The sequence below is a fragment of the Haemaphysalis longicornis genome, unplaced genomic scaffold, assembly GCF_048455015.1.
Source record: "Haemaphysalis longicornis isolate Haplotype H1 unplaced genomic scaffold, Haemaphysalis longicornis Haplotype H1 scaffold_1, whole genome shotgun sequence".
Lineage (NCBI taxonomy): Eukaryota > Metazoa > Arthropoda > Arachnida > Ixodida > Ixodidae > Haemaphysalis > Haemaphysalis longicornis.
The window spans coordinates 385,415,765-385,559,943 of NW_027526203.1; the positions used below are offsets into that span (position 1 = coordinate 385,415,765).

The window sequence follows — 144,179 nt, forward strand, 5'->3', positions numbered from 1 at the left end:
TGTTATACCTAAGCAAATTTCAAACCCTACAGCTCTCGGTTAGGATACGAATATACCATGACGAAAGTTTCTCTGGAACAGTGGCGGTCCCAAGGGGGGGGCGAAGGGGGCGGTCGCCCCCCCCAAAGAGGTCCTCAGTTTCTTATTTTTAGTTTTTTTTTTAAGCATTCCACTTGCGCGAAAATAAATCCCAGCTGGTTGCACCGCATACGCGCACACGCCTCCATGGTTATCACCACTTCAGCAGAATTGGCGCAAGGAGGGGAGCGATTCTTTATTCGCCTCGCCCCCCCCCCCCCCCCCCCCAAAAAAAAAAATCGCCCACCCCAAAACCGATCTCTGGGACCGCTACTGCTCTGGAAGTGCATTATATGTCACAAAATGAAACGTAATACAGTTGAACCTCGTTTTAACGAACACTGATATCGCGATTTATCGGCTATAGCGAACTAAATACGATCTTTTGTTGGTCACGCTTTATTTCAATGGCATTTATTCTTTTATGACGAAACTGAAAGCGTGAGCCGCGCGCGATATCGGATACAACGAAGAAATATTTGACCAGGAGGTTGAGAAGCTACTTGGAAAAACCCTCCGGCATCTGAAACTGCAGAAGTATACAGGCCCTTTTGTTCGTGGACAGTGTGAAAAACTCCAACCTGCTCAGTGCTGTGAGTAGCCAGCAGATGAAGGTCACATCCTTCATCAAATAAATAATAACGCAGGCCTGTTATGTCAAGTGAATCTTGTTTTGTTGTAATTTCACATACTCATGTTCCGGCTCATTCAGCTTGAAATGCAGCAAGGAGAAAGGTAAGGGTTACCTTGTTTATAGTTTGTTGTAATTCTAAAAAATGCATTTTTGTATCAAGTATTTTTGGGCGAGCCAGACTGTCGATTTGTTACAGCCGATTTCTACATCTACTGTTATAACGAACATCGGATATAACGAACTAATTTGCTGTCCGGATACTGCTTCGTTATAACGAGGTTCGACTGTACTACGTGCTCAATTCAACAAGAGAGCCAGATATTGTTGGTCGATCAGGGATTTAGCCGAATTGAAGAAGAGAATCCCCCTTGTTGCACGGGCTACAGTACAAAGGGGCCGAATTACAAAATATACCCTCATAGCGTTCGCAGATGAATCGCCACAAGGTTAGTTTTGTCCACACCGCGCACTTATTCGGAAATATTTTTCTGGTGTCTTGTAATTAATGAAACTCGTGTCAGTTGTATGTACATCCAATCACGGGATAGAAGACAGTATATTTAAAACTGTAAACGTTCGGGGGGCGTCATATTTAATTACCAAAACTAGCCCAAAGAGTTACTCCTTCTTGGTTTAAACAAACCGCGCGAATTACAAGCAGGCGGGAGAATGACTTAAGCAACCTATAGCTGCAGTTTGGCGTGGAACACGTTTTTTCGCACTTTGGTAGCGCATAGTTACATATTTTCATGTCGGCACACGCGGAAATAGGGGCAACCTCCGTCTCTTCGTGCTTTTGATCACCAAAATTTAAAGGGGTCCTGAAATGCCTTCCGCCGATGCATGGATGTACATGTAACCAAATAAAGCAATGTATTAGCAATCTCCTCCTGCAAGAATTTTGTTAAAGCGATGAGTATTAGCTGAGAAATCGTAAATCCAAAACCGCGAATTATCGTCGCGCCGTATTTCCTCCTCCTCCTTTCAACTGTTTCTTCGCTGTTGGCCTCCCCTCCCATGATGCTCCGCTCCTCAGCGGTGACGTACTTCCGCTATTGCGCTCCCACAGACTGCCGTCTGCTACGGGCCAGCTCTTTCGGCTTTTTCATCTCTGTAGACACCATGGACACAGGCTGGAAAAGCGAACGAATGACCTGGCCGCATGTGTGCGGCTTGGCCTTGCCCTTTCGCGGTGTACGTAGCTGCAGGGCTGCAGTTGGTATCGGCGGCGAACTCGCAGCCGCGTGGGGAGAATCGTGCGCTCGTTCCCTTTCGTGCACCGCGCACTGTTTATCCAAAAAGCGCGGTCTCAGATGTGGCCCCGCTGGTGCCGGGTGTTATTTTGCGGTGGTTGTAATTCCTACTACCGGCGGCATGTGAAAAAAGACATTTTCAACCGACACAGAACCCGTGCACAAAACGCGCCGGATCGGATCGCTTTATCAGCGGCGATGAACGTGAAGGCGAAGAGCAAACCAACGCTGCACTCGATCAGCGAGAACCCGTGTTCTGACAAGCTGCACCCATGTGTTGCATTCAACACTGACGGGAAAGCGTTTGTTTGCACTTGTTTGGATAGTCGTAAAATGTCCAAACACTCCGGCACTCCGCTAGCAGATCAGCCGGCGAGACATTTCGGAAAACATTTGACAGATGGCGCCGTATGCATTAGTGTGTCGCTACGCAAAACTGATGAGACGCTCTACTAAAACTCCCATCGCGGTGTCACGTAGCGGGACGCAAAAATTTAGCGTTTAGCGTATGCAAAGGCCACAAACGCTGTACTAAAACTCTATTAGCAGCAAAATAGCGTGCGTATGTGAAACCGCTTGCGTTTACAAAGCTGCACGCCGAGCGCGTACGTTTCAAACCTAGTGACATCGTTTAAATACACTGGCAAGCACAGTGTAACGTAGTCAGATATCAACCGTATGCTCAGGCGACAAGCAAGAGCTTGTTTTATGTGGGGCGGAGATTGCGCATAAAGGCCCGTTCGCACTTGCGACGAAAGCGAGTGAGAGCGGCAGGAATTCCGTCGCTTTGTCGCGCGACGATCGTTTTTGTCGAATGGTCGGGACAAATTTTGGTTGCGCGACAGAATTCCCGTCGCTTTCGCTCGCTTTCGTCGCAAGCGGGAATGGAAAGTTCTGCCGCTGCCGTCTGCTACGCAGCTACGCAGCTCGGAGGTAATCGCGCGATCTGCTCGGGCCGGATGAACGCGCACACTCCCGCACGGCAGCGCCCCAAGCGGCAGACGGCCGCGTACATCGCTCCCGGCGCCCGCCTGGAGCCCGCCCTCGGCACACTAGCCAGTATATTTCAGGCACTATAATGGAGGAAAGATTTTTTGCTTCCGATGAACCTAGTTCTTTGCCCCTGTGTTTTTAAATACGGGAAGTGGTTAGCACGTCGTCCTCACGCAGCTCTGTATCGTCGTAGCATCGCTGATTGTCCGAACGAAGCTTGCAGCTAAGCCAATGCAGCGACCGAAGCTGTGTGTGTGTGTGTGCATCGCCTCCTGTGTGTTGTGGACGCGTTCGTTTCGCGATGAAATGCGACATTGTACTTCTGCGGGTGGATAGTGCTTCCCATGGTCTGGATTATCTTTCTCGAACGACGTACCACTCAACCTCGCGTGGGGTATGTGCAGTGTGCCTGGCTAAAAGCCTTCTCGCTTGCGCGCCAGAGTTGTGACTTGCTGCTCGTCCCCGCAAACCGGGTGTGAGGTGAGTGCCGTATTTACGACGGGCAGGAGGAGGCAACTCATCGTCTGTCAATCGCGGTTCAGACTTGCAACGCATGTTGTGACGTTGCGTTCGTTCGAAACGCATCTCTGGATTGTTTTGAAGTTGAATAAAATGTACGCGTCAAACCCGGGCATTCGGCTCAGGGCGTTCTCTGCGATTGCACCAAAGAAGTGCCACGGGACTTTCTTTATGGTACGTACTCACGTAAGATAAAATCCACGTCGTGTTATGGCCGTGTTGCATTCAATACAAACGGTTAAGCGTTTGTTTACACTTGTTTCGTTTGTCGTAAAATGTCAAAGCACTCCGGCACTCCGCTGGCAGATCAGCCGGCGAGCCGACGCTGAGCAGACGACTCATCTCTTTGCCGGAAGTGCGTGAAAAAGCCGCCCAATAGCAGGATGTCTAGCTCATGACGAACATCTGGGAATCGATGATGTAGACATGTGAAGATGGCGGCGTCCAAAAACACGAAGGAAAGGGTGAGAAAAAAGCGACAAACTTTGCAACAAAAGTGTGAGCTTTCCGCTGCGCGTAAAAGAGTAATACTGGCACAGGTGACGTTGGCGACCCAATCTAGCGATTGCGCTAGTTCATTTAGTGTGCTCAAAATGCCTTTCAGGGCCCCTTTAAGTCAGCTGTCACACCCTTATCCACTATCTAAATAGCTCCGTAGTTAGACATAAATATGTACTTATTTAAGAAAGACGCAAAATTAATATTCATGTTGTTAAAGCGCCAAGAGCACATTGAAGCCTGCTGTCGTCTACATTGAGAGCTGCTCTCTTTTAAATATGTAGTTACTGTTCCGCGCGGGTGGTTCGAATAGGAATTCAGTGCTCTCAAATACACATAAGTATGCATTATCAAAATGCATACACCATTTTACGGTGGGTTAGTTCTAGAAAACCCGAGCATGTGACCGTGTTTTCTGGAGCCGGGCAATTATTTTAAGGCTACCGTTACGTGCGCCATGCTGGCAGCTATATTTGATTCGAATTTCTGGGGTTTACCGCACCAAAGCTACACCTGGGTTATGGGGTGCGCCACAGTGGGGTCTCCAAGTTAAAGACCCCCTGGGTATCTTCAAAAGGCGCCAAAATCTCGACACACGGGCGTTTACGCTTTCCGCATCCACCAGAAAAGGAGCCACTGCGGCTGGGATCCCTACTCCTTGGTATCAGCAGCACGAATTAGCAACTACGCCACCACGGCAGGTGCTGGCAGCGAATCAGCATTGTAGCGCAAATAAACATTTTGGAGCTAAGCAAGATTTTCGATTGGAAGGCGGCTGCCTTATTTCGTTCCTGTCCCTGACCGAACACAGCAAAAAGCAATGAAAGTTCATGAAACCACGCGATAATAAATTGTCTGGAGTGTGGTTCCTTGGGCGAATTGGTTATCCATAACAAAAAAAAGGCCTGGGGGAAGGTGGGGGGGGGGGGGGGGGGACGAAGACACAGCAAGACGGCGGGACAGTGCGCTACTAACAACTCATTTATTTTCACTGCGGTTTGCCCGATTTTGTAAGGGTACGCAAACAGAAGAGAGGGGGAATAAAAAGAACCTAGCGCGCAGACTCGAAAATGATAATGAATTTCATCTCAATTTAAGCCAGGTAGGACTCAGCAGACACAGCTAGACGCGAAATCCACTACAATTTCGCAGAGCATAGCGGGAACGCTTACCCATCATTGCGGCCAGATTCAGAACGAAATTAAGGAATTCAGGGACCCGCACAAGCTACTCACAAGCTTATTTTGTTTTTGTCATGAGCAAAATTTTGTCTGGCGTCACCAACAGAGACGTCATACGCTCTTTGAAAGTACACCTGCCAATGTGGTTTACACGACATGTGCAAGGAAATGATGGGACAAGGGAAATGATGAAACAAGCACTGCGCGGTAGAGGTCCCTCACTCGTTTTTGGGGCGCTTGGATTGAGACGTATGCGAGCGCCAGTCGATTAACTAAGCATTCGGGAACAAAGAGGTGCGGGACGCGCTTACGAACAACGCCTGAGCTCTGGTTCCTTGAACACTGGATGCAGGTGATAGACGCGTTGTGAAAGTAATGACGCACACAAGCTTATTTTGTTTTTCCGACATCAACGAACAGCTTATCATTCGATGGACGCATTTCTAAGTGCGGGGCACTTTAGGGGCCCGGCTTGTCATCGTAGCTCGTCTGGGGTCACGGCTCCACAAATTTGTTTTTACGTTTTAGTAGCCAAAAAGAAGACTATCACCATTAGAATGGTATAGCAAAGGGTGCGCATACGCATAAGACCCTTGTGCTCACATTCGAGCAGGCGCGAAAGACGGCTTCACTGTTACAAGACCCTTTCTCCGGTGGTGCACCCTTTACAGGCGGCGAAGGTTGTGTTTTTGCATTTTTTTGCTAACGCCACCGGACCCAGCTCAAGCTTAAACAACTCCGATGTTAAAAGAAAGCTTCAAACGCAAAGCAGAAATGGAAGGCGTATCTGCTGCCACGAGCAAAACAGGCAGTGCCGCTCCGTGCTAGCTATAGCTAGAGCTTTCGCAGTGCTTCCAGGCGTGAAGGAAAGAGTGAAAGCGTTTATTGAAAGTTTTGCAGAGTTCCTTTAACTGAACAATCCACTGCAAAATGTTTTCCATGGGGGGGTCAACAATTGCACCATTAACTGGAGCGATATAAAAGGCTCACAGGGACACTTAAGGATGCTTATGTGTGTAAATGTGAAAGAATTACTTTTAATGGCCGCAAGTTCTTTTAACAATTTTGTTTAGGTCATTTAAATAATTCAATTCAATTTAATTTTATTCTTACCTCATAATCCCGCAGTTCCATAAACAAAAAAAATTGACTGACGATTACGATAGTCCCTCATGTGAAAGTTGAGCGAAGCACGAACTGCAGTCCTCTTAGTGACGGCGTATAGCACGTCTCAGAAAGTGATCGCGCCATTAGGGAAGGCACGACGGCTCGCGCTATACTCTGACGTTATCTGCATGTAATCTCTGGCGTTATCTGCATGTAATTTAGGAGCTGCACTCTTAAACATGACTCTACGGAACCGCCGCAATACCGCCATGTGTTCCACTCCCCTCACCGACCACCTCGTCTCCAGATAATGCATCCTCGCCTCAGTCTTCTGGCAGGCAGGCATGTAGCGTCCTGGCCACTGGGCTGCGCCCCGGTGCCGCCGGCGCCACTTCCGCCTCCCCCATTGTGGCATCCTCGCATGAAGCTTCTTGCAATGCATGGCACCTTCCCTGCAGGCTGCCCATTGCCCCATCCGTCGACTAAGCAGGCGACCATCGGTCTACCATCGTTTTTTGGTACCATGGAGTGTCGCCGGGGTGTGGCATTGCGTCTCCGCCCCTCCTCGTGTGCCTGGTGACGGGCCGCCCCTCGTCTCCAATCACGAATCCTCGCCTGAGTCTTCTCGCCGGAGGCCGGAGGAAGGCAGGCAGACACGTAGTTTGCTGGGAAGCGGGCACCCTCTTGGCACGTCAGGCAACTTCCCTGGGTAGCAGAGAATCTTCCCGACCGCCATCTTATTGATACCATCAAATGCCTGCACAAACACACGCGCACACACACGTATTTTCGCACAACGAGGCAAAAAATTTCGCATTAAAAAAAAAAAAAAGCTGAGCCCAATGAGAGCACAATAGGAATTTTTATTACAGCGTATGACCGTACCATGGTCACATTAGTAAACGCTGCTTACGGATACATTGGGAGTAAATTTCAGGGACGTATAATTTAAATAACCTCCATGCAGAAGCCGGCTTCCGGACGCTGGTCTGTGGCACACATTTGGCGCTTATACATACCGAATGTGCCACACTAAGGTGGCGTCAGAAGCATTTACACTCTCGTAAGCACTCCTCATTTGCGAACACAGTGACTACTCAGCATAAATATCTATTTCAAACGCCTATACTAACGGGTTATCTCGGGCTCTTAGTGGTGAGCTTGCCAGGTAGCAGCGGCTACAATGGGAAGCAGGCCGGAGACGTTAGGGGGCTTTCGAGCCGCTAGTGGGCTTTCAGTGGCGCGCGTATACAGTCCGCGCTCACGTCCTATACGCGGCCTCCCTATTACGACGGCAGAAGAGAAGTGAAGTTCAAAATTGAGAACAGCGACTTGTCTTGACGACGGGACCGTTGCATCGAGGAGCCGGAGGAAGCTATACACGCAAGCTCTTGGTAGGCTGACAAGGAGAGGACGGTGCGATCGTAGGCATGGCGGATACGTGTTGAACAACGAAGAACCTGCGAGAAACTTTTACTGTCTACTTTTTTTTTTGCGATAGTATGCCCTTTGGCATAAAGTCTTAGAGGTACAAGTTGGCACCCGTTTCCCGGAGGAAATCCAGAAGACAGCGGTGGTGGGGCCCCCACAGCCATCGTTGGAGATCAGGGGGTCTCCCAGGATGCAGGCCTGTGCCGTGAAGGTGTCTGGGTCTCGCTGCACTCAGGGAAGGGCACGTCCATAGCAGGTGGTTGGTGTCGGCGTCTTCGGCAGGAACCGTACAGAAGGGGCAGTTGTTGGTAAACGGGGCATGGTATCGTGGTGGCCACGCCCGGGTTACCGCAGGAGAGAGGGCCACCCCAACTCGAAGTCTACGCAGCAGGACCTCCTCCCAGCGAGCGAGCCCACTGGGAAGGTCTGTTCCCCATTGTGGGATGAGAGCGCGTGCGGCGCGACGCAGATCTTCCTTTAGATGGACAAATTGTTCATGTGGGTCCGTTGTCAGCAAGGGCAGCGGTCGTGGAACCGAGGAGAGGTGACCGGAACACGTCACTGTCTACTTGAGACTTTACTGATTTTGAATGGTGCCAATTGATAACTGATCTACTCAGAATGCATGTCCAAATGATGAGACGCGTAAGCTTGAGGCCTAAATCACTTTTTGTACCGTAATATGTTGTATATTTCCCTGTTAGTTTGTGCCACCTGTATTTTTTTCCTTTTTTGGTCATGTTCTTGTATTGTACCACCCCCACTCCTGCCTGGGCTATTCTTAGCCTGCAGTATTTTCTAAATAAATAAATAAATAAATAAATAAATAAATAAATAAATAAATAAATAAAACGGCGCCTCTTATTGACTAAGTTGTACTCAAAATGCCTATCCAAGTCATGAGATGCATAGGCTTGAGGTCCAAACCAATGCTTTGATCGGAGTGCGATTTTATGGGCGACCGCATGCCAATAGCACACATACCGGGACGTTCGTTTTCCGACGCCTCATGGTTAGAGCGCCTCGTGCTTCAAAGGCACGTGACGTGACTCTGTTCACAGACTCGAAAAATTCCCGGATAGTCGTACAGCTTCGCTTAAAAAAACCTGGGCAACCACATGTGCATGCGTGTATTACATTCAGATTAAGTGACTTTATTTAAATCTAAATGCACGGCTTCTGGGGGAACTCTAAGTCGCTTGCACTTGTGTATGCGTGTTTATTGAGACATGCTCAAGGGTGATGAATAAGCCTGTCATTTTTAACAGCGGATTTATTGTTACTGGTCGTAAGTTCGCCGTTGCTGGCAAAAATACCAAGAAAACGCCGAGCGCTCGTGAGCACGTGCCTCGCAGCGACCGCCAGCGCTAATGCTATAGATGACAAGACGCCCTCCTTGGGAGAGGTCACGGCAGCCGCCTCTTGCTCTAGAAGCCATTATGGATAATTGTAGACATGGCTACGAGGCCAGTTCTTCCCGAGACGACTTGCAGATCCTGCCACCGCTGCCTCGAGTCGATGACGAAGAGCTGGTGAAAGCCTACAATGCTGAGAATGGCTTTGCATTCACAATTCACCGCGAAGAAGACGATGACCTCTTCGATGCGTATGACGACGATCTACGCAAATAGACAACGATACTGAGACTTAACTGTGTGTCCGGCAATGCTCACCTACAACAGCTCCGTCATTCCAGTCTTGCGCGTAAGTGGAATCTTCGCTGACTTTTTTATGCCTGTCCTTTTTCGTTAACAGCAAAGCTAACATCAGTGAACATCAGCGAAAAATAATACAAAACTTGTTTTGCTGCAAATACTTTTACCGACTAAAAATGAACATATCCGTTCAAAATAGAAACAAAATACAACGTCGAATATTTAGAAATAAAAATCGAAAATGCAGTACGTACTCATAAGTGGTCCCCACCATGAGACTGAGCCATAAAAAATGTGACGCTCCAATTCCTTCTTTCGCATCCTTCAGTCATTTCGTATCCTGGCACCACTTTTCTTCCGACAAATTGACTCCCTCGTCCGGAAGGATAATCAGGGTCGTCGCGGCAAAGGAGAGCCACGGGTGGATGCGATAGAATGCACCGAACTTTCTTGGTGTGAGGGCAAACATAGCTGACATCAAGTTGTCTGTGTGCCGATGCGGGAACGCTGACACTTAAGTTGCGATTTTCAATTTAAGGGTTGTTACACTGGCGCAGGGGTCCCCGTACCGAGCTCCATCGCCTTCGTCATGTAGTTGTAGCGTGGGGAACGAGCGTCGAGCATGAGAATTGCCTCGGTTTGACGGCTAAGAGCCGAGAGCAAAACTTAAACGATTCACTGCGAGGCGAGATGACTAGCGACAATTACAGGAGCAGCACTCTGGCGTGCTTACATGACACCAGTGGAGTAACGCCAGTACCCGATGCTGCCGACATTCTGAATAGCACTAGAGGTGAACGCTTATTTATAACCAAAGCGCCAACAGTTCCAACGCCTTCCAGTGCTTTGCGCACGGCACAAAAAAGTACGAACAGGAAACACAAGTCCCGTAATGCCCTCAGCAGGGCCCGTGCATGCTGTTGCCGGAGGCAGGGAGGGAAAGGAGGAGTCTCTTGTAGCGCAGGTGGTAATGAGTCAGCCGCCGCTGCCGCCGACAACGCCGTTAGAAGGGTTATGGCCAAGCTGCACTTTCTGGTCACATGATCGAAGCAAGAGGCCCTTCCCTTGCAGCATCGATGCTATGTGGGAAAGCATCTCGGCGCAGTGTCGTCCTGAGCGCTGTAGCTTGCTCACCGCGCCCACACGCGCACACGTAGACAATTCATAACAGGGTTTACACGCAAACACGGATCCTGGGTTGTGAGGCGTGCCACGGGGGTGATTTAGACATCACTAAGCGTCGTTGGCGCTTTCCTGCTTCACCTGCACAAAAAAATGTGGTCCTTGTATTCGGGAAGCGTAAACTGCGTTAGAACGGTGGTTTGGGTTCAGTTAGGTTTGGGTAAAATTAGGGTTCCGTGGTTTTGAATTCAATTAGGAAACGTAAAGGCGACCAGTGTGGGTGTGAGTGGCAGCAAATTAAAGCGCTGCACCGTAACTCAACCATGTATCCTCGCTGTGACTTCTCTTTCTCCCGCTTGGCGCTAGGGTATTTAGCAACTCTGCTCCCTATTGATCAGGAGCAGTCATGAGGAAATCGGTGTCACTCATAAGTAAAACATTACTTTATTAGAACGTATACACTGAATAAAACTCACATTGCCATTGTATGCATCTGTGTGAAAAAAGGTAATTAAGACCACCTCGTTTTAATTGAAACGTGCACAGAAGCTCTTAGCCATCGCACCATACTATCTGCTTAGAGAATAAAGCTCTCTATAGCCTGTGCGGGCATGCTTCTGTTGCTTCAAAAGCTCAAGATACGGATTTTAGATACATAAATTTTCAAAACTGCTTTTCATTCGGTGTATTGAATTAAATAAAGAGAAAACAGTTTGCTCGCCTGTGTGGGACACGTTACACGCTGCATTTTCAATGTGTCTGAGGTCTGTCTGTCTGTCTGTCTGTCTGTCTTGTACTGTGACGGTGATCAGTCAGCGGTCAGTACAGGCGGGCAGATCGACGTACGGTTGCTGCTCACAACCTTTTCTTCGGCCCGAAATTCCGCTCACTGAGATACTAATTCGTGGTTCCAAGACGTCGCTACTGGACAATATCATCATACCAGCTCCCTTAAGAAAGTGTGGAGGGATATTTCTCGCTATATTCATTTATATACTTGCGGGGAGAGCTCTTCGTGAAAAGACACGAAAAGGGAACACACCTTACTTGCACAAGCTCTGGAATGACTCTTATAACGTGTGTATTAATTCGCCCCATTCAACCAGGCATGGCTCCATTGCTAATATATATACTTGCGCTCGCCATCGATGGACCTGCAGCACTAGTTCTTGTAGAGTCGTTTTGGTTCCAGACAACGTGCGTAAGCCACCTAAGAAGAATTTTGCCTCGTTATCTCTTGGTTGCAAAACTTCAATACGATGTCGGAACCGCCCAACAAACTGCGTCCAAGTCATTAACTCAGGGGATCGTTGCACTGGGAGAAGTTGGTGCCAAAAAATTCCGTGGCGCTGACCTGTTCACGTCTTGTCACAGGGAAAAAAATGTTTTTAAAAAGTTACCAGCAGAATGTATCTATGATGATTTCTTTAAATGAGAAGTATCCTTTGACTTGGGGAATTACTCGCTATTACCTCACAGGCAACCGCAGATCAGGACCCGCGGATACTTACGGGAAAGATGCCCTGTACCCTCTAAGGCAGGGGTCGGTAGCATTATGCGGCCTCCAGCACGTCATCAGAACCCCAACCCCTCCACTTGTCACTTCCTGTCTGAAGGCCGACACGCCATTTTTGACCTTAAATGAGGTTAGACGGGAGCCAAGAACAGAGAATTGATCACTTCAAGTTGGCATTGTCCAACTTCTTCCCACTTAGCCAGATTATTGTCAGTTATTGACATTTCACTGAATTCTTTCTCTTTGTTACGTCAAACTCCTCTCTGTGCTCCAATACGCAAGCACTGCGGAGATCAGTGTCAGTTAGATAGAACAGCTGTCCCGACTCCTTACCCCGGTCCTAAACCCTGATTGTCCTTTAAAAATATACGAAATACAGAACACTTCAGACTGCTCAAGCATTTTTTTCTTAGTACTTCTTAATGAGCGCTCATAATTCTAGTCGCATTGCTAATGATTCGTTCGGGTTCCGATAGACGTTACATAACGTGCATAACAAACTGCGTTGCATCATCTGTTGTCAAGGCGATGCCCCCCTGTGACGGCGGTAGTAACTTTCCATTGAACCCGATGAACGAACATGAAATGGGAAATTTACAAACAAGCAGGCAGTCAAATAACGGTTGTTTATTTTATGTGATCGAAATTTGGTGTACACTTAACCTATGTGCAGTTCGGCTTCGGCACCGTAAGCAAGGGGCGTCACGACAAAATCAACCCTCAGTTGGTATAGGAAGGAAGCTTCCGTAAAAGGTCATCAACGTGGGCGACTTGTCTGATGTGAGCATAGGCCGGCGTACTCACTCGTGAGTACAGTCATTTGTACTCACTTGTTCTCAAACCCACGAGACGAGTGAGTACCATGATAAGTAAGTACAGACCCTGACAAAAAATGAGTACGATGATGAGTGAGTACAAGCCCACATGAAAAATGTGAGTACGATGTCGAGGGAGTACAGACGCGAGTACATGTACTCGCGAGTAGTACTCATGATTACTGTACTCGCGAGTAGTACTCATACCCGCCGCGGTATCTCAGTGGCTAAGGCGTTGTGCTGCTGAGCACGAGGACGCGGGTTCGATTCCCGGCCGCGGCGGCTGCTTTTCTGATGGATGCGAAAAGCAAAAACGCCCGTGTGAACGAGGTTTCGGCGCACGTTAAAGATCTCCAGGTGGTCAAAATTAATCCGGAGCCCTCCACTATGGCACGCCTCATCGCCTGCGTTGCGTTAAACCCTACTATCAATCAATCAACGAGTAGTACTCATGAGTACTGTACTCAGGATTACATGCACTCGCGAGCAGTACTCGTGAATAGTACTCATGAGTACTGTACTCGCGATTACATGCACTCGCTAGTAGTACTCACAAGTAGTACTCATGAGTACTGTGCTCAGGATTCCATGCACTCGTGAGAAGTACTCACGAGTAATTGATTTGATTGATTGTAGGGTTTAACGCGCCGACGCAACGGTGGCGATGAGGCGCGCCGTAGTGGAGGGCTCCGGATTAATTTTGACCACCTGGGGATCTTTATCGTGCGCCGAAATCTCGTACACACGGGCGTTTTTGCTTTTCGCCTCCATCAGAAAAGCGGCCGCCGCGGCCGGGAATCGAACCCGCGACCTCGTGCTCAGCAGCGCAACGCCTTAGCCACTGAGCCACCGCGGCGGGTAGTAGTAGTACTCACGAGTAGTACTCTTGAGTACAGTACTCGCCATTACATGCACTCGCAAATAATACTCGCGTGTTGTACTCATGAGTACAGTACTCGCGAGTACAAACTTGTGAGTTTGATCACGCGCTCGAATATCGACGTGCGTGCATGAGTCTCACGCATTTCGCGGGTGCCGCAGCACCCCTCTTAAGGAGGGTAAACCGAGGGGATAAGGGGGAAACTGCCCTTCTTGCCACTCCTTCCGCTGCTCTCGGCCCTCTTTCGCCACGGGAATGCCATATTTAAAGCACGGGAAGGCATGGTGGCTCCACTAGAGCTGCTTCGTTCAAATTATACGTCAATAGACCTAGGTTGGCGCATGAATGGAAGTGGTGCATTGCGAGAACAAATGAGTAGAAACTCTTTTGAATTAGAGGTGGGCGATTGATGTATTAACTTTCCGATTAATCGATTAATGCTTCAGTCGCGATCAATTTTTTAACCGGTTATGCCTGTGCTACACGGCCTTCCGAAAGCCCTCGAACCAATTGTCTATCGAGCGCCAAAATGCAAACAGACAACGTGCACTACAAAGGGAGTATTCAACTGTCAATTGAAAGTTGCCGTGTTGCATGGGCATTAATCAGTTGAAGTAATGTGAGCAAACTAAAACAAGAGTGCCTTGTTGAAACTGTGCACAAGCGTGCCGAGGATCATATTGACTTCTAAATAACCCGCCTGATGTCACAATAGAAAACGATGCAAGCATGATTAGACATGGTAGGTGATTGATGGCTAATGATGTTTAACGCGCTGATGCTACAAAGGCGATGAGGTGCGCCATAGTGCAGGGCTCCGGATTAATTTTGACCACCTGGGGATCTTTAGCGCGCGCCGAAATCTTGAACACACGGGCGTTTTCGCTTTTCGCCTCCATGAGAAAAGCGGCCGCCGCGGCTAGACATGGTAGTGATTAAAACCGAAAGCTTATAGCCAAGACAGGCAACAAAATAGCTACTCTTAATACCGATTTACGCGGTACAAAAATTGACGAGCGGGCACCCGCACCGTTTGGTAATTGTGCAAACTAACTGTGTCGTAAGTAAACACGATTAATAGGCGTCCCCCGCAATTACTTTGAGTGCCGATGTTCCCGATTCTAGAAAAGTGTGAGTGACGAACGCCGTCTCGCCCACATCAGCGCCATGATGATGACCTGCTTACCTCACTAGGAATGTCTTATAAATATATCATTGAGCATATTACTAAAATATAACGTTTTGTTATTTTCTTCCTAGACCACCATAACCGATTATTAGATCAATTAACCGGTTAAAGCAAGCCGATTAATCGGATTAAAATTTTTAATTTACGCCAAGCCCTATTTTGAATACGAGTAAATATGAGTGAAGGTTGAGTAAAAGTGAGTACAAATTGAGTACGAGTGCGAGTGGGTGCATTGAGTGGTGAGGACTAATGAGTTTAAGTGCAGATTGAGTATGAGTACAAGTGCATACAGATCAGTTGAGTACGAGTGAGTACAGATTGAGAACGAGTACTCGTGAGTACTAATGAGTTTGAGTACAGATTAGTAGGATTACAAAAGAGTAAGTTTGAGTGAGTTTGAGTGATTTTGAGTACAGACGAGCTTTTTGAGTCGGAGTTTGAGTGAGTACAGCGTGAAAAAAAAATGTGTTTGAGTTTGAGTGAATTCTTTCTGTTTTTCCGACCTATGAATGCGAGTGGCCAAGTTTAAAACAAGCAAATGCGAGAGTCTACAAAGGGATGACGTCTCTCTTGGAGGCAGGCATACGTTGTATTATATGACAAGAACTTCATCATGTAGTGGGCCGTCATAGGGCTTGTTTAGCCAATCACTCCAAGCGAATAAGACAGACGTCAGTCATGTGACTTTCTTATGTGGTTGGTGTTGGATAACTGCATAACATACTGCCGCGAGTACAATCATTCGCGGATACACTCCATCGCAGCTTTCCTGAATGACCAATCACTTGAAATTAGGGGAAAATTGTGGCAAGGACGATGTTCAACATACAATATTTATTTATTTATTTATTTATTTATTTATTTATTTCTTCGGCTTACTGCATTCGCCCAGACGGCATTGTTGTAGGAGATAGATAAAAAGCGTTCAGTGCAGAAACGTAATCATGAATCTCGTAATATGCAAAAATAAAAATCAACAGAGGCATCTTTTAAAAGCTTGCAGCAACCCGCCGCGGTGGCTTAGCGGCTAAGGCGTTGCGCTGCTGAGCACGAGGTCGCGGGTTCGATTCCCGGCCGCGGCGGCCGCTTTTCTGATGGAGGCGAAAAGCAAAAACGCCCGTGTGTACGAGATTTCGGCGCACGTTAAAGATCCCCAGGTGGTCAAAATTAATCCGGAGCCCTCCACTACGGCGCGCCTCATCGCCTGCGTTGCGTCGGCGCGTTAAACCCCACAATCAATCAATCAAAAGCTTGCAGCAAAGAGCATTGTACAACATCAAACGACAACAGAGCCGAAGGCAAAATAATCATAAAATAGAAGAGAAAAAAGGAAAACAAGACGGAAGACGAAATAAAAAAAATCGACATTCCATAAAACGAGTCACAGTGGTAATCAAACATTGCAGTGGGCAGCAACACGCAGCAGCAGTAATGAATAAAAAAACGAAAAACGAAAAACAAATAACTGACATAACACAACGCAAAACCAGTTTTCCACTCAAATGATGTGAAGCCCATCGGTACGTCAGATCTGCGTTCTCGAACACAGCGATTGGTCATTCAGGTGCGTCGGGACAAAACGCACCGACGGTTCTTTCTCTTTTTTTTTTTGCGCCTAAGCCGGAACTGCTTAATTATTTCTTCATCCCATACCGCCAAATCATCCCATATCACCAAGAAAAGGGACAAGTGCGTTAGCTATACATCTCTATCTTCGAGGGGGAAAGCGGTTTATGGGCTCTCCGAGAGTAAGTCGGCGGGCTAAACGACCAGAACTTCATGGCTTTAGCAATAACAAGAGGCCAACGCCTATTTTATGTTTTGCCGTACTTTCGTTATATATGCATGAGGACAAATCAGCCGTTAAAAAGACGATTAGTACTGTTTTACAGGGCCTATATCTGCCTATTGGACATGCTGGAGCCCATATATGGCGACTTTCAATACTATATAATTTGATGTTTGTAATGCAGTTTAGTTTCGTATGCAATAGGCTTCGGCGAACTACGGGACCTGCCAAGATTGCCTCTTCCCAATGACTACATGCTCTTGAAAACAGCTTTATTACTTTCGTGGTCGGTTGTCGATAAGCGTTGATCGAGAAGTACATAACCGGGCATGAGATATACATTCCAGTAAAAAAAAATAGCTACAGATGCGCCTCAGTGCTGGTGTTTTTCGGTCTACCTTATAATGATTCTTTGTGATTAGAGTACGCATGCTCGGTTTGGGACCCTAAATTAGAGTACGCATGCTCGGTTTGGGACCATCATCAATCTAATCTATCCAACTTACTCGAATCTTTACAAAATCGTGCAGCCCGGTTTATCTACTCTGTGTACTCTTATCATTCCAGCGTTTCCGAACTTAAAGCTCATGGCCACCTCAACAACCTGGAATCACATCGTCATATATTTCGACTCTGTCTTTTTCACAAATTTTATCACGCTCCTTTTAACGTTCCAGCCATCTTGCCTGGTCATCGATTATCCAGCCGTACAAACCATCACCGAGCCGTTTATCCACCGTCAGCACAAACTACTGCTCATCTTCGCTCCTTTTTTGTTGCAACCGCCCGGGACTGGAACAACTTGCCTGCCTTCGCCATGCACCAGTCCGACCCACATCTATTCAAGACCGTTGTTGAATCACTAATCTGTTGCTAATTATGCCCATCCCTAATACCCCGACTGGGGCCTTTGAGGTATACTAAATAAATAAATAAATACATTCGCACTGTCCTCATCATGCGTTATCATACTAACGGCTATTTTACTGGCTATTTGGAAGTTACGTCGTAATCATTGCTTTATTTTAATTTGACCTGCAGCACATAGTTTTGGAACAACAACAACAAAAAAAAAAAAACGTTCCAGTGGTCTTACCCACCATGAATTTTTCGTTAAGAAGAGCAGCGCATGACGTGCATTCCATTTGTAAAGGTCACCGTGATCCCCCTCCCTTCATTTTGCCCAGAACAAAATGTGCAAGCATAGGATCACCACCAAACCGTGTCCTTAATGGGCAACCTCGGTCCCTTCAGCTTAACGCCGCGGCAGTAGCGCTTCGCGTACTATAACCCGTGCGGAGCAGTTGGACGGGATCGGCCCGCTTTTTCGGAGGCACTGGTCTCCGCTTCCTGATCAGTCCAAATCACCCGGACCGCTTCAGTTGACGTTGCACACAGGGATGGTGGGCGGGGGTCGCTGGGGTGCTTCGATGTGCCGGCGGTGGAGAGCGCTCTCGCCTCTCTACACGAGGACAGAAGACCGAGCGATGTACGAAGGGTCGCCACCACCACCGTACGCGGTTGCGAGTAGGTGCACATTGTGCGAAAAGAACTAAGTGCTTGCCGGTGCAGCCACGACGGGCGGATCGGCTGGGACCTCCGCCGAGCGAGGGGGATCTGGTTCGATCGAGCCGCGATCATTCAATCAGCGTTAAAATAAGCGCCCTTATTTCGCCGCTTATTTTTCTTCATTTCGCCGCGACTGTTCGCTGCGAGGCTTTGCTTAATACCCACGTTTGGGAGACGCCGCGCTTCTGCTCGTATACAGGGGCGGCTACGAGGCGGAAGGACTAAATTGAGATGAATCCCGCGCTGCGAAGGCTAACCAGGCATCCTGGAAGAGATCCGTGTACTTGCGATGTATTCTGGAGAGATTCGCGCGCCCACAAAGATCGACTCTGTGCTGAGTTCTCGCTCAGGTCCTGACAGCCTCTGAAAGCACTTACTCAGGGGGCAAAAGTGGTATCCTAGCGTACTTGAATGTGGGAGCACTTGTTTAACAGCCCACCCACGTGTCCTCTGTTATTTATTCCGCTCGTGAGTAACTTGCGCCTGATTATGGGTTGGTGTGTATCTGTATCTGCTGGTGTGTATCTGTATCTGTATCTGTATCTGTATCTGTGTGTGTGTATCTGCCCACGCTTACCGATTCCACTTACCGAAATTTTATTGCCCGTTTGGGTTTTCAGTTCTTTCCAACGCCATTGCACCCGCTGGTGTTGCATCTAAACACCATTTCTCCGCTGTAAACACGTTTGCTCGGCCTGCCATCGTTGTTTATTTTGTCTTTCTCTCAGTTCGTTGTGCTCAGTCTTTGTGGATTAAGACTGGGGGAAGTGCACACCTTCTGTGGGATCGGCGGTACATGAAATAAGTTTTTTAACGCGGCAATTTTACTATGATAAGCTGGCGAAAGCTCGCACCAAGCCGGCGTCCAACGAACGCGCATTCACCTGAATATCGTCCGCAAAAAAGTGTCCACAGCTGCTAAACTTTTGCTAACGCGTTCCATGGCATTCCACGCATTTGATAACACGCGAAAATCCGAAAGAATAAAAAATATACAGCGCGTTTCATCCTTTAGCATGCAACAGAAAAAAATGAACAGGAAGAAGCACTTTGTGCGCACTGTTTGCATTAAAATAAAAAGGAAAAACGGGAAGAAACACTGGGCGCGCGGCCAATTCACATTGGTTTACGACGCATAGCACGAGTATAACAAAAAAACACTCCGTGCGTCGGACATTTCCCGCGCAGTCTCGGTTGGCCTTCAGATTCTGAGGCAGTGTAGCAGCATCATGAACAGTAATTCTTTGAAAAGTAGCTGCAGTGATTATGATGCCGAGATTGTAGGTTATAGTCGACTTAGGCAGGAAGCTCGGTTACAAACCTAGCCAATAAACGCGTTCGCGAAAGAATAAGCTGAAAGATCCTATAATATTTTTGCATCGTACTTCCAGTGAGCGTATCATACGCGATGGTATTCGTTGCGTACAGCTGAGAAAGCTCGCCAGGCGTACGGTAAAGACACTTTGTTTTCACCAGGTTGCGATCGCTTGGGTACAGGGCAGTGGCTGCAAAAGATATCCCGAAAATAACTGGTTCTCACCGCAAGCATAGACCTGGGACGGCTGCCATACCCAAATTTGCCATTTGTTGGGCTTGTAAGCCATCCCGACGGAGATGCAACAAACATGGCGCTCCAGTTATACGCCCAGCCGCTGAAAAGGTTGCCGTCGATGAGCGCTCCTTTCGCCGGAAAAACATTGTTTTTCCCGCAAGAATGACGGAGATTCTACGCGCAGAATGGCCATGTTGGAGTGTTTATAAAAATTCGAGCCTTGCTTGTCAACTTTTGTACGTGCATGGGCGAGCTTCCCGTCGAAAGAAAGCTCTTCGACGTAAAACGAAAGTCGACGAAGTTTCTGCATGCTTAAATGAATGAAAATGCTCGTAAATAAAGATTGCTAGTCGAGCAGGCGCATATGGTAGCAGTGTAGTTTACTTGTGTACGTTGACGTTTTCATAGCTAAAAAACGGTTTAGATTTAACCGTGAGTTCTCGCTGCTGGCCGGTATTATAGGTAGTGATCGGTACAATCGGCATTCATTGGTATACCGCTACATTTTGTGCGAGCAGTCGCAGGCCCTACTGCGAGCGAAGCGAAGCCGTCTGCCTGGCGAGTTTGGGCATTACACTTAGCCCCACCTGACGGAGCGCGCCTTCCCTACGCGACAATGTTTTGGCACGCTGGGGCCCATTGTCGCCGGTTGCGATGGGCAGGTCGCTACCTAGAAAGCCGATTGTGCTCAACATGTAAACATTGTTTATCGCAAAGGAAACCTTGGGCATAATTGAGGTAAAACATAAATACATGACGGAGAGCATAAGTGGTATTTTAATTTAAAATACACGTTGCGTTTCTTTAACACAAACAAATTTAGAAAACAGAGTTAAAACGGTGTTTAAAAGAGGGGAGATAAAAATATCGTAAAAAAACGAAGAAAAGGACGCCGTAATGCGGTGTTGGTTGATTTAAAGCGCATGAATTTGTCCACTTCGCACCCGTTCCAGTGTGTCCACCTAAAGCGAGCCATGAGTGACAGCGGGCCGACAACAGGAACGTGAAGCAGGTGGTGGTAATGGTGGTGGTTGTGGTGGTTGTGTGGAATCAGGCGGTGTTAGCCTGGCTAGATATGCCGACTATTTCTCCGCCTGAGCTCAACCTAATTAGTCAATTTTAGGGTCCTTTCACCACGAGTATGCCTGTTCCGTCTCCTGAAGGAAGCGCAGAAGAAGGCGTGACTCCTCCCTACGCAGCATCCAATAACCCTTTGGGAAGACGATGTTGTCCAGAGTGTTGTGTGGGGCTGCCAACTTTCGAATCGCTTGGAGCATTGCGGTCCGTCCGGCATCATGCTCTGGGCAACACATTACATGGTGGTACACGTCCCCTATCACTGTCCATTGCGAACACAGAGGTGATCGCACAAGGCGCACCTCGAAAAGCCATGCTGTGGTCTTCGCTGAGCCCGTTCGTATGCGGTACAGCAAAGTTGCTTCCTCATTTCGTATGTCCCTTTGTGACACAAGGCTGATTATAGGGATCTCCCAAGGACTTGAAATGTTCGACTACTGCCCGCCTAAAGTCGTTGCAGTGATCGCCGGAAACTTTAACAGTCGGTGCAATTGACCAAACGGGGCAGGGCGTCGGTTTCTGTGCAGTGGGTGCTGATGGTCAAAGGCCTCACAACCGGAACTACGCCACGTCTTGAAACAGGCGCGAAATGGACATTTTCGAAACGGCTCAAAATTGCGCACTTGGTAAACTGCATCCAATTGACGCTTGAGCCAAGAGAGGGAGAGAGAGAGGGAAACTCCCGCGTGCTGCAGGTGCGTGACGCCGCTGCTGGCTGTAGCTGCATCCTCACACCGTTCAGAGGTTTAGGTAGCTATACGGTTGGTCCCGCGACTGCCTATATTTTACGTACCCACGCGACCTCATTCCTTGGTCCAGGGATGCTTCGACGGAAGTTGAAGCCCGCGAAAATAAACTCTCTAGTCATTTCATAGAGACTTGTTTTATCAAGTAAGGTTAGCAGATACAGGGTGTTATACATTGATAAATGAGCGTGTTTAATTTTTTTTTCCTGAGAAAACTGGCGCTCCGTTCTCGCCTAACTTTTACACAAAGGTCGCATTTTGTGGTATGTTGTTTAACACCAAGAACAAGGACGGCACTTACCTGATTATTCAGAAGAAAAAAAATGGCAGCATCTCCACTCCATGGATGATGGCGAGGGTGCAGAGTACGGGTACTCGAAATGACATCGAAGTTGCGGCCCGAGTGACATCCGATTTGCGCCCCGACAGCCATTCGATTTAAGCCGTAAGTTGCACCTTGATTATTTCCTAAATGAAACTGCAACTCACGGCTCAAATCGAATTTCGCTTGATTTTCGCTTGATGGTGGTGTGCGCACAGATGGAGGTCCTAAGGTACTACGCACCGTTACAGGCGAGGGAGTAAGCCGTTTGACTCTGGGGTACTAACTCACGGTCGTAGCCCAATGGGTAAAACGACTGACAGTGACTCTGCCTGGTCTACCAGACACAGGCTCGAGTCCTGCCGGTGCCTGTGTGATTTTTTGCGATTGTAAATGCTATGCGCACGGACGAGGATGGACATTGTGCGGTCCTAAGGTACTCCGCATATAATAAATAAAAACGGTTTCCACCAATGGGAAAACGGCGGCCAATTTGGACGTTCATGCCCAACTTGGAACGGCGGTGCCACCCGCGGTATGCAGAACGCAACACGCAACGGTGGAGAAAAATGCGGGGGAAGATGAAAACCTCTCTTCGTCACAAGTTTACGATGATCAATAGTTTCATAACAGCTGATACTAATCATATTAAAATATTCCCATGATTCATCGCTGCCTTCGGCATCGTCTGTCATTGGTATGCCAGATTACCCAGCTTCCCGAAATCAAGCTCGCGATTCTTTTTCATGTTTGTTAGTTCTCATTTTACTACCATTATTCTGTGCGTGCTTGTATGTGATTGTGACATGCCGTTACGAGATCATTCGCTGCACCGCTTTTCTGATGGAGGCGAAAAGCAAAAACGCCCGTGTGTACGAGATTTCGGCGCACGTTAAAGATCCCCAGGTGGTCAAAATTAATCCGCAGCCCTCCACTACGGCGCGCCTCATCGCCTGCGTTGCGTCGGCGCGTTAAACCCCACAATCAATCAATCAGATCATTCGCTACAGACGAACAGGCTGCCTTTTCGTCTGCAGTGAGCAATTTCATAATGGCACGTCACGAGCACAGACACGGACGTATACAATAAAAGTAGAACTAGAACAAATGGTTGAGTCGCGAGTATCATTTCAGAAATCTGGGCAACTGGCACAGCAGACAACAGACTATCTGACAGCATATGTCAAAATAAAGTGGTAATGCTAGTATTACTCCGTGAACCCACATTGCGCGTTTCGTTTTGCATACTGCAGGTGGTGCCGCCGTTTCAAGGTGGTCATAAACATACGAGATTGCCACCGCTCTCCCGTAGGCAAAAATTGTTTTAGGCCAGAGTGCCATCCTTATAAAATAAATTCATTCATTCATTAATTTAGTTTCTAAATAAGCAGATAAGTGATGTCCTTGTTCTTCGTGTTAAACAAAATATACCACAAAATTCGCCCTTCGTGTAAAGTATGGGCGCGAAAGGAGCAGCGATTTGCTCAGAAAAAATTATTAAAGATGCTCATTTATTTATATAACACGCTGTAATTACCTCAAGTGCCTTTGCGCGATTGCTTAATTATATGATTCACATACCCTGAGCACCCCTCGGAAAAATCTCTTCCATTTTTTTCTGTTTTCGGCATATAACATTTTATTAATCCCTTAAACGTTGTGCTTAAGGAATTAACAGCTGTAAATTCAGTGTAAGAGACTCAATCTCCCGCTTGTAACTAACAGATATCTTAAGGGCGAAATAATGTCGTGATTTGGACAAGAACTCAAGTCGTCTGGTGTCTGTGCTAATGCATGTGAGCCGGTAAGCTGGCGTCGCTCGCACATCGAGTGCGATACGCTGAGTGTGGCCGTGAACTCCAAGACCTGGCCAGATCCCTGCGCGGGTGCGCCACTACACTAAAGGTGGAGAAGAAGTTCACGTGCTTCAGTCTCTTGGGCAAATTAACGTTTTATGCATGGAAGCCAGAATTCCTCACTTAGTCTCCCGCATGCATGCCCTCACTGTAGATGCATTCCTAAGAGTTATGGAATCGCCCATATTCAGTCCGCAAACAGCTTTTTTTACATGGCCTTCGTTGTTCTTCTGTAGTCCATGGCCGCGGCTCTAACGTCCACAGGCGGTCTACGTACAGTCTATACTTGAGACCTTAAATGTGTCCCTCTTGGCGGCTTCCGTACCTAACCCAGTCTCGCCCTTAGATATTGCTTCTGACGAATTTTTTTCCCACGAATACTAAATTACTCTTACTGAATCTCTTATCAAGTGTCTTGCAGGATTACCTTAACGGTTTCAATTTCCACACCGTTATTGAAACCGATGCCTCCGTCCGGAAGGAGAAGGAAGGCGTGGGTATTTTTTTCACCGTTTTAGATTGTGTCTTTTCTTTCCGGTTGCTTAACTGTATTACTTCTTTCCACACAAAATTTCTGCCAATCGTCTTAGCCCTTCGTAAGCTCGATTCTTCTAAACAACAGGCTATAGTTCTTACTGATTCGATTTATATTCTAGCTGTTCTTACTTCTGCAACCATATTTTTCGTGCGTCCAGCTCTTGCATCCTTATCGCCTTCCTTCTTACGAGAACTTTCTAAGGTTTGGGCACCTGGACACGCAGGTATCTGGCTTAATAAATGAGCGGGTGACCTGACGGGAATGGCATTAGGTGATCCAGTAGTGGAGGTTCTGCCACCCATGAACTTCATCCCGTCGACATGCATTTCATGGTATTGCCTGATTTAAAGCATGCCTTACACCGCTTACGCAGACTCAGGGCTCGAGAACTTCCGGTACTCACGGAAGTGCAGCTTGCGAGGTCATCCTGACTAGTTTTCGCTGTCACGTGCCAAATTTAAATTATTACTTTGTTTGCTGCAACCCGGCCTTTTCGTCTCTGTGCATTCTGCAACGAACCCGAAATGATCGAACATTTTTGTCTCCTTTGAACGGCTCATCTCCATACGACGGAAGTACTTAGAAGGCACATGCAATCGGTTGAACCTGCTCACTAATTTTATCGTTCGGGGCGAAGGTACTGCATGACATTCTGCCACGGGGATCTTTGCGGCGCGGTACACTCATTCATTCTGGAATCAGGTCGTCTCCTGTGCTAGCTGCCATGTGGCCCTACTAAAATTCCTTTTCAAACCTACGATCGTTTTTGCTCACTGCCTCGAGGCCACCACATTCGCTTTCCATTGTATTTGCTTCATGCATTTCTTCCAATCTTTTTAGTTTTTTTATTTGTGTTTCTCTATAGGCCTACTTTAATGCATTCCTATATATAAGTATACTTGTCGCTTTTTTTTTAACAGAGTATAGTTTCTCTCAGTAAACACCCTTTTTCTGGCCAATCCCCCTGTGTGGGTAAGAGCCATTTGTATGGCACCACCACCACCACGATTATCTCGGAATGTGAACGAAGCTGCCAACCAGCGATTTAATCTGCCAACTCAGAGTAACACGAGGTGCAAAAGGTTGAGATTCGCCTTCACACGCAAGGGCAAAAACACCAAGATGCTCCCCAGTAACCTTGAGGCCGCCTCCGAGTAACACGTGCACACGCTGTTACATTGGCGAAGGCGTCCCCGCACCGATCTCTGTCACCTCCGTCATGTAATGGTAGCGTGGTAAACGAGCTGCAAACAGAAGAGCTGTCTTGGTGTCGATGACAAAGAGCCGAAGGAAAAATTGAAGGGTTTACTGCATGGTGAGAGATGAACACCGATATAGGAACAGCGTGGCAGTCTACGGGCAGAACGACGCTGTCACACCAGCCCCCAATGCCGACCGATACAAGCCACCGAAAGGCCATAATTTATACACAGAACTGCCCACGGTAAAACAGCCTTTCCAGCACATTGCGCACGAACGAAGAAGTACAAACACACGACAACACCCTCCCCCGGTCCCATGATAGCCTGCGAACGTTGAGTCTGAGAGAGGGGGGAAAGTAGATCTCAGCGGGTGGAGTCTGTTCGCAGAGTCAAGTCTGAACACGGCGCCGTTAGAAACAGTTTGTTCCGGAATTTTGAGTTTGCTACTGGCGTGAATCGCCGCCAACGAGGGCCCGCACGGCGGACGCGCTCCAACTTGTCGAAACTTGTATCAGGAGGTCGGGCTTTGCCGCAACATACGAAAAATTCAACGCACCGCACGAAACTTGTAGCACGCGCGCACAGGGTAGCGGCGCGCAGAATCGTAACGATGCCCAGAGACGCGGAATGGAAGCCCACGAGCGAAACGCCCAAATGATCACATAGAAGTGCCTGGCGATAATATTCTCTATAAAAAAATCACAGCGTGAGCACCACCCAGGCAAATGACCACAATGATTTTCTCGTAGCTGTCGTGAAAATGAGAACCAATTACTGACAGAGCCGGTGCCGGTTAAAGTGACGGTCTCTCAAAGTAACGCAGCACGGTGTAGTGAAACGAAATGGTATACTGTGACCGGCTACCGCAGGAACCCGATGACATGGGTTAAGGGCTCCTTTTTCCGCAAGAGAACATCGCCTCTTCGTCGGCGCGTTCCCCTTGCCACGCCAGCGCCGACCATTGCAAGCTCCGTAGCCTTTAATCAACGGTTTGGCGAGCCCGACGGTCCCACGACACATACTGCCGCTTAAGATTTGTGCAGTAAGTAGAAGAGTCGCGGAGCAACGAGCCAAGACTGGGACCCAAGCGAGTTCTGGGAGACATGCTGACGATGTGGCAGCGCGGACAGTGTCGAGACGCCTGGGGTGCGAGCTGATGGCACCGGAGTGGAAGGATCGGAATGAGAGTGCCCACAACCTGGACCTGAATCAGGGCGCTAGCGACGGGGACCAGGTGGGCGGTACGGACCTGCGGCATGGTCGCATGTCTTTGCCTGGGCGAAGTGATGACGCAGACGCTAGCTCGTCAAGATTTGAGCATGGTGAGCCTGCTGCTGGTGACTCCGGGGCCAAGGCCGTCCCGTTTGGACATGTTGAAGAGACGGAGAAATGCAGAAACTATTAGAGCATCGGCGCAGAACAGAACGGCCACCATCCAGGGCAAAGCTTGCTGCGCGAACACAGCTGAATTCCATGAATCAGCTTTTTTTAAATCCGTGTTACTAGATTAAACTATGCCAGAGCTTTTGGTGGCGTAAATAAATTTGTTTTTAACCAATTTTTGCATTGCAAATTTGTCCTTCCATACAAAATCTTTGAATTTATCTTTTATTTTAGCCTTCATCTCTCAGTGCGTGTTAAAGGCGCCCTATCTAAGTGCACAAACACGCATGTTTACCTCAATCTTTGCATTCTACGAGGACAGTGAACACCACGACCCCGTGCGGGTTGAATTAAACTACTCGTAGACTTTGATTCTGTCACGCTTTGGCTAGCACGAAAGTACCCATTTCATACAGCGTCGCTGATGCATTTATCCCTTGACAAAGGTCACCCGCCGCGGTGGCTCAGTGGCTAAGGCGTTGTGCTGCTGTACCCAAGGACGTGAGTTCGATCCCGGATGTGGGTTCGATCCCTTTTCTGATGAAGGCGAAAAACGAAAGCGCCTGCCTGTCAAGATCTTGGCGCAAGTTAAAGATTCCCAGGTAGTCGAGTTTAATTCAGAAACCTCCACTACGGCGTGCCTCATAGCCCAGATGTAGCTTCTACGCGTGAAACCCCCAAAATTTGAAACCGACAAGAAATGGTCATCGCTGTTTGGTAATAAAATACCCACCTCGTCGCCTTCGGTCTTAAGGGGCTGTTTCCATCAGCCGCGATTAGGTTGCGACGCGTGTGACTTTAACATTTAAAGGCGATCCCGGTTTAAGGCGATGACTATGCATACAGCTATGGTAAACTATTTCGAATGGCTAAAGCTAAGGTGGGGGAGGGCTTCAATGAAAAGAATTCTCACGCATCTGCTTGCTTCGCCGCAAATGTCGTCGAAGAAGCAGCTGCTTCCGCAACTGCCACGTAACTGCCTCTCTTTCCGGCTTCCGCCCCCAACGCCCTTCTCTTCCGCTCTCGCTCCCCCTTGATGAATGCAGTGGAGATTTGTTCGATTCGATTCAATGTTCCCGCGTTACCTCTGCTCGCGTGTCATCTGTGGGGGCCTTTGTTTCTGTTGTACTTGGAACAGTTCGAGCCAACATCTGTTTTTTAGTGTTTGCTCTTATCTCGCTTCTCTTCCACACAGTGTTTAACGAGTTTTTTTTAACAGCGAAGCTGTTCTTGGTCGAGGCTTTCATGGGACGAGGCGTGATAACTAGAGGCCGAAATCTTGGGCTATGAAAAGAGCGCTGTAGGCGCCAAAAATAGGGCGGCAGGCCTCCAACGTCGTAAATATAGGCACCATAAATTTTTACATAAGTGCAAATAATTTCGTGCGAAGACGTGCGCGGCATGCATCTACGACATGAAAAGCAAAAATGTTATTGTTTGTGATGGCACAAGTGCTGCCACACAGTTGAACATAGCTGTTAAATTGTGCCCCAAGACTGCTGGGCTAATGACGATCAATTGGCTTTTCATGTTCACGCTCTGTAAATAAAATAAAACAAATTCAATTCAAGAAGCGCACTGCTGCCATTCATGTTCAATGGCCACTGTCTCACTGCTCGAGCATGCCATATGGTGAAACAGACAGGAAAAATAATATTTTAAAGCTGGGAATAGTGATTAAAAGACGATACTTTGTGTCTGCCTGATGACATTAAATTACGACACAGAAAAAACAGACACAAATAATAAACGCAAGAGAGACGACAATTTATTAAGTAGTAACATATTCTTACATGAGTACTGTTAGGTACAACTCTGGCAACTTTCTCATATGCAGTGATATTATCCGAACTGTACAGACATGACGTCCCAACACTGCCAAATACACTTTTACACATTTAAAGAATATTTTTAAAAAGGTGTTTAGCAGCGGAACAGATTTTAGACGGAAGATCGTATTTTATAACCATCGGCAGTGTTAATTTTAAGACGTTAGGGAATGAAGCTGTGCAGTGATCTCTCCCATCCCTATCCTCGTCCCCGTTGGCTCTTCAGTGATCTGCTAACAAAAGCTTGTTGGACTCAATTGTTGCGGTAACATACTAACTACTGCCATCTCCAGATTTTTGGATTCAATATTGTGTGTCCTGTCAGTGAGAATGAGCTTGTACACTGAGGAGGTACGCTTAACGTTGACAGGTGTTATTGGAGCATGGTTGACTGGAGAACATTCGATGGCTTAATTAGCCGACACTGGGATCCTAGGGTGCTCACCAGAAATGACTTTCGAAGCTTCTCCAAGGACAGAAAATCCCTAGTTATTCTCCAAGACCATCTGTAACTTCACGTGCATTTTCAATAACTGGTCCTTCAGGAACGGCGGCAATTCATTGCTGCGCATGGAGAATTGGCACGATGTTCATAATTACAGTTTCTCCCAACTTTTCAAGTTTGTTAATAGTGTTTGCGAGGAACGTGAAGTTTGCGCAAAAGTATGCCCGGTTTTCTTGGAGGCTATTCACGGAGAGGAACGCTTTAGCCTTTCTGACTGCAGCACTCTCGTCACCAGAAAAGCTGTTGATCACGGCCTTGATGTCCGAAAAGTGACAGTTTTAATACTTCACAGCAGGCCGGCGCGTTCCAATTCATTGCTGCTAGCGGTTGTTTTCCGGGAGTTGGTTGAACTAGAGGACTACATTGAACCCCATAGAATCAACTTTGCCCAGTAACATAAATAACGACCTCAAACTGCGCTCGAAAGAGAAACCTGAGGCTAAGTAGTGTTCATATATGCGCCCATTGTGAACATGGGCATTTATAGGCATTTGGGCACAAACATCAAAATAGGCATTTATAGGCACTATAAAAACACCATAAAAACCCCTCTTGACCTCCAGTTCACGCTTATATATCAAAGTGGGGCGATACGAGCGCAAGGAACAAAATAGGTGTTTGCCTAAAATCCGGCCTCTAGTGATTGCCTAGTGATTGCCTCTAGTGATTGTCATGGTCTAGTGTTGCCTAAACGCATGGCCTGCGTCTAGGCAACACGCAGACCATGCGTGTTGCCTGTAAAGGGTGCTCCACTGCACACATTGTATTACTGCGGTGAAGCGTCTTTATGCGCAAGCAATTTTGTAACAGCGAATCTATACTTTGTCACGCTTTCATCGGACGAGGCGTGGTAACGCGGGCACAGCGATGTGGAAAGGGCATAAACTAGCGAGGTGGAAAGCAAGCGCCAAGCACAGGGGCAGCGCAGTGGAAAGAGGGGGAGCGGGCGCCTTGCGGAGGTGCGCGGAGTCAAGGAGATGAGGAGAGGAATCGGCCGATTGGAGAGCGCGCTTCCAACAGATAATTCGGAGGACCAATGCAAACCACACCGGACCGGCAAAACAACAGCAGAACAGGTTGGCCAAAAGGATGCCCTGGAAGATGATAAGACGTGTTGTTGGGCGAGTTGGACCACTCGGCGCTCCCCTCGTAGTGGAATGAGCCGGTGCATTGGAATATGCAGCCTTCCGTTGTTTTTGCCGTGTTTGCTTCGGTGATTTTAATGTTTGGGCGGTATTGTGAGCGTATATGTCCGGTGAAACGAAGTTTAGACAGATGTGTAGGGTTTTAAGGTGCACTAACGGCTACGTAAACTTGTCGGACGCTTCTTAAGTTGGGTATGGGCTACAATGACATGAGCGTTTTTTGCAGCGATCTACACTTGGCCCCACCCGATCTGAGTACGAATAAAACTAATATTATCCAGCTGGCCCTAATGGACTCAGCTACTAAACTAATAAACTAATGGACTCAGCTGGCACTCGATAGGCGTGGCTGGGAATTTTTGGGAGAGGCTTTCGTCCTGCAGTGGACACAAACAGGCTCATGATGACATGATGATGATGATGATGATGATGATGATGATGATGATGATGAAAACTAATATTACTAGTATTCATTTCTTCTTAAATGCACTAACGGCTAAGTAAACTTAATGGCCGCTTCTAAAGTTGGGAATGGGCTGCAGTGAGCGCTTTTTGCAGCGCTCTGCGTCTGGTTCCACGAGATGGCCCATGTAAAGGTTTCATGAGGACAGAGGATACGTTTGTTTCGTTAAAAGGACTGTCTTGTCCCAGTGACAATGATTCCAATTTTAATGCAAGCTTCAAACAATTATTCTATATGATAAGATGAACAAATGAAGACACGGCGACTCACCCCTGCCACTTGCTCCCCCATCATAATTATAACGTCACAGGAACTTGTTCGTGTGATTGTCGGCCGTTGACAAGAGCCACCGACAAGAAGCATTACGAGGCGTTTTTTTTTTAGAAGTGAGCCAAATCCACAAACCGAAACTAAGTCAGATAGAACTGTAGCGACAAGAAAAACTCGGCAACTTTCCCCTAGAAAAGAGGTGGCGAGAAAAAAAGGAGATAACGCCCTGAAAAACTTGTACGCAGATCGAAGTTCGTATCGAAAATGAGTCAGATCCTGCTGTGCACGGATCAAAATAAGCCAAATCAGTTTGCAGAATGGGAGTTCGTTTTTTGTTTTTTGCGTGATTGTTCGTACTGGTTCGTGGGTGCTTTCAGATGTGTGTTCTCTTTTTTTTTTTTTTTTGCTTTTTCGGAGCTGGCTTATTATGAATTCAAACGGCAGCTAGGAGGACGGCGAAAGATCTTTCCCCAGATGTCGGCGACAAAGTGAACAGATGTGAACGAAATGAAACTGGGAGATGTGAAACAATCATTTCCTCTCGTCTGCTGGTCCCTAAGGATTAAATCTGATCATTATTTTTATTTTTACTCCAATATTTACCATTTTAGTATTTAACTAATTAGCCGCCACTTACAAGCCGTGGGTAAAATCCCCCGTCTCTGTGGGTACGAGCCACCTCATTAAGGTGAAGAAGAAGGTATGAGCAGCCTTCTTCTGAAGCGTTTTGGAAATTAATGCAAGACAATAAAAAGCTTTTAAGTGCGAATGCACTTTATAAGCGACCCTGAATTCCGGCGACCGCCGTCCGTCCACATAGCAACAGCTGCGGGTGCGCGCGCTCCTCGTCTTCCTTGGCAACGGGGGGAGATGGGCGCGCGCTGCCTGGCCGCTGACATGGCACATACCCACGTGGGGGATTGGCCAGGAATCTCCTCGTCTTCCTTGGCAACGGGGGGAGATGGGCGCGCGCTGCCTGGCCGCTGACATGGCACATACCCACGTGGGGGATTGGCAAGGAATCGGGCGTGAGAAGGGCTAATGCACCCGCTTAAAGGAGTACTGACACGAAATTTCAAAGCTGAGATCCGCTCTAGCAATCAAGTACGACAACACAAATAGGTGTCTGTGCATGCCACATACCCACGTGGGGGATTGGCCAGGAATCGGGCGTGAGAAGGGCTAATGCACCCGCTTAAAGGAGTACTGACACGAAATTTCAAAGCTGAGATCCGCTCTAGCAATCAAGTACAACGACAACACAAATAGGTGTCTGTGAATAAATGCATCTTTCTTTCTTTGTAGTTGTGTGTGTGTGTGTGATCTCTCTTTCGCGAACATTACCGAACCGCGCAAATTCAACTCGTGCATTCACACTTTCACATTCTTCCCCTCGGGGAAATGCGGGGAAATTTTTTACTTCGTGATTGTCTTCACGCGTGCCAACGAAAATTACCCTATGGAAGAATACAATGAGCTGCTAATGCTACCAGGAGGACTGGCCTGCTCTTCATGTACAGTTTTACTCTTCTTGAGGCTGTGTGGCCTATGTTTAATGCCTTTGCCGCTAAAACTTCGTCAATTGCAATAAAGTTTTCATAGGAATGCCACATCAACTTGAACGTTTTGATTCAGTACGAGCCAAATCCGAACTTATCATCCTAATATTCTCAAATTCACCGCATGTTTTTTTTAATTACTTGAGGCCATATAATTCTCCTAGCTGACATGTAAAGCATATAACAGCTTTCACAGTGTTACATTTAGGTCAGTTAACAAACTTTCACTTTGGCTCAAATTCTTTTTAGGTGTATTTGACTATTTCCAAAAAAAAAAAAACCGCCTCATATGGCTGTGCGATTGTAGTGGTGCTTCTGGATCCGTTGTATGGTATGTGTTGCTTCCTCTACTTCCACAACAGTATGTACCACTTTACACACTGATAACTGTTTCAACATTGCCCTTGTTTCGATCGTTACTGCTGGCGTTTGCAACGCGAAATTTCAAAGCCTTTGATTTCTTTTTGATGAAAACAACAGCATTCGGAGCCGGAACGAAGTTGACTGAGTTAGCAATGTCTACTTCTTTCAAATAAAGCCAAGTGTTATTGTCCCTTTAAGTAAATCAGAAACATTACACTATCTGAGAAATTGCTACCTTGGCACACTGCAGCTCTTTCATTGACATCTTAGGGCACAGCACGGATAGTCTGCGGGTGTTCTGCACGCCATCAGAATATATGTGAAAAACGACTGCCGGGTTGCTTCTCGCGAAGTCCGCGGCCAGCCTGGGACTGATAATAGCAGAGCCCCACAGTTGCGTGCGGGACTCTCGCATGATCTTGCTATACATTTAAGCTCCGTGGTCCGCCTGCATAACGTGCGTCCCTTTGTGCCCTGAGGGAGACATCGGGCGAGACAGCAGCTAAGAAAGGCGAGTGTTTCGGAAGGGCCATGTACACATGTCAAGGGCCACAGCGAGCCAGGCTTCAGCCATGTTTGTCGGAACCGCACTGTGTGAGGAACTTGAGCCCTCCACAGGGGAAAGAATCAATGAAGCGTGGGGAGTCGTCTTCGGGCAGCAAAAGTGCGGCCATAGCGAAAGGAAGCGGCTGCCCAGAAAAGCCCGCCCGGAAGACGAGGGGCCTGGGGCGCCCAGTGCATTCGGGTGGATTGCAAAGTTGGATTGCACACCCACATTCTTCCCTCGTCACTGATCCGCAGTCTGGCACCTTCCCAACAATACTATGAAGGTGTCATGCCTGCAGCATTGCAACTAAGCCCTTTGGAAACCAACACAATACAAATATTATCTCGCACGTGCTCTCTATAGACCCCTAGCAAGCTCGGAGCCACGCACAACCCGTTTCCCCCGTATGGACAATACGGAAACATTTGGTTGAGGGGCACTAAAGGCACTGAAAATCTGTACTTACAAATAACAGTTTAAATACACATTACCTTAAGTAAGAAATTTTCTAATTCTAAACACCAGCGCTTTATTGAGCCCCATGGTAGTCATCCTGCGATCAACTATATTGCACTATATAATTGTCAAAAATCGGTTCCTTTCATTTGTTTTTAAAGAGGAAAGGCTAAGAAAGTGTAATCGTCTGGAGGTACACCGCAGCAATTCTTGTAACTAATTGAAACTGCGAGTTATTTTACTTCCCCATTTGTGACAAAAGAGCACGTGACAAAGTGAGCTGACCGAGCGCCTAGCACACTCTATAAAGATTCAGTTGGCCTTCTGAATGATTGACGGCTGGACGGCGGACCCAAGGAAGAAAATCTAAATAATAACGCTGCCCGATATTCAGTCTGAGTGCCGAGACATTAATTGAACAATGCAAAACACCATGCTTACGTTGAGGTATATCACAGCGCAGTCCACACTTCAGGAATGAAACATAATTTAGTTGACCTACTTTGCCTCCATAGTTGCAGTGAATGGTCCTTCAGGTGCACTGCAGTGAATCAGACCCACGAGTGCAAAGCCTGTGTGGTGCTGCCATGCACGTAGGAGATAATGGAGAAATTATGAACAGTAAAGCTACTGCTGGCTTTGCCCGAGCCAACATTTGAGTCTTTTTTTTTTTTTTCCCGCCCCTGGAAAATTGGCCGGATTGTGCAAAGCCAACAGTCAAAGACTCCTACCGTTATAATTCATCATCAACAGCCTACCTAGGTCCACTGGAGGACGAAGGTCTCTCCCATTGGTCTCCAACCACTCCTGTCCTGCGCTGCTTCCAGTCCATTATTTGCCCCTAGTTTCGTTATTTCATCCCTCCATCGTGTTATCGGCCTTCCCCTTCTTCTAGACCTGTCTCCCGGTATCCACTTCGTTACCGTGGTGGTCCACCGGTTCTCATTTCTTCTCACCACACGGCCAGCCCAAGTCCATTTCTTTTTCTTTACTTGAACTGTATCTTCTACTCGAGCTTGTCCCCTGATCCGGGAGGCTCGTTTCCTGTCCTTAAGTGTTGCTCTTGTCATTCTTCATTCCATGGCCCGTTGAGCCGACCTGAGACCGGCAGTATGTATTGGTTGTATACTCTTCTTTTGAGTGATAGATCATAGAGGCAACTTACTTCTCATTATTTGGGAGTGCTCGGGGTTATAAAACGTTACCACCCCTTTCTAAAGAAAGTAGAGAGAAGCACGAAAGCTTTTTCAAAAAGTGCGTCAAAGCCTTTGCTAAAAGTGCATCCAACCTGCGCTGAACGTGCGTCCAATCGATTGTCAAACCTCCCAAGACTGAAATCGCAAACGAACAATGAGCCCATGCGACGATTTTTCGCGCGCTTATATAAGTAGAAGCATATACAAACGATCTAAACATGTACCGATGCGTGGTTTATCAGATAAAGGTATACTGTTGTACTCCTTCTATATGATTGATGCGTGTATTGCCTCATCCAGAACCGTTCAGTGCATGTTAAAAACGTGAGAAACAGCGCCAACTGTTGCGTCAGTTCATGCCGTTTCTCATGTTTTTATGTTTACTGCTTGTTTGTAAATTCCACTGTTTAACCCAGCATTCTAATATAAAAAGAATATGCGCAAAATTTGAGCACAAATAGCTTGCTCTGCAAGCTTATAAACCCTGTTTACTTTACATTCGATTTTGTCGGCCTCAGCCATTTGCAACAAGTGGCCCATAATATGGCAAAGTCCAGCGTGAGAAAATAGCTGGGGAGTTGAATGCCGATTGTTTTCTTCGTTAATAGTTTATTTGAGCTGAGTTTGCGTTAATAGTGGTGCCAGTGTTATTCTAACGAGGCAATCTTTCAAATGAACTGAACTTTCATTTTGTCTTCATGGCCCCTTTAAAGATGCTGCAGAACCTCAAGTACTGCACGGGCTATGGGACCCGTTTCTTTTTCTGCGAGTTTTGTGAATATGGTAACAATGCATTTGCTCGAACGTTCAGTAATTGCTTATTTTACAAATTACAGCGTCCATGTTGCTCAATTGTGGTTTGGCAACAATGCAATGACCATTTATTGAGCCACAGCAATGGCCAGAGGCCACTGCATTGTTGCATGTTAGGAAATATTCCTGGATAAGGGTATTTGAATGGCGCAGTCGCACAAATCCACATGCAGTTGCTAAAATACTTGCTTGCCGACAATATTACGATCACACATGGGCTACACAGCCTTGTTGCTTAGCCGGTTATGACCCCAGCTGACTCGTTATCTATGCAGATTTTTATATCAGATTATATCAGAAGGGTATGATGCACTGTTTATAGTCGATAAGTAGCCTAACTCATATTTTGCACACACAGCTGCCAGAAGGTGTCTCAATGGAAAACATTAGACAGACGCATCTCAAACCGCAAGCCTCGCTCGGAAACGTTAGTGTGGACTAGCTCTATTTACATATTGCCTACCTCAAATTTCACAATATAAGCATGTGCCATGAAACCACTAATAAACAAATCAATTACAGTTGCACCTCGGTAACTGGAAGTCTAAAGGGATAAAAAATTTCTTTGAATTAAAGAGGGCCCTTCTGATCAGTGGTATAGCATGTAATACTGTTATCAGCAGGGGTGAGACAGCCCAAACAGATTTGGGAGCAGTTTTTGGAGCAGCAAAATTTCGATTTTGGAGCAGTTAGGGACATTTAATACATCGTCTTTTGAGCTAAAAAATCATTATTTCAGCAATTTGCAGGGTCATGTGCACATCTCAATCAGTTTTGAATACACAGAACACTCAAACAGCCTTACCTGAAAGAGTTTTAAGAGTATCGCAAAGTACTAACTGCACTACCTTTTTCCTAACTGGTGATATTGTGTTGCGCCTGCACGCAACACTGACAAAACTGCCGTTCACATTAGAGAGTTTTAGCAGTCCGTCTGTTCTGTTGGTTACTTTGTTACCGGGTTTACCGGACCGGTATGCGCCTGCGTAGCGGAAGGGCGAGGAGGCGCGGACAAGGCGAAGGCAGGTCCGCGGAACTAATCCCCCTATGGCTACGAATGCCCAAGTGCCCAGACGAGTCCCGGTGAGCACGGTAACTACGTACACGACGGAACAGACGGACTGCTAAAACTCTTATCAAATTTAAGGGCTCCGCAATTGTGGCGTTTTTTTTGCTGTTTTAATGCTAAAGTTATTATTTTTGTAATCCCAGGCTGCGTTGTACAAACGACTGTAGTCACGGCAACAGTTGAACAGCTTCGAGCTAACGGTCGCATAGCCCAACCAGCCTACCCGTTTCAGTCCCCGGGGCACAGGTTAACCCTATGGTCATTTGAGTAGCGTTATTGTTTAGCCACCTAGATTTTGGCATAAAATTTAAGTTTGCATACATAAAGTGTTATAGTCGCGTGCTATGGCAACCGTGTAGTCCTGCAGCTATCCGCTCTTTCCAGCCCCTACAGGTGGCGCTGCGGAGGACGGCAATGGCGGACGAGATGGTGATCGGGCCCCCGTAGCAACATACGTGCCAGCATAAGTAGCGGCCTAAAAGGCTATAGTTCCTCTTGAAACAACTACTTTCTTTAAAACATGAACACAGGTATGCGTTGCTGATTACGAGACAGCATTCGATTCGTTTCAGGGTGTGTCTGCCGCCGGGTAAAAAGTGCTGCGTGCGAGGCAATCCGCTGTGCACGGCTCAGGCCGCACGGAAGTGGTTTGAGAACAATCCCGCCTAATCGGGCAAACAACCTGCTGCAGAATGTGCAACGCTAAGTTTTAGGATTATCGCAGTGTACGTTTTACTTTAGGCGTGTTCATTTTTTCACTGTGTGCACACTAAGCAGAAGCCCATGCGCACCCCGCGTGGGCGATAAGTGCGCATTGCGGTGTTTTGCTTGGGTGTAGTAAAACTTATCTATGACTTTGGGCAGTAAAACCGCGAAGACAAGGTTCCCATTACGTCGTATCAAGTGGTATACAAACGAACGTGTTGGCATTTGATGAAAAAAAATATATATAAGCCTACGTATTTACTCGTGCATGTGGCATACACTGCGTACATGAAAATACAGGCAGTATTTTAGAGGTGCGCTTTTGGCTAGCGATAATTAATGAGAAATCTCCTGGCTGAAAATACGTTATGTTGATTTGACTGCCGGTAAGATTTTTAAGTGCGTTGATGCTTGTGACCAAAAAAAGGTGGGGGGGGGGGGGGTACCAAATGCTTTCAAGAGCTCGTGTTTAACTAGCAGACCCAAAGTTATAATACTGGCATTGCTGAAACATCTTCCTTCAGCATAATTATTTATATATTCAGTCATAATCAATAAACGCATCCTTACATTTGCTTTTCGCCTTCGCGTGCAAAAAGTTCGCATTTGTTTCTTCATTGAAAAAAAAAAAAAGCAAGCGGATTGGACACTCTCTGCTGCATATATGTTTGGAAGCAGTAGAATTGAGCCAACAACACCTAAGCCAATAGGTTGACATATGCGGTAGTGAATGTAAATAGTATCTGAAAAAGACGATCACAAGGTTATACAAAATGCCTGCAAACTCGGCGCCCTGACAGCAAGCTATTAAATGATGGAGCCGTAATTCAGCAAAGAATAATTTAAGCACCACGTACGCACAGGTGGGTCCTAAAGACATGTTTTTTTTCTCCGCAGCAGACACCGATGAGGCTCAAAACTCTTTCATTTACGCGCCGCTTTTATAGCTTCAAGACAGTTTATAGAAAATGAACGCTCGTTCAGCCTATCTCTTCCGATTATTGATACGGCATTTTCGATTACTATAATAGCGATTACTGTTTTATTTTCGCTTCTGCGAGGCCGCACGAATGCCGCCGGCCGCCTCCGCCCGGTCCGCCGATCACCATCTCCCGGCTTCGGACAAATTCCGCGCGGCGTCACTAGCGTCGCTGGAAAGAGCGAATAGGCTCCGGACAGCCAAGTTTGCCGCGCGAGCGCAGCGCCAGCCGCGACAGACACGCGCAACTCTGGGGCGGTCCCGCCGCGCCGACCACCTTCAGCGCCAGTGAACGCAACTTTGCAAAAAACGTTTGTTATAACGTTATTTGCGCGTATATGTACTACATAGTGCAACAAAGTCGTGCAAAATGTGATATAGTCGCGGGAAGCCTCCAAATAAAACGGGGCACTGATAAAATGCTGTTGCCTCGCTGCCGAGCCGTAGGCTAGCACAACTGGGAAGCATGTGTTCAAGGCTTTGCATTCTCCCGCGGATTCTTCTTCTCTGTTTATTTTTTTTTTTTTTTGCAGATACCGAGCATGGTTACTGGATCTTGAAAGGCCCACATTAAGCGAGCGGATTACATGCTGCCGTGGTGTACGATAAGCTTGTTAGTAGGCTGGTTAGCAGGCGGTCAATACACATGTATAAGTGCGCTCTAAATTTGGCAACAAAGAGGGCCCCCAAGCACAGTTATAGCATCGTAGTTTTATCCCCCAGCGGTTCTACTCTGCTTCATCTAATATTCCACGTGCTTATACCGCCGAATTAAATACATATAACCACATATGGGGCGCGGACACTTATAGCGTTTATGTTCCCAAATGTTTCGCGAGCTTTTAGATAGCGTAAAATCACCGCCTCTTCGTGCAAAAGAAACAATGAAATGGTTGTCTAGGCCACTGAAAAGGAAAGAAAAATAGAGCTAAGACGTGCCGAAATAAAAGTTGGAACAGTTTGTACACAGGAAAAAAAAGTTCGCGTTCGGGGAGGAGGAGGAGGACAAGCTTTATTTATCCCATTCGTTGTGATTGCGGTCACTCTGCACCAGTGAGGGGTGTACTCGGGCAACTAAATTTTTCTCCCGTGATTTTTGTTGTAAAGGTGTTGACGGAAAAAAAGGCGCTACTATTCCTTCCTAACGGAGGTCTCCTGCCGAACCCGTTGGAGTGGAGAGAAAAAAAATACCCGAATACGAATATTCCGTAATTTATTCCAATACGCCTATTAGATGTTCTGCTTACACCTCCCCCATCCCATCCCTGCCCAAAGAATTTCTTGTGATAGCCTTCTCGTGAAGAGTTTCTTTTTTGTGGGCGTGCTTACATGCATGCAACCAGCATACTGGGCTACAACTAAAAGCAAAAAATTTTCTCGGCGAAGCGGGCACTTATTAACGTCCGCAGTTTCGCTATACCCCAACAAACGCGAATTTCGTACTGTTACATGTATGGAGCATGACATTCGGTTCAAAGACCTATATGTAACTCCCATATTTCTGCAGTCGCATGCAAGTGCACTCACATGGATGGAATGCCCCGAGTGGAAATATCGCGCAACGTCTCATATATTTGTAGACAAAGCCTCCTCTTTTGTGAATTGAACAATATAAATTACGTTTTCTTTTGAAGCGAAACATGCTGATCTTGAGAAAGGTTTGCCCCGCAAGCAGGCTGTACAAGCGTTTCTCTTCTGGGCATCACTCCCATGCGGCCTTTATATGCCTTCCTATACGCGAGTTCAACCGAATAAATCCTTCTTCATTCACATGCACTATGTGGCAGGATTACTTTACAATCTCTTACTTCGTTTTAAGCCCAAAAGGGGCGATAATATGCTAAATCAGCGCTGCAAAAAGAAGAGCGCCCCCGAGGTAGCAACGTACCGGCTTGCGGGGACCGACCCATTGCGCATATCTGCCGAAGGGGGCGCTGGGTGTCGCGGGCTCCGTGTCGCCCTCTGGGCGCAGTCCGGAGCCTATTGGGCGCTGCCTGAACAGGTCGCGGCGCCGCAGCAAAGCCCGCAACTTTTGTGTCGACCGCTCCATCCCCAAGGCTCGCAATCGCGCTTCGAAGCAAAGCAACACCTCGGCATTTTACAACAGCACAACCAGCCAAAAAATTCACTTCACGAACCCGATTATAGACGCGCGCACCGCGTTTCGCACTCAAGGACAAACCACGCCGAAGTCGTAGGCCCCACATTTTAATGAACTTTTTTTCGAGCCGCCCAACTTCCCGTAATCTGGCACCAACCTCAAACCACATACCCGCGTTAACGTCACTGTTCAGAGCCACAACAGATAGAATGAATAGACTAGAACCCAGCTGATAGCGTAAAATAAACCAGGGAAAATATCGGCGATACGCACTGAGCGCGTTGGTAGCAGCCAGATCAGGCGGCGGCCATGTTTGTTGCCACAGCGATGCCTAATCGAGAAGGCCATTTCAGCGAGCCCGGACGGAAAGCGAATCGAGTTTTAGAAGCTATCGCTTGCTTCGTTTCAGTCTTTCTATTTGTGCCATTTCTGTGTTTGCGATTGACCGACGATAAAAGCGGTGACCGGGATGCGGGAGGCTTTCGTCCCCGCCGAAACTGACATGAGCATCAAAATCCGTGCCGTTGAGGCTCTTCTAGAGCAGTTTGGCGCAATTTTCGCCATTTTCGTGCTTTTGGAGCAGCTTGGCGCAGGAAAATGGAATTGTATCAGAAAGGCGCAATATGCGCAGCTGTCTCACCCCTGTATCAGTAATGAATGTGCGTTTGCGGCGGCTGCTTTTCTGATGAAGGCGAAAAGCAAAAACGCCTGTGTGTTCGAGATTTCGGTGCACGTTGAAGATCCCCAGGTGGTCAAAATTAATCCGCAGCCCTCAACTATGGCTTGCTTCATTGCCTGTGTAGTATCAGCACGTTAAACCCCACAATCAATCAATCAGTGAATGTGCATTTAAGCTGGCTTATAATGGGTGCTCACAAACGAGTGCTATGTTTATGACTGCACACCACTGAAAATACAGCTTACACAGTAAAGAGTTCAAGAAGAAATTGGAACACCAGCAGTTAGTTGTGGGAGTGCATGCGTCTGGACTGAGATCAGCAATTTCAAGAGACAGCTTGCATAAAAGTGCATGAAAACACTGGCCACGAACAACTACTGGTAGTGTATATCGCTTCAAAGCAGATGATCACCCTACGCAGTGTGTCAGTCTTGCTTGTATGTATGCTTTACAATATTTTGTGTCATTTTGCAAGAGGCAGTAACTTGAGGTGCAGTTGTTTATGTGGATGTTCTCTTAAAATATTCTATAATCTGGGGCTTTCCCTTGGTTTGTCAGCACTCCTGCCTGCAGTATGTTGGAATCACATCCAGTTGCAGCCTTGAGTTTGCGTCAATGATGGAATAAGTACTCCCTCCCATTTGAGTTAAAGGGGTACTGACACCACTTTTCAGTGTTAATATTACAATACCGTTTGATTTTTTCGGTCAACAGAATACCCTGGCTAAAATATGAATGGCTGGCAACATGTTCTAATTAGACCTCATTTATCACGCTGACAGAACAGCACGGGGAGCGGCATGCAGCAAATGGACATTCGTTTGACGTCACCAAGTGGTATGGGGAATAAGGTGACACAACTGAGTGTCTCCAACAATTGGCAGTAGCTCGCGACATCATTTCACACGAGTGGCTCAGTGAGTGGCGGCAAGATGCAGGCACCGTTCACAACTTTGTAGAACTAGCATGCAGCCAGTTCTACAAAGGTGTCTGCTCGCCCGAATGGCACTCTTTCCAATAACAAAGTTCCATATGTGGTAAAGGAGCTGATTATATAGCCTAGATTTGCAATAGAAGTTGCCATCCGCTCCTGTATTGAAAGCAGTCATCGAATATCGACCATGATGGTAGGCCTAAACACCTTCAAGCAAACTTAGCCTCGGCGGCGGAGGGGTTAAAACAATGCCTCCAGTGTTTTGACGTCCCCACAAAACGGGGGAAGTAGTGGCATGGTTCTGTCACACACGCCCTCTGGGCTTGAAGCAATGCAAAGTGAAAATGGATATTTTCAGGCTTTTCTATTCAAATAATAACTGCATGCTCAAGCAGTTAAAATGCTGCTTTAGCATTGGTCAGCCATGAAGCATTGATAAAACCAAAAAGAGAACATGAGAATTTGGAGTCAGAACTCCGTTAAATTATTGCTACATTCTTGGGAAGCACTTAAAATTGACATTTTTATTGCTACATTCTTGGGAAGCACTTAAAATTGACATTTTAAAGTAGATGAATACTGGTGTAGCTGTGAAATGCTGCAAAGATAGCAAATGGTGAAAGGTCAAGCTTGGATGTATAAAAGTGATACTTTTATACTTCCGTGGGCTAGTGAACAGAAAGTTTAAAAGAGACAGTAAATTTACCATAATTGTAAATCACAATTTACCATAAGTGTTACACATTGTAAGAGACAATATCTTGGCATTCAAGTAAAACTGGATGGAAATACTTCACTGATGTAGTGTACAATGACTAGCACTTTATATAACAAATAGCTCAAGAAACATGACAACTCATGACTGGAGGCCTCTTAGCATACTATGGTGAAATATTTGACAAACGCCATAAAAACTGGTGTTACATCAAAGAACAGCCGTATGTAATGCTACCAATATGCCAGAATAACAACGTAGGTACATTGTACCACATAAAGACTGCACAGAGCATGGCATGAATACATGCCCAACTGCTGTAAGAAAAACAGATAAAAGAGAGTACTATTTACATCCAACCACTGCCAAACCCATTATAAAAATGAGCTCACATCGTCACACAATATGCTAGGTTTTCTTAAAACTTTTTGAGTTACGCGTGATGCATTCAGCCTCTTTGGCAAGCCGCCATTCGCACATAGTCTGGAAAGGGCAGTGGTTGCATTTCCAAGCGTCTTCAATATCTTGGATGCCTTCTGGAGGCCTCTGGCCCGTCCAGAACGAGAACAAACGCTCAAGAGTGCTTTTCAGCCAGCCTTCGTCATAATCGACACCGTCAAAACACAGTGTGCTGTCTGTTTCCTGGCTAAAATACTCCACGATTAGCTGAGTGGGAGCAGGCAATGCTTGAACAGCACTTAGGACGAATGGGATCAGACGCCCAAGTGTGTTCATGTGCTGTTCATTCGGTGGCAATAACTCAAGCACCACGGAGCTTAGTTGCACACCAAGGTTGACACGGAAGCCCCTTTCTATGTCCTTTGTTTCAACCTTGCCGTGTACCAGGCTTGTCAGAAGATGATAGTAAAGCATCACTTGTAACCGATGCGAGCGGCGGACCGATGAACTTGGTAACCTTGTTCTAGTGATCGTTTTCAGCTCAACGATATCGATTTGGAGCGTCTCTGTGTCACAGCGCAGCTCGTCCACAACTCCGTTCACAAAAATGTCGCCGCCAAACACTCTTCCGAACACGGGCACTTCCCTGGCCACAGGTGCACCCGACAGCAGGGAACGAACTCCGTGCAGCAGGTTGAGGCACAGGATGGCAATGTTGTCTTCGCGTGTCTCTGTTTCCACAGTGACCACGTCCTGAACTTCGAGCTGCCTCGCAAGGTGGATGTCCGAGCCGCGGACGACTTGCGCACTCTCCCCTTCTTCAACGTCGTGGCCCATTTCCCTGAGACGGGGAACTCCGATGAGCGTGTACAGCAGCTTTTGTTCGCAGTACATCTGGCTCGACAAATCTGACACGTAAACTCGACCATTGCGATATTTCAGGAGCGGGGGTCTTGAGTCGAGAAGAAAGTCAACTTGGACTTTCGCGATCACGTCGTCACCTTCGATGTCATCCCAAGCTTCGTCGTTGTCATCCATTCCGCAGTCAGAGATCTGGCAAGAGCACTTAAAGTCTTGCTTGGGGTTAGAATCAGCCACTTGCAACGACCACTCAGAGGTGCGAAAGAAAGCACGACGCCGAGACGCTCTTCCATACACATTCGAACGTACGAAAACGCGCCATAAAATGCGCACAAGCACAGACTTGCTGCGCACACAGCCCGAAACCTGACGTTCAGGAACGGTGGACGAGCACTACTGCGCATGCGCCAACTAGACATCAAAAAACAAAGAAAGCGACTTTTTTTTGCCGGATGTGACGTCATGGTTAAAAAAAAAAATGGCAGCTGTTGCGCGGTCATTTCGCTGCGCTCTTCTCGTCGTGATTTTTGCCTGCCGTTGCAGCGGTGCATAGGTGTTCGGCTTACGATTGTGACGAAGGTGCTCTCGAAGAACTTCTGGAGAGCACTTACGGTGGTGTGCAGCGTGTGATCGGGACGCTGAGTGTGTGCGACTGCCTAATTTTCGCGTAGTACGTTGCGACGGCGACGACGGGCGCTCTGCATCAGTTCTGTCGCCTCGATTTACGACAGTGATGAGTGCGTTCCCGTCGAACTTCTGCACTGTGTTTTATTAGAGCGCCGTGTTGAGGCCGCTGGGCGTTTCGCCGCCTACGTACCGTGGCGAGAGGCAGCAACGCCGGTCAGACGAGGGCACTGGGATGGCGCATGACCACTCCCATCGTAACCAAGCTAGCCACTGCAAACGTAGACCACTTCTACGTAGACCACAGGGCTGTGTTTTTGTCCCAGTACAACGGAGTTAACCTGTGCGAAGGTATAATTGTGTGTTCGGAGTCGTGAGGCAGGCAGGTAATGTTCACCATTGCGAAGGTGTAGTAACTCCCATAATCTGTCTGCTAATCACTTTGTTGGTCTGAAACCTTAAGCCAGCTGATAATAGGACATGCAGCCCGGTGGGAGGTAGGGCTGCGCACAGGACAAAGGTTTTTTTTGTTGTTGTTGTTACCGGCTGTAGGAACCAAGCCTTAATCCACATCCAGGCCTCAAGTAGTGAATGAGAAAATATTAACTAGTTGCACTTAGCCCTGGTGCTAAGCATTTTTTTTTTCGTGGGCCCTCTCAAGTTACCGCTTTTAAAATTATCCCTTCTAAGGCACGTTCAAGCTGGTATAATGCAATGCATTCAACAGATGCTGGACAGTTCACCCAATATGCATTTGATGTGTGCTGTCACATGCCGAAGAACAATATTGTACTTCAGTTGGTACTTTTAGGAACAGATCTTATGATGTGCAATGCTTTCAAGTTCATTTCTTCTGTGTTTAGCGTGACTGAGGACTTGCCTGCAGCAATCTTACCGCAAATAAGTGATTGCTTGTCGAACAGCACAAAAGTACCACTACAACTTAAAACTGAAATTAGTCAGGGATGAGGTTTTGCTTGTCAGTTTTCTCTCTCCAGCAGTGATGGCAATGGAAGCTGAGCAGTGGCGTTGCTGGGTAAACTTGCACCCGAGGCCCAGAAAATTTGTCTCCCCCTCACATATACAAAACAATGATTAATAATAAAACTAGTGTTATTGTTATTATTGATAATATTAATGTCTTCTCTTGTTAGCATATGAACGCTGGTTCACACTTGCGACTAAAGCTACCAAAAGCGATTTCTGTCACTATTGTCACTTGGCATTGCTCTCATCGCGCGACAAGAGCGATTGGTCTCGACAAATTTTGTCTTTCATTTGGATACCAATGTAAAAAAAAAAATTTTACAGCTACTGAATGCATGGGCTTCGAAACGTCAATGCAAGCATGCATAATATGCGACATGCGATGCGAAATGAAGCCACAGGATACTTGATGTGTAGTTATTTATAAGAACTGGCAATATATTAGAAAAGTAAGCAGCAAGATAAGAAGCCGTGTGTTATTTAGGCAATAATAGCTACACGAGCTTGGTTTAGAGAACCCCAGACGACGACTCTGGTGCAGATCTTGATACACAACACTGACCTTTTCAGTGAATTAGGCATCGATAAAAATCCTACCAGTAAGGAGCATTATGGTGTGTCACTCGTGAGCACGAAAACACCATTAGCAGCCGAGAAAGGAGTGGCCAAGAGCTACTTGCGGCAGCACAGGGTGTAATGTGCCAAACCAAAGTAGGTTAGGGGAAAAGTGAAGGCTGATATGCGGCAGTGTGAGAGTACCACATCTTACAGCCGATACCAAGCGAATGGATGCCTGCAAGAGCAATGGAGGTGTGAGAGAGTCTCGGGCCTCGTCAGACAACGACACTTATTATAAGGTGGTCGCCAGAGGCGTTTGGAAAGCTTTGCAGCCCGCTGTGTTGACTAAATCATGCAGACGTCCCGCGGGCTTGGAGGAGGGTGGCCAGCAATGATAGGGCTGTTTAAAGGCAACACATGCAAGACAAATAGTCGCTTCATTCGCATCAATTTTCCTGTGTCTAGGAACACACCTTGAACAAATTATGCTTGAAGGACCACAGGCGGAGCCTGGTGAAAGAAGGCTGGGGGAGAAATAGAAGTTGTCCCAGCAAATAAACAACAGCCGGACTTAAAAAAAAGCTATTTCCAAGTATTGTGCAGGACAAGTGGTATAAAATGTGAAGGAAACGGCCGCCCCATAAATTAGGAAAAACCGCCTGCGCCTGCCCGTTTGTCACTAAAGGCAGCCTCTGTGGCAGTATGCGACTGCTGGAAATTTCTCTAAGTGAGAATTTCAGTATGTTTGAAATAGATACATTGTCGGGTCTCTATTTCTATGGTTATGTGATTACTGAGAATGGAAGCAGATAGAAAGGGAGCATTTAGCGGGGAAAGAGATGACTGGCCGTACATGAGTCGTCTAAGCGGCCAGTGCACGGCTAGTCGTGTGGATGTTTGTCTGCGACAATGTTGTCGTTTCCTTTCGTACGTTGTAAAAAGATTCCACCACACATTTGCAAATAAGTTAATTGACATTGGCGTCTTGGGAAAACGAACACAGTATAAAGTATAAAATGTGAGGTTCGGGCTTACCAGTGAAGCAGCCACTAGTCAATGAAGGAAATCTGAATCGAAGGAGGTTACGAAGCGATAAAGAAAGAACTCTTGAGTAAAATATCAGATTCGTACGGGCCCGAGTGTATCAGCGCCACACGCTGGGTCACAACCGTTCGGTCGCGCCCATCCCGATTTGTTGGTGACAATTTCATTGACGTCGTTGTACAGTCGACTAGCTCAAGACAGATCCTAGATGAAACAACCTTTTCCCAGTAGCTGAGGAAATAATATCGCCCTCTCCAACCAAAAGTAATAACCAAGAACAAGACGTTTGGGACCCATCTCGATTCCCTCTTCCTTCAGGGGTGACTGGGGTCGCGTTGTAGCGCCAGTCACTCACAAAGTGCTTCGCTGTGGAGCGCGGTGCCTGCATGTACACAAGTGGAGGGTTCGTAGGGAAGGATTTATGTTCTTTGCAACTTTTCCTCCAGTTGGTCACGCTTCTGGAGTGTTTCACCGAAGTCTCTTTTGCGGTCTGATGTTTTGGAGCCAGACGTCGTCGTTGTGCTGCCTGAGTTGTTCCAGTAGATTTTTCCTCCCCACTGCATGCGGAGGGGCACTCAGCTCAAAAATCTTGCATACGACACCGGGCGTCCTGTCCTTTGTCGCACAGTCTTCAAAATTTTTTTTCTAGTAATGTTCACAAAGCACTCAGCAGAACGCTTTCACTAACACAGAAACTGCCCCTCACTCCCACCTCAATTATCGTGTGGTCTCCCGACCATGTTCCGGGATGGGAGCACTCAGCGGATCGAATGCCTAATGATAGAAAGTGGGTGACGTACCTGGTGTTTAACTTTTTGTTATGCACTTAATTTCGTTGTCCTGTCCTTTTTTTTCTCACCCTCCACCTAGATGATGAACCTACCAGAGCAAAATATTTAGGTCATCAGCTTCAACTATTTCTTCACTTAGAACTCCTTGGGACGGTCACTCGGAAACCATGGTAAAATGGAAAGAACATGAACACACGGCCATCCGCTTTATTTATGTGCGCAACGCAGATACTCATTTATATTGCTCTTAACTTACAGGGGAATGAAATAAAAAAACGTAGATTTACCTGATTAAAAGTTTGGTAAATAAAATTAATGCCTACATAACTGTTCTATTTCTTGCATAATTTGTTCAACAAGCTACTCGTCCGTTCTTTTAGTTTACATACACGGGGCCGCATGGGATACGCCCCTTCCATATAATGCCATCTTCGTACAATTGCCATGTGCTGGCTGCGTCACTGGGCACGATGAAGGAAAGTCAACGACATAAAAAATGAGCTATCAACACCCGATATCAGATCCTTTGCAATTGCTTAAATTGCGAATTGGTTGGTTAGTGCAAGCACTGAAGGAATCGGGTGCAACCAAGGGGAAATCGCGACAACCCATTTGTCTCACCTAATGTTGGATACCTGAGCTCCCACCCCTCCTCCCAACACAGGCTTAATTTGTACAGTTAGCTCCCCCGCACCAACCTTCATTGCATGTTTCACACTTACTTTCATTTCGTTTTAATTATCAGTCCCCGCTTCCTCAAGATTCAATCTTCCCCATATTTTTTTTTTCAGGTCATTTTCACCTTTGTTTCCTTCTGAAAATATGACAACCGGACCGGGGTACATGGTCTCCAACGCGTCACTGCGAAGACTCCAGAAAATGCTAAACATTCACCATGACCCGTACACAACATCTGATGTGCGTAAAAAAAGTCACATAAATAACCGCCGAGGACACATGACCAAAGTCTCGTAGGCTTGGATGCCTCCCCCTTCACTCCTCCCCCCTACTGATCTCGTCCGCCGCCCCAACAGTGGTCCTGGACGTGATGAAGGGGCTTTGTTAGGCCCCTGTTGTCCCATTGGAAAGCAAGCTCGCTCGCTACACCCCTCCGAGCGTCGCAGTCGTATACCGACGCACCCCCTCTCCAGGAATCGTTCCTTGTTTGCCTCCGCTCACCCTGCAGCCAATTAACTCCTAAGCCGCACCCATCCTCGACTACCGCGACATTCCTGGATGCCAAAATTCTCCTCGCTTTCTTCCATTGTACCAGGAAACAAATTTGAATAGACTGGTGGGGACGTAAATTGAACAGGCCAAAGCTTTGGTCTCGTTACAGTTGTCTTCCAGTTTTCGACGTCAGCATTGCACATTGTAGGGGCACAAGTGGCACCTCCCCCCCTTCACCGAGGGGCTGGTACCCGGGGCCCAGGGACCCCCGGCCCCCCCTTAGCGACGCCACTGCAGCTGAGTGTTTCTTGTCACTACAAACGACAACTTACCTTTTGTATATATATTTAGAGGTGTGTGATTATCAACTTTGCGTCTGTGAATTGAACACAAGTTAAACTTGGCTGTGAATTCAATAAAATATTTTTGAATACGAATAGTAAAAGCTGGCTGCGAATTGAATATTTTCAAACCACACTATCTTTGTTTTGGTGTTTCTAGAGTGTATAAAACATAACTACACCAAAAAAGACAGCTTAGGCAGTCAGAACTAGACACATCTCTGTTCAGGTACTTGCGCCTGACATACAAAAAATTTAATGTAACAGAGAAAATAAAACACAGACATGCAAACCAGTGCAACAAGAATTTTGCATATATTGAGATAAAGAAATATGGGCTCCTCAAAATGCTGTGAACACAGTAAGCATATTAGGCATATTTAATATGATAGGCAGCAGTCCCCCCACTCTCCTCAATGATTGAAAGGAAGCTGCGCATGCTAGTTGCCGGTGGGACCTCACCAACAAGCCAGCAATAACGTTTTATTTCTCACTTCTGCTATTATATTTATAGGAAAGCTATTTTAGATTATAAATTTTGCTTTTGTAGTGTGGCACTTGACCTAACATACAGCACAGTTAGTGAACACTTGCTTGGTGCAAGGCTTCTGCATTAGGCTTTTGGCACGGCTTCGGTGTCATGCAGAAAAACCAACCCGCAAGGTCTTACCATGTAGTGAAGCTTGAAAGTTTGCACATCTTCAGATAGAGCAAACATTCGTTCCTCTACTATTTGTAAATTTCAAATATTTGAAACAGAGCTGCAAATCGAATATCAAAAATTACTCGTACAGTATTCTAAGTTGCGAATGTTCACACACCTTCAAATATACTGCCTGGTCACTTGAGTATAAGTGTATAATTTACACAAATAATTTCATGAACGATAGTTAAAAATGCAGTAAGGTGTTTCATGCAAGTTTGACGCATTTCTTTGAAATCACTGATAAGCATTGGGTGCAGTTGATTGGATGCTTAACCGCTCTGTCTTCCCTTTACTATCTCCTACATACCCTCAAACTCGATGGGCATAACTTCATTTCTCCTACTCCCTTCTTTAAACACTGCTATGCTTTCCTTTCTTCCTCCACCGGATTCGACCTCCCTCGAAGAATACGCCATTGCCCTTGCAATAGAGCATGCTACTCTTAATGTTCCTACCACCACGCCAGTATATATCTTCTCCGACTGTCAGTCAGCACTTCGTAATTTCGCTAACCATGAGACCCACCCACACACCACTGATTTCGTCACTTCGATACTTGCATCGAATCCTTGGCCACGCTTCACACTGGTTTGGGTTCCTGGCCACGCTGGCATGTGCGGAAACGCCTTAGCAGACGCGCTCACCCGAGTACCTTTCCCAGGTCCGCCCATGTCCTGGCCAACCTTGTACCACCCGCCGACGGTTCGTACTCAACACCGCGCTTCCCACCATTACCAATTAAACGCCCAATGCCTATCACGCACCCTGTACCCACCCCCCAGTTCCTGTCTAACCCGTGAGGCTGCGTGCCTCATTCGACAGGCTTAAACCTCTTCACTCCCCTCCCATCACATTCTTCACCGCATCTATCGGCGCCCTGGCCATCCTTCCTGCCCCAGGTGTTCTTTCTACCCATCCGTCCCTCATTCTAATTGGGACTTCACCCCACCATCTCTTACCCAATCCCTCACTTTCATCACTTCCTGGGAGCTCTGGCTGTCTCCCCCGCCGACAGTGAACATTTAGGCTGCCCAGGAAGCTCTCTACAAACACGTGCACCGGATCCGCACGGACATTCTGGAGTGCTACGTGGATCCGGTGAATTGAACTTTCAAATTAGGACCAGGCATTCAGGAGTACTACGCGGATCCGGTAAATTGAACTTTCAAATTAGGACCTGGACTTAGAAATAAGTGTTTGTTCTCTCTCTCTCTCCTTCCTTCCTTTGCAGGGTGGGCATTCATAGGGGCACGTGTTGGGTAATATGTTGTGTTGTAGTATGTGTGGGTTTGTAGGCATCTGTAAAACGGCTTTGGACTTAGAGGTTCGCGAGGGAATCTGGCAGGTCTTTTCTGCTTTCTACGAATCCGTGGCTAGTAAATTTGAGGGCAGCAGTGTGTGCCGCCTCATTCCCTTGTAGAAAGGCGTGACGTCCAGATGAGGTAGATGATCACTAGCTTTTGTATGCGTCGTAGTGTACTTGAGGTGTGATGCATCCTTCTTGATAAAGGGACATGCTTACTGGGAAGCACGGTGGAATCTGTCATGGCTGTGCTTGCATCTGTTTTTTGCAAAGTTGTGGAAGTGGTAGTGGTGAGTGTGGCGGGCATCAAGGGTTTTTTATGAGTGATTAATGGCAGACGTCCCAGGGTTTTGTGCTTAAATATGCATCAAAACAGTGAACTGAATGAAGGTGGCTATGCAGGTTAGTTGAGACTTCATCTTGGAAATTTTGGTCAAATGTCAGGCATGACTCAAGGAAAGGATAGAGGAAAGCTTCATCAACGAAGCTTCATTTCCCTCTGAGAGTGATTACAAAGTAAACAAAACCCTCATGTGACACTGCTTTAACACCACATGTATAAAAAGCAATTACAGCTGCTGCACACTTCACACTAATTATTCAGTATTCTATAGTGCATCTGTCTCCCACCTTTATCACATAGGCCTCAAAGATTTCTCGTTCCTGTTTTGTGCCATACAACTTCAGCACTCTCGTCGTATCAAATTCTGGCATGCAGCCACCTGGCGTGCATTGAGTCTTGGAGTGGAGCACCAAATCGGTTTCTGTTCAAGTCGTCACCAATGCGGCATGCTCCCACCACCGCCTGTTAGGGCCTTGTCTGCCCTATGTACCATCAAGATACATTGAAATAGGAACAACAAACTACGTGACTTTCAGTATATGCTGTGCATCATGGTGACGGGCTGTGTAGCCACAGGAGGAACAAAGTTACAAGAATTCGTGTCCAACAGTGTTATGGAAATATCATTTGAGAATGTTAATTTGGCCCACTGCCGCATGTCGTGCGGGGTCCCGCTACGGTTATCAAACTTTGTCACTGTGTACGCTCAAGCAGAACACGACGAAGGCTGATCGCAGAAGCACAAACGGGCACCAAATATGGTGGTGGGCGAAATAAATATTTTCACGGACCGAACAGTGCCCTCTCGACACCCACGTGCAAGTTGGTCGAACTGGAAGTACATAATACCTTAGATAAACTGCACGAAGCTTACCATCACTCCCAAACCTCCCGCCTCAACCACCTACCAGACGAGACACCCTTGAACTCCTCGTATATCCAGCGCCCCAAGAACAGCTACAAAGTGTGCCCGTCCACATCCGTCAACACATTTGTACAGTCGGGGACTTAATTTTGCAGACCACGCGAGCGCGTGGCAAAAGCCACTGATGCGCGCTCTGGAGGCCCGGCGCCTGTTGTCGAGACCGGCGCGGCGCGCATGCGCGTCCTGTTTTACTCGCAGGCACGCCGATTTTCTCGCTTCCTGCTGCGGTGCTGCAATGGTCACTCAAGCCCCGCATAGCGACGCCTTTGTAGCATTCCTTTCTTCCCGGTGGCACATTTGGGGCCTAACGTGACGGTTGCGAGGGCTTTGGCGCAAGTGCTCCTCGCGTCCTGATAAACACTTGCGCGTAATGTTTTATTTGTTTGTTTTGTGCCTTATCGTTTATAGACGATGAGATTAGCGGCTTGCGAACGGCGTACCCGAATGAAGTGCGTACGAAGCACAGTCTCGCGGTATGCGCTACCGACGACGAAATGCCAGCTATATGAATAGCGAACCTTTATTCACCTTGTTTATTGTGTAATTTGGCCACTGAACATATATTCCAGCTTCGCGGGTTCGATTCCCGGCCGCGGCGGCCGCTTTTATGATGGAGGCGAAAAACAAAAACGCCCGTATGTAGAGATTTCGCCGCACGTTAAAGATCCCCAGGTGGTCAAAATTAATCCGGAGCCCTCCACTATGGCGCGCCTCATCGCCTGCGTTGCGTCGGCGCGTTAAACCCTACAATCAATCAATCAATATATTCCAGCTCGCTCTCCGCTGCCCATAAAGTAGGCGATTTGCAAGTTATATAAAAAATTATTTCGGCGTTTTTGCTGCCTACCTCATTACTTAAAAATGATAGAAATACGTACTCAGATAAATTGTCTGTTCGCCCTGCCCGTCGCATTCGTGAAAATGGCACCTCAGGCTCCCATTGAATGCCGTAAAATTTTTTGCTACTTTTGAGAAGCTGTTTTTCAAAGGGACATTTGACGGCGTACTAATAGCCAGAGAGATGTTGCTAGCCGAAGAATTCGTGCCTACGGGGGTGAATCGCTCCAAGGCCTTCTGAATTATTTGACGCACCGTAGTTGAAAGCTCCGGATTAATTTTAATTACCTGGGAATGTGTAACATGCACCAAAATTCCGAACACACTTGAGCATTTTCGCTTTTCGCCTTCATCAGAAAAGGGCCACCTTGTAAATGCCCAGCGGAGCGGAAGGACAAGGTCAACAACGAAACAGGGGGACAAGCTGATTGTTTTTCAGTGGTTAAACACCCGTTCAATAGTGACAAAAACATTCAGAAGGCCCTAAGTAGCGATTGATATTACAGAGAAAAGTAGCAAATAATTTCACGGCATTCAATGGGAGCCCGAGGTGCCATTTTTACGAATGCGACGGGCAGACCGAACAGACAATTTATCTAAGTACGTATTTCTATCATTTTTAAGTAATGAAGTAGGCAGAAAAAACGCCGAAATAATTTCTTTGATATAACTTGCAAATCGCCTACTTTATGGGCAGCGGAGAGCGAGCTGGAATATATGTTCAGTGGCCAAATTACACAATAAACAAGGTGAATAAAGGTTAGCTATTCATATAGCTGGCATTTTGTCGTCGGTAGTGCGTACCGCGAGACTGTGCTTCGTACGCGCTTCATTCGGGTACGCCGTTCGCAAGCCGCTAGTCTCATCGTCTATAAACGATAAGGCACAAAACAAACAAATAAAACATTACGCGCAAGTGTTTATCAGGACGCGAGGAGCACTTGCGCCAAAGCCCTCGCAACCGTCACGTTAGGCCCCAAATGTGCCACCGGGAAGAAAGGAATTCTACAAAGGCGTCGCTATGCGGGGCTTGAGTGACCATTGCAGCACCGCAGCAATAAGCGAGAAAATCGGCGTGCCTGCGAGTAAAACAGGACGCGCATGCGCGCCGTGCCGGTCTCGACAACAGGCGCCGGGCCTCCAGAGCGCGCATCGGTGGCTTTTGCCACGCGCTCGCGTGGTCTGCAAAATTAAGTCCCCGACTGTACAGCTCCCATACCGCGATATACGCATCAATACGCTCGTCAGGAAAGCAACCCTCTGGAGACCAACGAAACTAACGTGGATAATTACAAACTTTTCATTTCTGCGCGCCAAGAGTCCTTTGCAATGATTTAAGAATATGCAGCAGGACCATGACCTCCTGAATATAATGTCAAGAGCTTATGACAGCACGCAGCGATTACAAGACACGGGGTTCGACGAACCAAAGCGACGTGCAGGAATCACCTTTGTAGCCTGTAGGTCGGAATAGTCTTGTTATTTCTTAGTCAACGACCGTGTGGTGAGCGACAATAGTTTCGTGCGAACGATCGCTCGTGGCTGGCCGGTCGCAATAGTCTTGTCTTGATATTTCTTAGTCAATGACCGTGTGGTGAGCGACAAGAGTTTCGTGCGAACGATCGTTCGCGGCTGGCCATGATAGCACCGCCGTTTGATGTTGAAGGCATACGCGCACTCGCACATCGGAGACGAAACGCCCAGCGGCCTCAACACGGTGCTCTAATAAAATGCAGCGCAGAAGCTTGTCGCGAGCGCACTCATCACTCTCGCAAATCGAGGCGGCACAACTTATGCAGAACGCCCGTGTTCACCGTCGTAACGCACTACGCGCAAATAAGGTGGCCGCACACACTCAGCGTCTCAATCACACGCTGCACACCACCGTGAGCGCTCTCCAGAAGTTCTTTGAGAGCGCCCTTATCACAATCGCAAGCCGAACACCCATGCACCGCTGCAACGGCAGACAAAAATCACGCCGAGAAGATCGCAGCAAAATAAACGTACAACAGCTGCCATTTTTTTTAATTATGACGTCACATCCGGCAAAAAAAAAAAGTCGCTTTCTTTGTTTTTTTGATGTCTAGTTGGCGCATGCGCAGTAGGGCTCGTCCACCGTTCCTGAACGTCAGGTCAGCCCGAACTGCTACAACGGCGACGTACCACGGTTGGATGTAAGCAACCGTTAAGTTTATGCTAAATTATTCCAATACTTCTTAAAAATGATGTTCACTTAATATGTACTTTTAATAAGAATAACATTTTTTAATTATTTGATTCGTAAAAGAGCTGGCGTTAGCGACAGTTGTTATGGCATTGGCCGCATGCCTCAGGCAAATACAGGAGGCGATGCTCAGGCGTTCGAAATATTGAGCAAGGTCTTGCCGCGTTGGTTGAAGAAGTAATGAGACGTGCGATGTAATGTCAGTGTCATGCCTTCCGGCACTTTTAAGAAGTGCCAGCATGGTGTAGTAGGCCTGTTCCACCGTACTGTCACATTCAGCTTGGCGTAACACGTGAGTCAACATTGCGCTAGTGCTGTCAGTTGTGTTTGCCTCGCAAGCAGCAGCGCCGTTTTCTATATCCCGGTAGTTCGGAGGGTCATTTCTTGTAGGAAAGATGCCACGCATATCCCGGGCTCGGTTCGTAGCATTCATATGTCCCAATCTGATCCCATCTCTGATACCAATCTACTGAACGAAACAGAAGCCGATCTGCCGGAGGGCCTTCGGGGTCAGGGATATGCGCCTGACAGGGGTCAGGTGCATGACCATATGTAGAGAGGCAAAGAAATCTCGACGAAGCATCATATTCTAACCTTTGACAGGTCAACTCTCCCCGGATTTGTAAATACAGGTTTCATCCGATGCCCAGACTGGCCTTGCATCCCTAGCCCGTGGCACTGTTTTGAGTGCGAACTGTCTGGGCATGGCTCTAATTCCTGCGTGGCCGACTTACCGGCGCAAAATGCATTCAACATGGCCACCTGTTCGGAAACTGCTACTCCCGGAATTTCACCTGTGCCTACTGCCAGGGTCCCCCCGCGGCATGCTCACGGACATGTGAGAAATTCAAACAAGAAAAGAAAATCATACATGTGAGGGTCACGGAAAAAATAACCTTCCCAGAGGCACGGAAGAGGTTCTCTTTCCCCCTGGCGAGGTACGCCGACGCAGCTTGCCAGGAGAGCGGAGCGGCATCTGGTTTCGGCAGGGACTCAGTACCACGAGTTGGACTTTGGCCTGCCCCTGCCCTCCTCCTGGGTTGCCCTTGGTAGCCCAAACAGTCACCACACCACCTGCCAAGTCAGTAGCGGTTGTGGTGGTAATCATGTCTGTTGGGAGCGATGCTGTGTCCACCGTATCCCCTCCACCAGCACAAAGCACGCATGAGGGCATGGAGGAGATGGAGATGGAGGAACCCGCGGCAGCTCCCACCCCTGCCGCACCGCCTGTTCCACCCGTGGCACTCCTGTCACCCTCGGCGGTGGAGGCTCAGGCAAAGTGCACCCAAAAAGGTGCGCGGTCCAAGGAGCCCGCATCCGATGACGAAATGGACGTCGGACTGGTCCTGCCTGCGGCACAGCGAAGGGAACGGCCTGCAGTGTCCAAGATAAAAGCCCAAAAAGCCCCTTCCAAGGATAACAGCCCCGAAAGACAACACAGAAACGAAGAACAGTAGCTCTTACACTAAATAATGGGAAGAGAAAACATAACTAAGTGGAACTGTAGAGGCCTTGTTAAATATTTGCGATGGGTACGAGATACTGGAGTCTAATCAGCCAAGTGTCGTGTGTCTACAAGAAACGCATTTAAATTCGAAACATACAAATTTCTTGAATAGTTGCATGGTATTTAAGAAGGAAAGGGATGGGGATGGTACGTCTTAGGGGGGTGCGGCCATCATTGCCTGAAAGGCCTTATTGTGTCACACTATCCAATTACAGACCGTCCTTGAGGTTGTTGCCATTTGTGCCATAATTTTCAATAGGCTAATAACATTATGCTCCGTTTACATACCTTCTGATTTCCAGCTTTTGAGCTCAGATTTCGAGGACCTTGTAGATCAGCTACCCGCACCTTCATTCTTTTTCTGTGACCTCAACGCACATAATCCACTCTGAGGCTCTTCTTGCATGGATGCCCAAGGTCGCGTTATCGAAAAATTTATAACATCTTGCAAATGTTGTGATTATGAGCTTCCACGTCTTCGGTGAGTGCATTTACGGTGACGTTTTTTTTGTTTACATCACGCTAGTGTTCCTGGAGGCATCTCTGAAACTTCCCAGTTTCACCGACGTACACACAGTCGCCACGCGGGATTTTGTAGACGACACCGGGGCATCTTTCTTTTGGGAGCTTGTACTTCGCGTTTACTAGCTTGCCGCGAAGTTTTGCGTAGGGCATAAAGGGCAACGCGCAAGTCATATGTGGAAAATATCCTGAAAAGGGCTTCACTGACGCCGCCGACGTAAGGGATTGCCGCCCGGGAGTGGAATGTTCGGCTCGGGGCAGTGCCAGCGGAAGACAAAATTTGCTGCTCAATATTCTTGGCGAAATTTCTCGGATACCCATCCTGAGATAATTCTTGTTGTACCACTTTTAGTTCTCTTTGTAGTTGTTCCTCACCGGTGCAGATGTGCTTGGCGCGGGTTACCAGGGAGGAAATAACAGATGTCTTGTGGCCAATGGGGTGGCAGGAGGCGAAGTTAAGGTGCTGGCCTGTGGAACAAAAGAAGCTTTATTACCGGCTCCTATGCAACAACGGCTCAGCCCCTGCCATTTACGGCGTACCAAAGATACACAAGCAAGGATGTCCTCTCCGCCCAATAGTAGACTTTACAAGGTCGCCGCTGTTCTGCCTTTCTGGGTACCTGCATCGAGTGCTGAGTCCCGTAGCGAGTAAAACTTTGATGCACATCCAGAACGGATCTGACTTTGTTGAGAGAGTGCGACATGTCAACTTAAGTCCCGGCAACGCTATGGTATCCTTTTACGGGACCTCCCTCTTCTACCAGCGTCCCCGTCGACCTTGCTGTGACCGCATTCTGGGGTGCTTTGAACCGTGACAGTACTCTCGCTGGCCGCACCCCTTTTGATGTGCCTGAGCTCTGCAAGCTGCTCTAGTTCTGTCTAAGCGACACATACTTCACGTACTGTGACAAGTTCTACCAGCAGGCCCATGGCACGGCGATGGGAGCTTCAATATCGGTAACTGCTGCTAATCTTGTAATGGAGGCAATAGAAGAAAAAGCCCTGGGATCTTTCATGCCCGCCCTGAATGTGTTCTACGGTTACGTGGACAATTGTTTTTGTGTTCTCAGCAAGGATGACGCCACAAGATTTCAGCAGTGCTTAAATTCCATGGAACCCAGTGTTCAGTTCATTTTTGAAAAGGAAGAAAACTGCTGCCTACCCTTTCTTGACGTCCTCGTGAGACGCACAGGTAATGGACTCTCCTTTTCTGTGTACAGAAAGGCGACCCACACAGGCCAGCACCTTAACTTCGCCTCCTGCCACCCCATTGGCCACAAGACATCTGTTATTTCCTCCCTGGTAACCCGCGCCAAGCACATCTGCACCGGTGAGGAACAACTACAAAGAGAACTAAAAGTGGTACAACAAGAATTATCTCAGAATGGGTATCCGAGAAATTTCGCCAAGAATATTGAGCAGCAAATTTTGTCTTCCGCTGGCACTGCACCGATCCGAACATTCCACTCGTGGGCAGCAATCGGTTACATTGCCGGCGTCAGCGAAGCCCTTTCCAAGGTATTTTCCACATATGACTTGCGAGTTGCCCACGTGCCCTGCGCAAAACTTTGCGGCAAGCTAGTAACACGAAGGACAAGCTCCCAAAAGAAAGATAACCTGGTGTCGTCTACAAAATCCCCTGTGGCGACTGCGACTGAGAGTACGTTGTTGAAACTGGGAAGTTTCAGAGACATCTCAAGGAACACTAGCGTGATGTGAACAAAAAGCGCGTCACCGCGAATGCACTTGCCGGACACGTAGAAGCTCATAATCACAACATTGACTGGGGCAATGCCGCCATCATTGCAGAAAGAAAGAAATGTGATAACCAGGCTTCTCGTGGAATTGCTTGTCATACAAACGACATCGGATACCATCAACAGGACAGAGGGAAACATGCTTGGTATATACGCGCGATCATTACGTCACATTTTGAAAGCATGAAAACCGCGACGACGACTTGCCTCACCTTGCTGTGATCAAGGATTCCGTATGGGATCCGAAATGTCAGCTTTTTTCAATTCACTTGGTCAGTGACCGCAACTTTGTTATGAAAGACAGCATTGGTAGGGGTCTCCGCGGCTTGACTCTTTCTCCAGATATTTTGGTGCCGAAACCCACGATTGAACCTGGGACCTTTAGATTAACTTCTTCACTGTCTCTACAGGCCCGGTGGGAGAGCACGTTGAAGGCCTATTACATGTCCAGCAGGAGCTGGAAGCCTACCTCCTTGTCATGGCGGGCCTGCTCCAGCATGGAGGAAACATCATCCAGGGAGTTGGCCATGCAGCAGAAGATGCCGCACTGTTTCATGATCCACTGAAGATGGGCCAGGACTGCACTCTGCATGACCAGGGAAGGTGGAGATGTTGGAGGTGAGTATAGCATTGGCAAGGAGGGCGGCGTATAACTTGCTGAGATCAAGACCACCCTGTGGGTGCATGTCCATTTCGTAGCCCTCGTGGGGGATCTTAAGGCTGGATGGTGGACTTGTTTTTCTAGTCCTGACGGCACTTTGGCTTGCATGGTAGATCGGGTGTGGTGATGAATTGTGGTTGCATTCTGGATGTAACTGTAACAATGCAGGTGTGAATAGTGCACCAGCCAGGCTCTTGTAAAATGTCGCGGTCGATCTCGTTGCCCTTGACCATATGTTCCACCTTGATAGGAGTGACGAGGACAGAGGTGTTGTGGGCCTGGGGTGGTAGGTTGTAGAGCAGCACGGGCTGCAATTTCTAGGCCCTGCCCGACACGGCCCAGGCCTGGCCCGGGCCCGAGAAATTTATAAAAATTGAACCCGAGCCCGGCTCGAGCTCGACGAATTTTTAAAATCTGACCCCGAGCCCGCCAGAGTGTTGTTAAATATCATCCCTAGTCCGACAGGATATGAACATGAACTTGAAGAAGTTTGCTGTTAACCTAAAAAGCGTAAGCACAAAGCGAATACGATTAGTTTAGATTTAAATTTCCTTTAAACTTTTAACTTGTTCAGGCAAGATCCGATCACCTTCACGCTCTTATTGGTCTGCAGTGCTTGTAGCATTTGCATTGTGATCACGTAGTTGAAACTGATGTATTCCAGCGTGCATTCTCTGCTCTCCACAAACTTCACGGCTTGTTTCAGGATTGACTCCGAGAAACACTCTTCCAAATGTAGTGTGAGAAAACATCTCGTATCCATATTGAAGAAAAAGTCTCGAGGTATTCCTTCCGATAGGCAGTAATTGCTCCTCGACTCACCATTGTTCCACCCTGTTGCGCCAGTGTTTCTCCGTTGATAGGAAGTCGTTGATCTGTACACAATGACTCTATCGTGGTAGTGATGCACGCTTCCTCCTATAGAATGTGATTCGAAAGCTAATGACACTGCCGCACTGTGCTCCGTCATCAAATGAGCTATGCTGCCGCCGTTGTTCTGGGTATGCTGCTGGTGCTGCTGCGGCTGCTGCTGTTGCTGCTGCTGCTGGGTTGCTGTCGCTGCCGCCGCCGTAGGGGGGACGAGCGGCGAAGAAGGTGACCAGGAGAATCGCGTTCTGTAACGTAGTAGCTTGGCCTCCATCAGGTCGTCGTCGTTCATGGGAATGTTGAAGAATGCGTTCTTGTAAAGCATCAGGGCCTGTGTGAGGAACACGTGAACACCGTAACCCCATTTTCCTCGCTTATAATGATTTCGCGAATATTCGCACACTCGAACGTCAACTCGCATCAGGTGCTTGCAGGCCTCCAGGATCGGCATGAGATATACGTACTCGACCGGATTCTCCAACACCCAGGTGATCCTTCGCAGACTCTTGAGGCTAGCCACGAACGCTTCAATGTCGAAAAAACGTGACACGTCTGCAGTGAGCCATGGCACCTGGATGGTCAGAGACTCGACTGCGGTATTTCCGTAAAGTTCGTCGCAGAGCGTGGAGTTGTTAAGCCTGTACTTGACAGAAACATTCTTGGCGGCGATTCTATTCAGTGGCACCCGAAACTGAAGATTGGTGACCAGCGTGAGATCATACCTGACACTGGCGATGAGATCGTACAACGGACCGGTGAGGGGCGTGGCCAGGTATTTGGTGTAGAGGCTATTCATGTTTGACCATGTGCAGCGATCGAAGCCCAAGTCGGTCAGTCTAGAAACTAGGCGCGCATCCTTGATCCAATGCATTTCTCGAAATATCACCCGAAGGCGCGCATCCTTGATCCAATGCATTTCTCGAAATATCACCCGAAACATAGGTTCCGTCACTGCACTCGGTTCGTTCAGCATGTGTTTCATGACGTTCACCTGAGTGATGCACTTGTGACCGTGCAGAATTGAGATGACCCAGTTGACGATCTCCATAGAAGGCACCATGGTAGACTTCTCACTCACGTTGAAGCACAGGCCGCTTGTGAAGTAAAAGTGCGAGTGATAAAGCAGCATGGTGTTTACGAAGTGGAGGTTGTACTGCAGTCCGCACATGATGTCTCTTCCCAGTCCGTCGCAGTCTGCCATGTTGGGTAGAATCATTTTTCGTACCATTTTCTCTACACTTTTTTAGACGAACCCACCCCAGCAGCTTCTTCGTTCGCTATACTCCTACCCACGAGCAGTAGTAGTAGTAGTAGTATAGATTTGACCCCCTAAAGAATCTGTGCACTGCCGCTCCTTTTTATCCATACTCCGGCAAGATGTGCCAGAAATAAAGTGGAAAGAGAGTGAGAGAGGGGTGAACAGAAACGCAAAGAAAAGAGAGGAAGGGGGAGGGGGGGGGGGTGGAGAGTGGTATGCCGCCGCCGCATCCACCAGCAAGCTTAGTGAAAATCTCGTGCGCACAGCGCCGCACTGTGGCGCGAGACAAAAAAAGACTTCTTTTTAATAATTATAAAATATGGTTTATTGAGTTACATGGAAACTGTTCTTTTTTTCTTCTTTTTCTTCAACAACACGGTGGAATTGTGCAATTGATGATCTTGTTCAGGGTACACAATGCGTAGTATTCGTCTCCCCAGCTTCCGCCGTTCTTTACAGTGTATGAGAACTCTTTCAGGGGAGGCTGCCGGGAGATGAGTGCGTCGACACTACAACCCCAAAGTGAGACTTGCGGAAAATGACACCTTTCACCGACTCTACTCTTCTGTTCACCTTGAGCATTTGGGCTAGGTCTTGGGCAAAGTCGTCGCTGCTTATGTACATGTTGCAGTTAACGTGACTATGCCGTTCTGTGCCAGCGTCAGACAGGTCAAGAGTTCGCGCAGAGCCATGCCACAAAGAACAGGTGTATCTATCGAAAAAGTGAGAAGGGTTGGATGGGTGGCTATTATTTCAAAGTGAGCGGCCATGTTTGTCATGCACAATGATATGGGTAACTCGATACAGATTTCTTCGAGCCTTTCTGCTTTGTACATCAGGTCGTCGTACAGGACGTGCACTTCCAATCTGAGTTGCTTTTTTAGGTCAATGTTGACCGTCACTGTTCTGCCGTCTTTGCCGGTAGTTCGGAACTGTGCCTTGCTCACTCGTGCTCCGTTACGGCACTTTCCGGCGGTGGGGCTCATGGTTAGTTTGGTCAGTTGTGCGTAGGGGAAACTGCCGCTACTACCGACGGTGCTTCCGGTGAACGAAGAGTAATCGAGCACGGACATGTTCTGCCACAGGCACGGAGCGTACGCCTCCGAGTGGTACACAAACTCGAATCTACGCATCCGCAGGCGAGTCAGTCTGTGCATGGAAAAAACGGCGGTTGCGATCTGTTCGTTGGCCACATCACACTGTCCCAACACGTTTTCCCAGCGCTGCAGGTTGCCGTTTCGGCTTATTCTTCACTCACGGCGAGGTCCAGTCTTTCGATGCAGGCGTGGCTCCGCAGCAGGCGCACTAGCCACGAGACGAAGGCCATGAACGAACTGATGCAGTCCATTGTCAGCGGAGCGGCGTTCCTAGTGCGGAGCATCACGGCTCCACTGTTGCAGAACAATTTTTCCAAGTTCATGGCCGTCAGGTTGATATCTACGTATTCTTTGCGCCACACGTCGCACACCTGGCTCGAAGATGCACCCATTCTTCTCTTGAGACACCTCTCCCAGTCACCGGAAGACTTTTCTTGTGTTTTCTTGGGGTCATCCTCTTCGTCTTGTTGATCGGAATGCATCAAAGAAGGGCAGTACAAGTCACAGTCATTCCAGTCCGATTCGTTGTCGTAATAGCCAAAGTCATCGTCGTCGTCTTCGTCATCAATGTCTGCTCTTCTTTTTCTATTACTTGTACCGCATCTCCATCTGCTTTCACTGTGGCATATTCCGAACGGTGGCTGGTCGTCTTCGCGTTTAGGCAACGGCAAATTTTTGTGGGGTGTTAATTTGTACATTGTACTGGCTCACAAATCACTGGCTCAAATCACTGGCTGGCTGCTGGCTGGCTCGCTCGCTGATGACTGTGGCCAGCGCCGCCTGTATTAACATTGCCTGACGCGTGGTGCGCTTTTCAATGGGAAGGGTAGGGATGCTTAGTTCAGGCACTGATCCGCTATGTGGCGCGTGCCGGCGGACATCTCGCCTTACGTCACTGCTCGCGAGTCGCGAACGCTGCACCCACTTCTACGACGTGTGTCTGTCAGTTTGCATGTTGGGCTTCAAGGGCCGTTTCGCTTACATCTTAGCCGCGACGGGGCGCTAGTTCTGTGGCGCACTGGGGATCTCGTTCAACGTGTTGCTCGCTTCATACTTGCTGCATTTTTCCAAATGTCAGGGGCTACGAAGAATTCGCTGGGGGCCGACGAACGAAAGAAAATAGAAGAACGAACGGAAAGCGGAGAAGACGGCCCTGCAGCGTATACGACCGCCACAGCTTACGCCGCCAACGCCTCCCCGAGTCGCCGCCAGTGTTTATACATACCATCACGCGGCCCCGAGCGGCGCCCGCGTTCATACGTGCTGTGTACGAGTGGTTCGGATTTCGGACCCTCGCTTGCGAGGGTAAACTGCACTTCGTGCGCAGAGAGTCGCCCCACCGCCACGCATCGCGACGGACGTTCCCAGTGCTATTTCCCCGATCCTATAACGCAATGTAATCAGTTTTCCTGTCATTAAACAGTTTAATCTCTTTCCAAGACAAGTCCTTACTAAAACCGGCCACCTCTGACATGGCGCAGCCGACAGGATCGGGATTTGAGGCCACGGAACGAACGCACGAGGAGACAAACGACGCGGACGAACTGCACCACGACTACGAGAGTGCACGCGGACGAGGGGCAACGACGGACTCCACGTCAACGGTGATCGACCGGCTCCTGATTTCAACGGAACGCGACGTCCTGTGTTCAACGAAGAAGCAGCAGTTGGTGAACGAACTACGATCACGAGGGCTCCCTTGCTCTGGCCGTAAGGACGACATCGTCTCGCGTCTCCTAGAGGACAACGAAAAACGTCGCCAGCTCTCCAAACGATCGAATGTGCCAACGATACTTCAGGCTGCCTACGACGACAAATGGCAGACGAACCTGCAAGCGGCGCTATTCGAGAACAGGAGGCTGCGCGAAGAACGAGAACGTCTTCGGAGACAACTGGCGAGAGTCGGCCACACGTTTCCCACGGTGTCAAAGCCAGCGGCAAGCCTTCAACGAAACGACGCACACCTTGGTCCGGAGACGCGCAGCACGCACAACAGCACGCACACGAACGAAACGACGCATGCAAAACGGTGCACCGCTCGCTCACTGGACCTCTCCCAGGTGATCGCCACGATTACGGAAACGCAAGCGAAGGTCAGTGAATTCCTGGCGAGATCGCGAACAACCGCTGCTCTGACAACGAGCCAACCGACGAGCTACATCACCCACGCACAGGTCTTCCCGGCAACAAGCAACGAGACGCGCAACGTACTCAGCGCGCACGAGCCAGAACGCAGCACGTACCTGGTACCCGCTTCTTCCGTACAGACCTTGCCCACGAACGGTACCGTACCCGAATTGGTGGAGCTCACGAAACAAACGCCCAGAGCACCGAACGCAACCGAGCCAGTGCATACGAAATTTTCCGCACATGCTGTCCCGGCTCCAGTCCACGCAACCAACGACAACGCACCCGGATTGGTGGACATGACCCCGACGAACGAGACGCAAACTACACGAAACGCATCCGAGGTGACGAACGACATCGTGCCTGGATTGGTGGAGCTCACCACCACAGCCGAAACGAACAGCGCACGGAACGCACCCGAGCTGATACGCACGACCACCATCGCACCCGCTGCTCCAGCCCGAGTTCACCCAACGAACGACACCGCACTCGCGCAGGTGAACCCGTCTACGAGCAACTACGCACCCAGCACACGCGGCACGTTCGAGCCGGAACGTACAAGTTCCCCGGCCCCCGTTGCTCCAATCGAGACTCATCCGACAAACACCGCCATGGTACAGGAGGATGCAGCCGTGAGCGTACGGGCACCAGGCAAACGAGACGCCATCGAGCCTGCTTGCACGAGAGGAATGCCGACCGCAGCACTTTCGACCGAACTGGCAAGCAACGAGAGCTTGAGCGACGACACGGACACGGCGAGAACGACAACGAACGAGACCGACCCAGACAAAGGCATCGAATGCCCTACCGAGGAAGCCACGCCTACGACGCCAAAGATTGTGGCACCGAATGGACGAGGCGAACTACGCCCATTTTCCCACAACAGCTTCGCTTCCGAGGGCAACCACGGCGAAGGCGAGCAAGGAGTCGCAACGAATTTGTCCGATCAGCCGCGCCACTTCACGACAACGCCACGCCACCGCAGGCTGAACGAAAGGACAAACGGCTCCCGAACCGAACGAAACACACACCTCGAGCAAAACAACGCCCTCAACGCACCGAACTCCGCGACTTTCACAGAACGCATCTCGCCACCAGACGAAACGCACGCCAACGTTCCCACGCGCATCAAACCCGCAAGAAGCTACACAGACTCAATCGCCGACGGAAGCGACGTGACCAACGCAACGCCGTAAATGCTCCCAAGTTCACGTCCGACGAAACGAATCCCACGGTACGCAAAAATCAAGTCAGTTTGAAATTCGCCGACCTCTTCGAAACGAACGCCCACTAAACGAAGTATATCCGGAGCAACGAAAAAAAAAAAAACGCCAGCATCGAGCAACTGCGCAAACGTCCGTGCACAGTTACGTCTCTGGATACGAACGGATGTCAAACAACGCGGACACCCACAGAGCTCGCGGATAGCTCCATCGGGCGCAAACTCGGTGAAGGACCTGGGGACAGATCCTTCTAAAGGGAGGTCGTGTCAGGGGCTACGAAGAATTCGCTGGGGGCCGACGAATGAAAGAAAATAGAAGAACGAACGGAAAGCGGAGAAGACGGCCCTGCAGCGTATACGACCGCCACAGCTTACGCCGCCAACGCCTCCCCGAGTCGCCGCCAGTGTTTATACATACCATCACGCGGCCCCGAGCGGCGCCCGCGTTCATACGTGCTGTGTACGAGTGGTTCGGATTTCGGACCCTCGCTTGCGAGGGTAAACTGCACTTCGTGCGCAGAGAGTCGCCCCACCGCCACGCATCGCGACGGACGTTCCCAGTGCTATTTCCCCGATCCTATAACGCAATGTAATCAGTTTTCCTGTCATTAAACAGTTTAATCTCTTTCCAAGACAAGTCCTTACTAAAACCGGCCACCTCTGACACAAAGATAAAGATGGAGGCGGACTGAAATAGTGTAAGAACGTACTGATTGTCGGGTAGACATATAGCTAACAGAAAAATGATATTTCCGGATGGGGCAGCGATTATTTTACTGATATTTTTCTTTCTGGAGTATTTAGAGAAGAAAAAATAGCGTGCACGTTTTTTGTTCAGGCGCTCACTTCTACGATTACTTTCCAATAATATCACGTGCTTGTAAACTTCAGCAAATTATAGGAAACAAAAGGATAAGCAGCTGGGATCCCGTCACGCTGTCCGGGCGCTTCTACGGTACAGTCCTCAATTTTAGAAGTGCGTACCGCTGCGGAGTGCGAACAGCGGGGTCAAAACAATACCTAAATGCGGAGGGGATACAGGTGGGATGCCCCACTCAGAAAATTTCAGGGCCTGTGATCCGAGTAGATAAGCGCGCAAAGCCGGCATCAGCCTGCGGCAGCGCAAGGGATTTTACTTCGTGACAAAGGAAGTTTTATCAGTGACAGACCAAGACAGACCGGCATGGTGAAAAACAAGAAGGCGTAGGAGCGCCGCCTCGGGAACGCTAAACAAACTTTCCACTATTTTGCATAGTTTCCGAGAAGCGGCGCTGGCTGGCGGACACGAAAGCACGCTGGAAGGCTACAGAGCGGGGAAGGGTAGGAGAGAGCAACAGGAGAGTGGCTGTTTGGCCATTTTTCGCTCACGCGTTAGGCAATGTTTATGCAGGCGGCGTTGCTGTGGCGCAAACTTTTCGCATTGAACGGGGGGACGCAGATTGAACGTCAGTGTGGGCACGGTCCGTGCCGCTGCCGCCTTCGAAGGAGAAGAAATAAAAGAAGATGACATCACATCGGGGCTGGTTTTGACGTGCCCCCCCGGGCCGCACCGCCGCATGCCGATGCCGATGACTCGGCGCGCGTGCCCACCCTTGAGTGCCTCCCCCACTATTTTTTTTCTCCTTCTCTCTATATTCCAGCGGTATATCGCATATCCTCTCTCTCGGGGCGGTGGCTTTGCACGGGAGTGGCCGCCTCCCGCTTCCTTTTCCTGATATAGGTGCCGCCGCCTGCCGCCACCACACCCGCCGCTTGTGTTCGCTCTCTCGCCACACGAGTAAATTTTTTTGTACTATTCGATTCTGTTGATTCTACATTGATATATCAGAGGGCCGTAGTTAGCCAAAGATCTCTTTCAAGCAGTCAAATCTAACGCTGGCTAAACTGGGTTCTTCATCGTTTGCAGGGTACATACCGTATTTACTCGCGTAATGAACGCTCTTTTTTTCCCGCAAAACGGAAGCAAAGTTGGGGGTGCGTTTATTACGCGGGGTAATTTTCCGAAAACTTTTTCGGTATGATCAAGAAGGGCCGCAAAGCAAAAAAAAAAAAAAAAATGATTAGACAACCTACCTTTTGCAGTAAATACAAGCGCACACAATTAGCAAGCAAGCCGAGTTTTATTGCACTGCGCTGTCTTTGTTTCTCGGGGATTCACTCTTCGTCCGAGTCGCTAGAGCCGTCATCCAGGTCGCTGGCCACTTCCGAGTTGCACTCCCACAACTGGTCGTCTTCGCTGCCGTCCATTGCATTTGAGATTCCAGTTTTCTTGAAACTTTTGGCGATCAAATCATCTGGCAGCGAGCGCCAAGCCTCCAAGACCCAGGAGCACACGAGTTTGACGGACGGCCTCTTAATCTTGCCGGCCGGCGTCAAGGTGTGCCCTCCTTGGGCCATCCAGTCGGTGTACAGTCGACGCACACTGTCCTTAAAGGGCTTGTTCACGGAAACATCAAGGTGCTGCAGCACCGAAGTGAGTCAACCAGGAATGATGGCGATCTCGGTGCGCAGCTCCTGAAGTTCCCGGCGCACGTTCTCTCCCAGGTGGCCGCGAAAACTGTCCAGCACGAGGAGAGACGGAAGCAGCAGGGCGCCAGGTCGCCGTCTCTAGACAGTACAGACCCAGTCCACCATTAGGTCGGCCGACATCCATCCTTTTTCTTGAGCACGTACATGTATCCCGCACGGAAAGTTCACCTTCGGCACAGTTTTTCTTTTGAATATCACATAGGGTGGCAACTTCCTGCCGTCTGCCGTGATGGCCAGCATTACTGTGAAGCGCTGCTTCTCGGCACCTGTCGTTTTGACAAGCACACTATGTGCCCCTTTTTGCTCAACTGTCCTGCTCATAGGCTCCGGAACGATCGCCGGGTGGCGCTGCACTCTCCCCGGAGGGGGAGTACGCCGGGGCGGCCGCCTATTCGGCACGTGCTTTTTCCGCTGTGCGCGTGCTGCATTTCTCGTGCTAGGAAGAGGGCTGGGTAAAATTTTCTTTCGACTTATGAAAGCATACACATTAGCACGTGTCCAGCAAGTTCGGTTTACACGTAGAGTAGCTACTGGGTCCATTTTTGCCGGTGCTTGTCTTGTCGTCTGCTAGAGACGCGTCGTCTGCTACGCGCCGCTCGAACGGCTGAGCGCCCCGGCGGTTTCACAGGATAAAGTGTGCTCTTTCGTTGTTGTTCTCGCCGTCTGCACAAAAAAGAAAGGCAGAAGGTGCAGCTGGTACGAGGGCGATGTATTTGCGCCTGTGCAGTGTTGGCGCATGCATAAACGGAAACATGTGGCCCTTCAGTCGTGCACGGCATCGACGAAAGAGTGCAGAACAGCTGTGGCGCGTCCAGAACAGCTTGGCTCCCAAGGCTGCCTCCGCTGCTTTTGGTGATAATCAGAGGGGGAAAGCTAAATGGGAAAAAAGGGATTTTGCAGAAGAGAACACTAGTTCTCTGTTGCTCGGGCTGCCTGGAAATAGATAGGGGGTGGGGGGGAGGATCTTTAAGCAATGCTAGAAAACGCCCGCTTCAGTATCTTCAAAAAACCTGAGTCTTGAGTGATGAAAGAATCTGTATGCCGCCCTCCATACAACTTGGACATAAACGCTATCATTCCATTCGGAATAATTGCAACAAGCACTTTCAAAGTGTATCCCCCTTTGTAGTTTGAATACAACGCATGCTGACAATCTGGAATAGAAGGCGTTTCTGTGCGAACCTCAGTGCAATCTATTATAAACGTGCACTTTGGGTAATGCTGTTTGAACGCCGGGGGCATACACCTTCTTATAATCTCTCGTGGTGGTACGAACACAAACTCCTTCAGTGCTACACTTAGGATGTCTAATATCGTTCTGAATGTATTTGACGCTGTTCAGGATGTTACACCGAAGATAGCGGCTAGGGCACTATAAGTTAGCCCAAGCCGTAGCTTGGCGAGGAACAAACACAGCTTGTCTTCAGATGCCACGTCGCTGTTCTTGTAGCGTGAAGAGGGTAGCAAGTTCAAAAGAAGGCTGAACAGAGACAGCATCACCCCGCACACATCTTGCAAAGCTTCTTCATTCTGTTTTAGGGAATCGAAGCCCGAAAATCCACACTTTCTTTTCCAGCTTTCATCGGTGGTGGTGACCTTAATGGAATACACAACGGAAAAATTATTTCACATTTTTATGGTAAGAATTCAATGTGAGATAACATACCATTATTAACATTGCTGTTTATATATAAATAAGCAAGCCGTGATAACGCATAGCGCATAAAAATAAGTTATAAAATTGTATATGAACTGTACTGCCAAACCTTGTCAGTCTGTTCCACGTGGGTAACCTGGCTTGAAGCCTCAACACCATTTGTTGTGGATAAAAAAAATGTCAGTTTCCCAGAGGTCGAGTACTCTGTCTGACATGCCTGAAAAATATCAGAAAAAATGCGAACTGAAATGGAACATACACTAAACATATAATTTCACTCTAAAGTGCATAATTTAAACAGACGCTTCTCCAGCAGCAAAAATGAAGGCGCAAGCATTATGCTCTTACAACATCAGCTCTTTCCAGTGTCTTGCCGAAGGGTGATGCAGCTGTGTGAGCGCTGTCGTCACACTGGGCTGGTTGGCTCCTGGATCGCTCTTGAAATGCGTCGTTGACATTTATTTCATGCTGTTCTTGCAGATATACGTCTTTGGATGTCTCTGGCATCTGCACTGCCGCTCCAGCGTTATCCTTTGATGTTGTTGCTTGGGCTAAACATTTCTGCCACCTGCAGTTCATTAAAACTATTATAGGCTTTTTAATTGCGGAAGAGGTGGCGGGCAACCAAGCCACCACAGCATGCAGACAATTTTCAAAAAATAATTGTGGCTGTGTACAGCGGTAGTGGTTCTGAAATATGCCCGCATTATTTATTTATTTTCGTCCTTTCGGCTGTTACAGGGGTGGGACTTGCTAAGAATGTCAGACCAATACATTCAAATAATACAGTGATTTAAACAGCAACACATCAACCTGGAGACGTTACATGGCATACATTGGAAACACCGACATTGAGGCATCATTATAAATATGATGGCGCTATTTATGCCCCCTTTTTATGCGCAACTTTAAAAAATTCCAATAATCCTTGCCTTTGTGTTCTCGCTTCGTCAGGTGCTCTCTTCCTGTACACCGCTGGAAATATGGTTGGGATGTACGAGGAGTGTTGGCTGATGTCGCTTTTGCAATTGCCAACAAAGGGATTGCTGCATATCCGCGTCCACGGTCTGGGCTCCCATGAAGTGCCGTCAGGACTGTAAAGGAAAGTGTAATGTGTGCACTTAACTAAAGACTGCCGCCCATGCATTGCCGACAATAACACCAATGACGCCGTAGTGAAAGCTTTTATACAAACTATCTTTAAGGGTGTGCGCAATCGACTGCAAAAACTCTGAGGGAATCTCCTCCCAAGAGTCGTAATGTAGGCAAAGACGTCCCCGGTATCTTCGCAATGCGGTTCACAACTCTCGTAACTGCTAATGGCAAATGTAGGAGAAAAAAACGCACGAACTGCAATCAACTTGCCCTGATTCCCTCCAGAACACAAGCTACAATAGCAAGCATTAGCACAGGTAATACAGCCAGGCAAATACTATATATATATATATATATATATATATATTCATGCAGAATGCGAGCCCTATTCCTTATAGAAGTTATCGAACGGCACGAGCTGAACAACTCCCAAGTTCATTTATTATACGTAGCGGGAAGCAATCATTGGCAGCATGCATTTTTTAAGAAAAAAGGAGTCGGGCACTCAGAATAATTTCACAACACTAGTTCGCATTTTCAATGACGGGAAATGTAAACTGAAATTGGAGAATACAATAAAAAATGTGCCACCTACTTTACCCTTCGCACCGCAGTAATCCACGCTTGCCGTCTTTCTTTTTGGTAACCTTTTCGTGGAAATCTGTAGAAGCGCAGCGGTGGGTTGTTATCCGTCTGCTTGCTGCTGTTGTGGCAGCCAACCACGCAACAATATTGTGGGCGACCCTTGGCTGGTCTCACCACCTCAGTCATCGCGAAACGACTGCGTCTGGTGAACGGCTTTTCAGCGCCCTAAGCAGACGCCCGCCGGCCCGCTCCTCCGCGTCTGGCAGTAGCACATGCAATAGATCGCTGTGCAAGCTGTCGCACCCTCCGATCCATTTCTGCCTTCCCCGACCGCTCGAAGTACCTGTCCCCCCTACTCCGGTATGCGAACAAAGCAACAGCCGCCCGCACGAGCCACTTAAGCCAGCACGTACAAAGGGCGGCGGAAAAGCCGCTCACTACCCCGAAACGAAAAGGACGCCGCTTCGCGATACAATCAGCGCTGCCCTCGCCCGGCACACTTTAGCTTCGCCTCCCTATTGGCATGTCGAAGTTAACCGGCGTCTGGTCGGCGTTCCCGATTTGTGACAGGACAAACTGTCGGTCCCACCGCAGGCGGATCACAAACTTGTGGAAGTCCACAATCTTTTGTTCGTAGCACAGAGGTAGGCGCTGACAGAGCGGTGTGCACCTCCTCAAGCACAGTCCATTGCGCCGCATGAAGCGCGTAGTCCACCCATTACTTGCTTTAAAAGTGGTGGAAGGGATGCCGTGCGTCCTTATCATTTCATGGGACACGACGCAGCCTTCCTTTCGTAGGTCCCGGACATATTGTAGGACCTCTTCTTCCACACGTGGAAACTTTCCCGTCTTCGGACCCCTAAAGGCACGCCGCTCCCGATAGTGCGCAGCTTGTCGTGCTGCTTCCGCCAGTATCGCACGCGGACTTCTTCGACTCCGAAATGCCTACCGGCAGCACGGTTCCCATGCTCAAGTGCGTAGTCTACTGCCTTTAACTTAAAACCAGCCTTGTAACTTACATTTCCGCCCATCGCTGACTGCAAAGCGCAAGACAAGCAGAACGCTTTCACTGAAAGGATATGGCTGCCAGAAAACAAGTAGGGCTAGACCACATGCACTGAGCCGACTGAGCGAGAGTGATTGTGATTGGCTGCCCGACAACGCCGCGCCGAAGTGTTTGTTCGTTTTTACTCCGACAGATGGCTCTAGGTTCCATGCGCTATTATCACCAGTGGGAGCGAGTGGAGCGGGAAAGCCACACTACGGCCATTCGCGGGACTGCATGATTGAAAAGTTGGGGGGGCGTTTATTACACGGGGGAAAAAAAAACCCAGTTTTTGAGACTAAATTTCGGGGTGCGTTCATTATGCGAGTGCGTTCATTACGCGAGTAAATACAATAATTTCGCCCCGAATGACTCCCTGAACGCGAAATAAATTTCCCCTGGCAGCATTGACCAGTGCTGCTGCTGTTTGGGGGCCAGCAGCAGCGGCGTCCAGAAGATCCTTGTCCAGTTCTTAAATTGCCCGAACAAGGTAAGCATCTCTGGGAAATTCCCACAGAGCGGGATTTGAGTTACTCAGGTCTTCAGCCACCCATCGGTTTCGCTCCATGTGCGCTTCGAGCTGTCTAATAGCGTCGTTGGATGGACAGGATGCTGAGCAATGGTCTACTACTACCTCTCGCACCGCTCGCTTGTACACAAGAGACGGTGGTGTCGCAATAACGACCACATTCAGATTTGCATCAATCCGTCCGTCAATCACAACCCGGCCATCATGGAAGCGTATTTGCGCTTCAGACTGTACACGCAGTTACCCATGTACGAAATGCCCCCCACACCACCATTTGAAAGAAAAGCCGTCTTGGGAAATGGGGCGGCGGCGGTGAATGATGTGCAATTAAAAGTGACGGAGGATGTAACTAATGAACAAGTAGTAGAAGAAGAAGAAGACGCCGATGAAGGAGAGACGACCCCCCCTCCTACTAGCATTTACAATAAATACAAATTCGTTTACGACCGCACGCTGGACAGAGGCATCGTTGTCGAAGACACGAACTCTACAGATGACTCGTTCGGCGCACCGGAAGAAGATCCCCTCTTAGCATATTCGCGAGATCACGTTATCGAAGGAACAAAAAAATTTTTCAAGGGTAACGGGAGGAAACTGTCTGCCAGATTGACGCTGGTTGGACGTGATCACGTCACTTTCGTAATTCACTACTCTCTCGTCAGTGCCCTTCTTATAGACACGCACTTCGCCCTGGCTTACTTGCCAAACATGCGGCACAACATGATTTACGTTACTTTCTGGAAAAGGTTTCCCCGCATCGACCCCATGCAGGACACCTTTCTGTTCTTTCGTTTCGATGCCTTACACGTCCCACTCTTTCTTTTTGGGAAAAGAGGAGATCCTTTGTACCACCTGACGTCCTATTTGGCTTGCCGAATATTCGATCACAGCAACGAGGCCAGTCTTCACTGGAAGATGGCAAACGACCCGTACAATACAAAGTCACTTTATTACTCCTCGGTCAACAGGGCTAAAGCGGCAAACAACGCAAACGGGAGGGAGAAAAAGACACAAAAGAAAAGAGCAGACGACAAAGACGGAGAAGGGGCTCGCAAAATTAATACCTCCAGGAAATCACCTGGCGGACCTGGGGGGGGGGTGGGGGGGGGGGGTGCAGGCGGTAAGAGACGGGCAGGCCAAAACATTAAGTTTGAAAAAAACAGGACAATGTGTTGAAAAATAACAAATAAAAATTTTTATTCACGTTTATTGTTGGTCTGCTTGTGATGTCCCTTGTGCACCACCTAGAAGAGTGGCGTTGAAAGCGTTTGCTGTGGGCGAGGCGTCAGCAGTCAGTATATGTGCTGTCTCTCTCACGAGATCTAATAGAACCTTGTACTTTTCGTCCGGAATGGTGTAGACGAATTGACTCTTAATGTCTGCTATGCGTCCCTTGATGTGCATTAGGTAGTACGCGTCGTCCTTGGACGTATTTTCTCCAAGGTCGTTGTTTATTTCTGTGATTGCATCTTTGTGATGTTCCCTTAGTGCCTTGAAATCTGTAACAAGCTTTTCGGGCTGCTTTTGGTGGGGGGCGGCATCTGTCATTTCTACGATGTCATTTTTCGACATTTATGCCTCGACAGTCTCAACAATAAAATTTCTATCGTCTTCCTCGCTGCTCGTTCTTTTCTGAGCCTGTTGTGTCGGAAGCAGCCGTTATATACCTCCTTTTCCCGGTTAATTTTGGAAAAAAATTCACGCGCTGAAAGGAACGTGCACTGTACCGGTGCATTTCTATCTATTTCTCGTTCGATATCGCGGCAGTATTCGTCACCGCTCGAGTGACCCCAGAACGCGTTTTTCGGAAACGACGCCAAAAGACGCCTGTCCTTGTTTTGAGAATACGCGGCCAAAACGAACGACGGGTGGTACGCGGAGCGGAGAAATTTCTGCATGAATGCCTTGCTCACTAGCTGCTCCTGAGGGGCAGCCGCTATCAAGCTCTCTCTTCCACCTGCTGTCGGTGCTGTGGCGGCCGCAGCAGCTGTCGATGACGCAGGTAGCACCGAAGAACACGCCACGCTGTAAGGATGAATGTAACGCGTAACGTACGGATGACGGGCCAATCCTTCCCATTCTTCTATCGAAATCCATGAACCTCTCCTGATCAGCTGGCTGAAAATTCTATCGAAGTCTATCATGGTGGTGAGCGTCTTGTTTGTAGATGTAGCCGCGATCTTTTCGCGCTCTCCGTCCGAGTACATGGCGCACTCGTCGACCGTGTTTAACACGATCAGTAAAGATAAGTACATGTTTTGCCTTATGTCTCTCGTCACCGACACTGACACCGGTAGGTTTATCTTCATGGTCTGCATATAGCAGTCATTAATACTTTTGTTGGGCGTCTCCCGTCACTGACTGCGTGATGGGTAGGTTTACCCTTGTTATCTGTATATAGCAGCCATTAATACTTCCATTGGGCATCTCCCGCCACCGAATGCGAGATGAGGAGGCTTATCTTTGCTCTCAACTGTCTTTCCACATTGTCTGTCGACTTCCTGGGACACACAAGCTCCTAATGGAGTACAAGCGGGCCTGTCTGTCTGTCGGCTTCCTGGGACACACAAGCTCCTAATAGAGTGCAAGCGGGTCTCGAAAGTCTGCATACATCCCTCTTGTTTGTTCGTACTGCAGCAATAGATGCATTGGATCTGCAGATACAATGTCTCATGCTCTATGGCAGTCTCCAGAGTTCAGAGTTGGCGCGGTTGTAGGCTTCGGTGGCAGCGTAGGCTGTTTGACTTCAAGTGTTCCTCTTCTCCTGCAGATGGCACATAGGCAGGAGCATGTCTATGCATAGGCAACAGTGTATTATAGTGCTGGCACTCCTGGGCAAGTCGACAGGAGGTAATGCAGTTCAGCTGGGGGGGTCAAAACACTGGGTATGACAGCTGACTTCACTGGGAAGAGGGTGGGGGGAGGAATAATTGTGCCACTATCACAACAGCGTTTTTACTTGTATTGATTGTTGAGGAAGGAACACTGCGTGAGGTAGATGGGAACAATGAGCACTTTTATGTCCACTCGTGAGAAAGCAGAATGGCAAAAAGTTGACGTATAGCACATGGCTTTCGAGGTGTCTGCTATATTCCAACACTCAAGTTCCTTGTGTATCCTTGAAGGGGCCTTTAGTTTGTGGGCATAATGGGCCTAGCTGCGGGATAGCAAACGACCCCGGCTAGCTTCGTTAGAGACGTTGAGCGCCGATGTGAGCTCGATGGTCCCTTGTGGGCCTAAGTGGGGTTCAGGGTATTTCCCCTCGCCAGGAAATGACCTATCCAAAATGCCCCATAGAGGTTCGCGGCGTCCACAAGGGAGACACCGCGACGGGTTCGACTCACCGACAAAGGTGACGACAGGCTCCAAAGGGCCAGGACGAACCGGGGGTTTATTGACCGAGTCGTACAGTGCATAATAACGCCAAGACCGGGTTAATAACTACACTGTACTGACGCACGCCCTACGGCGTCGCCCAAACAGGCGACCATGGTCGAGGCTGCACGTAGGCTGCTCGCAAGGTAGGAAGAGGCCTACCCTGCGCGTCCGATCAGGGCCAAAAACAGCCCCCAGCCGGACGGCGCGGCGGGGAGGAGACGAGCCAACCTGGGACAAGGAATGCCCCGGTGGTCCGGCTCCTACCTCCTCCATTCCCCATCTCCCGTATCCATGGGGCAAGCCCGCGAAGCGCGTGCATTGTGTTTATAAGGAGCGGGGGAGAGGAGGCAGGAGGCTGGGCAAAGAGGAGCGGCAACGGGGCGGTAGGCGCCCGTCGGCGCGTCGGCCCGCGGGGTGACGTCACAAGCGCGGGAAAGCACGCTCGTTCGAAGGCCACGCTCGCGGGAAAAGGAACGGGGGATCGAGCGGACCCCCACATCCCCCCCTCCTCAAAACCGAGCCCGGTCTAAGCGGACCGGGCAACGCAGCCTCCAAAAAGCAGGAACAAGCAGGGAACGGGAAAGGGGGGTTGGACGCCTACTTTTATTGGGACTCCGTGGCTTGGGGTGCCATGATCACGTCCTCCAGCTCGGCCGTCGTGAAGGCGGGCATCGCTAAGACCTGCGACGCGATGGCCGCGGCGAAGGCCCCGTTGGAGGCGAGAGCCTGGACCACGGCCTCCAGCTGGGCCGGCGGGAGCTCCGGAGTGGATTCCGGACGGGGGGGGCGCTGGCGGCCAGGGTGGTCGAGGTCCCCACCGGCGGATGCAGGGGCGGCCTCCTCGTCATGCCGCCCCAGGTCGAGCGGCAAAGTTCGGCCCTGGAACGGCTGGTACAAGCGGGCCTCCGGGATGGCCCGCTCGCCCTTCCTCTGGCGCTTCCACCATTTTGACGAGAAGAAGCTCGTCGGCGGGCTGGTTGGCCCCTCTTGGTATGTCCACGTGGCCACCTGGCGGACCTTCTTCGGCGGCGGCGGCAGCTGCTCGGACGGTGGGCCTGAAGATGGAGGGGGCTGCAGCGGGGCGCGCGGGCGCCGCTGCGAGGCGCACATGAAGGGCGCGCCGTAGCAGCAGCGGTGCCCTCCGTTCATGTGCGCGGGCCACATGGCCGAAGAGGGCTGCTTCTGCCTCTTGCGACGTCCTTGCCACGGGTGGGCTCACCCGGGCAGGCCATGCTCGCGGTGACGGCCTGGGAGTCGGGAGGATAAGCAGCAGCGGGAGCAGCGGCCGGCGAAGTCGGCAGGCTACCGGAGATGCTGGCGGCGGGACAGCGGACCACCACGTGGGCCAGATGCCGGGGGCCGAGGTGGAGCCGGTGCACACGCTGACTGACGACCGAATGACGTGGGCAACGAGGGTCGGTCAACTACTGACCCCCGAAAACCAGCGTTGCCAGATCGGAAAGGGGCTTCGGCACCAAATCCTGGCCGAAATTTCTTTCACCAGCACTAAAATATGGCTCCTTGACGTATTTCCGACTTTTTTACCTTTTTACAGCGAAAAATGGAAGCAGTATACCTTTCGTTGGTCGGAAAATTTCGTGGCGTAGCTATACTAGGGACCTTAGGCGTAAACACTCTCAGGCGACATTTTGTAGTTTCGTTTTCTAATGTGGCGATCCTAGCGGCCCGGAGCCGCTGCGGGGCGTGGGTTTCATTTTCCCTCATTCCTTCTCTCTCCACCTCACGGGGCCGGCGCATAAACCAGAAATAAACCTGCCTCTCGTAACGAAATCTCAGGAATTTGATTTTTGGGTGTAACTTGCATATAAACCAAAATGACTAGGTGTGTAGGGTGGCCAAATTAGCTGCTTACTTGGCCCCTTGGACACCATCATCCGAGTTTTGGAATTAACACAGTTCAGCCCGTAACACTGATTGGGAGGTTCACTCGTCACAGCACAATAAAAAAGGCATAAAGCAGCTGTGTGGCACATTACCAGCAGTGTTACTTTTTAATGTACCTAGTTTATAAGATGTTGGTGCTGGCTACTCCTTACACTGGAAATTCAAAATAATGAAGGCCACCGATACGCAAGAAAGACGTACCACATAATATTGCACTTAATGACACTCATAGTCTAAATTCAACTTACATTAATTCTGTTCAGCACTAAGAAAAATAAACGCAGAAGAACGAAGTCCAATCCAAACACAACACGATGATAAAGTTCAGTTCATAAAAGAAGTCAAGCTTCCAGAAAACAACTGATAAGCACTAAATACAGTCGCATATAACACTACACTTCACACAAGTCCAGTCACGCTGACATGGAATATCTCTTGACAAATAAAGCACTTCCATCACTGATATCCATTTGAATATGGAACATAAACAAATAGGATACATAAAAACACTAACAAGTGCCGGAGCTCACTACACTGATTCGTACATCTCTGACGTAAACCGTCGAAGCATGTCATCAGTTGCCATAAACTGCACGCAGCAGCCAGACTTCAGTGACAATGTTGTGCGAATGCGCACAATTGCATCCAGCGTAGCAACAGACATCTTATTTCTGTACTTAGTCTTGATGCAGGTGACATGGCTAAAAACCCTTTCCACTACAGCGTTGGACACTGGGCAAGAAAGGCAAGCTAAGGCATAGAGGGCTAACTCTTTGTATGGTCTCTCTCCTAGCCCGTTTTTATACTGGGATACTCCATTCCAGAATAATGTTCTGTCATCCGGCACTTTGCCATCAAAAACGGGCTCTTCAGCCCAGAAATGTACCACGATTTTCCTGTACTGCTCTTCCAAAACGTCTTGCTCTTCCTCCAAGAGGTGGTGGAAGGGAAGCTGTTCAAAAGGGTAGCGTGCAATTTGTGACAGCACCCTTGATGGATGAAGGGCGCTTAGGCCTTTAAAAAAGCTGCTGATTGCCAGGAAGGCGGTTCTCAACCTCTCGCAGCAAGGCATTTAAAAAATCTTGGCAGCGCTGCTTTAAATTTTGCACCGACACTTCGTCTACAGTTGATCCGCCACTCTTGCTGCGACGAGAAAGTTCATTGGCAAAACGTGCGCCGAAGTCCGTCATGGCTACGGAAAGCTTTTGCCCCTGACTGTTCGTGACTCTCGACTTTAGGGCCCTGTGGTGCATTTCGAGCTCCTTCTGCATTTTTTCTGGATCCGCATTAAGAGATTGAAAAAATGCATTGATTTTCTCAAATTCGAGAACGACTGGAGACAAAAAACAAAAAATAAAGGTAGTTCACGTCGTCGTGTAGCATGTCGTGAAGTGTGCGAGCTTTGTACCTGACATCTTGCGCACCTTCGAGCATGGCACACTTAAAGTACGACTTCAGTTCCTCCCAGTTCTCGAGAAGTCGCTTAATAACGCGTCCCCTTACTAGCCACCGCGTGGTGGATGCCTTCATGAAAGGAAAATGTGTCTTGCTTTTTTCGTTCTCGCCTTCCTCCTCCCTAAGAGCTTCAAAAAGGTTTATGTAATTCTTACGCCGCAGTGTGCTGTGTAAAAACCAGCCAGGAATTTCAATCAGCAGGTAGCCCAAATTTGAAGGCAAAACTTCAAATGCTTTCTGTACGCACAGGGCCAGGGAGTGGGACACGCATTTGTTGAGAACACAATTTGGCGATTCTTTCTTAATTCTCGACCACACACTGTTATGCTCTCCCACCATAACAGCCGCGCCATCACAGGCAATGCCAATGCAATCGGCAAAAGCTAGACTGTGCTCTCAAAGACACTCAGTGAGAGTGAGGAAGAGGGCTTCACCAGTAGCCTGTACCACTGGGTACAGTCCCAAGAAGGCAGCTTTAATTTCGCCTATTTTCTCACTGAAATATCGTGAGCGCACTGCAAGCAGCTTTTCGGTAGCACATCAGTGCTCTCGTCAACCATCAGCGAAAACTTTTTCCCTTTCATGTCGGAAATAAGTTAGTCTCTAAGGCTAGGCGAAATCACTGAATTTAACAAGGTGGTGCACTTCGTGCGATGAAGTCGGAGGTTCTCGAGGATGCTGCCTGTGGCATTCATTTTTACCACGTCACTAATGTGATCGATAGCTGCGGTTGAGCAGTGGCAGCATGTTGGCACAGCTAGCTGCAACTCAGCGCGCGTCAATTTGTCAGGCACACTTTGCTTATTTTTTCCGGAAAGATCAGGACCTGGGAAATTGACGTCGACTTCACAATCTCCGTGTGCTGTGCTCCGTCTGCATGTCTTGTCAGCGTTCTGCGGTGGGGCTTTAGGGACTTACGGCAGAGCTTGCAGAACGGAAGTCTTGCGTTTCCTGACACCACACTAGTCAGCCACGGGAATTCTTTCTCCCACGAATCCAAATATTTCCTGCTGCCGTCATACGATTGTCTTGGTCTTTTACCACGCTTCTGCGCATCACCACCACTGCCGGAATCGCTGCCGTTGTTCTCTTTTCTGTGCTTGCTTTGGCAGTTCATTATGCAGTCTCTCTAGCCTAGAAATTAATGAAAGAAATGTAAAAACAACGATAACACTGCGTATCAAACAATATACAATACGTGTAAAAGACATACGATCACGACAACAGAGTGCACGCAGACTACATGTGATGCGCAGGGCCGTACTAGACATTTTTTTCGGGAGGGGAAGGGGGGGGGTTATGGCTTGGCCCTGCCCCCCCCCCCCCCTCCCATCAAAGAAGAAATTTGCCCACCGATGGCACTTTTTTTTTTCTCTGGGACGCTAAATAGTGCAAGGCGGTAGGAAATTAGGACTTTTAATGCCGAAACTGACCGTCGGGATTCGGGAGTGCCCCGCTGTGGCCGAAGGGTTAGGGTACTGAAAGCGATAAATATTACGGCCACACGATGTAGACGAATGTTCCGCAGATATGAGAATTTCGCTCCTGATTTAATTTCTGAACTTGGGTCATTATGCACCGTAGCTAAACATTGGTTATGAGGCGTGTTGGAGTGGCGGGCTGGGGCTCAATCTAGCCTACCTTGGAGATTATTAACCAATACCGCGCGCACGGGGTTGTTCTCGTTGTTCGGCTCACCATAAAAACTGCTCTAATTAATTCTGTGTGTATTTTATAGATGCAGTACGTTTTCTAAAATGAGCCTTAAATTAATAATAAATCTCTTCGGCAGCGATGTATACATCACATGGTATAGCTGCGACAAGCATTATATATACCTTTGAAGGTACGTTTGACTTTCTTCTAATTTGAAAAATGTCATGTCAAGAAGCCCAAGCGTTTGTAGCCACCCGTGGCAGTGCAATAATGGGCGAACCAAGCAAAATATGTACAGAAAGCCCCGCTTAAGTGCTCTGTCAGCCACAGGTAACTATATCCACGTAATAAGGTTTAAACAGCAGGTTCCGCACAGTTGTGGTTGGGAAGTTAAGAGTTTGTCACAATCCCCTGCCCGCTTGCGCTACCAAGAGGTTGGTCGGCCTGTGCGTTTGCACGTGTGTCCAAATTGTGGGGACAAGAGATTTAATTGACAAGCAATATATACTAACAAAGCCCAACCGCATGGCGGCTTGCGTACGCAGACGCTTAGGACGGAGCGCGCGACAGAGGAATAATACGTGACACTGACTGGTTGTCTTTACCGTCCCTTGCCAGCCTAATGCCAATACATCCTGCAACAGCATTCAAGCTGAATTGTATGCCACTTGTTAAATATTTGTTCGTGTGAACTCTACATCTTCCACAGTGATCATTCAACGTGCACTCATTAAATACTAATACCGTCAAAAAACGCACAAGCGCCATAAAATATTTCATTTAAGTGAAACCACATTTAGTTCAGCATGCCAGTAAAGTACTGATTTCAAACACATGAAAACTTCCTGGCTTTTTAACTAACACCAAAAACAGATTTCACCAGCGTGCCTGCTATGAAAAAGCTATATGGCGGACATTTGCCGACTAAGGTACATGTGTATATCGTACAGTGAAAAATTCCGACCCACCCATTGCTTCAGCCAAATATTTTCAGCTCCCCTGCCTGCCTAGACAAAGGTATTTCAGAATCGCCACTAACAACAGCGTGCCTTGTGCAAAATGCCTCAAAGCAAAGCAGTGGCATCCTGACAATCTAGTGCGCCAACACGGCCGACTAAAATCACCTCGTTTTGAACCCCCCTTCAATATTTCTGGGAAGGGGAAAAATCTGCACTGCAATTTGCACTGCATCAGCACCGCATCGAGGAGGAGGGAGCAGGAGGGAGGGAGCAGGAGGGTCGAGGCGGAGGGAAGCCTGGCTCGCCCCGAGGCAAAACGGATCCATATGTCCTTAGCGAAGCGGCAACGTGTTCCCACGGGAAAACTTCCTGCGGTCAAAGTTCCTCCATCTGGTTCGGAGTAGCCGGGGCACACACACAACCGTCACATCCGCCCACTCTAGGAGAAGAGTTTTGCCACTGCAAAAGTCTTGAATCGCACCCGTGTAGGCATACACATTATGCGAACCGCAAAGTTCGGTCGTGGAGCACGGCACAGTTTGCAGGTTGGGCAATAAAGACACAGGGGAAGAGGCACCACTAAAGCACATAACAAGGCACATTGTCGCCTCTATAAACTTGACCCTAGCGATCGTCGTGAAAACTTCAACTGTACAAGTACAACAGAAATTGAACAAAAAGTACGGGTTGCGGAAGTTAGGAATTTTGCCCCAGAAGCATCACCTACCATCGCGTGTTAGGGAGGGTAAGATGCAGCACCCCTGCTTCGCAAGGCATAATCGTGCAATGGCTGAGGGCGGCCGCCTCCCGTGGCTGAAAGGAACGATTGGATGGAATTCTGAATAATTTCATCGATCACAGCTTCGGGCGCATGTCCCCGAACGGGCTCGCTGTTGGGCTACTGCATTCAGGGGACGGGGGTCGTGGCCTGTCTCTGTCAGCCACCGTTACCGGCTGTTGCTCATTTCCGGTTTCGCATACAGCAATTTTGAGTTTGTTTACATTCAAAATTTTCTCCTCTTTCGTTTGGACCTCGCGGATTCTGCACGTGACGTCAGAGAGCTTCTCGACCACGCGGAATGGGCCTTTCCATTTCGGCGCGAGTTTTTTGGTCAGTCCGGGTGTCCGGAATTCTACCTTCACGAAAACTTTGTCGCCTACCTCGAAACAGCTGGGTCGGCCTTTTAGATCAGAGCGCGCCTTTCTCTTTTCTGCTGTTTTGACGAGAGCCTCGGCCGCCAGCCGGTGTGATATGAAGAGGCGTCGAGCCAGTTCCGCACGGTAATCCTCCATGGTGTTGTAATGAATCTTAGCCGCCTCACCGTCGACGCTCGGCATCGTTGCGTTGCGCCCGTGGAGGAGGAAAAAGGGGGTTCCGTTGGTGCCCTCATGAACCGCGGTGTTGTAAGCGAACGTCGCGAAAGGAAGCCACTGATCCCAATCTCGTTGGTCATGAGCGACAAAATGAGACAACATGCCCACCAACGTTTGGTTCAGCATTTCTACGGCGTCGTTACATTCAGGATGATACGCAATCGTTTGTAGCTTCTTGATACCTAAGAGATCGTAGACCTCTTTCATGACCCGGGAGACAAAGTTTGTACCCTGATCGGTCAGCAGCTGTTCGGGCACACCGTGTCGCAGTACTACCTTTTCTACAAATGCTCTCGCAACCGTTTCTGCTTTCTGGTCAACTAAAGGAACAGCTTCCGCGTAGCGGCTCAAATGGTCCACGAAGACCAATATGTACTTGATTGATTCTGGGGTTTAACGCGCCGACGCAACGCAGGCGATGAGGCACGCCGTAGTGGAGGGCTCCGGATTAATTTTGACCACCTGGGGATCTTTATCGTGCGCCGAAATATCGTACACACGGGCGTTTTTGCTTTTCGCCTCCATCAGAAAAGCGGCCGCCGCGGCCGGGAATCGAACCCGCGACCTCGTGCTCAGCAGCGCAATGCCTTAGCCACTGAGCCACCGCGGCGGGTCCAATATGTACTTGCTCCCCGCTGAGGTAGTCGGCAGTAGACCCACTATGTCCATCGCTGTGCGCTGAAATGGGGTGCTAAGCCTCTCAAACACCTGTAAAGGAGCACGCTTCTGATTCTTGGGGGTTTTGTGAACGGCACAGGAGAGGCATTTGCGACAGTACTCCACAACGTCTCGTCGCATCCCAGGCCAAAAATACGCCCTGCTAATCCTTTGACGCGTCTTATGGGCCCCATGGTGACCCGCGTACGGAGCATCGTGGTGAAGTCGTAACAGCTCGCCTCTCATGGAGGCCGGTACCACCAGACGCCCTTTAGTATCGTCTGGTTTGCCTGTGAACCGGACTAGTCCTCTGTCATCCACCTAGTACTGCGCATCACGACCGCCGGCCTGAAGTGACTTGAGGATGGGCTGCAGCTGCGGGTCGTCGTCCTGTTCCCGCTTTATATGGGCCTCTTCAACTACCGGCGCGAAACCCTCGACTACCCGGACTGCTGCCGTACTCAATGTATCGGCGTTCTGATTCGCTTTCCCTGCCCTGTGAATGACTTCGAAGTCGTACTCCTGCAAGAGTAGGTTCCATCTCGCTAGCCTCGAGTTCGGGTCGCGTGCGCTATCAGCCATTTAAAGGGCTGGCAGTCAGTGACAATGCGGAAGTGCTGCCTGTACAGAAAACACCGGAAATGGCGGACGGCCCATACTACGGCGAGGCATTCCTGTTCCATGGCTCCATACTTCTGCTCCGTGGAGTTTAACTGGCGACCCGCGTATGCTATCGGATGTTCCTTCCCCTCAAACTCCTGTGATAGCACCGCTCCTACAGCCACCTTCGACGCGTCTGTCGCGAGCGTGAATGGTCTACTGAAATCGGGGAACCTTAACACTGGAGCCTCCGTCAACTTCATTTTCATAGAAGAGAAGGCCATCTGCTCTACTTCGCCCCAGTAGAACGGTTTCTTGGTGGTAAGTTGTGTCAAGTGACAAGCCTGCGCTGCGAAGTTGGGAATGTGTCGCCGATAATAGGACAAAAGGCCCAGGAATTGCTGCACCTCGGTCTTTGTCTTGGGCTCGGGGAAGTCGCGCACGCACTGTACTTTACCCGGGTCGGGACGCACACCTTCTGCCGATACAATATGTCCGAGGTATTTGACTTCGGGCCTAAGGAACTGGCATTTGGAAGGTTTGAGTTTAAGGCCCGCCGCCTGTATTCTCTGGAATACATTCCGCAGGTCGGTCAGGTGGTCCTCAAATGAGCTGCTGTACACCATAATGTCATCGAGATACACATGACAGACCTTGCCCAACAGTCCTGCCAAGATGACGTCGGCCGTGCGTTGCCATACGGCGGCGCTGTTAACTAACCCATTGGCATACGTCGCCACTGGTAATGCCGTGACGGCGTGTTGAAAGCGGTCTTTTCCCTGTCATTCTCGTGCATTTCTATCCGCCAATAGCCGGAAGCCATATCCACGACTGAAAAACTTCGCGGAGCCTAGCTCTGGCAGCGTCTCAGAAATGTTCGGTAGCGGGTACGGGTCTATGCGAGTCACACGGTCTAAATCGCGGTAGTCAACGACAAAACGATATGACCCGTCCGGTGTCTCGACCAGCAGCGCCGGCGCACCCCACGAAGACGTAGAGTGCTCAATGATCCCCTGGTCCAGCAAATCGTTAACCTGCTTGTCCATATCGTCTCTCTTGGCATAAGGAATTCGGTATGCCCTACGATAGACAGGCGCTGCGTCGTTAGTAGGAATCCGGTGCTTTATCACCTCGCAGTGGCCGATGTCAGTGTTTCCCGTGGAAAAGGCAGAGCTAAACTCAGAGATCAGATCCCGAATGCGGGATTTCTCGCATTCGCTGACGTGGGAAAGGTCAAACTTATTGCACAAGTCGGCCGTGCTGATAAGCCTGCAAACTGCCTCCTCCACCGGCTGTTCGGTCACGACGGCGGGAACGAGGACCCCGACCACTTTGTTGTGAGGTAATCTGACTTCTTGAAGTGTAGTGTTTACAATGGGCACCGGCAACCGGCCGTCTTCGGAGCATCTAACTAAGGAGTAGGCTCCGGCAAGCCCAGATACATCTACTAGAGCAGTTTCTGCGACGCCCAAACGCCCATACGCCGGTTTACAAGCGACCTGGCCTGCCAGCACGCACTCGCTTAACGGCGGTAGTATGCCTTCCTCTGCAAGGCGGATTGTGGTTCTCTCCGTCGTGAGCCAATCTCCGGGATTTTTGGTCCTGTCGACCTTACCAGCCCAATTTACAAGGGGTATTTCGACTCCGTCTAAGCTTAGTGTCCCCTTGCTCTGCAACAGGTCTATTCCCTGCTCTGAGAGAATGTTTTGGCCGATAAGGCCGGCTACCGGCAACATGGCTTTTTCCGTGCAAACAAAAAACCTTGCCGTGAAATGGCGATCTCCCAACAACACAGGCACTTCACAACACGCGACCGTTTCTAAGGTATCGCCCGTGATGCCGACTAGGTTCGCTTTCTGTTCTACCTGCCTAAGTTTCTGCTTCTAGTCCGGCATAGCCTCATCGAGAGCGCTATGTCTTAAAAGGCTGACCTTGGAACCAGTGTCTACCGTATTTACTCGCATAATCCTCGCACTTTTTTTTTCGGAAAAGTCAATGCAAAGTTTGGGGTGCGAGAATTATGCGGGGAAAAAAAAATCCGGTGCACAGTGTTGCCAATTTGCCTTATGCCAATCCCGCTAAATGTAGCGGTCGTTTTTTGTATAGGTAAGCTCAGTGTTGTCAACAGCAGCTATTTCTTTTTATTTTATTATTTACAACGTAAACAGTCTCCCGTCGATTAGCGATCATGAAATTGCCGCCTTTGCTTTCTGGCGCGCGCCTTATCTCGTCGTCGGTGACGCCGAAGCGCCTGCCTGCGGCACGGTTGCCGTGCTCGATCGCGTACTCTTTCGCTTTCAATTTGAAAGCGGCAGTGTAGCTGGCGTTCCTCCCCATGGCGAAGCGGCACCAAGCACAAAACAATTAGATCAAAAAGTTCTCAAAACGGCAGCGAGCTATCCACCGCTGACGCGAGTGACTCACTGACTGCTGCCGCTCAACGGCGGGACCACGACGGCGATACGACGACACGACAGCGGGCTGCGCGAACACCGTCTAGTTGCGCGCACGCGAAACATGCGCGAAACCGGCTCAAGGACATCGAGTAAATGGAGCTTTCAAGGACAGTGTGAGTAGCGTGTTAGGGCGCCTAGGGAGTAGCCATGCAGGTTGTTAGGGCGCCTGGATGGCCTTGAAAACACAGCGCTCTCCGCCGAACGGAGAGGCGGCGGGGGAGGGCGCGCGCGTTGGAGAGTGCGTGCACCATGCGGGTTTCGCGAGCAGGCAACTTTCGCCGCTGCAAAGTTGGGGGTGCGAGGATTATGCGAGGAACCAAAAAATTCAAGTTTTGGTGGCTCACATTAGGGGTGCGAGGATTACGCGAGTGCGAGGATTACGCGAGTAAATACGGTATTAGGCATTTCAACAGAGCTCCATTCAAGCCGCATTCTACAATCGGGCTTGCCTCCCCACAAATGTTTATAACAGCAGTCTGAGCACCCCTTTCGTTTTCCGCCTCCACGCGTTTATCTGGGGAAGGGGGCCCTAATAGTTTCCCTGGTTCGTCTCGGAAGCGCTTGTGTTTGGGTTCCCCCTTGCTCGGGTGCCGCTGTCAGCGCGCCCGTTCCCTCTACAGTTCCTCGAAAAGTGGCCGTACTTCCCGCAGTTGTAACAGGCCCCCCGTCGCGGAGAACTCCCCCTCCGGCTGTCGCGGTAGCGCATTTGTTTGTTTTGAAGTTCGATGCTAGCCTCCAAAAGCTGCTCAACCCTTTCAAGGCGCGCATGCAGCTCGTCGGTCTGCCTGTCGCCTTCCCGCACGCTGCGTACGGGCGCATGACCGCTATTCACCGCTCGTTCGTTCCTCTCCTCTTGTACGGCTGCGTCGACCACCTCATCCAAGGTTTTGGGGCCTCGGGAGAGCGTGAACCTTTTAATCGGATCCCTTAGCCCCTTCAGGAATTGGGTTCGGAGTTGCTCGTCGAGGAGCTCTCTGCGGATTTCGCGCTTCGATTCGGGCTCCACGTCACCACGTCCGCCCATAGCTGCGTTGCCCAACGTGCGGAGCCTCGCCGCAAACAATTGCACGTCCTCAGCGTCTTTTTGACTGCGCACATAAATTTGCGCAATTTTTCGCACTCGGGCTCAGTGTCGAACAGCTTTTGTGCCCGTTCCTTGAACTCAGCGTAGGTTTTAGCCGCAGCCGCGGCCTCATCATGCCATGCAACATCATATGCTGCACCAACCATTTTACAGCGTGCAATGCCTACCAACTGCTCGTCAGACCACCCGCTGAGACCTCCTACTGCCTCCAGGACATGCAAAAAGTCAACAATGTTGACCCCGTGTGTATCTCCCGTGAAGGACGGAACATGCCACCCAATGCCATAACACTCGCGCCTTTCACGCTCGCTTGGGTCATAGTAGCCTCTGCCATGGTGTCTCGTTTCCTCCTAGCGTGAGGGTGAAATCTCACGCTGTAGCTCTGCGATTTAGCCTACGTAGATCCCACCGCTGCCACCATGTGTGACGCTCGTTAATTGGTTAGTCACAGCTTATATTAAGGTGGGTCCATGCAGAGCTTGGAGGAAATGAGACACACTGAGGCGGGCGAAAAACGGTAACAATTAGTTTAATGGGGTGCCTCAGTGGTGCCGGCTTCCTCACCAGGTTGGGCAGACTCGTTCGAGTTGCAGGGGTGGTCAATCGTCGACGGGACGCCGATGGGTCAAGTGGGTCTCGGGGCCAGGAGATAGAGGTAGTGCTGCGCGTTGGATCCGCGGGCCGGAACGGGAGACAGTACCGGACCGGTAGTTCGGCGGGCTCGAGGTGTAGGCCGCGGTCAGGAAGGGGAGGCCGGGCAGGACCGGTAGCTCGGCGGGCTCGAGGTGTGGACCGGGGCAGGAAACGCTGGCAGCGTGCGGGCTCTTGGGAGGGACGCGCTTTCGAATTGCTCCTACGGCAGCCTCCGAACAGCAAGACGGTCGCCCCAAATCTGCCCCCGATCCCCTCCGTCCGCTCCTCTTTATCTCCTCCTCCTCCTACGTCCGAGCAGCGGCGGGGAAGAGGGGGAGAAGGGCCGGCTTCAAGCGGCGGTGGTCGATGCGGCTGTCTGCACCTGTCAAGGGCGTGTTGAGCAGGAGGGAAGCCTGGCTCGCCCCGAGGCAAAACGGAACCATATGTCCTTAGCGAAGCGGCCGCGCGTTCCCACGGGAAAACTTACTCCGGTCAAAGTTCCTCCATCCCCGCACGGGGCACCTTGAGCAATCTTGGTGACGGTACTGGCGATACCGCGGACCCCGAGCCCCCAAACATACGCTGGATCCAACCGTGGCAATGTGTTTATAGGTGGAGGGTTAGAAGCCGTGAACGGTGGCCGTCGGAGCCCAGGTCAAGCTCCGGCGGATGGGCTCCCTGTCTGTTCACCAGGCAGGGAGCTCCGGGACCTCTTTGGCTACCAGGGTAAGGTCAAAGGAGAAAGTACCCCCGTCTCCCTGCTTTCCAATGTGTCATATGGCATTTTCCAAACCCCCCCCCCAAACGTGATCGGCCCCCGAAAAGGGGCCGCACCGAAGTTTCGTACCCACCTCTTTCAACAACTGTCTTGTCAACAACCGCAAATAACTATGCTCGCTTTCTTGTGATTGAGTCTGCTGACTCAGCGCGACCTGTCGCATCCATGTCCGTATTCTTGATCTCTAAATTTCTGCAAAGCACCATAGGTGGCAAATATCAAGCTAAAAAGCTCAGGACCGGAGAAATCCTGGTAGAAGTCAATGTTGAACAACAAGCCCGCACTCTTCTTGCACAAACCCGCATTCATGATCTCGACATCAGGGTCACGCCACACAGGAGCCTGAACAGCTCTCAGGGTGTGATTTCTGAGACAGATCTCCTGACGGAAACAGATGCCGACCTTCTCGAAGGTTTAAAGGATAAGGGCGTCACAGCTGTGCGGCGCATCACGATGCGCAGGGACGACAAGATAATCCCCACCAAACACATCATCCTGACCTTTGACCGCTCGGCACTTCCACAATATATAAATGCAGGCTTCATCCGATGCTCCATTCGACCTTACATTCCGAACCCGCGCCGCTGCTTCAAGTGCCAGCGGTTCGGGCACAGTACAAACTCTTGCCGTGGCCGAATGACTTGTGCAAAATGCGCCGCGTACGATCACCCCAGTGACAACTGCCCATCCAACACCCTCACGTGTGTGAACTGCGGGGGGCCGCATGCAGCGTACTCCCGCAAATGTGAAAAATTTCACACAGAGAAAAAGATCATCAACATCAAGATAACTGAGAACATCACCTTCCCAGAGGCGCGAAAGAGGTTCGCCTCTTTCCCCCTGGGGAGGTACGCCGACGCGGCTCGCCGGGGGGCGGAGCGGCGTCTGGTGTCTACAGGGACCCAGTTCAGCGAGTCTGACCTGGTCCCTCCCCCGCCCCCCCCTGGGGTGCCTCAGGCAGCCCAACCCGCCACCACGCCGCTTGCTGAGGCAGCAGCGGTTGTGGTGACAACCTCTTCTGTAGGGACCGGTGCCGCTCCCGCCTCCGCCTCCCCGTCCTCCAGTGCGTTGGAGGCTACCGAGGTGATGGACACCACGGGCCCCGCATCGGCTCCCACCGCCACCGCACCGCCCGTGCCACTTTTGGCGTCCCCGACGCCCGCGGCGGTGGCGGCTCAAACGAAGGGCTCCCGAATGGGGGCCAAGTCTGGGGGGCCCGGTCCGTCGGGCACCCCTCGGACATCCGACGACGAGATGGATGTCGGGCCGTTCCTGCCTGCAACGCAGCGCAAGGAGCGGCCTCCGACGCCCAAGCCAGCAGCAGAAAGGCCCAAAAAGCCAAATCCTAGAGTAACAGCCCCGAAAGACACATGAACACAAATACACACAGACTTCAGTAGCTTCTAAATCTCCATAATGGGAAGAGAAAATATTAGTCAATGGAACTGTAGAGGCCTCATTAAAAATCTTGATGATGTCCATGAGATATTGCATTCGAACCAGCCAAGTGTGATGTGTCTTCAGGAGACGCATTTGAATCCCAATCACACAAATTTCTTAAATAGGTACATGGTATTCAGAAAGGATAGGGTTGGCTGCACACACTCTTCGGGCGGTGTAGCCATAATAGCCCGGAAATCCCTAGCATGCCACCCTATCACTCTCAACACCGTCCTTGAGGCTGTAGCAATACGCACAATAATTTTTAATAGGTTGGTAACGGTATGCTCAATTTACATTCGTCCTGATTATGCACTTTCCAGCTCTGACTTCGAGGCGCTGGTCGACCAGCTGCCCGAACCGTACATCCTAACAGGCGACCTTAATGCACACAACTCTCTTTGGGGCTCCTCCAGAACGGATGCCCGAGGTCGCCTGATAGAGAAATTTCTTACATCTTCAGGAGCATGCCTTTTCAACAAAAAGCAGCCTACATACCATAACTTAGGACATAATACATACTCACATCTCGACTTGGCTATTGGTTCCGCAGTTCTCTTTCCATGTCTTGAGTGGGGTGTGGGCACAGACCCATATGGTAGTGATCATTTCCCCACTTCCCTAACATATATAGGTAAAGGCCCATGCAGTCCATCTTCCCATTACAGGTTTAATGAATCAAAAGCAAACTGGAGTATATTCACAGAAACATCTAAACTACACCACACAACCATAGAACACCTACACGTGGAGGAAGCATCCCAACTTATCACGGCACACATCCGCGACGCTGCCGAAAAATCCATTCCCCACGCCTCCAGCGCTCCGCGCAACCAAAGGAGGCCGTGGTGGAATGAGGACTGTAGGCGGGCGCGAGAGGCCCAGAACAAGGCGTGGGGTGTCCTTCGCCGGTACCCCACATCAGATAATCTCATTTCGTTTAAACGGGCCAAGGCTTTTGGGAAGCGAGTGCGCCGTGAGGCGAAAAGGGAGAGTTGGCGCACCTTCCTCACTTCCATCAACTCCTACACTGACACGCGAAAAGTATGGACACGAATACATAAACTAAAAGGACAACAGACACACAGCCTGCCCCTGGTTAGTACAACAGGGGACACACTGGAAGACCAGGCTGACGCGCTCGCACAACACTTCCAACATGTGTCCAGTTCAGCGCACTACACCAACACTTTCATAAAACACAAAACATCCTGTGAGAAGAAGTCCTTACGAGACAGTAATAAGTCGACCTCATCTTATAACACCCCCTTCTCACTGCATGAGCTGAAGATCGCACTTAGTACTTGTAAACCTTCAGCTCCAGGCGCAGACAACATTACATACACTATGATTCAACACTTGCACACAGACACACTTGAAACCCTCCTTCACCTCTACAACAAAATATTTCTTTCGGGGCACCTCCCAGGGTCATGGAGGGAGGCCATTGTAGTGGCCTTTCTGAAAGAAGGGAAGGACCCTTCCTCTCCCGCAAGTTATCGTCCCATCGCCCTCACAAGCTGCCTGTGTAAGCTGTTCGAGAAGATGATCAATAGGAGACTCATGTACTTCTTAGAGTACAATGGTCTTCTCGACAGCTGCCAGGCTGGCTTCAGGGCTGGGAGATCCACCAATGATCAACTGGTTGCATTGGAAACATATATAAAAGATGCCTTCATTCATAAGCAGTATTGTATAACAGTCTTCTTCGATATGGAGAAGGCCTATGACACGGCCTGGCGGTACGGCATCTTGTGTGACCTCAAGTCGTTTGGTGTTTCCGGCAACATGCTGAACACGCTCAGTAGCTACATGTCGGAAAGGACCTTTCGAGTGAGGGTTGGCAGTGCCCTTTCGATAGTATACGTGCAGGAAAATGGCGTCCCTCAAGGCGGTGTCTTGAGCTGCACACTGTTTATTGTTAAGATGAACTCACTTCGGAAGGCACTGCCACCAACCATTTCCTGTTCTATATATGTAGATGACATTCAAATATCTTTTAAGTCCTGTAACTTTTCAGTTTGTGAACGCCAAGTCCAGCTTGGGGTGAACCAACTTGCTGGCTGGGCGGACACAAACGGTTTTAAACTGAACCCTGGAAAGAGTACTTGTGTTGTGTTCTCCCGCAAGCGCGGGATTAAGGCAGACCCGGAGATCACCCTTCATCGCGCTTCTATCCCTGTAAAAAAGGAGCACAAGTTTTTAGGTGTCATATTTGATGAAAAACTCACGTTCATTTCACAAATCAAACAACTTAAACATAAATGCCTGAAAACACTAAACATTCTCAAAGTCCTCTCCCACCAGTCCTATGGTGCAGACAAAGAACTCCTTCTTCGCGTTTTTACCGCCTTAGTCGGGTCTCGGCTTGACTACGGTAGTGTTGTGTATGGGTCGGCATCAAAAACAGCACTAAAAATGCTTGACCCAGTTCTCCATTTGGGCCTGCGCCTTGCGTGTGGGGCTTTCCGCACTAGCCCGGCCCAGAGTCTGTACGCTGAAAGTAACAAATGGTGCCTGGAACATCAACGAATGTACATAGATTTATTATATGCTTTTAAGGTCTCGTCATTCAATAACCATCCTTTTAAACCTGTCCTCAACGATACATCTACAACCCAGCTATTCTCAAATCGTCCATCTGTTCCTTTGCCCTACTCTCTGAGGGTGAGAGAGGAAGCTTCAGGTCTTTCCGTTGGGTTTTTAGATGTCTGTACATCTTCATCATTTTCTGACGTTATACCACCATGGCAACTGCAGCCTGTTTGTTGTGATGTTTCATTTATGAAAATAGATAAAAACAGGGTTCCGAGAGCTGCGATTCTGCAGCATTTCTTGTCGCTTCAGGATAAATATAAATGTGCCGAATTCTATAGCGATGCCTCGAAAACTTCAATTACAGTGTCGTGCGCCGCTCATGGCCCCAACTTTATTGCTTGCAGAACCATGAGTGTACACACCACTATTTTCTCTGCAGAAGCATATGGCATTTTACTCATCGTTCAGCACATTCTTAAAAAACGAATTCCTAAGTCCGTCATCTTCACAGACTCTTTGAGCATTGTACGTGCATTGTCTTCACACAGACCCAAGAAAAACCACATTGTCAATCTTGTCTTTAATTTCATAATGTCTATATATGCAAATAATTTTCAACTAATCCTGTGCTGGGTTCCAGGCCATGCTGGAATCGCGGGGAATGAGACCGCTGATGAAATGGCCGCCACTGCTGCACTTGCAAGCACAGTGGACATAACAACAATACCCTACACTGACCTCAAGCCACACATCCGACAACACCTTCGCAAAACATGGCAAGCCGACTGGAATACACAGACAGACAACAAGTTACACATAGTAAAGCCACACTTAGGACAATACACTAGTGACTCACACAACAGATTCATCGAAGTTGCCCTAGGTAGATTACGGATAGGCCACACACACGCGACACACTCCCATCTGCTCACCGGATCTCCAAGACCCCTGTGTAGCAGGTGTGGGGAGGGCCTATCCGTACTTCACATCCTCATTACATGCAAAGCACTCCAGACAACAAGACGCAAGCACTTCCCTCAACTCTACAGACAACACATTCCACTACACCCAGCACTCTTTCTAGCGGATGATCCCGTGATTCCTGTGCAACGCACTTTTAAGTTCCTCAGTGACATCAAGTTTTTACATCTCATTTCCTATCACGCGTAGTTTTTTAAAGCTTTATTTCATGCCACGCACCATCACAACCTGGCCCTTTACACCAGCCATCCTCACTGTCTTTTATTGATTTTACTTTTGTTCTTGCTTACTGATATCAGTGTCTAAGTTCTCACCTCTCATATTTAACCACTGTTTTGGCGCTCTTTGCCCTAGTTGGCCTTGCGCCATTAACACCCAACCATCATCATCAAAGTTCCTCCATCTGGTTCGGAGTAGCCAGGGCACACACACGACCATCACATGTCTGTATATAGCAGCCATTAATACTTCCATGGGGCATCTCCCGCCACCGAATGCGAGATGAGGAGGCTTATCTTTGCTCTCAACTGTCTTTCCACATTGTCTGTCGACTTCCTGGGACACACAAGCTCCTAATGGAGTACAAGCGGGCCTGTCTGTCTGTCGACTTCCTGGGACACACAAGCTCCTAATAGAGTGCAAGCGGGTCTCAAAAGTCTGCATGCATCCCTCTTGTTTGTTCGTACTGCAGCAATGAATGCATGGGATCTGCAGATGCAATGTCTCATGCTCTATGGCAGTCTCCTGAGTTCAGAGTTGGCACAATTGTAGGCTTCGGTGGCAGCGTAGGCTGTTTGACTTCAAGTGTTCCACTTCTCCTGCAGTTGGCACATAGGCAGGAGCATGTCTATGCATAGGCAACAGTGTATTATAGTGCTGGCACTCCTGGGCAAGTCGACAGGAGGTAATGCAGTTCAGCTGGGGGGGTCAAAACACTGGGTATGACAGCTGACTTCACTGGGAAGAGGGGGGGGGGGGGAGAGGAATAATTGTGCCGCTATCACAACAGCGTTTTTACTTGTATTGATTGTTGAGGAAGGCACACTGCGTGAGGTAGATGGGAATAATGAGCACTTTTATGTCCACTCGTGAGAAAGCAGAATGGCAAAAAGTTGACGTATACATGGCTTTCGAGGTGTCTGCTATATTCCAACACTCGAGTTTCTTGTGTATCCATGAAGGGGCCTTTAGTCTAAGCGGATAAGGTTTTAGCTTAAGGTTTACCCCAGCTTGTGTGCTCAAAATTGGAGTCGAAGCTTCCTAAGCCACCCACCAATTCGACTTCCAGCATCGGCACTGGGATGGACCCACAGGACCTAATCTTGGATAGGGACGTACCCCTGGGGTCTATCCAAGTGCCGATATCTTTCAATATGGCCCTGACTAGAGTACTCTGATCACGAGAAAAGTGGGCACGGCGGTGTGAGGTAAAAAGACGACGGCAGCGACAGCGTGGCCGAAACATACCCATGCAGTACTCGTGGCGCGACTGCGGGCTACGGGGATTGCCCCTTAGTGTGGTTGCACCGAGAAAGAAGCAGCGGCAAGACACACGAGGGGCTGATGTGGGCCAATGAGAGGTGGCCACAAGCAAGGAGCTGGTGAGGCCAGGCTGGAACGGAGGTGAACAGCGGGAGGAGTGGACGGAGCAGGTTCGAAGAGCTCGACGTCCAGGTGGAAGACTCGAAGCTCGTCGGGTCTTCGGGACCCGAGATCGAGAAGGGCCCACCTTGCACCTTGGAATCCAGGGGCTGAGGCGCGACTCCTGAATCGTGGAGGCGCACAATGTTGGCGTGCTCCACCCTTGGACGGTCTGCTGCCTGCTGCCCGTCGTCGACCAGCAGTGGTTGGTTGCCTCCTGCCCGCTGCTACAGGGCGACAACGGTACACCTTCCTCATTGACGCTCCGGCATGCGCGATGACTTCATCGTAGCCCAGGACGCCTCGCTTCGCATCTGCATTAGAACCCACGATGCCCTGCGGATAGCGCCTCATCGCCCCGAACCTTTGGTGGGGACTGTCTGTGTTTTCTGCATATTTGGTATTCTGTAAGTCTTGGTTAACTTAGAGTTGTAATTGCCTGCCATGTGTATGCTCATTCAAGAATATATGTTTCTGTATTCCATTCCCAAGTGCCCTTGTCAAATTATTGGCACTGTGGCAAGTCCCAGTCACCACTGAATACCTGAAAAGAACCTGCAGGGGGTTTTCTCCCCCACAGGTGGCTAGGTTTGCAATCTGAATGGACGATATAATGGTTTGGACTGAAGCGCAAGACTGGTTTCATTGGATCACTGATTATGGAATTCCAAGCAGCTGCCCAGAGCCTTATGGACACTTTGCATTCTCTTGGACTCCCATTAGTGGACATGTTTGTTGCTAAAGTTGAAATATTGTATAACTCTCAATAATAATGAAAGTGTGTTAACCTGTGAAATATAAACATACATCGCCATTATTAGCCCTTGTATGCTAACACCTTTGAAGAGATTTGTTAAAGTGTCGTATTTTTTGCACTGTACCACTCCTGTATGAGCCTTTAATTAGGCTTACAGTATGAATAAATGAATAAATAAAAATTAGACAGAATTTCCAGTTGTACTGCCTTGATCACAGTTAGGGTGAACACGGGAGCGCGTGTCATTCCGTGCGCGGGAGCCGCCTGTTGGTGTCCCGAGTAACTTCGCACGCGCATCACATAGCCGCGTTTCAAACGAACTGCGCATGCGGGCTAAGTTACCCGGAACGCCGACAGGCAGCTTCCGCGCACGGAATGACAGGTGCTCCCATGTTCACCCTAACTGTGATCAAGGCAGTACATGGGAGCAGGAGGTTGCCTCTACAATTACATTGAGTCATATATGTCGGACATTCTTATTCCATCTGAAACTAGCAGCTTCTGGGATTGCCACTGGCCAGCAGCAGCAGTGCCAAACAGTGGATCAATCATGTCAAGTAAACATGGAAACCAATGGTTCAGTTTGTGTCATGTATGTCCGATAAATTTGGCGCTGCATCTCAAATGGCAACAGATACTCTAGCAAGGGCAGTGTCTCTGGGCTGAATATGTTATGGGGCTGTGGTGTACGACTTCACTGCCATGCACCTCTGACATCTGGACATCCTATATCAAGCGGTTCACTGCACTAGCACACCTCGACACACACATATAGTAGCAGCATTCAAACATTCTGCAGCTCTGCCACCATTGTCCGCTTTCGAAGAAACCATTGCCAGAATGCTGCTCGACCCAAACTCACAAGCCTAGGCCTGACCCTTGTGGCCTGAGAAAACAGAAGTCTACTTGACCCTGCCACGTTGTCCAGTGCACCACCACCCCAGGGATGCACCACTGAGGTGGTTGTGCATCAAAAGACAAGCATCTTAAAGGAGCCATGAAGACAAAATACAAGTTGGGTTTATTAGAAAGACTGCTTAGTCCCGATAACAATGATACCAATATCATCGCAATCTTCGAACAAATAACAGAGATATTAAAGAAAACGTGTGAAGCAGTCGCGACCCCCTAGCCAATTCCCCGCAACTTTTCTATGACGTCACGGAACCTTGTTTGTGCGATTGGCGGCCGCCTAACTGACCTGTTGCGACGACACATGACTGCACGTCTGTAATGGGGCCTCTAGTTCCATTTGACCGCACCCTTGAATGCTAACGTGCAGTTAACGCACTAAAAATTGTTTTATTGTTGGCCCATATGACGTCATTCTTGCTCATAACACGTCACTGTGGCGCAAAATTTGAAAGTTTTTGAATACTTCTTGCTTTTTTTTGTTAAAAAACATCTTTTGTGGCTGTAATGGAGCTGAGTGAGATACTGAATCCTAGTTCTTTCAAATTAAACGAAGTTGTATTTTCTCTTCATGGCTCCTTTAAGAAGGCCCCTTGAGAGAGGACACTACCCTTAAAACAGTGCCTTTTAATTTTTAAGCAAACTCTGTGAAACTTGCCAGTCTTGCTGCTTTTTCCCCACTGATTGCAAATATGCCACTATTTTTTGAGTCTGTCAATTGGTTCCCAAGATAATTAGAGATAATCAGCCATTTTTGGAAGAACAATAGACAAAACAATGTTAGTCATCAAACTGTAAACTTTGTATTTTCCAGTGCTATGAACCCTGGTGAATGCAATGAGAGAATCAGTTTATGCACCGCTTGGAAATAATTTTACAGCTCATTTCACTTTGGTGGCACCAGTGGCAAGGAACCATTTTGAATGTCCATTTCAAACGCCAAAGTTAAATGAGCTGTAAAATTAGTTCCAAGTGGTGCATCAAAAAACATTCTTTTATTGCATTCGCCAGGGTTCATACTATGTACTAGAAAATGTAAAGATTAAAGTTTTATGACTAACACTGTTTTGTCTATTGTTCCTCCAAAAATGACTAATTATCACTAATTATTAGGGGTGTGCGAATATCAACTTTTAAATTTCGAAGTGAATTCGAATAATAAAAACAAAGTTCGAATCGAATCGAATATTTTTCGAATATTTTTCGAATACGAATACTTATTGTTTTTTGTAAAATTAAAGTTTTCACCATCTAGAGACACAAAAACTGCAACTTTAGTGCACAACAAATCACACAAAGTAAAATTAGGAATTACACAATACCATTGCACTCAACAAGTTAAGGTCTGCACTCACTTAAATGTGAACATGGAGAAAGGTTAACTGCTCGACATGTTCGTGGAGCAGTGACAACTTCCTGCTCGTCACGACTCCACCAGATACCGAAAACAGCCGCTCACTTGAGACACTAGTGGCTGGCATGCCCGAGCCCGTGCACATTGCCGCGCGCTGATACAGTAAAATCTCGATGATACCAATCTCGCGGGACCGCGAAAAATATTCGTATCATCCGAAATTCGTATGAACCAACACAGAACAAAAAATTGAGCGCTGAAAAAAGTTTTCGTTTATTTCTTTTCTTACTTTCGCGTGAAAAATTCGTGATTTTTTCTGCTTTTTTTAACCCCCATGTCGCAAAGCACTGAAAGCAGTCCTTTCTGGAGCACATGGAGGAAAGAAAAGTTTAGGAGGGAGCGTCACGTGACAATCGTGAAGCCTAGTCATAAAAAATAAAAAGGAAAGACTGGTGGGAGATGTTCCACTCACGTGACAGGCAGGCGGTAGTTCTTTGCGCCCCATGTGGCCCTTCGCCGACGCTGCGTGCGTGCGTCTATAAAAAGCACTATTGGCGGCCTTAGGAGGCAACGGGGGGTTGTTTTTTTCTTTTTGTACACTGAAAACGCAGCACCTAGGCAAATGTAGAAGCGTTCGTTGGGTTGTACGGCATGCACTGAAAAGTGGGTGGCAGGGCTCGCAATCTGGCTGGAGGTGCGAGGGACCCTGTCAGAAAACCGGGATTGGCTATGCCTTGGAAACGGACATTGTGAATGTGTGAACTTTCGAGGGACACATCATCGTGTGACCTAATCTTTGCTCAAGTGTTTCGTTTTGTGTGTTTATGTAGTTTCTTTTTTTGGTACACTTTTGCTGGGTGGATGCTATAATAGGTGGCTTGGTTACTTCAGGAAGTGCCCGCATGAGGTTTCATCGTGTTTTCTTTTCATCATATTTGTGTGAGTATGGTCCCTAGAAATATGTGCTAGTCTGCCGTCCGCCGGCCGCGAAGGGGGCTCCTCCGTGATGCATGCAGCGGCGGCGCTGCAGTCAATCGGAGCGCGGTGGCCGGCCGGCGCGATGGGCAGCGGCGGACGGCGCTCTGCCGTGCCGCTGCTGCCTTCGTATTTCGGCCCTGTTTCTGGGCGGGTTCAGTCCATTTTAAATGCCCCTTTTCGAACCCTATCCGCTTCTGTCGACAAACCAGATTAGCCAAATAAGTTGGTTCTTACCAGTACGAAGAGTTTTAACCGAAGCGTGAAGTGACAGGAGTTCGTTTTCGCGTATTATGAAGGATCGAGTTTCCTAAAAACCGCGGAATCGTGTCGCTACGCTATTTCGATTTCGACACATACTCGGGAGCTTCGGGAACACTGCCGGCACGGCATCGTTTTCCAGCTTGGAAACATCATGCGGGACTTCAGCTACATTGCCAAACAAACAACCGTTCTTTGTGAATATCCCCGCTGTTGTTAACTGATGGATTAGTCAGCGCCTGAAAATGTGTGTGTGGTGTGTCGGCGCTCAGCTTTTTTGTATGGCTCTTTGTAACCGTCTTTCTTTGCAATTGTCCCAAGATGTTCTCCCCTGTACGTGTATGTAAATAAAGCAGCTCGAACCGGTGCCTTCTGACCTTTCTCATCGTTGATCTGGAGGCCCTTAAGCGCGCGTCTTCGTGGCCCCCTCAGTTACGTCCAGTCAACTAGGAATCTGTTAAATGTAAATTCCGAATAAAAAAAACAAGCCGTGTGCACATGCATACGACGTTTTATCACCTTCAGTCATCAGATACAGTGATTTCTCCATAACTCAAACTCGGATATCTCTAAATACCGGTTAAATCGAAACCTTTTTCTGCCGTGCGTATACCTGCCATAGGCGACATTTTCCACCCTTTGTCTCGAAACGTCCATTCGGGGATCACGGATATCTCGAAATGTTGACAAAGAGGACGCAATGCAACATCCGCTGCAGGCAGCTGATAAGCTCTCGGTTAAAGCTTAGCTCCCATTACCCGCCGAACACCGTCGCGAACGGCCAATTTGCGCGGGGTACGCACTGTGCGCGGCCGATGTCCCGTTAGCGGAGTGCTGTCCGACGCCTACATTGTTGATATAGCTGGGGAAGACGCTTCTGATCACGTGGACGACGACGGGTCTCAAGAAGTGCCAAAAACGGCGGGAACAAGAAAAGCATTAGCTTTGCCTGCTTCACAGCAAGATAGAATATAGCGTTGGCGACCAACAGTTGATGCGGCATTGAGAAGCTCGAAAAAACTTTCTTGGGACCAGGTGCGAAGGCGAAGCAGGCGTGCATCACGCAGTTCTTTTTTCGCAATACCTAAATTTTTTTTCTGCAAATTATTTTGCCTATATTCCGGAAGCGTCCCTGTGCATTGGAGCGTTTGTTACCAGCACTAGCTCTTATTCCAGTGATCTGGCCATACATTTTTCGCATTTCGCTTAACCCAACACTCTGCTTACCTCGAAATTTTCAAAAATTGGGGTACTATCAAACCTCTTTTGCGTGCCTGTAATTTTCGTGAATACCACGATTTGAAACATTCGCCAGCATTGGGTACGTGAAACTGATTTTTAATATCACCCGGCTGCAAATCAGTTGCATTCCGCATTGCACAGGTTCTTTTTGGGCACCCACACACTCGGAGGGAATTGCGAGACGCACGCGGGGAAAGCAAAACGGGAGAATATTTGTGTTATGGCCAATCATTATATTCGCGGCTGTTTGAAACCAAGGAGTAAAAATATTGAGGTTTATTTATACTGTCATGACCATATATACCTTGCTTTATCCCCCCTCCCCCCGCACTCTGCCCAAAGTATATAGAAACAAGTTTTTGCTGGCAAAACATTTTACTCAAGCTTTCGCTTTTCTTTTTGTCAGCCTACCAGCCGGCTGCGTGATTGTCACCCTCAATGACGTTCGGGAATGACCCGGTAGTTTCGATGTGGAACAAACGCAGCTTCTGGTGCCGCAGGGAGCTCTTTTTGAACGGGATTCACTGTCTGAACATTGATGGTTGAACGCGAAGCTTTCTTGTGAGCGATTCCTTGTCGTCTGAGTTTTGAATTTGACTCATTGAGCTTTCACTTTGACTCGCACGCATTTTGGACTTACGATCGCGTCGGATTTGACATCGACCCTTTGCCGTTTGATTTCACGCGAAGAAAGCTTCGTGTTCAACCATCGTTGCGGAGTGGAAGAGTGGATAATTTTTCTGGCTGCACTCCTCTCCAAATCCAAACTGCTTTGACCATGTTGGAAATGCGCATTGAGATAGACGTCGGCTTCAAAACGCGATGGAGCCAGCTTCGATTCTGACCACGGGAAGCGTTTTTTTTTTCTCTCACTTTACTCACAAACATCACCGTCGTCAGACTCAGACAGTTGGCTTTCCTGCAGTGCTTTTTCGAGGCGACATAGGCCATCAGTGAGACATAGAAAGCTTCACTTTAATAATGGTTCAAGCGGTGGTAGTGAAACGGCTACGCTGGTTGCTGCGGTTTCATCCTTCGGTCTCACTCGCGAAATTCAGCGGCCGCAAAGAGGCTCCGTAGCCCAATTCGCGAAAAACTTGGGGCGTGAAACTAAAAGGTCTTATAGTACTATCGTACCTTCAATTGTGAGCTGATGTACCTCGCACCATTCCATTTCACCGCTTTAAGTGGCCGACAAACCCCGATGCGCTCTCGCGCTCCGCGGCGGTAGCGCGCGGCACAGCTAGGCCGGCCGCTCTCGCTCCGGCCGCTCGGGCGCTCCGATTGCTCGCAGCGCCCTCTGCGCAGCGCTGTGCGTGCATCAGCGGCGCGGACACGCCTTCCCATAGAGAAAGCGCGCGGACGGCAGACTAGCACAATTTCTAGGGACCATAGTGTGAGCTTTGGGGGTGCATTTGTTGCTCTTGTTGGGCTTCGGTTGGCATCTCCATAAGAGGCCACTGAGCCCTTATATTTGTGTTGGGAAGGGCATGTAAAGGTCAGGTGTTGTCCGACTATGTTAGTGATGTCACTTATTAAGAAATAGGCGAGAAGGTGGTAGCCTCGCATTTGCGAAACACCCCCTCCTTTCTTCTCATGGTGCAAGATGTGAGAGGAAAATATGGCCATGGCTGCATTCCTAAAAAGTGGGGTGGAGCCAGAGAAAAACGCACTGTACTTGCACATGATTGCATGCGGTGGTCGCCATGGATTCCCTCCTGGAATTGGAGTCGGGTAGACGGGGTAGGTGAGCAGAGAGGCGCAGCCGAGTGGTACGCAGTACTAGAAGATTGGGCTGCCATCGTGTGGAAGCACGGACGGAACTCAAGGTGTCTTCTTCTTGGAACGGGCCTGACCAGTGCCATGTGGGATGGGGGAGGAGGAAATTTAATTGCATGTTTTCTTGTGCAGGAACGGGAACGAGTGGGCAGTCTTGTGTCTGGGTTGCAGTTCATCTCGGATGGAGGGCCGTGGCGCACAGGGGACCAGCAAGCTCAGTACTTTGTTATGTAAATATCTGCCTACTTTGTACAAAATTGTAAATACACAAGTTTTTGCCCCAACGCAACTGGTCGCCATCCTCACTCATTCAACACTGCAACAAAACGCAGCGGAGGGCAAGCAAGCGTCATCTACAACCACCACCATTGATTATTACTCCTGAGGTGATTGTCTTTGATGAAATCTTACCTTCCAACAAGAAACTATTGCAAGCAGGCCTTACTAGGATGGCTTCTAAGACATTCTGGTGCATCTCGAGAGGTTTGTTACAATAGCTAAAGATGCCCTGCAAGGTGTTCAGGAGGCTGGCGTTGGAATTTATTTCCCGTCTCTCGACTGGTCACATGCTGTTTGGCTGGCAAACTCTACTACCAAATTAGAGCATTGCAGTTTTACAGACCTTTAGTAAAGGTAGCTGGTAAGTCATTATTTAAAATGAGAACCACAATACCAGTGTGGCATGGTTCACCATGTTTATGTAGCTTACGTGCCACTCGGCGCTCTGCGGAAAGATTTACTTGCGGCTGTGGCTCTCCATCTTCTCATTCTTACGCTCGTGCTTCGACACCCGATGCCAGGCTTGTGGCCGTTCGAGGTGCTTGCCCCTGCACGCTCTTTGGAAGGAGGAATAAACAGTTCTTCCCCGAGTGCAGAAGCATTGAGAGCATTGAGTCGTGTGTGCAGCCCTGCCCAATGGATGCTCAGCGTCGTCACAACCGGATAAGGAAAAAAGGGCAGGATTACACACAGGTGCCTGTGATTTGCCCTCCCTGTTATTCCTTGCCTAGTTGCTGTGCTATTTCTTTCAATATGTGAAAGTAATATACCAAAGGAAAACGATTTCACGGCCATAGAGGATGATGGGTATTAGAGGTGCCCAGCAGGTATGTTGCAAGTAGTATTTCAAGAAGCTTGCCAGCATGTCAGTCACTGAAAAGTTGCAGTTGACTCACGATAATTCAGACTCGAAGGGACCCAAGGATTTTGTTTGAATTATCAGAAGTTCTCATAAATATGTCTCTGGCAAGTGTTGCAATGAAACATTCATCATCATCATCACCAGCCTATCTACGCCCACTGCAGGGCAAAGACCTCTCCCATTATTCTTCAATTACCTCGGTCCTGTGCCAACTGTGACCAATTTATCCCCGCAAACGTCTTGATCTCATCTGCCCATCTAACTTTCTGCCGCCCCTTGCAACGCTTGCCTTCTCTAGGGATCCACTCTGTTACACTTAATGACCAGCGGTTATCTTGCCTTCGCATTACATGCCCTGCCCACGTCCATTTCTTCTTCTTAATTTCTACTAATACAGTCAAACCTCGGTACAACGAACACCACATTAACGAACTTTTCAGATTAACGAGCGTTTAAGAAATCCCACGCCGACTGCTTATAGTTTTAATGTAAAATTATTTCACTACAACGAACTTCAGAATAGCGAACGTTTCAAAATAACGATCGTTGTATTTAGTTCCGTGCCATTTTAACAACACCTCAGTACTACGAACTCATATTTTCAAGGCCGGAGACTCTTAGAAGTCTGTTAAACAATCGCGGCAACCGGGGCAGTGTGCTAGTAGACGACACGGCAAAGCGCAGCGAAGAAGAGGACGTCTTGCAACTTGCTCCGCGGAATGCGGCAGCCGATGCAAGAGGGAGAAAAAAGGTGAGGAGGAGAGAAAAAATGAAGCATGGGTAGCCTTCTCCGTCCCGAAAGCCGCGGCCGCAATATTCGCGCTCACCCCAACTTTTTCTACGTTCCGCCGCTGCTCACGTGGCTTGCTGGATCTTCACGGATATCAGCGGAGCTGACAACAGAGGACATTGCCCAGACCGTGAGCGTTCAGGATGAAGAAGTGAAGATGGCAGCGAGGATGGCATGAACAACGATGCCTCTGAGGGTGCCGCAGCAGCACTCGAAGACTACGACGAGCACGCGACGACTGCGGATGTGGTGGACAGCATACAAAAACCGGAAACGGAAAAAATGGTCCCGGAAAAAATGGTCCCGGAGAAAATAGTCCCGGAAAAAATGGTCCCGGAAAAAATGGTCCCGGAAAAAATGGTCCCAGTGACCATCTAGGAAAAAATGGTCCCATGGCCCAGCCAACGTGTTTCCCTTCGAGTTAGTCCGATCTGAACTTAGTTGCGGTTTGATTTGTCCCTTTGCGTTTTAGCTAAAGGTTCGAGAAAGATGGAATGTTTTAATATTTCTATAAGGGACCGAAATTAACGCCTTTGGAGGCTAAACTCTAATAAAGAAAATTGGGTAGACAGACAAACGGACGGACGGACGCGTGGATGGATGGATGGATGGATGGTAGGGCTGAACATGGATTAAACATTTTAATGCAAGTAATTGCATGGATTAAAACCGCACAAGCAACTGCGAGTCCTGGAACCGTCGGTTTAGTAGCTTTGTCGAACACAGCCATCTCAGTGTCTGGAAGGTCATAGAAGCTCTACGGTGCGAGGTTTCGTCAGTATCGGTGAAAATTGCACAAAAAGCCGTGGGAGCTCCATCAAAGAAGCGCACAGCGTCGTCCCGGGTCTAGGACATTTCGGTGCAAGGCATATCGGTGCAGAACGTTTCGGTGCAGACATTTCGGTGTACGGATATTTCGGTGTACGTACATATGGGTGTATGGATACCGTTTCGCTGCACGGACACCTCCGTGCGCAAACATTTCGGCGACCGAATTATCGTGTGCTTGCTTGTTTGAAACAGCCAATTATATTTTTATTTTCGCTTAACATGGGTTATAAACAACAATCTAGCGCAGCGCTTGCATTTTTAGATTGGTGCCGTCTTCAATTTTTTTCGGGTATTTGTAGAAACTGAACATTTCTATATTTTTCTTTAATACCTCGTTCATTTTAGCAAGACAAACGTTCTTGGTTCGGTTAACCGGCTTTACTCGAACAAGACTTTTTCGTGCCTTGGCTTCGGGACCAATTTTTCCGGGACCATTTTTTCCTACCTTGGATTTGGGACCATTTTTTCCGGGACCATTTCTTCCGGGACCATTTTTTCCAGGACCATTTTTTCCGGGACCATTTTTTCCGGGACCATTTTTTCCTACACCCTACAAAAACTCCGCACATGTCCGGGGAAAAACCGCACGGCCACTGATTCACTCCCCAGGAATGTGTAAGACTTTGAGTCCTTCCTGCTAGGAAGCTTGTGCTACTCGCGCTAGATGAAAATCGCCAACCACTTTAAATAAACGTGCATTGTTTCATGATCACTAGTGCATTTTTTTTTTGGTGAAAAATGACTCCAAGGATGCACTGCTGTACACGTAGGTCGTTTTAGGCATTGAAATACTATTTGTTTTCTTAAAGTTTGCGATTTTCACTATAACGACCTTTCAGAATAACGAGCAATTTTCCACGGTCCCCTGAAGTTTGTTATATCGAGATTTCACTGTATGTCTTTAACACCAGATTGCTCTCTGACCCACTCCGCTCTCTTCTTGTCCCTTAATGTTACACCTATCATTTTCCGCTCCATTGCCCGCTGAGCCGTTCTAAATTTAAGTTGAACCCTCTTAGTGAGCTTCCAAGTTTCTGCCCCGTAGGTGAGTACCGGTAAGATGCAGCTGTCATAAACTTTCTTCTTCAGCGACAATGGTAGGCTGCTATTCATTATCTGAGAATGTCTGCCATATGCACCCCACCCCATTCTGATCCTTCTAATTATCTCTGCCTCATAGTTGGGATCTGGGGTCACAACTTGGCCTAAGTAGATATATTCGCTTACCACTTCCACTGCCTCGCCACCTGTGAATGTTTCAGCTGTTTGAAACATTCACACATAGTATTTAATAATACAACATTTGCACACAATAATGCAGTGCTAATTAAATACACTTTGAAAAAAAAATCGCAAATAGAGCACATGCCTACCCTGCCTGCAGTCTTTTCTTTTTTGTTCTTTTTTTACTCAATCCACACGAGGTTGTTGGCATGCACGGTTTCGTTTTGGCATGTGTACGCAGGCAATGGGCTTTATTTGTGACCATTAGTGATGTAAGGTTTCCAACGTGAAGCGTCAAATTCACAGATATTTTCTGGCAATGACAAACAACTATGAATTAACCAAATTCATGCGATGGAGCAGTTTGAAGTGGCTTTAAAATACAGTAGGTTCGCGATAATTCAAACTTTCGGTTAATTTAAACAAATATCAAAATTTTGGTTGGATTGAAACAAATATCAAAATTTTGGTTGGACCACTGTGTTTTCTATATATTTAAAAGCCACTTAATTCAAACTGTTCCATTGCTTAAATTTAGTTAATTCATACGTTTTGCTTGTCCTTGGTGGAAAATATCAGTTGCATTTGCCGCTTCCAGCTGCACATTTGCATCCTTAAATCAGTAATAGTCAATATATGTGAATGTTTCTTAGAACACTAGGTGGTATGTTGCCCCAAGTCATATTTATGAGAATTTCTGATTATTCAAACTTATGATAACTCAAACAAAATCATGGGGTCCCTTCGAGTTCGAATTATTGCGAGACTACTGTACATTGGAAACATAGCAGGCCAACAAAAATTTTGAAATTTGTTTGAATTAACCGAAAGTTTGAATTATCCAAGATTGGATTATCGTGACTGTACTGTACAACTGTACATATTTTTATAAACTAGCCAAGCACTAGATTTTTGCTTTCTTTGGCGCCTCTCATATCAATATTTTATTGATTCGGGAGCTTAGAAACAATGCGTAAGTAAATGAAAACACGGCCAGCGTCACGTTTCTTCAAAATATTGTATAAATCGTCAGTAAAACTGCACAAACCGTGTTGCAAATAATTTTTATTGTAAGTTAAGGCAGCCCAACTTGTGCATCTCCTAAGCTGTCACAAAGTGATGTCTTACTTTCTTGTCTTTCCTTTTCTGATTCCGCCCCCCGTACAAAGGGTATCAATTCAATTCACATCCTGTAGTCACCCACGAGATGGTTGGGCCTGTTAACATGTTCCAAAAAAGTAAGGTATTTTAAAAGAGTGCGTGTTTTTTCCCAACATTATTTTGTTATACACCCACTCCTGTCACACCTAAGATTGATTCAGCTGAAGTGCACTCTTATGTGGGCAGCAAGTTCTCTTGCAGCCCTAGGTTGCTGAGACTTAGAAACAAAACTTTTTTCGGACGTATGCAGTGCTCTGCCACAAGGGAGCAAGGGTGGAGGAGATGGCTTGACATTCTACAATAATGCAAGTGTTCTTGACAGTACTTCCCTTTAAGTTGGTGTTCAAAACTAGTTAGTTAAAAAAAATTCAAGAAAATACCCTGAGGGGTAGAATCACTAGTTAACATTCGCTGAATGATTAGGTTCTGCTTCAACCCCGTTCCGAGCGCTTCTCTAGTAGTACAGCTAAGCTTCCCTCATTTGACTTTGCTGGCCTCAGCCAAGTGCACAGCTGGGCATATGATGTCATAGGTTCTGTTGCTGGAAATGAGCTAGTGGGTCGCATGGCCATTCCCTTTTTTCCTAATTATATAGCTTATTTGAGGGAACTGTGCGTTAAAAGTGGTGTCAGTATAATTGTTTCGAGGCAATCTATCAAATGAACCAAACTTGTTTCGTGCGTTGAACATTGCCAGAGTCAAGTTCCAAAGGCGGCCTGTCTGTACCCAGAGATTCTTAGCACCCTCTGCGGTATCGCTGTTCTGAGTGCCTCCGTGGACAGGTGCTCTACTGCTGCTGGGGACTGAGGAGCTCTCGGACATTAAGGGGGATATTATAGGGTTAAGCGAAATTGGGACAGGAGAAGGCTTCATGGAGCTCACTAGCGGGCATGTTCTGTGCTACACCCCAAGAAAAGAACACACGGTGGGTTTTTAATCCACAGAGAAATAGCAGGAAACGTGGAGGAGTTTTTTTAGCATTAGCGAGAGGGTCGCGACTGTTGTGATCAAGCTAAACAAGCGATACAGGTTAAAGATGGTACAGGCCTATGCACCAACAACCAGCTATGATGACGAAGCTGTAGCCAATTTTTGCGAGGACATCGAATCTGCAATGAAGGCAACAACGCAGTTCATGATTGTGATGGGAAACTTTAAAGTGACCCAGAAAAGCTTTGTGAAGGTGGCAAGCAAATGCATTCAAGTGGTAGAACACATAACGGGGGGTTTTTGAGCCAAGTGTGAGCCCCATACGTTGTACTGATAATTTGTAAACAATTTTTGAAGATCGCCTTTCTCAGCCGATGAGCGCGCCGCCGCAGCGAGGCGACCGCGGCTGACGCAACGGCGAGGCGCCCCCCTGATTCGGCCGATCGTCGGTCGCTGGCAACGTACTGCCATTGGCTTCCGGTTGCTCTTCCTCTTTCCTGCGCGATCCCGAGGCAAAGGCGGGTCTGCAGCGATTGACGCGTGCCTAGGCGCAGGTATGTAGCTAGCGGAGAACGGAAGTCGAGCGTCGCGATGTCACATGGCTATTCCCAGTGTTTCCAGCTGCTTTGAAAGAAGCAGAGAGGGAGGAGGAATCGGTCGGCAAAGGGGAGAGGTGCACTTAATTGCTTCTGGTTCAGCTAATACTGATCAATAATTCCAACGGTATTGCATCGCTATATTGGTACTACGCGACAATAAAGGCCTTTTGTAACTTTTACAAAAGGCTTTTCTGGGTCCCTTTAACACAAAGGTCGGCAAGAAGCAAATCGCAGAAAGGTCAGTGGGAAACTTCGGAATAGACAATCGCAACAGTCGTGGAGATACACCGGTGGGATTTGCAGAGAAATAACCCGAGGTTGATGAACACATTCTTCTACAAACAAAAGAATAGGAAATAGCCATGGAAAAGTCCGATGGTGCAACAAAAAACGAAATTGACTTCATTTTAAGTGACAACCCAGGTATCTTGCAAGACGTAGAGGTGCTAAGTAAGATTCGGAGCAGTGATCATATGATGGTTACATGCAAGGTAAGGCTGAATCTCAAAAGAGAAAGAAGGGAAGTCGTGAAAACTAAGAAACCCTGCATGGAGTCGGTCAGAGTCAGATCGGAGGAGTTTAAAATAACTATTCAACAAGCAGAAAAAGGTCAGTGAAATGACAACCTAGCATCGGCACTCAGAGAATCGGCAGCAGCTGCGGGAGAAGCATGTAAGGAAGAAACTTGAAAACTAAGAAAACGAAGGAACTAATTGTCAAACATAAGAACATGAAAGTGTGAAGTATGGCAGATCAGATTGAATTAGCCGAGCTTTTAAAACTGATTAACAGAAGTAAAACAAACGGCATTCATGCATATAATTGGGAGTTATTGAGAAAGCGCTGCAAATAGGGGGAAGATCGAAAGCAACTAAGAGAAAGCTAGTCATGGGCAAAGACGAAATGCACGCACTCAGAAACGAGCAGGGTAACATTACGCACAACTTGGACGAGATAATAAAGGTAGCAGAACAATTCTACGCCAGGCTATATGCCAGCAATGTTAGATCAGGGGAAACTACTGCAGAGTACAAGCTCAACTTGCGATGTCCCATTAGTAACTTAGGAAGCTGGAAAGGCTCTAAAAGGCATGAAAATAGGAAAAGTTGCAGGGGACAACGGCATAACCGTGGATCTTTTGAAGGAGGGAGGAGGTATTGTACTGTAAAAACTTGCTGTACGATTTTCGGAATGCCTGAAGACTCAAAAAGTGCCCATAGCCTGGAAAAACGCCAATATTATTCTGATTCATAAGAAGGTAGTTCCCAAAGATCTCAAGAATTACAGACCTATCAGCCTACTCTCAATTGCTTACAAGCTGTTTACGAAAGTTAGTTAGCCGCAGAGGTGACAGAGGTGACAGCCTGGATTCCCACCAACCCAGAGAGCAGGCTAGGTTTAGGAAAGGGTACTCAATCATGGATCACATCCATGTCATCCACCAAATAATAGGAAAATCTGCAGAGTACACTCAACCCCTTTACATGGCATTTATAGATTATGAGAAAGCGTTTGATTCCGTATTTACTACAGTCATGCTAGAAACATTAAAAGACCAGGGAATAGAGGAAACCTACATGACACTTCTAGAAGACATATGTAAGAAATGCACGGGCAGGATAACCCTCCAGAAGCAAAGCGATAAATTTCCGATCCGAACGGGAGTAAGATGGGGAGATACCATCTGGCCAAAACTAGTCACAGCATGTCTGGAGGGGGTATTTAGGAAGCTTGACTGAGAAAACATAGGATTGAGGATAAACGGGAAATACTTGAGCCATTTGAGGTTTGCGGACGGCATAGTATTGCTGAGTGAGACCGCAGAACACATGCAAACAATGCTTGAGGAAGTACTGTCGGAAGCACGGCCGTGGGGCTAAAAATTGCGCTCACCTCCCCGCGAGGGGAACCCTGTGTAGATGCGACGCATCGTGGGGTTCACTTGGTGTTTCCGTTGGATTGATTCTGAAATCGCGTGAAACGTGTCGGGAACGAGTATGATTATTATGTTTTATTGGCCAATCTTGGTCAATCTCTCTAAGTGGTATGCTTGGGGCTTCGCTGTCGCAACGACCTTTACTCCATCATTGTTGCTGTAAGTGGGAGCTTCTTTTCTTTTATTGCAAGTGTTAATCATTGCCCCATCATGCATTGTATCAGTAGCATCTTGACGTAGTTTGAATGAGTCAAGGATATAAGGCGCGATCGTAGCATTTGATTCTGTCTCGGTTTTGTGGCGCAGTGGGAAGAGCACCACGTACCTCGCGTTCCGCCCACAGAGTCGTGGGATCGAAACCGGGCGCCGCTAACTATTATTTTTTTTATAGCCCCGTCCCTGCTTTTCAATAAACCTTTTCTCTCTCTCTCTCTCTCTCTCTCTAGTGTAGGGGGAGGGGTGTGGACGGACAACAACGCCGTATCGAGGACAAGGCGAGTGAATGAGATGCAGTCGCTAAAATAAGTGTGAATAAATCTAAAGTAATGAGGAATACGCACGTCAAAGCGTCCTCTTCAGCTTAGGAAGCGAAATGCTAGCAGAATCTACGTCGGAGAAATTATTAATGCTGCCCCGAACCAAGAGAAAGAAATCCGGTGCAGAATAGGTATGGGTTGGGCAGCACACGGCAAGCACTCCCAAATAATGAAAAGTAAGCTACCTCTCTCACTCAAAAGAGAAATCTACAACCAGTGCATACTGCCGGTGATGGCATACGGAGCTGAAGCTTGGCACCTTACTAAACAGCTAGAAAGCAAATTTAGGTCGGCTCAATGGGCCATGGAATGAATAATGTTAGGAATAACACTCCGGGACGGGAGCGAGGTACAGTGCTCACGGATTGAAACGCGACACTGCGAGTGCGTGGCCTGCGGTACATGCAGCGCCGCCCGTGGACGCCCGTGGAAGCTAGGTGGCTAGGTGTTGCATTGTGGTATACCACGAGGATGAGAGCGTTTTAACCGTAGTCTTGCTGCTTCCGATTGCCAATAAGCGGGGCTGTGGTTCCCCGCAGCGACAGCGGTGCGCTGCGAGCCTGGAGCGCAGGAGCGCGTTTGTGTGCCAGTGGTAACCGCCCGATGGTTCGCGCAGCCAATTTCGCGACATCGTCTGCTCGCGTGCTCTTCTTACGCTGCCCTTCCGATGCGACAGGGCACGGTCACGCTTATCTGCATAAAACGAGCGTCTGCGCGAAGGAACAGCCAACTTTATTCCATGATATAAACTAAAAAAAGAGGGGAGCCGACGAAGTACTGATGCACCGCACCACACGCGAACGTGCCTGCAAAGGCGTCTTTCCTTTTTTTTGGTTTGCATCCTGGGATAAAGTTTGCTGTTCCTTCGTACAGAAGTTTCTTTTATTCAGATGAGCGTGACTGTGCATTACATGAACATGACTGCGCCGCATTGGAAGGGCACGCGTAACAAGAGCTAGCGCGCGCACATGATGTCGCGAAATCGGATGCGCGCACAACCGGGCTACTACCGTCGGCGCACAAACGCGTTCCAACGCTCTCAGAGTTCCTGTATATCGCGTAGAGCAAGAGTTGCGCGTCTGATTGCCACATGCCGCGGGCTCCAGTTCGACAGAAAGCCCGCTTTCAGTGCTGCGCACAAGACCCCGTTTTCAGACGTTCTGCTCAACTGGGCACCGGCGGTTGTGGAAGCGTCGGCAGCGGCCGCCGCTCATCTGATAAGCGGCCGAATATCGTGCGCCAGTTTTCGACCGGTCGCTCCTCGCCACTCCTCCTCGCCACTGCCGCTAAAGCGGTAGCCCGGCGGCAGCTCCTACGTGTGGGACGGGTGGCTTTCCCGCACCACCTGGAACTCAAGATGGCGGATGGACGCGCAACTCTGCTACCCAAGGGGAGCTACATACAGGAACTCTAAACGCTCCAGGCTCGCAGCGCCCCGCTGTCGCTGCGGGGAACCGCAGTCCCGCTCATTGGCAACCGGCATGGAGGAAAAAAAAAGCTTAGGAGAGGCCCCCAGCTATCCCCGCGCATTGGCAAAAGTGTGGAGGAAGTCACGTGTTTTCGGCGGCCATTGGAAGTCGCGTTAGCAACGGCGTCCTAGCAACAGCCCGCCCGCCGTTCGCGCAGTCATGGAGGAAAGGCAGCGCCTGCCTTGTCGTCCGATTGCGAAGATTGCTGCTTCGCTTTGCTGCGCTGTGGTCTTGCGGAACTCGAAAAGGATGCTGCGAGTTGCGACAGCTGCGCCGATGTGAATATGTCATATTTAATTTCTACTTGCAAGTGCACCTTGTACCGCGTCAAGCTTTTGCTCCGGTCGCGATCACGACGCGCCTATTGAAGTGCAGATATCGTGAACGCGCCGTCCCGTCGTACGCGCGGACACCCGTCAGGTAGATTTTCGGGTGTGCAGTGATACACGGTGTGCAGTACGTAGGCGACTTGCAACCGAACGATTCGCAACTCAATTTTTTGGTTATCGCCGCTGCAATATATAGTTTGCTAGGCCGGCAATGCGCGGCAATGCCTTTGCAACTGTTTCAAGGTAGAAGGTGTCCGTCTGTTGACTGGAAGAGTGCTGGATCTGGAATCTGGATCTTTTTGTGGTCTCGCTCTCGATTTCGCTTTTCAACGCTTCATACTGCGAGGTTAGTGTATGAAGGTTTTCAACTGATGTCACCTTGAATTTATTCACACTGAGACAAGTTGAAACTTGGCGAAAAAAAGTTTATTGACGCCACCCACCCTCTCCTTTTTTTTACTCAATAAAACGTTTTGCCTCCTCCTCCTCCTCCTTCGCAAAAAATTCTATCGAAGGCATGCGAACAACGGTAAAAACATTCCACAATTTTTTAGCTTGAAATCTGCATGAAGTGCTGCTTACCTATATATATATATATATATATACATATATATATATAGGTAAGCAGCACAAAAAAAAAAGAAAACATGACAAACGCACGTCATTCGGCACTATCAAATATCTCGGAAACAGCCGAATAGCACTGGCAATGACGACTGCAACCTTGATATATATATATATATATATATATATATATATATATATATATATATATATATATATATATATATATATATATATATATATATATATATATATATATATATATATATATATATATATATATATATATATATATAGAACGGCCGTTTAATTGACTAGTCATCTCTGGGATTGCCAGTAAAACTGCAACGCAAACTTGGGCACTTTCCAGTCCGGTAGCCGCACGGGGTTCGCCCACTGTTTGCGGCGTTCTCCATCGCTTGGGAACCTATAAACGGCGGCGATTGCAAACAAAGGATGAATGCACACCAATGTACAGCAATACTTGTCAGCGGAATGATGCACTAACCGGTGGAAAGTGACGCCCAATTCCTTGGGTACCGATCGCGACTTGCAGCCTGGCACCGAGCATTGCGGCATTGTTAGAGCGAGCCGCTTCGCAAAACTGCTGCGGCCACACTGAAGACGTGTAACAGTGTAACCGCGCGTTTAGGTTCACGGTCACGCGCTGCAAAACGGCCTCCTACCTGCCTATCAGCTGATTTCCGCCGGCTCGGCGCTGGCAGATGCAGACGACAAGACAGGCGATACAGGACGGAGGAGGCGGAGAAGGTGCACCGAGAGAGAGAGGCAAAAAGAGTCCGCCAATGGCATGGAGGGCCAATGGTCCGCCATTCGACTTACAGAAATGGCGTTTGCGGCTGCGCTGGGTGTGACGTCAGGGCCTCTCCTAAGCTTTTTTTTCCTCCATGGCAACCGGAAACAGTAAGCCTGCGGTCAACCCGCTCTCATCCTCGCGGTATACCACAATGCAACACCTAGCTTCCACGGGCGTCCACGGGCGGCGCTGCATGTACCGGCAGCCACGCGCTCGCAGTGTCGCGTTTCAATCCGTGAGCACTGTACCTGGGTCGGAGAACAAACTGGAGTAGAAGATATAATAGTTCAAATAAAGGAAAAGAAATGGACTTGGGCTGGCCATGTAGTGAGACGAACCGACAACCGGCGGACAGTGAGTAATAGGGTGGATCCCAATAGATGGGTCTAGAAGAAAGGGATGGCCATTAACCCGATGGAGAGATAAAATAAAGAAATTCAGGGGTAAACTGTGGACTCGAGCAGTGCAGGACAGGGGTGGTTGGAGGTCAATAAAAGATGCTTTCATCCTGCGGTGGGCCCAAGTAGGCTGATGATGATGATGATTATGGACCCCGTTGATCATCAAGCCTGACACGAGACCTTGTGTATTCACAATGGCACAAATGGCCCAAATGCTCCCAAACCAATGCTCACAAACAGGCGTTCTGCAAGTAGTTTCCCCCATCTGTTCACTATTTCTAAGATGAGAATTTATTACTGGCACAATAAAATGTTAAATTTAGATTTGACAGAAGTTTTGTATGCTGAGTGATTTGAATTTAGAAACTTTTGGCGAACTTGGCTGCTTTGAGAAAACTTAAATCTATAAGCCGCAGGAAGTTGTAATTCTGACTGACTCAAAAGCAGCACTACAACTTTTGCAGCGTGGGATCCCCACGAAAAAGGACTGTCAGCGTTCCTTACGGCTTGTGCAAGAACTCAGAAGCAAGGGTTTTAATGTGCGGTTTCAATGGATTCCATCCCATGTCGGCGTCAAGGGCAATGAGACCGCTGGTCAGATGGCACGGAGTGCGCTGCAATTTGCTCCGACAGTTAGTTTCCCCCAATCACTGGAACGACTTCAGGCTAACAGTGGCCGAACATTTCAAGTCTCTGGAAAATCCCTATCACCAGCCTTGCGTCACAAAGGGGCTTACAAGATCGGAGGCAACATTGCTGTAACGCATCTGAACGGGCTCAGCGAAGACCACAGTATGGCTATTCAAGGTGGGCCTCGTGCGATCGCCTCTGTGTTCGTCATGTGCAGTGATAGGGGATGTACACCACTACGTAATGTGTTGCCCAGAGCATGATGTCGAGCGGACTGCAATGCTCTCAGCGATTCGAAAGATGGCAGCCCCACACAGCACTCTGGACCACATCGTCTTTCCAAGGGGACATTGGATGCTGCGAAGAGACGTGTAACGCCTTCTCCTAAGCTTCCCTGAGGAGACGGAGCTGGCAAACTCGTGGTAAAAGCATACTACCATTGGCTAATTAGGAGGAGCTTGGGCGGAGCAATTGCCGGCATATCCAGCCAGGATAACGCCGCCTGATCCCACTATCACCACCACCACCACCACATCCTTAACAAAGCTTTCACCACTTTCTCTCACTTGCTTTTCTCATATGCAACATTTAAGCTTCATTTACAAATTGTAATTAGTACACCTCCATTTAGTTTATTAAGTCTCATCAGTAAATAGGTCACAGGTACACATATGGTTGTCATACTACAAAACAAGACTTGTCTTGTTTAGCATGTTAGGGAAGGGTCGGTGGCCTGCAAGTGAACGCAGTAGCCATGCTACTAATTGAGAGCAGACATAAAAGAGAGTCACTTGTAAAGGCCAAGCAAGTAGATGGATCAGCCTTGCCTCCTTTTCGTGACAGCTCATCAAAGATGTAGATCAAGGCTTGAATTCCAGGCCCTGCATCAACATGGTAGGAGCCAGCTCCACGCATTTTTAACAACGAAGCTGAAAACGTCACCTTCGTGGTGAACCGGTGCAACGACCGTCAGCTGCAGTTAAACAAGAAAAAAATTCCGCCACCTTCCCACGAGGGGAACCCTGGGGTGATGCAAGGCATCTCACGGGGTTCAATTCGCGTTTCCGTTATGTTGGTTACCCAAATGTGGTTGAAGTGTAGTGAATGATGCTCAACCACACGTAGAGTTCCAAGTACGTCTTCATCGGAAGATTCAACGGAGTCGTCGTCGTCAAGCGAAGCACGAGCAAAGTCAAGCAGAGTCGAGCAACTGTGTCAAGCGAAAGCGCGCGCTTAACTGAACGGGCGCCGAGCGCTCACCACTTTATATGCGCGCTTGAAGGAGAGGAGACAGCGGAAGAAAGTTGCGCATGCGCACACATGCGCGCACAAGCGCGCCGGAGCACATGCGAACGTAGGCGAAGCGTGCCAGCTGTTGTTATGATAATGAGCTGGAGAGAGCGCATAACGCACAGCTGTCGGAGAGAAGAACGGAGGAGAGTTTGCGCATGCGTAATGAGGAGTGCGGACTACGCCGGTCAACGCGGGACAGGCCGAGTGTAAGAGATGCCTTGCATCTAAAATGCGCAGCTTGCAGAAGTGGTGCAAGGCTGGAGAAACACCAGAGCTGGAGGTCGGCCTAGCTTATCCCCACTCTGACAGCTGATCCCAAAAGAGAGGGAGGAGCTGTACCTCAGCAGTGCAAAGCCGTTTTGGACGGCGCTCTAAAGCAAAGACCATTAAAGTATCTGTGCACTGTTTTATTCAGTAGCAATCGTTGCCATCCCTTTCGTCGTCGTCTTCCAACGGCACAGCCGCGTAGGGCAAATCCTCTTGTAGCGCGTCCTCGCCCCGGCAGACCTCCACTTCTTCGTCAGCTGGTCCGGTGGCCGTCTCCACGTGTGGATTGTAAGGGGATAGCTTGACAGATTCGTCGTCATCAGGGGCATTTTTTTTACCTTAACTGGCTGCACTGGTGCAAGCAGTGCAGCATATGCTCATTTTTTTTTACTAATTTATATCCCCAGTAGCACTTTGCACTGGTCTGCACGACACTGCACTAATCTGCACCAGTTCAGGTAAAAAAAAATTCCCCTACTGGCTTCGGCGCGGTGGACCCGTGGCGTTCCGGTCGCTACACGACGACGACGACGAAGGCGAGAGCTCCTAATGTGGCGTAAGCCCACGCGCAAGCCTAGACGACACCGGGCGAGCGCCGCGATGCACGCGCTTACGTGCGCTCTGGGTTTTCTGTCTAAGCCGGGAGAATGTGTGTAGGCCTAAACAGCTGTGCTCTTAATATACACAAAGGTGTGTCAATAGATGCCCACCTGTCTGTTGTTCACAGACTGTGATGTATGCCATTGCGTAGTCCTAGTTTCAGAGAGAGAAAAAAAATGTTTATACGTACGTCTCACAGTTCTCTCACGTTAACTTTCACTGGATTTATGCCACCAAGATGGGGGAGGGAGAGGGGGGGGGGTCGGGATATAAAAATTGCCCGTGCATATTCTTGGCAAAGGAAACAAAAAGCAAATTATCTAAAGTTTCTTCCTGTAAAGCGTGCTCTTACTGTAAGGCTGTAGTGTGGGCTGCAGCAGGCACCTTTACGGGGCAGCTCCAGCCGAACGATTTAATTTGTAATTTTAAATAGAAACCTGGACAGAGATCTTAGGGAGGATTGTTTAAGAAATGTAACGCATATATTGCTCACACATGCAAACAGCAGCAGCCGTGACAGTTGATTAATGATTGTCGCAGGTCACTGTAAGCGAGTCAGTATGGTACGATCAGCAACTGTTCATGTCTGCGGCGAGCATGTCGAGTTCTACTTTGGCCGTTAAACCGATAGAAAACGTCATTTTAAAAGTGCGACTAAAGAAAGTTTCGACATGGTAGTACTAATGAAATTTTACTGCTTACGAGGTATTTCTGGCGGCCTACCGCAATAGAATGTGTGTTAAAGTATATATATTGCGTTAGAACGAGAGGTACGAATATTTTTAGCTACCTTTTGCACTTTCTAATGGGGAACTGTATAACTTAGCCTACTCCTGCTCTGATAGCTAAAAAGCAGGATACGAAATCCATGGATGCTATAATTGTGCACATACTGGGTGCGGAGTTGTAGTTTTACGAAGAATTTATGATAAAAACATAGACTAGCCCGAGGGAAATCTTTATATTCATCGAACGATACCACGGACGTCGTGGGGACTCATGCGAAGTAAAACTTTCGTGAAGGACCTCTCTTCGTTTTATAAAAAAGTCTTTGCGGAACTCGTAACGTTCTATCTCACAACGTAACGCGGAACTCGTAAGGTTCTATCTCACAACGTAACAAGTAGGTTATCGTTTGCCACGCCCGATCCCTTGGGCTGAAGACATCGTACTTAAGCCGCACAATCATTGGAGAAGATTTTCAAAAAGGTACCTGCGGCCTGTATCTTTTGGAGGGTCATTTAGTGTGGTCGTTTGCCTAGAAAAACAGCGCAAAGACCAACTCTTGCGCTTGCTCAGACAGCTAAAACCTCGGTTGTATGACGACTGGACGAACCTGGTTTAGGTTGAAAAATGAACCCTGAGGGATTTGGCGCGTTTTCGTCCCCATCATATCGGCTACCCGGATTGTCCCATCGGTATACTCCCAGAACACCTTATCGCAACACGCAATTCGGGAACTCCTCCCTACCGCATAACCTTCGCCGAGCCTCATTTGTCCCTTCAGCGCGGCGTTAGCTAAGTATTTTGTGGGGTAAAACAGAAGTAAATAAATGCTAAACCCGTTCATAGCCTTCCATTACGGCACGCCGCATATCTGAGGACCGTAAATCATTAATGGGACTGTTTTGAACCAGCACGAACTGACGAAATTGGATGGGCCAGCTAGAGGTCTCTATAGACAGCGAAACTGCCGCGCCGCGTAGTGAGCCGAGCGTCATCTTTTAGCACAAGAAAGCGTTACGTTATTGACGCCGCTGGGAGATGGCGCTACGACCTCGGTTGCGGAATGAGATCGCTTGTTGTCTGCATTTATCGAAAAAAAAAATAGTGTGTGCCGCAGGTATTCGAAAGGGACACCACCCGCAATACGGACCGACGACGGTCGTAAGGACAGCAAAGCAAATTAAATTCGCGAATCGATGAAACTTTCAGGATGGTCTGCCGCTAAGGAACAAAATTTCTCTCTTAATAGCGATCTAAATAAAATTGTTCTCTCTCTCTCAATATAATGCAGATACCACTATGTGTGGGACTTTAGGGAACATAATAAGAAGGCTTAAAATTCTAATTTAAATGCTAAAATGTTACTGAGAGTACACTTGTTATTTCGGAACATGGGGAAGTATGTCCATAAAACTTGCTGGAAAGGGCCGTAGATTTTGGGCTGGTTCAGGTCAGAAGGCACCCAAAAACTAGATGCCTCTGACTAAGGTTTTATGTGCGTATATCACCCTATGAATATTCTCTATTAAATGGAGGACCTTCGTATATTTTGACTGAGAACAAGAAAGTTAATACACGAGTTAACTGTTGTAGCAACACCTTCGAAAATAAAAAAAAATGCTTTAGAGAAAAGCTGTAGTATAACTGCAATTGTTACACTTATTAGAATAGTTGTCCAGCGATGGGTTTATAATTCATTATGTTTGCACTTCTGCTAACTGCTTTTACGGCGAAGGTGTATATGCCTCGATTTCCACATATCCTATTCGCGGAAAAATTGGCGTTGAACCAAAATTTTTTTGCACAGAAAAACTAGTGTTTTGTGTTTGCTCTTTCAAGGGCTCCTGAAGTGACGTTTTTGTCTGTGTTCTCCCCGTCCAGCTTTAAAGGGGCCATGAAGACAAAATACAAGTTTGATTTGTTCGAAAGATTTGGTGTTTTATATGCACCAAGCGCTTGTCTAACAGCAAACGATGCTTTATTCATATTCACTGAGAAATTAAACATCTTAAGTCAAAATTATAATTGTCTCGCTGAACCGAGCGTTTCGTTCCGTCAGCGAGGACGTGTTCAGGGAAGCTACCTGAAATGACAGTTAGTATATTGACTAAGGCTGCTGCGAACGGCGAAAGGTGTCGTTTGTTGTCTTTACTGTCCGCCTTCATAGGGGGCTCTGCAATACCGCCTAGGGACCGCTGTTCGCACTTGCTATGTTTATGACAGGATTTGTTCCTGGTTTACTTGTGTTACGGTTGATAGTAATCGTTCGCGAAAGATTGGGTATCCTCGACAAACACGGTCACGTAAGGGGCGATGGGCGATGTCACTTATGCCAGTTGGCCAGTGTCATGTGAGATAGGCCCAACCATACCTCGGCTAAACTGGACGCCACTAACTCACACTCACTCAAAAATATATTTTTCCTCACTCCCATTCACCACTCGCTCTCACCACTCCCACTCACTCGCCCTCGTCACTCGCACCCACTCGCGCTCACACTCACCACTCGCCGTGACCACTCGCCGTGACCACTCGCACTCATTTGCGCTCAGGCTCACCGCCACTCTTCGCACTCACTCGCGCTCCCGCTCACCACTCGCCATTACCACTCGCACTCACTCGTGCTCACATTCACCACTCTTCCTCACCACTCGTACTCACTCGCACTCATCCCTCGCCCTCACGCTCACCCGTCGCTGTCGCCACTCGCGCTCACGGTCACCACTCGTCGTCACCGCTCGCGCGCGAGTGTGCGCAGCAAACCCTCCGTGAGTCATGAAACGGAACAGTATCAGTTCATTACGGCGTCAGAAGTCCATCCAAATCATATTTCTAAATCAGCACGCCACCAGACAGTGAATGGCGCTCGCTGCGGTAAGGCCCGCGAGTGCACTCGTGAGTGGTGAGCGGGGCTCAGCACTCGCGAGTGGTGAGCGAGACTCATGGATAGTGGTTCTCGCACTCGCGAGTGGTGAGCGAGGGTTCCCGTGAGGGGCTCTCGCACTCGCGAATGGTGAGTGGGGCTCACCACGGCTGGCGCTCGCACTCGCGAGTGGTGAGCGAGGCTCGCTGCGAAGGGGGCTCGCACTCACTCGCACTCGCCAGGCCGAAACAATGGCGAGGCTCGCCATTGATGGTGAGTGATGAGGGAGCCTCCAGTGATGAGGGGGGGGGGGGGGGGGGGGGGGGTGAGTGCACTCGTGAATGAGCCTGCCGACCTATGGGCCCAACGCGCCCGATGGCTGTGCAGCATCGGCCGACATAGTGTTTCTATGATTACGTGTTCGTTCGTAACTTCCATTGTTTACCCCACCATTCATACTTTCAAAAAGGATGTCCACTAAAGTTAAGCACGTAGCTTGTTCTGTAAGCTCATAATACTCGTGTAATTTGCGATGGATTTGGGCGGCCTCAGCCATGTCTCAATGAGATGCCCATAATACGTCACAAGTTCAGTGCGGCAAAGTAGCCAGGACGTCGCATGCCTGTTCTCTGCTTTCCTCATTACACAGCTAATTTTAGTGAAGGTTGCGTTGACACCGGTGCCAGGGTTATTCTGATGAGGCGATCTTTCGAATGAACCTAACCTTCATGAACCCTTTAAAGGAGTACTGACACGAAATTAAAAAGGTTTGATAACTATATAAAAGGCTTACTTTGTATATGGAGATATCTCCCAGCAAGTTTCAACATTAACCGTTCAGCATAACATATTTTAAATTTATTTTAACCTTTGCGCGCACGAGAAAGTTCAGAACGGATACCCTCTCGCAATCGGCATCAGCATGACGCCATCTGCTATTCCTGGCCTCAAACTTCCCCGACGTGAGGGTCCCCGCGACGAGGCCAATGCGCTGGCTGCGGTTGGCGGGCGCTGTTCCGCCGTTTGTATCCGGTCATGGTTTTGGGACTGACGTCATGCTGCCCAGGCGCCTGGAGATGGTGGAGACCACGGCCTGTCTTGGAATGCGTGCGCGCGTCCACACCGGCAGTGGTGTGACGAGAACGGTGAAGTCACGAGCGCCCTCCTGTCATGGCGGCCGCCCCGGTGTTCCTTTTTTTTTTTTTTGAAATCGAAAAACTGACAGGAATAAACAAAGCTGTAAATGATTATTTATGCTGTGCCCGACCGTCTAATGTGCCATTCTAGTGGGTTGGTAGGCACCCATAACAGCGGAAAAAAACGTAACACGAAAATTTCGTGTCAGTACTCCTTTAAGGGCTTCCGGAGCGACATTTCGGTTAGTGTCTGTCACGTCTAAGAACGGGCGCATCACCGGTTTCCCCTTAATTCGAATGCGGGGAGGGGAGGGGGGGAGGTGTGTGCACGCGTAGCTATGCTTCACGCGCTTACCGATGGCATGCCCGTACTGCTGGGGGGAAGATTTCAACGTGGGCGTCTCCCGGTCCGGTGCGACCTGACTGCTGTCCTCTGTGGTCGAGCGGTTTGCGCTGGTGTTACACATACAGTAATATGCCTGCGGCCAGGAATTTATACCCCCCCCCCCCCCCCCCCAAACACACCCCCAACGCCCACCCAGGAGGATTGCGACAGCCGCCAAAATCGGAACTCGGGACAAACCCCTGCCTACGGCGCGGGAGGGAAACGGACATCCCCATGTTTGTCTGATGGAATAAAACTGTAGCCCTTCTCAGTTTCATTCAGCTTATTAGCTAGGAAGTATGCTCAATCGGAAATTACAAACAAACGTCCTTTGTTTCGTGCACTCTTTGCGCTGCGCCCAGCCTTGCTGGTTATCCTTCTTCACTGAGTGCAAAGACACCGAATTGTTATGTAAACAGCAACTTGGCGTCAAGCCCCGCCGCGGTGGCTCAGTGGCTAAGGCGTTGCGCTGCTGAGCACAAGGTCGCGGGTTCGATTCCCGGCCGCGGCGGTTGCTTTTCTGATGAAGGCGAAAAGCAAAAATGCCCGTGTGTACGAGATTTCGGCGCACGTTAAAGATCCCCAGGTGGTCAAAATTAATCCGGAGCCCTCCACTACGGCGCGCCTCATCGCCTGCGTTGCGTCGGCGCGTTAAACCCTACAATCAACAACAACAACTTGGCGTGAAAGGCATGCTCTGCTGCTAGCTGGACGTTCGCTTCATTACACCTTCGTTCATTTTATATATCAGGGGATTGATTGGCGGTAAAGGTGTGTTTTTTTTTCAATAAGTTAGCGGGCTCGGTGGTGCAGCATTTTTTAAACATTTGCTAAGTAAGGTAAGGCAAAACGACAAAGTCAGCGCTACGCTCAACCAGGGTAGTTCTAGTTCGAACATGGCGGAAACGCTCGCACATGCGCAACCATTCATAAGAAATCTATCCTGCGTCTGTTCAAGCTCTCTTGCTCGCCTAAAATATTATAGTTTTTATCCGTGAGCTTAGGTGGCTCAAACCATAAAAAAATACGTGTCACACGTGGTTGAAAGCCTCAGCGAGGTGAGCGACGAGCGGGGAGAACGAACGATAGTAGAGCGAAAAAGAAGAAAGATGCGCGATGTCAGCATACGCCGCGCGTGTGCAGCCTGGGATATTGGGAGGTACGCTGCACGCGCGGCGTATGCGGTGGACAGAAGACGTATGCCCAAAAATAATTTTGTATTCAACTACAAAGAAGGGAAACACCGCGATAGCAACGACCGAGAAAATATAGATCATGGGGGCGCCGACGCGGGGCGTAGAGATTCATGGTGCAGCCGGACAACCATGAAGAATTTGTGTGTATTCGCCCCGCTACAGTGACAGACCGAAGTAGAGTTTACTGGATGGGATGGCGCTAGACCGCATTGGCTAAAGGAGGGAAGGATGGGTGTACAAAATGGGATAAGTAATGGCCCTTCATGTAGGCTTCGCATACAAACTTCCAGAAAGATGTCCAAGTCTTTTTGTGCCGCTTACAGGAGGTGTCCACTCGTCATAAGAGTGAACCCATAAGGGCAGAAGACGGTTGGGGTGATGACGCTTCCGCATTAAGCTCTTAGGCTGACTCCATAACAGTGACGCAGCGCGCTGCAACATGACTCAGCAATGTAGTGGTGTCTACGAAGCAGTACACGCGGTGTCTTGCTGCTGCTGCTAAAATCACGCGAACGCTTGATGGAACAAAATGTAATTGGGAGGAGAACAACTGAGCGGACGTAGCCTTGTCGACGCCCGCCCTTTCTCACCCTGCTCACACTAAGGCCTCAATCCGCCCTGTGATTCACACGCAACCCATATGAAGACTGTATATTCACGCGATTTTTGCATTTGCTCTTTGGTGGCGTTTGGTAGTCTAAGCAAGGGTAGCTGCACTGAATCTACAGCCGGGGATGTTTCTGATCCAGTTTGAGTTTTTAGTCCTCGCCAAACTGAGTGCAAGAATTTCAGCCTATGAGTTTGTATGCTTTGTGGACCCGCTTGTGTTCTGAGTGCATATGAGTTCTTCGCCCATATTAGTTGTGATTACGCGTGAATTTTGAGCCCGTATGGGTTCTGCGTCCAGACAAATTTCGAGCCCACTGAGTTCTTAGCCCTCATCAATCCCGAGCCCATATGAGATCCTGCAGGTTCATATAAGTTCTGAGTCCGAACGAGTCCATACGAGTCGTGCGCTCACGGTGGGTTACGAGCCCTTGCGAGTTGTGAGTGAGGTCAAGTCTTGCGATGGCTGGTGAATTCGAATTTGAAAGAGCGTGGCAGCGGTAAGGCTGAGTTTGAGAGAGCCCAGCTTGGCTCGTCAGCCATAAGCCTGAGTCTGAGTTATTGGGATCTAAATATTCATGAGGGAGTTTCAGCAAGCACCTTTAACTTTGCTGAAATATGGTGCTTACTGACTCGGAAGTGCAACCAGATGCTCGTCACTTTATCGACCTCGCCAAACTTTACGCCAAACCTCGCCAAACCTCGCCAAGCTTAATCGGGGCACAGCTAATCATCTTAAATGAGCTCATTCAAATCCATGCCAAGAATCGCTTGTAAACATGTAGACCCCGCAGGTTGGGGGAGGGGGTGGGGTTGGAGAGTACTTCAGGTTGTCGTCTCGGGTTTGTAATTTTTAGTGTTTCGGGGGAACCAGCACAGGTAGGGAACGTAAGGACATACTCACACGCGGAGATCAACCAGTGCCCGAAATGGCTACTTTTACATGCTACGCTCGTAAAAATGACGAAATGTTTAAGTGTGCTGGCTTCTAGTGGCTGTGCGCTGCGCTTTTTTTTTTATATACACCAGCGAGCTAGTAACGATGCACGAGAAAAGCAAATAGGTGAACTTATCAGGAGGGCGGTGATACGGTGGGGTTAGGAAGCGTGTAGATAGACAGCATGTGCTCCTGTAATGTCAAACGCACTCCTTTTTAGTAGTTGGTGCACAAACCAGCCGAATAACCAAACGACACGGACCAACCTACACGGCTGCCAAGGTTTACTGGCCGCACTTAAGAGAGAAGGAAGACATTAGACACTCGGTTTAAGGTTCTATCCTGACGGGCGTGATTGTCGGCATTCTTGAGGCGTTTGTAAGGAACTCGGGAAATGGAACAGCAACAAACGCTAACGTTCTTAGGCCCGGTGGCAGTGGAAGAAAGCCAAAAGGAAGCTGTACGTTGTACACAAGTATACAGAACGAACCGCCCTTCTGAAATCACTTGTACGCACAGAAGAACCGCTGCGCTATGCAACTCCGACGGACCATGACCCGTAGCTGTCTCAGTAATGCATAAATATTGTCTGGGAGGCGTATAAATCTTTTTTCTCATATGCGGTTAGGCTGGGTGAGTTTTTATGCTTTTCGTGCCTCCGTGCTTACAAAGTCGCGATCGGTACTACTTGAGTCTACAAGCAGCCCACGGTGAGGGCAGGGAGATTATCATATTGTGCATGAACGGTTCTTGATGCTAAGAAACCGAAGTCCAACGTCGGCGCTGTTCCTCAGCGGTAGCTTAGGACACAACCAGCTTAGGACACAAGCAACAAAATTAATTATTTTTGCATTTGGTTAATTTATACTTTCTGAACCGGTTCGCGAGCGTTACGGTACAAGGTTTTGTCGAACAGGAACTGGTACAGAACAAAATGAAGCCGTCCGAAACCAACCGGTATATTTAGTTCGGTTCAACACCCTGGTAAGAATAAACTCTGGTAAGAATACAATTGAAACATTTCCCGCCACACTTGTGTCTATTTGTGCGCCCCGTGATTCCACCCCTAATTTTACAGCTGAATAATGTGAATAAAATGTGAATGAAATGTTATTATTGCGAAAAACACTACGAGTTGTCACATGTGCCATTCAAGAAGAGCACTGAGCAAATATTTCAGAAACATAACATTTGTAAATCGTATGATATATACAGCCGCAAACGTTTACAGGGTGCTATAGCAGAAATAAAGCACAATATCATGATTTTTCTAGAAGTAAGTTTTTTACACAAAGCATGCATAAGAAATAAAGCACAATAGCAGGACTTTACAAGAAATACTAGGCTGCACAAAAACGTATGAGCAAAATACCTGTACGCTGTAATTTTCGGGATGTGGGAAGTAATTGTGCACGTCCAGCGCTTCAACATAACTTACTAAGCGCCTTAATTAAGTTATTGTGCTAGGGAAGAATAGGCATTCCTGCCGTATCAATGTCACAATAATTTCTCATAGTGTGATTAAATCAGTAGTCCTATATTTACCGATTGTGCTTCTATTTGTATACGTGCACATATATATCTCTTGGCAAGGACACCTTTTTAGCTGCGTTGTTTTGTTACAGGAACGCCAAATATGCCTGTTTTTTTCCTGTAATGGCATCATTACGCGTGATTCACGCTCTCTAGCATTTTTATTCAAATGACAAAAGAAAAAAAGTAAAAGAAGAAAGAAAAAAAATAAAGAATAGAAGAGTACGAGAAGGTAAGTGAGAGAAAAAGAAAGCCAGAAAGGACGAAATGAAAAAAGAAAAACTGCGTAATCCAGGGATCACGGCAAAATGTTGCTGGGGTTTCTCCCTGTAAAGCGTGCTTTTACTGTAAGGCAAGCGTGTCTGCTGAGACAAATATCATACAGGGGTAGTTTGAGCTGAATTATTGGCGCCATCTGCTGTAAGCTCGCAACTTGAAATAAATAAAAAAAAAAAACAGCTAGGTGGTTGTGTGTTGATGGGGTGAAGGATATTAGGGGAGGGCGCTGAAAAAGTAAAAAGATACATATTGTCTCAAGTTTTGTTTCGCTACGACCAAGGCCTCGGGTGGGTGCGGAGAGTTTGTCAGAGCGCTTGCCCTAGAAGCTTTGACGAACGCTCAACCGCCGGCCCTATTAGCCTCGCTCGGGTCCGGAACAGAAGAAAACAAAAAGCCAGCTGATGTTTCGGTGAAAACGTCGTCGAATGCATGAAGTGCCGCGAGGAACCGTAGCGCGCGCGACTCGTGGGTTTGCTCGTATAACAAATGGATGCGATAGCGGCCCTTCCGCAAAGCTGCTGAAGCTCTACATAACCCTTCTCCATAGGTCCCAACTAGCATGTGAAAACTGGAAAAGCAGGGTGCGTATACCGGAGCACCAGTATTGCCAATTATGCCCAAGTGTTCGACTATGTATTAATTGGCCCGCTACGTACTCTACAGAAGGCTGGCAATTAGGTGGTCAAAATGTGGGTAAACTTCGGTCATACCTGGATTAAACAAAATGATGTTAGTTTGCAGAGGGTGATGCCCGTGCTGTCAGACACTAAGCTATCAGAAATGTAGGCTCAGCGCCACAAATTTGACAGAATAGCCGGTGACAACTGGAGGATCCGCGGTTGAAGTCTTAAAGAGGACAAACTGCAAGTTTGGTTTATTCAAAACATTGCTTCGTTTGAGTAACACTGACACCATTTTTAATGAAACTTCACTGAAATGAGCTGTCTAATGAGGAAAACAGAGAATACGCATGCGACACCTTAGCTACTTTTCCGAACTGAAGCCATAACGTGTTATGGGCAATTTATTGCGATTGGCTGAGCCCGGCCGAATATAACGCAAATTAAACAGGTTAAACAAGGATTACAACCTAGCATAACGAGCCATTGACGCTTAAATTTAGTGTACATTCTTTTTATAGCAGTAAGAATGTTGGGCTAAGCAATGGAATTTACGAACGAACGCAAGCATAGGAAGGAAGGAAGCCGTTGTCTCGTCCTTCGGGATCATGTATTTGGGGTGGAGGAGGCCCAGAGGGCCGCCACGACTGCCAGGGCCCGGGAGGGGGTCAGGACTTAGACCGACTCCCCCGGGTCACGCAGCATCTGCTCCCAGAGGGGAGGGGAGGGAAGGGGGGAGGGATTTGCGGGGAATTCGCAGAGGGAATGGTAGTGAGTGTCGAGTGTCCCGCAGGCTGCACAGGTAGGAGCTGTAAACAGGTGTGGAGGAGTGTGTATGAGTTGTATTCTGTGTGGGAAAGTGTGTGTATGTAAGATGCAGAGCATGTGGCCTGCCTCCGGGGAGAGGTGTGGGTGCGGGATGGGTGTCGGCGGTGGAGGAGGGGGTTGTGCAGGGCAATATCCTTCTATTGCAGGATGGAGGTTGGCTTGCCTGCAGGGGCATTGCGTGGAGGCGTAGTGAAAATGGCGACTCGGTCAATAAGTTCACGACCAGGTACGTGCACCACTTCATTAGCGCTTACGCCTGTGTGGGCTGGTGTCCACAACAGGGTCACGATGTCGGATGGAGGATTTTTTGAGAGAATTCGTAAGGCCGTGCGAGAGATGTTACCGCGAATAAAATTGCTGATGGCCTGCTCAGAGTCAGATAGGATGAATTCGGGAGTGGGGTGCTGGGTGAGCGCAATCGGGCAATAGCTGCCTCCTCCGTCGTGGTTGGGTTTGTAGTTAGAATGGTAGCCGCCGTGACGTTTGGTGGTGTGTGTTGGCCAACAACAGCTACACAGTGTGCAGATCTGTGCGGGTATGGGGGGGGAGGCATCAGTGTACAGTGGGCATGGTGATGGTGTGTATAGCTTGGCGTGGGTGTTGGCTCGTGCTAGCCGGGGGGCTGCATGGAAAGTTGGGTGCAAGTGGCAAGGAATGGGGCGGATTCGGATGCTGTTATGGATGTGAGATGGAGTGGGCAGTGGGTGGATTGGGATGGTGGCGGGGAGTATGTTTATATAGTTAAGAACGTAGTGCCCTTTAGGGGAGGACGCGAGGCGCGTGAATTTGGAGATGTGGTAGCACTAGTGCGTACGGCGCGCACTATTCCGGACGACGCTGCACAGCCGTCGAGCGTGTTGAGCTTGTCTGATACGACACTGGTCAACTGGCATAAGCGACGCTGCCACTTACGTGACCCTTCCTGTCGAGTCATACCCAATATTTCATGACAGGATTACTATCAAGTGTAACAATAAGCCAGGTATAAGTCCGGTCAGAAAAAAAAGCCGTGTTCGGGGACTGGTTCTTCGGCGATATCGTTACGCCATCTATGAAGGGAGACGGTAACCAGGCCAAGCAGAAATGTGTTTTCATCGTGGGCGAGACCGTAGTCAACACACTAACTTTGGTTTTATAAACCTGCCCTAGATACGTTATTGTAGACGTCATGAAACACACGATGCGGTGAGAGAAATAAAATTTTCGCTTAATTGGTTAATGTCTCAGTAAATAAAGCATCGAATGAATCGTTTGCTGTCGGACAAGCGGGGGGGGGGGGGGGCACTACAAAAGAAACACCAAATCTTTCTAATTAAACTTGTACTTTGTCTTCATGGCCTTTAAATGGCCAAGGTCGTCAATGATGGTCCGTGATTTTTACTGAATAGGTATTTTTTTGGATGAAGACTGGTGTAACAGTGGAGGGTCTTCAGCAGTATTGGGGCAGAGCATGGATGGATGAATGGATGGATCTTAAAGGGACACTGAAGTGATTTGTAAACATTGCGGGATTACTAGCGCAAATTGTAGTCCGGAGTCCACAGGCCATGTTTCGACCTCTCTGAGTGCGTTTACGCGAATTTATTTAGTAGAAAAAGCAATTCGAAAATGCTCTCCTCGTCTCTGCACCCTCGTCCATTTTCTGTGGCGTTTTCGTGTGACGTCAGGAGGAGATGACTTGGCTTGACTGCGCTACTGCACGGCTCGCCGACCTTCCGACAGAGTCAGCAGGCCCAACGTTCATGGTACAGCGTTTAGTCCGCCGGCCGCCGACAGGTCGTCGCAATTCGTTCGCTCAGTTGAAACTAAGCCACGACATGATTGTGAATGCAAGAATGTGCGTTTATTTAGTTTGTTAGTTGTACATTGTATCAGGCTCCAAGTCCAGGTCGCACCATACAAGCGCTGCTCAAGCGCACATGCGACGCTTCGCTGACTGGTACGCTAGTAGGAAAATCTAAGGCCACTTGACGGCGGGAGAAGTCAGCGAAGCCAATATAGGTACTAAGGAAATAAAATCAACTGTAACTTTTACCGTACAGCGTAAAACTAGGGAACAGGAAGCACTTTTTTGCGCTGGGTGAACAAGCACAGCTGTCAGCAGCATGACTACGCACCTGCGAACGCTTTTCCGTCTAAGAAATGCAATTGCTAGACGTGATATATTGTGGAAACTTGGCGGACGCTTACTTCACGGGCGCTAAACAATAGATAGTCACCTAAGTTACTTGAAATGCTAAAACTAAAGTGTAAACTGGTTATACATTATATACCTTATATTTTCACTGCCGACAGCGCTGGCCCGTGGCCGAGTGGTCTAGAGCGCTAGGTATGTTATTTTGCAAGTCGCAAGTTCGAATCCCCGAGGGTACTTTTTTTTTTGTAAGCTGATTTTTTTCTGTTTTCGGCCGACGTTTTCTATGCTGAGTTCACCATTTTTGGGCCGTAACGTTCACTGCTCCACGGGTGAGTTCGCAGAACGCGCGCAGACTGACACTGACGCGCTAGCCAGTTCTCGTTGGCGTGCTGTTGCCATAATCACCGACTGCTTGCAGGCAGTGGGCACAGGCCAGAATCAGCAGACCCTTGGCCTGGTGCGAACACACTTTTTACGATACAGGCATGAGTGAGGCAAGCTCCAAATATGGGGGAAAAGCGCATGGCATTTGAGCGTCTGCGGGGACGCGGAGGGCGTTCATCCACTGCGTAGGCCTCGGCAAGTGATTGCTACGATTCCAAGCCGTCCTGGGAGGCTTATCTTATGCATTTTACAACCGACAACATGGCAGAAGTGCGGAATGACGATTACTGAGATATCGAGAATGCGCATCAGATAACGTCGGATGTCAAGCATGTTGTTTTACAGAACCTAAACCGAAACTTGTTTCAATGCTGATCGTGGGCATCATCCAATCACGGTGCACCCCCTCCCGTCGTCCCAGCGTTTAATTGGTGTGGCCGCCGCAGACCACGCATGGTAGTTTTTCTTCTTTGGAGCTTTATAAAATAATTACCGACTTGTCAACCGGATAAACGATGCGAGTATGTTAATTTGAGCCAGTCTACCCAGTGAAGCAAAAACGGGAGCTTGACAAATTCACTTCATCATCACCATCACCAGCCTATCTAGCCCACTGCAGGGCAAGGGCCTCTCCCATTATTCTCCAATTACCCTGGTCCTGCGCCAGCTGTGACCAATTTATCCCCGCAAACTTCTTGATCTCATCTGCCCATCTAACTTTGTGCCGCCCCCTGCAACGCTTGCCTTTTCTAGGGATCCACTCTGTTACCCTTAATGACCAACGGTTATCTTGCCTTCGCATTACATGCCCTGCCCACGTCCATTTCTTCTTCTTAATCTCTACTAATATGTCCTTAACAAGTGCTTGTTCCCTGAACCACTCCGCTCTCTTCTTGTCCCTTAATGTTACACCTATCATTTTCCGCTCCATTGCCCGCTGAGTGGTTCTCAATTTTAGTTGAACCCTCTTAGTAAGCCTCCAAGTTTCTGCCCCGTAGGTGAGTACCGGTAAGATGCAGCTGTCATACACTTTCTTCTTCAGCGACAATGGTAGGGTGCTATTCATTATCTGAGAATGTCTGCCGTATGCACTCCACCCCATTCTGATCCTTCAAATTATCTCTGCCTCATGGTTGATATCTGGGGTCACAACTTGGCCTAAGTAGATATATTGGCTTACCACTTCCACTGCCTCGCCCCCTATCCCAAACTGCTGTGCTGTTCCGAGGTTATTGATCATTACTTTGGTTTTCTGCATATTAATTTTCAGGCCCACGGTTCTACTCTGTTCGTCCAGTGCAGAAAGCATGCTTTGCAATTCGTACCCCGAGTTACATAGCAAGGCAACGTCATCAGCAAATCTGAGGTTACTGAGGTATTCTCCATTAACCCTTACTCCCACCTGTTCCCAATCCAACGTTCTGAATACTTCTTGTAAACATGCTGTGAATAACATTGGAGAGATTGTGTCTCCTTGTCTGACGCCCTTCCTTATAGGTATTTTACTGCTCTCCTTATGGAGGATGATGGTAGCTGTGGACCCATTGTAGATATTCTCTAGTATCTTTACATAATGCTCATCTACCCCCTGGTTCCGTAATGCCTGAATGACTGCTAGGGTTTCGATGGAGTCAAATGCTTTTCATAATCTATGAATGCTATATATAGGGGTTCAGTATACTCCGCGCACTTCTCTATCACCTGCTTGATCGTGTGAATATGGTCCATTGTTGAATAACCTTTATGGAACCCTGCTTGTTCTTTAGGTTGACAGAAATCTAAGGTTGCAGAAATTTTGTTAGCGATTACCTTGGTAAGTACCTTGTAGACGACTGACAGTAAGCTGATCGGCCTGTAATTTTTCAAGTCCTTCATGTCACCTTTCTTATGGATTAGGATGATGTTCGCGTTCTTCCAAGATTCCGGTACACTTGCGGTCATTAAGCATTGTGTATACAGGTTTGCCAGTTTTTCAAGTACAATTTCTCCGCCATCCTTCAAAAGGTCTGCTGTTGTCTGATCCTCACCAGGTGCTTTGCCCCCTTTCATTTCTTTCAAAGCCTTCCTTACTTCTTCGGTCGTTACTGGTGGGATGTCTATCTCCTCTGAGCTACTTTCTCGTTCGGCATTATCCTGGATGTCCCGGTTACTGTACAGATCCCTATAGAACTCCTCGGCCACTGTGACTATTTTATCCCTATTTGTGATGACATTGCCTTGCTTATCTTTAAGTGCATACATCTGATTTTTCCCCACGCCAAGACGCCTCTTCACTGCTTTCAGGCTACCTCCGTTCTTTACAGCGTATTCGATCCTCTCCATATTATACTCCCATATGTCAGCGGTCTTACGCTTATTGATTAACTTGGAAATTCACTTCAGTGCCCCTTTAAACGGTGTATTATTCATGCTAATAGAATATTGAACCAAGCTGCATTTCTTGTACTGGACCGATACTAAGTGCCGTTAAGGCTGCAGTTCGTGCCGTAATCATGGAATATTGACGGTTTGCGCAGAAGGGTAACGGCATTCGCTGGTGCAGCTCAGGGATAATTGTTGCGAAACACTATTTATGTGGCAAGGACAGTTATAAGTATTTGTTACACAACTCACAAGAATTTTGCCCACGAGTGCCGAAGAGTGCCAATTTGGAAAAGAGTGTCACAGCAGTGACAAAGGAATACCCAAGACGACCCCGCAGAAAACTATCCACAGGATGCTGTACTCGTTTGTAATATGCTTTAAAATAACTGTTTCCAACCAAAAAAACGTCATATTACAAATTGAAATCCCACGAAAACCTGCTTCGGACAATTAACGAAGCTGAGAAGGGCATGTCGTGCTTGAACGCTGACACCTGGGGCAATGTATTAGGTTAGGTAGCGCTTCTTACCAAGTTGTATCTACTTGTTATAAAAGTTACTCGCGGTTAGCATGGACTATTAAAATATGGTGTTAAGTATGTTTTTTGACAGAAGCCGTGACAGAAAAACTGAGGTATTGTTGTATTTTTTAGTAAATACTGCTTGTTTGCAACTCTTCAGGGGTATGCGATTTTGATGATCTGCAACTTGGTGAAACTCCAAAATAATGTTCAATAATTGGCTAAGTGGGTGGGGCTGGGCACCACGAAGGGCAGATGCACACCCACGATGTTACAGCTGTGAAACCAGCTCCATAACTTTTTCTACGCGTACCGCACGCAGCCTGGCGAACCTTTAACGTTTCCGGAAAATGGACACTGTGCATCTCCTCATAGCTCTTTCGGGCTGTTGCTGCTATACTCGGTGACAACTTAAGAACGGCACCGGAAGTTGCCGCTGTGCCTTATCACCGTAGCCGGATGGTTCTCCGCGCGGCGCAAGTAGGGCGTTACTGGGAATATTTTGGACTTAATATGCTTATAAACGACTCCAGTGACGACAAACTGCGTAAGACAAGGCAGACGATATCACGCATTCATAGCAAACCCCTTTCAAAACGCGCGCGCACTGACGTCACGGGTCCGGCGCTTTGGCGGAGTAATACACTACATGAGGTGGTGCCGTTCTTGAGTTGTAACCGAGTATAGCCTAGGACAGCTTCCTTGCATGGAAGAGGAGGAGGACAAGGAGGAAGATGAAGAGGAGGAGGAGGAATAAATGTTTATTTCACAAGCGTTGGTGCAGTTGTTAGGCCACCAGTCCGGTTGGGGGCGTCCCTAGTCCGGGATGTCCTGGCCTTTGCTAACAGTCCAGGCCCTCTTGACCAGTATGCGCTGGGTTCCAGGGTCCAGACTTTTAAGACTGGCCACCCACTGCTCGTAAGAAGGGGAAAGGTTGGGGGGTAGGCCTGGGGTTTGTCCGCACTTCCATACTTGATGGTATATGGTGTCGGGCAAGGGACAGGAATTACAGGTGGTCGGGTACAGAGTGGAGTGGATGGCATGAAGAAAGGTGAAGTGAGGATAGAAGTTTGTAGTCTTCCGAGGCTGGAGGCTCCTTCTCTGGATAACCGTAGATGTGGAGCCGGGAATAATCTTCTGCTTTGGCGTAGTGGGCCGGAATATCTCCATATTTTACTAGAGGTCCCGTCTTGAGATCATCAGGCGACGCTTGTCCCTCGTAGATAATGACCCGCAGTCTATGCTCACGGGCAGCGGCATGGGCCGCCTTATTACCGGCGAGGGATGTGTGTCCAGACGATTTGAATCTCGGGTAGCTGAGATTTGTTTTGAGAAGGCCGAGGGCTGTTTTGGAGAGGCGTCCCCGTAGATAACTGCGGCATGCTGCTTGCGGATCCGTAAGCACAGTGATGGCGTCCTCACTGGTTGTTGCGGTTAGGGCAATAGCCACTTCCTCTGCGGCTTCCGTCTGTGTTGTACGGATGGTGAGAAAGATAATTTTTTGACCTGTTTTATTGGTGACGCATACCGAATGGGCTGGCCGTTGAAGATACGGGGACTCGTCAGTGTACCTTGTACTCGGTATTTGGCCACACTTTAGGTTTATGACCCTGGATCGTGCGATAGGGGAATCTGATTGCACATTGGGTGCATGTGTCGTGGTAGCAGCGTTACCCTGATGGTCTCTATAATTAGTAGGGCAATCCTAACCTTGTGGTCTTGGGTTGGCGGCGTTGCATAATTCAATCTTCTTAGGGTGGCACTTCGTGTGGGCGTTAGCTTGAGTCGTTCAATTTGAGAGGTATGATGAGCTTCTCCGATCTCTTCCCAGGTGTTGGGAAATCCAAGTTGAAGTAATTTCTTTGTCGACATCTTCGAAGGCCATCCTAGAGCAGTCTTATAGGCTTGGCGGATGAAGATATTCAATCTTGCTTCTCGGTCTTTTTGAGAGCCACTTGCGGTGTGCAGTATACGATCCTAATGACCACCAGCTTTGCCGGTTCCATGCGCAAGGTGTGTGACTTGCAATTCATAACGTCGCTTCGATACGAGGTGTATTAAAATAAAGACGTTTTTCCAACCGAATCTAATTGATTGATTGATTGTAGGGTTTAACGCGCCGACGCAACGCAGGCGATGAGGCGCGCCGTAGTGGAGGGCTCCGTGCGCCGAATTTAACGTGCGCCGAATTCTCGTACACACGGGCGTTTTTGCTTTTCGCCCCCATCAGAAAAGTGTCAAACCGAATCTAGACATCGCTTTGAGAACAAAGCTCGCGTCGAAGTTTGTAGAGCTATCCTTCAATCTTTATATAACAGCGTGCATAACCTAAAATAAAATTGGTTTTCTGCAATAATTTTCCTGCGTGAAAAGAACAAGACTACAAAAAATGATATTTCGTCTTTGTATCTTAATTCCGTTGCGACGTAAAAGTTACCGACGAGCTTTGACAGTTACGAGGCCCTGTTAGTGGCGCATTGAAACCTTTTTAATAAGAACGTTTGTCAACTTGTCAGCTGATCAGATAAAACCGTTGAGTTCCCAGGCCCGTGCATATTTATTTTCTCGCTTAACATTGACATGTGCGAGGTGGACGCGGATGAATTTCGTAATGGTTTTTTGTCATGTACTTTGTTATTACCAATATAGCAGCTATTTTTCGAGTAGGAGAACTGGTTTATAAGAAAGCGATCAAGTCGTAAAAAAATAACATTGGGCAAATTGAATATGTGCAAGCGCCCCGCACGGGGCACCTTGAGTAATCTTGGTGACGATGAGTGGCGACACCGCGTACCACGAGCCCCCCATACTTAAGTTGTTACCTACCGTGGCTAGAAGTTGAAAGGTGAAGGGTTAGAAGCCGTGAACGGTGGCCGTCGGAGCCTTGGTCAAGCTCCGGCCGATGGGCTCCCTGCCTGTCTACCAGGCAGGGAGCTCCGGGACCTCTTTGACTACCAGGGTAAGGTCAAAGGAGAAAGTACCCCCGTCTCCCTGCTTTCCAATGTATCATATGGCATTTTCCAACCCCCCCCCCCCCCAGACGTGATCGGCCCCCGAAAAGGGGCCGCACCGAAGTTTCTTTTCCACCACTTCCTGACTTGAGTCCTCCGAAACAGAACAACTATCCTCGCTTCATCGTGATGGAATCTGTAGACCAATCAAAACCTCTTGCTTCACAGTCGGTATTTCTCATTTCAAAGTTTCTTGACGGTATTGTTGGAGGGTCGTATAAGGCCAAAAAACAACGAACCGGTGAAATTCTTGTAGAGGTCAGTAGCCAGGATCAGGCCAATAAACTCCTTGCTCAAACCAGCATTGCCGATCTGCCAATCCGAGTCACGCCCCACCGCAGCCTAAACAGCTCCCAGGGCGTGATTTCCGAGTATGACCTACTAAATGAATCTGAAGCTGACCTGCTGGAGGGCCTTCGTAGTCAGGGCGTAACAGCGGTCAGGCGCATAACCATCCGCAGAGACGATAAACAAATACCGACAAAGCACCTCATCCTAACCTTTGACAAGTCCACCCTTCCAGAATTCATCAACGCAGGTTACATCCGATGTTCAGTCCGGCCGTACATCCCGAACCCGCGGCGCTGTTTCAAGTGCCAACGGTTCGGGCACGGCACAAACTCCTGTCGCGGCCGACTTACCTGCGCAAAATGCGCCCAGCACGACCACCCGTCCGACAACTGTAACGTTCAACAATTTCTTTGCGTAAACTGTCAGGGTCCACATGCGGCGTACTCCAGAAAATGTGAAAAGTTTCAATTAGAAAAGAAAATCATCAACATCAAAGTCACTGAAAACATCACCTTCCCAGAGGCGCGAAAGAGGTTCGCCTCTTTCCCCCTGGGGAGGTACGCCGACGCAGCTCGCCGGGGGGCGGAGCGGCGTCTGGTTTCGGCGGAGACCCAGTACTGCGAGTCAGACTTGGTCCCGCCCCCGCCCCCCCCCCCCCCCTGGGTTGCCCCTGGCAGCCCAACCCGCCTCCGCACCGCTTGCTCACCCAGCAGCGGCTGTGGTGGCAACAACGTCTGTTGGGGATGCCGCTGCATCCACTGCTTCCTCTCCACCGGCCCAAAGCACACGCAAGGGCACGGAGATGGAGACGGAGGCAGTCGCAGCGACCCCCTCCCCCGCCTCACTGCCTGTGCCATCTGTGGTGCTCCCCACGCCTTCGGCACTGGCAGCGCAGGCAAAGAACACCCGAAAGGGTACCACGTCAAGGGGGCCCAGTCCGCTGGGCACCCCCTTGCCTTCAGATGACGACATGGGCGTCGAGCCCTTCCGGCTTTCATCGCAGCGGAAGGAACGGGCTGCGACGTCCAGGTCAGTAGAGAAGGCCAGAAAGCCCCTCCCAAGAGTCCAAGCCCCGAAAGACCCTACATAAATAATCACACTCCAGTAGCTCTAACACATCATAATGGGAAGAGAAAACATAGTTCAATGGAACTGCAGAGGCCTTCTGAATAATCTTGACGACGTGCATGAGATTCTGCATGCCAACCAGCCAAGTTTAATGTGTGTCCAGGAAACACATCTGAATTCTAAACACACAAATTTCTTGAATAGTTACCTGGTATACAGGAAAGACAGGGATGGCTGTACACACTCTTCTGGCGGTGTGGCCATAATCGCCCGCAAATCCTTAGCATGCCACCCTGTCACCTTGAACACCGTCCTTGAGGCTGTAGCCGTCCGCACAATAATTTTTAATAGGTTGATAACGGTATGCTCCATCTACATCTCTCCTGATCTTGCAGTTGTGAGCTCTGACTTTGAGGCGCTGGTCGACCAGCTTCCTGAACCGTACATCTTAACAGGCGACTTCAATGCGCACAATTCTCTTTGGGGCTCTTCTCGCACGGATGCGCGAAGTCGCCTGATAGAGAAGTTTTTAACATCCTCTGGAGCATGCCTTTTCAACAAGAAACAGCCTACATACCATAACATAGGACACAATACATACTCAAATCTTGACCTGGCTATTGGTTCTGCAATTCTCTTTCCATGTCTTGAGTGGGGTGTGGGCACTGACCCATATGGCAGTGACCACTTCCCCACCTCACTAACATATATAGGTAAAGGCCCATGCAGTCCATCTTCCCATAAAAGGTTTAATGAAGCAAGAGCTAACTGGAATACATTTACAGAGACATCCAAACTACTCACACATCCATAGGACACCTACACGTTGAAGAAGCTACCCAACTGCTCACGGCGCACATCCTCGACGCCGCCGAAAAGTCCATTCCCCACGCCTCTGGTGCCCCGCGCAACCAGAGGAGGCCGTGGTGGAATGAGGACTGTAGGCGGGCGCGAGAGGCCCAGAACAAGGCGTGGGGTATCCTTCGTCGGTACCCCACGTCGGGAAACCTCCTCTTGTTCAAACGGGCCAAGGCTTTAGGAAAACGTGTGCGCCGTGAGGCAAAACGAGAGAGTTGGCCCACCTTCTTGACATCCATTAATTCATACACAGACACACACAAAGTCTGGACACGTATACGCAAGCTCAAAGGACAACAGACACACAGCCTGCCCCTGGTTAGCACAACAGGGGACACACTGGAAGACCAGGCTAACACACTTGCACAACACTTCGAACACGTGTCTAGTTCAGCACACTACACAAACACGTTCATGAAACACAAAACATCTGCAGAAAAAAAGCCCTTATACGACAAAGACAAATCAAAAACTTCTTACAACTCTGAATTCACTCTCTATGAGTTGAGGGCTGCCCTGAGCACGTGCAAACCTTCAGCTCCAGGCGCAGATAAGATTACATACACCATGATACAGCACCTACACCCAGACACTCTTGAAACACTCTTACACCTATACAATAAAATATGGCTTTCGGGGCTCATTCCACGCTCTTGGAGGGAGGCCATAGTAGTGGCTTTCCTAAAGGAAGGGAAGGACCCTTCCTGTCCCGCCAGTTATCGTCCCATTGCCCTGACAAGCTGCCTGTGTAAGCTCTTCGAAAAGATGATAAACAGATGACTCGTGTACTTCTTAGAGTACAACGGTCTTCTCGAGAGCTGCCAGGCGGGCTTTAGGGCGGGGCGATCTACGAATGATCAACTCGTTGCGCTAGAGTCATATATTAAAGATGCTTTCCTCCATAAGCAGTACTGTATGACAGTATTCTTTGATCTTGAAAAGGCGTACGACACTGCTTGGCGGTACGGCATCCTCAGCGATTTGAAGTCCTTTGGCCTGTCGGGTAACATGATGAATACGCTTGTTAGTTACCTGTCTGAAAGGACGTTTCGCGTGCGAGTTGGAGCTGCACTCTCTAGGGTTCATGTGCAGGAAAACGGCGTGCCGCAAGGTGGTGTTTTGAGTTGCACTTTGTTTATTGTAAAAATGAATTCTCTTCAGAAGGCACTGCCACCATCGATCTCCTGTTTAGTCTATGTAGACGACGTTCAACTCTCCTTCAAATCGTGTAACTTGTCTATCTGCGAGCGCCAAGTGCAGCTTGGTGGGAACAAGTTAGCCGGCTGGGCAGATAGCAACG

General features: G+C 48.6%; 2 protein-coding genes and 1 pseudogene across 7 annotated transcripts; 1 reads left to right on the forward strand and 2 right to left on the reverse strand.

The window, feature by feature from the left end:
• Window positions 1–42,732: 42,732 nt before the first annotated feature.
• Window positions 42,733–44,858, reverse strand: LOC144155231 (exonuclease V-like). Its single transcript, XM_077686557.1, has one exon. The coding sequence runs from the start codon at window positions 44,668–44,670 to the stop codon at window positions 43,642–43,644; it is 1,029 nt and encodes a 342-aa protein (XP_077542683.1). The 5' UTR covers window positions 44,671–44,858; the 3' UTR covers window positions 42,733–43,641.
• An 11,574-nt stretch (window positions 44,859–56,432) lies between these two features.
• LOC144155232 (uncharacterized) lies at window positions 56,433–105,924 on the forward strand. Of its 6 annotated transcripts, none has more exons than XR_013319533.1 (3): window positions 56,433–56,638; window positions 60,543–60,750; window positions 105,752–105,924. XR_013319533.1 is itself a non-coding variant. In XM_077686558.1 (3 exons), the coding sequence occupies exons 2-3, from the start codon at window positions 60,742–60,744 to the stop codon at window positions 67,336–67,338; spliced, it is 1,851 nt and encodes a 616-aa protein (XP_077542684.1). In that variant the 5' UTR covers window positions 56,433–56,638; window positions 60,543–60,741; the 3' UTR covers window positions 67,339–67,968. The 6 variants fall into 6 exon arrangements, 2 of the variants coding, with proteins under 2 accessions (XP_077542684.1, XP_077542685.1); XR_013319536.1 differs by lacking the exon at window positions 105,752–105,924 and adding an exon at window positions 72,505–72,523; XR_013319535.1 differs by lacking the exon at window positions 105,752–105,924 and adding an exon at window positions 71,470–72,475.
• Window positions 70,676–76,352, reverse strand: LOC144160774 (uncharacterized; annotated as a pseudogene).
• Window positions 105,925–144,179: the final 38,255 nt, after the last annotated feature.

Excerpts from the sequence above, each read along its gene's own strand:
- LOC144155231 (XM_077686557.1), bottom strand. The coding sequence starts at position 44,670 with ATGGATGACAACGACGAAGCTTGGGATGACATCGAAGGTGACGACGTG.